Source organism: Lepidochelys kempii, chromosome 10 (genome assembly GCF_965140285.1).
Source record: "Lepidochelys kempii isolate rLepKem1 chromosome 10, rLepKem1.hap1, whole genome shotgun sequence".
NCBI lineage: Eukaryota > Metazoa > Chordata > Testudines > Cheloniidae > Lepidochelys > Lepidochelys kempii.
Genome location: NC_136389.1, coordinates 73,207,230 through 73,324,638, shown reverse-complemented (window position 1 = coordinate 73,324,638; position 117,409 = coordinate 73,207,230). Strand labels below are relative to the sequence as shown.

The following is a 117,409-nucleotide window of genomic DNA, read 5'->3' as shown; positions in this document are numbered from 1 at the left end:
TCTCTAGAACAGCACGTGGGCTTGGTGTCCCTCCTGCTGCTGCAGGGAGCAATAACTCCGGCTAACTGGCTCTTTGCACTTATCGGCTTTATGGAAAGTGCCCTCAAAGGAGGCGCCAGCTATGGCACAACCACCATGGCCGCTAATCCCTGGGGCTCTGTGTTCCCGATCAGGAAATGGCTTTGTGATTCGGGCCATGCGTAACAGGCAGCGCTGGGGCGGGGCCCTGCCGCTGATGTGCGAGAGCCTCCCAGGCTCAGGGGACAATCCCTTAATTTAGAAACGAATTCTATAGGGAGCAGCATAGCCCGGTAACAAAGACAGTTTTGAGGCTGGGAGACTGGGTTCTAGTGCAGGTTGAGGCACTGAATGCCCTTAGGCCAGACACTTAAAAAGAGCCTGTGCCTCAGTTTCCCCATGTGTAAAATGGAGGTAATTACCCCTTGGGACTGATGAATGGAAAGCACCAAGGATTATTCTTATGGAAGAGCGGTAGGGCATTGCATGCTCTCTTCTGGTACTTAGAGGCTTGGGCCCCACTTTAATTTCATGGTAGCACCTGCTTCAACTCCAACAGGAGGCTCGAGGCATGCTGAGCTGCACTGCATGTCTCATCTCCTTGCTTTAGAGACAATCGAATTCCTGTGGTTTACCCTGGGTGTCTGACTGCACACCAGGAAGGGCCAGACCTGCTGAACTATTAGGAGCTGAAAGTTGTCACAGGAAAGAACCTTTCCTCGGATTTGTTGTAAAGTCACAGATTTTTATCTTCATAACCTCGCTGATGGCAACACAGAGTCAGCAGCTCTTCCAGTACGGCAGCTGGGCAAGGTCCCTGTGATGGGGCGGGACAGATCTGGGGAGCAGATCACACCCCCCCATTGCACAGCAGTTGCACTATGCATTCACTCCGTGCTGGTGGGTTTAGTAACCCAGCCCTTGGTATTCAAACCCCTGCGTTTACTTGGCATCACCTGCTGCCCACCTGGCTACCAGATGGTGCCCGTGCAGCAGAGCTATGGAAAGGAACAGAGCACCATAGTTCCGGCTGGAATCATGCACCTAAGCGAGCCAGATGAACACCTTGGCTATGTCCCTTTGGGACTCAGTGGTTAGAATTCCAGATTGGGATCAGCCAAATGTGCAGTTTCCATGTAAATGCAAAGAAATGGCCCTTCTGTTGCCCATAATTGATGGGCCTGTGTTTGGTGCCAGGCAGGATGGGACCTTGGCCTGGCAAACCAAGCAGTTCCCTTTCCAGTAAGAGGCAGGGGTGTCACTGCAGCCAGCTTGGAGAGCTTATTACTATTGTAAATCAGCACTCATTGATCACAGCACTTGTGTCCCTGCCCAGCCTGGAGGCTTTTATTTTAAGAACAAGTGCCTGTAGCTGCCCACCGTTGATATATTCTTCTTCTTAGCTGCTCCAGCACCTTCCACCCAAAGCACTAGGTAAGCAGCCCACAAAGTAGGGAAGATTATCCCCACTTTACCGATGGGGACATTGAGACACAAGGGAAGTGACTGGGCCCAAGCCAAACTGTGGGTCAGTACCCAGAAGTCCTGACTCCCGGTCCTGTGCTCCAACCACTAGCCGACTCCATCCCACTGTGGCTGCTGTCCCTGGCTGAGACACTCTGCACAGAGGCAAAGCACCCACCCTTGCGTTCTCCCCGGGAGCAAGGGAAGGGCAGAGTAAGCGCTGACTCAGTGCGCTCAGCATAGGGGGCGCCCTTCACATTGCTCACGTATATTCAGTATTTTCATTTTCAGTTAAGAATGAGCACCCCGGGGAGAGCCCTTGTGCCTCACAGCACAGCAGAATCAGGGCTCAGGCTCCTTCCTGGGGAGCGTCCAGCCTCTTTCAAATACAAATAGAGGGGATGGGACAATGGATCAAAAGCAAGAACCCTCTTCTGTGAGGCGGGGCTTCACCGAACGAGGCGAGAGCGCTCGTCAGGACCAGCACTTGCGAGGCTCTTCTAGGCACGGGGGACAGGCGGAACCGATGTACAGAGGGGAGATGGGAAGAGATGGAAGCTGCTCAGATACTGGGGTGGTGAGGGCCATATAAAGAGAGACAGTCTGTCTTCACTGCACAGTTAGCCCAGGCTCTTACTTGGGCTGGGTGTTGCCCCAACCCCCTCCCATCCACACACAAAACCTCTCACTCAAGTGATATGATATGCCTTCAACCTGGGCTACCTGGCCCACCTCAGGGGGTGTGTTTGGTCTTGAGTGCGGCTTTGACTCCAGCGGGGAACTTGCCCATTTTGCAGGGAGGGCACCAGCTAAATAACTTAAGTGCTGATAAGCCTCCAGAGTCTTCCCACAATTCCTGATGTGTGCCCCAAAAGAGACATTTTCCCACAATTCCCTGGGGAAGAATCACAGCTGCAGCACAAAGCTCCAAGAGCTGCACCCAGGGGAGCACCGCCCCGAGGATTCAGGTAGCACTGTGCAGTGGGGCTGCTCACAGCGGGTCTAGGCTGACTCTGAAGCCTGCTGATCACCCAGGTTTGCAAGGAAGACGTACCCATGGAGATGGCAGGAGGGTGTAGGAGAGCCCAAGGAGGTGAAATTAGCACTCATGAAAGTAAGGAATTAAGAGCCCTAAGCCAGTTTTGTGCAAGCTCTCCTTTCCCCCTCCACACACAGCTCTGCCAAGACACCTCAGGCCTGAGCGCAGCCCGCTCCCCTGCTCCTCCATCCCTGGGCCTCTCTGGAACTGAGACTGGCCCCACTGCCAACTTGCTACAGTTAACAGCTGTGTCAGTGTTTCCATTATAAAATCCATTTTTTAGGGGCATAAAACTCAGCTGTGAAATTTCACTCCTGGCTGAAACTTGGCTCAGCTCAGAGGCACGGCGAGTGGAAAAGCCTGAAGCCAGTGGCTACAGGTGTGAAAAGTAAGAGCCCTTTTTATAATGAGCTCTTGCAACTCAGAAATAGCTTTGTCCCCTGCACTAGATTTTAGCTGGGCCCAGAGTTATGGCATGGACTCCAAGTGCCTCAAATGACCTAGGAGGAGGGAAAAGCTACTGAAAATGAACCAAGTTGGAGCAGCTCATGGGCTGCTCTACTGGGGCTCTAGCACATAATCACTTCCTGTTCTCTTGTAGCAAGGGTGCAAAATCCTGTGGGATTAGACGCAGCTGTGCTTGTGGGGGTGCATTACAGTGGGGATGATGGGTTCTCAAGGTGCATGTTAATTATCTTGAGCCCATTTTAATTGGATGGGGGAGGGAGGGGCCCAAGTCCCACTGAAGGAAGGAGACCATGAGCTTACAGATAGCGTGGAGAACTCCCTTCAGGTGCTGGGAACACTGCAAGTTCTCTCCAGCTCAATGGGACCCTCATTGCCACTCCCAGACAATAAGATCAGGGTCTGCTTTTTCTCCCACCTGCTGTATGATGACCACCAGGTTGTCACATGTCTCTATAGACAGCTGCAAAGCTTAATATTGTTCAGCCTCTGCTGCTTAGATGCTGGCCGGCTGCCCCCTTCTTTGATCTCTTTCCCCAGCCTGTCACCACTTTTGCTTCTGCACAAAGGACTGAATTGTACTTAGCTCTCCATAGTTTCAAAGCTTGCACAAACAGATGTAACCCAGTTCGCGAGGCCATTGGTTCTCAAGCTGCTCCTCAGATCTCTCGCTGGTCTTGCTTGATGCTGGCTGTTGTGGCCAGGTGCCCAGGCTGTTCACTGCAGACAGCATGGATGTCTGGAAAAGCAAGGAGCTTCTACTATATACGGTAGAGAGGAAACAGGAATAGCTGTCCGGGAGAAGCGCCATCAGCAGGAACGCAGCAGCCAGCCACAGACAGAAGAGAAATAAGGCAGTTGAGTGGTATGTCCAGGGAAGCAGAGGGGGAAGACCACCAAGTGTCTGGTCCGCTTGTCCCAGGAAGGACAGGAGCAACAGGTTGGAGGAAAATGTGTGCAGGGAGGGAGGACCAGCTAACAGAGGAGCATTGCAAGGGGGAATCAGATGGCAGACAAGAGCAAGGGGAGGAAGAAAGAGGAACAAGACACCGGAAGGGGGCGATGATCAAATGAAGACCAACCTTTAAGGACTACCCTTTACGGAAAGGGGCAATACACTGCATAGAAAGCAGCTGGAACTCATGCTTTCCTAGCGTTACCTTTCTCTCTGGGCAATGGCTTTACTTGCCACAGGGATTTTGGGGGAAGAAGGGGTGGGGGGGGGAGTGTTTTGATGGTCAGTGTGGTCACAATGGGAGAAAAGTCTTTCCTAGAGACCATCCAAGATGTGACCCACACTGTGAACATGTTTGGTAAACCCCCACGTAGGGTCTTCAGTGGGCCCACATCCCAGGTTTCATCACGCCCTGCCCCCACCCAAGCTACATTCTGGGCAAAGAAAGCCTGGAAAGCCGTGGGAGTTATCCCAGCTCTTACAAGAGCCCCAAAGACCGATTCAATATTATGGAATGTTAAAGATGCTTCTGTGGCTCTCACGTTATCCCTGATACAGCAGAAGGTTCTATTCAAAATGTATTGGATGCCACTGAGATCGTGCAAGACGGGGGCTTTGTGCGCTGGTATTTGTTGGGATTGTAATAAAGAAAAAAGGAACCCTGATCCATAGGTTATGGGACTGTCCATGTATTAGGCAGGTGAATACAAGAGTGTAAATAGGGCTTGGCTTCAATAATCAAGCCTCATCTGAAAATTATAGCCTAAGTTATGTACTTACTAGGCTGGGTTTAACTACGCCACCAACTTTGGTTCCTGATGGTCACAAAGTGCATGATTTTACAAAAAGGGACTAGGATTAAACCCAGAACAGAGCAGCAGCATTCACACCAGTCTCAGTTAGCAGCAAAGAAATAGCAGCTTACCCACAGCGAGCAAATATATATATTTGAAGAAATTTGGACCCCATTTCTTGATAACACAAATGTCAGACTTCCATGGCTCTTGACCACTCTTTTTCCATCCCCCCTCCAGTCCCCTCCTTCCCTTTTCTGCCTATTTGTGTATGTTTTTTTTTATTATTACCCCCACCCTAACATGTTCTGTCTTCGTAATAGTGTCTGATTTTGTATGGTCTGGTCTTACAGCTTTGACAAGTGGTAAAGTTGGTAATTGCACAATTTGATTGGCTAGCCTGTGAATTGTGCAGTATTTAGTGACATATACAAGCTGTAACTCATTTCTCTTTATTGTTTCTTTATGAAAAGTAATAAGAAAATCAAAATCATAAGATAAGCCTCAAATCAGAGGTTGGCTTGAAAGTCTTGATTTTAAAAAATGATACGTTGTGGGTTTGTCTTTTGGTTTTTGAGCCGTCCAGTTGAATTGGGGTCAAATTTTAAGTTATTTTCCACAACCATGAGGGCAAGAAACCTTTTTTTTTTTTTTTAAATCCGAGTCAAAATTCCCACAATTACATGAATCCAGGAGCTGGGGCTTGAACAAAAAAACCCAACCAAATACAGTGAGACACGCAATAAGATAGCAACACTGCAATGTATTTTTGGGTCACCTTAAATTTGCTTTGGGTGTAAGCAACATCTTTGCTTAAAGTCCTTGGGCCGGGGCCCGCCTCTTTGTTCTGTGTTCTTACAGCTCTTAGCATAATGGGGTCCTGGTCCATGATTAGGGCTCCCAGGGTTTACCACAAAGCAAATCATAAATAATAATTCCTCTTGCTGTAAGCCTGTGAAAATCTGCTCATTTAACCCAAGACGGAAAAGTTGAAGCCTAGAGAAGATCATTTAAAATCACCCTTCTTTATGCCCTCATTTAAAATAGACGTGCGATAGTTAACATACTGTTGAGAATCTTCTGTGACATTAAATTTTCTTTTAAATTTACTACCTCTCCCACTGCCGGACAAGAAATCTCTCTCACACACACACACCCCTGCCCATTTTCTGTCCCCTCCCTCCCCCATCACTGGAACTCCAGTTACTTTTTGTTACAATGGAAGCTTTGGTTTGAGGCTTGTGTATCACAGCACCAGCCACGGTCATGAACGGCGTGGATATACAGCTGCAGGCACAGCAGGGGGAGCTCTTGAGCCCTTTCCTACCAATTGTTGATGTCTTGAGTAGTGGACGAGGGGGCTCCAAGAGGAGAGACAGCAACTGCTTTGGTGGGAGCTCATGGCCGACACTGCGGCACCCCGGAGCCCAACACGTTACTGAGCAAATGGAGCTTTTGCTACCTTATCTGCCAATAAAAGGAAAAATCCCGGTCACAGAATACGCTCAAAGTAAATAAAAGTCAGCGCCATGCTTGCCAGCTCCAGGGAGTTTTAGTGTAAATCAGCAGTGAGGAACCTCGGAGCCTCCCCGGCCCAGCTGGAAATTCTTTTCAGTCTCTCTAGTTTGAACAGGCAGGGTGAAATTCACTCTGTGCAGGCCGGCATGCACTACACCACCCCAGAGCCCCATAGGCATTTAGACTCCTAATTCCCCTTGAAATCAATGGGAGTTAGGCACCTAAATACCTTTGAGGATCTAGCCCTCAGATACCGTGGTGATAAGGGCAGTGTACAATCCAGAGAAGCGACAATAAGGTTTTAAAACGTTTAAAAAATCCATGTTTTTCTTAAGACATGGCCTAGAAGAGGACAGTGCTCAAACCCCACTGAAATGAAAGCCCACAGGAGCTTAGAAACATGCCGTATTTTAGCAAGCAATTGTACTGCACACACCAGATACAACAAGCCGGCGAGGTTCTGAAAATCTCAGTAACACTTTTTAATATACAAGAATCAAAAGTACAGCAGTTTTACAGTGTAGGAAAATTTAATACATACTATATAAACAACATATTTACATCAGAAATCACTAGGACAGTGGCATTTTTTCACAAATATAAATTAATATTAATTACTGTTTTAGTCAACAGGTTTAAAAGTCCACAATTTTACAGTAAGAGTCCTTCTCCCCCTTTGCTCAGGGGAAGGTGCAGGGGAAATGGATGAAAGTAGACTAGTACTTTTTTTTTTGGATCACTTAAAGTTCATGTAAAGATCTCAAAGAGCTGTAAAGTACCCACTTAAGCTGGGCACTGCCCCAACACCACCTGTGGAGAGCAGATTTTTGGTCTGTGGGACTTGTGTTCTGGTGCAAATTCATAAGTGATGCAATTTTTACATGGCTTCCAATGGGGTTTGTGATGTCACTCTGAACAGCTGAAAAACCAAAACCAAACCAAGATGTTGCAACTTTTCCTTTGAGACGAGAGCAATTCACTGGCTGGCTTAGTGGGAGCAGCTGCACCACACATTGACATGAACACCACACTGAAATTTATGGCTGTGGGGCTGTCCCCTTCCCACCCCATTGTCATTCAACTGCCTATTTCCAATGGTTGATTTTGTGGTCCCTTATTTGGGACACAGGGAGCGCGCCTGTGGGAAGGGATTATTTCTCTCAGATTTGATTTCTCCAGCTTCTGTAAAACCAAAGCCAGTTAAGATCCACCCACCATGACAGAACTCAAAATAATCCTTCCTTTAGCATGAGGCCTACATGACTTCCAAGTGCAACTCAAAAGGATGTGGACAAAGCTTTCACATTTGCATTTTTTGTTTCCTTCTGTTTTAAGAAAAACCAAAATACTTTTCATACTGATTGGAACCCCTGGAGGCCAAGCCCCTTGATTCGGATGCAGCAAACCCGTCGTTGGGCTTATGGTTGTTTTGCACCAACCATAACACTGGTCTGGCCAGTACTGCCTTTTGCTACAACTTTATGGCACGTAACATTTTGTTAGGATTTCATGAATGTGAATGAAAAACAACGTAAATCGCTCTTTGCTCCTCCTGGCAAGGAGGTGAATTTAGTATTCACATTATAAGCCAACACCTCTATTTGAAAAGAAAGGACCCACTGTGAACATGATAGTGTCCACCTGCCATCGCAGCTTACTGAAAACATGCTGGGAGAGACGCTATCTCTGCCCTCCACTACGAAAGGGGGAAAGACATGGGGGCTAGTCCCCACTCCCTTCCTTCTATTGCAGAGAAATTCTTGCAGTGCCCTGGAAGAGGCATCAGTGCAACATGAGGTTGCCAGTCCTGGTTCCCTTGTAGCAAGCAAAGCCACTTTGCTTCTGTTTAGTTTTGTGGAAAGCTCAAAGAATGGGAAGCACAGCATTTCCCCTGCCACCAAACAGCCACATTTCGGTACCCTCCTAAATCCTCCTTAGGCTTAGTTCTGAGATGCCTCTGGGTGCCACTGACAAGACATACAACCCCAGTGGGCTACACGGCCAGACTTCTTATAAAGGTCATGCTCTGCATGTCCCTTGGCACTGAAGGGGTTAAATTAATGGGGTGGAAGAGTTGGATACAGCCACCCCGCTGGGTATACAAACTTTTGTACACGGGTTATGCACATGTCACTGTGACCCAGAATCACACTGTTCCCATTTGCAGCAAACCATGGTTGCTTTTGAATGATCTCCTGGGACAGAGATACCCTCATTAAACCAATCGGCTCAGAATGGATCAAGCATACAATGATCGTAACAGATTTCAGGGACTTCATCCCGTCAGCACCAAGCAGACAGGAAGCTTGGGCATTATTAGTGTTGATTTGCGTGTACCTTCCGAACTGCCAACGGAAGAGTTAACACCTTTGCCTCAACCGAGACCTGCCTTAACGGCCTCACCTCCAACCAGGCAGGGCCTTTGTCATAAGCACCCGCCCCGGGGTCTCCAACAATAATTGTGACCTACATTCATCCAGGAAGACACAGCAGGAAGGAAGTCAGCTCCCTCGCTTGGGCAGGCGCCTCAGCTGGTTTGGATGTATATGGCTGTTCACCCCTACAAGCGCCACAGGGAAATTCTTCCCAAAGGCCATTCTGGTCCTTACTCTGGGCTCTGCACATTCAAGATAATTTACCAGTAAAACACAGGCAGGAAATTAAAAATCCAGCTCATCTCAGGCCTTTAAAGGGAAGTGTGTTCTCATTTTGCCCAAATGAGGGTAACCCTGCCACCTTTTCAGGAACCCGAGCTCTGCAGCCTTTGCATTAAATTGAGCAGTTTGCCACTGGCCTTGTTTTCAGTACGCAGCTGCAGTTCGCATAGACTACAGGTCCCGACCCGAAATGTGCCAATTTAATCTGAATGGCCTGGTTGCTCATCTCAAGGTAGAGCCTGGCACTAGGGACCTGCAGTCTCCATGCGCCTTGACGCCATAGTAAAGATGATGGAGCTGAAATTAGGAACTCCTCCTGCTCTACATGTGGCGAGTGCTTTGGCTACTCCTGACTTACTGGAAGCGTTCTGGTAAATCCCTCTGTGCGGGACATCACCCCTTCACGCTGCACCGTGATCCTAACACTTCGATGAATGCTTGCAGTGAAGCCTATTCATTTGGCTGCAAACCATTCCACTCCCCTTACCCTTCTTGGGCTTATTAGATATCTACTGACTGGGGGGGAGGGGCTGCTACGAGGATTTTAAACACTGAGAGTTTAGGGTTCTCCTTGGTCTATTGCTCACCAGAAATGTAAGTGCCGAGCGCTTATGCAAGTTCCCAATTTAAAGATACACAAGTTCATTCAATGCAGCTACTTTCCCCGCCTCATAGAGTTAGCACAGATCACTGGAACTTTGGCAGGTAGGTGGCCAGCTCACTGCTTTGTGCGAAGAGAGAGCTCTGCATGGAAAACCCCAGACAGCCAACTGCATTCACATTTAGCTCTGCATGGTGCCCTCGCCAAGCCCAGCATATAGCTTCTTACCCAAAATGTACTACAAGGAGGAGTAAAGACTGGGATCACCATTCTCCAGTTGGGCAAACTGAAGTGCAGAGAAGTGATTTGCCCCAGGGTCAGAGCAGGTCAGCAGCAGGGGAGTATAGAAGCCAGGATCCCTGACTCCCAGAGCCATTCCTCCACCACAAACCATTCAGCTTCCAGCCAATATGACTACATAAGGAACATCCTTATTAGCAGCAGCGACAGAGAAATGGGACAAGAGGGTTTGTGTTACGGCTTCCTGAGCCCCTTCCACTGGGAAATACTGTAACTGCCATTTCCCGTCTCACTGGTTTGAAGGGGGAATTAAGGCTCTGCTCAGGGACTCTGAATATTGAGGAACTCCACCTGTTTTAAGATTACCGAGGTGAATGTTTCCTATGTCCCTATCTGTGCTGCAGAGGGAGCATGATAGTGCACAAAGCAGAACTAGTCTCTTGAAATGGATCAAGACATGAGAAATGGCCACATGGGCAGGGAAGCGATGGATTCCTCCTACCTTTTTGAGTCACTCTGGAGGGGCCCCAAGTTCCCCCTTCCTCTCAGAGGACCATAAGAGCAGGGTCAGTTATTTACTCTAAGAGAGCCCTCCTGTCCATCTCCAAATGCATCCCACCCACACACTGGTTACACATAAACCCCAGCCTGACTGGGTTATGCCCACCCCACAGCAGCATGTGTCACGTAACGTCACGTCAGACTGGGCATACAAAGCTGTCTACAAAGTCTTAAGCAGCATCAATCCACGTTCTTGGTTCTGGGGAAAGCTCCGCAGCTGTGAAACATTCACAAGAGTCTGTCGGATGCAGCCTTCAACGAAAAACAAAACTAAAGCAAAGAATGACACCTGTTCCCCCCTGCGGGCAATGGATCCAGTTCCAATGCCAGACTGGATAAGGGGCATACGAAAAAGGAATCCAGACCAGAACTAACAGCTGGGGAGAGCCCCTGCCCACTCCCCCAAATCCTCCTTCACCCAGCAAAACAATAGCAGCATGTTCAGAGTCTCCGGTTAGCGGTTTGGAAAAGCAGCCGCTGTTGCATCAGACCAAGTATTTCGGATGCGCTCTCTCCCTCCTCTCCCAGTCGCTTTATGTTTTTCGAACATTCCAGTTATAATCTGGATTGTTTTTCTGTTCTAATGACCTGTCCAGGGGCGACCTGTGATCCAGGGGTGACTTGGACTCATGAGGGGATTTTTGAGACGGGGGTGAGCGAGGGTCCGAGACTTGGGAGTGAGGAGGAGGAAGCGGCTGTTTGTAATCCCCCGATTTGTCTGTATGGAAGGACCGGTAATGGTCCGAAGGTCCCTGGCCGTGGTATCCCATGGGTGGCCTGTGATCAGACATTCTTCTGAATTCCTGCTGGTGGTAGTTCTGGGGCCTGAACTCCTCAGATCTTCGCCGCTTGGAATCGTGATGGTGTCTAGATGTAAAAAATGAACACACAAAATAAAATCATCTCAAGAGCATACTTATGCAGTCCCCCATATCCCATCCTGAAATGTCCAAGGAATGTTCCAAATTCCACCCCTGAATAATGCTGCTGGTGATTATTTACTCAGCCCTGTAGGTGTGGATAGCACTCTGCAAACAAACAAGACTAGGTGTCCTTTGCCTGAGAAAGCCAGGAATCTAAGTAGTAGAGAGACTTGAAGCCTTTAAAAGCATTCTTGGGAGAATGCTACCTGGGTGCGTCTGCATGTAGGAGAGAAGAGAACTAGCAGCATGGTCGGGGAAAAGGGATTTACAGGGTAAAGCCAGAATTGGATAGAACAGGGGTGATCGAAAATAAGGGGAGGGAAGGAAGAAAAGTAAAGTCACCTAAATACCCTCCCAGTGAGCTTGTAACACACATGGGTTGGCAACTCCTGATTGGAAACACATACAAGCCGAGACCCAACACCGGACTGTCATGCTTGGAGTCTAAAGCCTTCTGGTGGAAAAAAAGAGACTAGAGTTCATGTCTAAGCTAACTGGATGGCAAGGCAGAAATGAGAACCCACGTAATGATGCCAACTTCAGCGAGGCAGAGAAGAAACAAGAACCCAATTAGGTGACTAAGTCTGCGTTGGATTTGAATCCAGAATGCAAGTGCCAACAGCACACCCACCCCATTCCACTGAGCTCCCTGGCTCCCCCTTGTGGCAAGCAGGAAATGTATGCACAGTGGCTGGGTGAATGGTTGCAAACTCCACTTTGTGATAATCCACATTAACAGTTACCTGTCGTAATAATCTCTGTGTCCCCTGTGGTCTCGGTCACTGTTGTACTGCTCATACGGCCTCTTGCGGGAGAGGTTATTTGGTCGGTAGTTCCCGGAGCTTCGGTGGGGGTCGCCACGAGACCGACGATCCCCGTAGTGGTGATCCTTGTACCAGTGCTGCTCGTACTGGTGATGCCGTTCTCCACCCCAGACCTGGTTGCTGTTGCCACCATAGTTAAATTTCCGATCTCTCTGCCAGTCTCCTCGATCTGCAGTAAGAAAAACACAGGCCTGAGAGTCGGTCTCACCATCACCTACCCTACCCTCCAGTTGCAGGTCAGAACAGACCATGACACAGGTGGCAAGCTTGCAGTCAGTAGCAGGTGGTAATTCCGGGCAATGGTTTTTGTTTGTCTTATTCAAGCTTCCAGATGGCAGCTTTGTGGGTTCTATAAAGTCCCTTCTGAGGCTTAGACACAGCATGTTTATAATACAACCAGTCATTGATGGCAGTAAATACCGATTTAAAGAGGAATCTTTTAAAGGGCTTAAGGTAAAAGGAAGAAATTAACAAAAGTAAAATTCATCTTGAATATCAGGGGGAAATACCCTAATTCTATTCTACATCCCTATAGCATCTGAGCACCTTGCAGTCATGCTTTAAGTAACATGACTCCTATCTGTTGCATGTGGTCTGTTCTCTCTCTCTCACCCTCTCCCCCGGGAGCCCCAGAACTTAAAACTTGACTGGACAAAAGCCCTGGAGGATGTACTGCAAGGAACAATCAGGCCTTGGCTTGGGACGGACAGGGGACCTGCGAGCCTCATCCTGACTCTCTCATGAAGGACCCACCTGCGTTACTGAAGTGTCTCTTGTTAGGGTGACTGTAGTTGTCCCGCTGGTGCCCGTGCATCTGCTGAGGGTGCGAGGGGGGCAGGTGGAGTTTCTGAGAATGAGGGTTGGGAGGCAGGTGAGACTGAGACATGAGGGAATCCCGGCTGGAGCCAGAAGGCTCTGGGCGGAATAGCCTTTTGCTGCCAGCCATGTCCTCCTTCTTCTTCTGCTCCTGCTGAGAACAAGGGAGACTCTTCCAATACAATGGAATGAAAAAGATACGATGCTTCCCCCATTCAGTTCCCCGGGATGCCTCTGGCAGGTTGTGAAACCCTGTCTATTGCACTCTGGATTCATTTAGAGCAGGGGGATTCCCGGCCAACTGGAGACCTACATCTTCACTGGGATTGTGCTGTGAATTACTTCTGTGCTCAAGAAAGAGTAAGGAATCACTAGCGTTTGAGCCAGACCCAGTGTAAGGAAGGAGATGTGCAAGTTTCCACCACACACACATCTGTGCCAACACATCTTAATCTTGACAGACTGCATCAGCCCCGATTTCTACTCTTGAGTTGGAGACAACCCAATGTGCCACACCAACAGGAACAGTCCAGCAGGAGGCAACAATAATGACTGGACGAAAGGAGAGAGGAGCTTTCGCATGTAAAAAGAGTATCAAATGGCTAGCACTGTGTAGTTTATAAAACAGAGAAATAAGGAGTGAAGGTGGAGGTAAACAAAGCAAAGAGTTACAGAGAAAGCCAATCAGGGGCCTAATAACCCTGCACTGTCCTACAAGAGCTAGAAAGCACGAACATTTAAAAAAGCAAACCAATCTGAAAGAGTATAAATGCATCCATTGCCGAGCCCATGGTGCAGCTTCACAAACACAATTCTCAGGAGACAACAGCCCTTGAATTTTGACCCAAAGATTTATAGTGTATCAGTCACCATAAGCCACGGTACCAGTAGGACTGTGTGGTTATGTTACTGCAACAGCATCACAAATAGTGGCTAAGGCCAGGCAAGAGATGCGAAAACTCCCTGTTCTATACAGACTCTTCCTCACCAGGGGAGCACATTTCAGATCTTACCTCCTCTTCCTGGGATCTTTTTTTGTGAGCCATTTTGTAGAGTTTGTGCAATTTTCTGGCATCAAATTCTGTGAACTTGGACACAAATATCCAGAGGTTCCTGAAAGGACAGTAAGTTTTTCTATTAGTTACTAAACAGCAGTTTAACTTGTCTGCCTCATTTGTACAATCTGCAAAAGAACACCGAGCTAAGGATTACCAATTATTCCCTTCATCTGGCAGATGGCATGGGGGTACAGAGAGATGAAATGATTTGCCCAGGATTACACAGGGAGTCTGTGGAAAAGCTGAGAAATGAACCCAGGACGCCAGAATCCCAGTCCAGTGCCTTAGCTGCAAAAACATCTCTCCTTGTAAAACACTCTTCCAGCCTTTATATCAATAATCTTGGGCCTATCCTCCACTCAGAGCACAAGGCCATATAACAAGCAATGGGAATTATAAAAACACCCACATGGGGAGTGGAGAAAGAATCCCTTCCATCTTGCAAGGAACGCTGTTAAGATGGTAAGAACGAAAATATTTTCAAAAAGAAAGCATCCTGCTGCTGGACTCTAACTCAATCTCTGACAGTTACCAGGCAAAGACCTAAAATCCAATACCCATTTCATCACAAATGCTTTTTCTTTTCTGTAAGGAATGTGATTTAAGCTACACTGATATCAGCACCTCTCCAACTGAAATGCCAAACCCATTTTTAAATTGATTTATTTTAAACTGGTGACACTTTTTAATGTGGATGAAGCCCTAGTCTCCGAGAGGCCCAGGACAGAATGGGCCGTGGTTCCTGACACACATACCGTCCCCCACAGTCAGCTTTCAAGAGGGTCTTTGAAACAGGCTGGGTGAAACACTGGAAGGGGAACATTGGAATTTGCGTCCTGAGCTGTAAAATCCAGCACTCTCCATGAGCACTGAATTCACTTAAATATTCACAAACTAGCCAAAGAAAAACTAAATGGTCTGTTACCTTCTCCACAGTTTGATGTGCTCCTGGTCAGAGTAGGCTTTAAGGCACTCTGAGATGCGATCGCCAATTTTCAGGAGGCAGTTGCGAGTATGCTCCAGCTGTTCTTGCACTGTCAGTCCCTTATCTGGCTTATCCAGTTGCTTCAGTGCCTTTTTCACTGGCCTCATCCTTTCTTTGCACTTGGGTGAGCAACACAGAGCAAAAATTCTTTAATTTCATGCATGGGTTCTACCCTCTCTGTTGACCTTCTCTCAACCAATCGCTGGCGGGGAAAATTCACTAATACTAGCTGTTAGTCATTCTTCATTTAGTTTTAAAATAAGGAGATGTCCCCCATGCAAACAGCAGACTTCGAAAGACATGCAGCATAAAGCAATGAGAGCTTGTCCTCAACATCATCCACCCACCCCTCTCCTCCTTCTGGAAGCACACAATGTGTTCTGCAAGTATTGAGCATGCACTCAGTCTGATATCCTGAGGACTAGATGCATAATCAAGGGACATGTTACTATTTATGCACTAAAGATAAAATACATAGGTTCAAGATCACTCCCAAAAATCACACTGACAGATAAAAAGGTTTTTTAACTACTGCTGTTAACAAAACTGAAAGAGAGGAAACCATCATTTTTCCTCTAGTTTGTGCATGTAACAGCACTTTGCCTATAGTCAGTTTCCCCCAATCATTTTTCACTCCTGGAGAAAATCTATGCCACTGCGCATGTGCAGAATTTATGTTCTCTGCAGATTTCTTTGTTTCCCCACAGAAAAATGACTTTCTGACGGGGAAGCAAAGGGAAGCCACAAGAGCGGTCATACAACCCTCCCCAACAGTATGTTTCGAGTGCCTAGGGCAGCTGGCAGAGAGGTAAATCACTGTGGGGCAGGGGATGGGACTAGGAAAGACCTGGCTGGTGGCTCCTACCCTGCGCCAGGCTCAGCTGTTAGTCCTGGCTGGGCAGGACAGGACAGGACTTCCTATTCCCCTGCATGGCATCCAGGGCTGGGTCAAACCCACCCCCAGATTTCTCTCCCAGCTGCAGGAAGCTCTACAAACTCTACCCCGCCCCACCTACGCTTCCTGCACCCATCGCTCCTCAGCTACAGGGGGAGGGATCACTGTACAGGGAACTGCTGCTTCTCCATCTGCCCAACCCCTGTGCATTCAGACTCCCTCATACCCAGACCCTCCCAAGCCTCATCCTCCCACCACGCACTCAGAACCCCGATGAGCCCCACCGCGACGAGCCATCCCCACCCAGATCCCCACCCCACCAAGCCCCAACAACTGCACCAGAATCCCCACCCCACTGAGCTCCACTCCCCCAGCATCTGAACCCCTCACTGAGCCCCCCACACCCAGATCCCCTGCTGAGTTCTATCCCCTCACACCCAGACCCCCCCGCTGAGCCCCAACCATCTTCACCTGGACCCCCTCCAGAGTCCCATTACCACTGCACCCAGAACCCCCCAACAAACCCTTATGCATCCAGATCCCCGCCCGCACCCAGACTGTCCCACACACAACCCTCTCAACCCACACCTGGCTCCCCCCTACATTAAGCTCCTCCAGACTTGGATCCTGTCTTGCTGAGCTTGCCTGCCCACACCTGGTGCACGTGGCATGGAGGGGCAGGGCCCTGGGGTATTTCTAGGGCAGGCCTGGTCCTTGTGCTATGTCAGGGTTGGGTGCAGCCTCACCGCTGAGTCCAAGTGCTGTGAGGGAGCTGCACAGTGATCTCCCACATCTGGGCAGCGAGTAGCCTGTGCTCCCCAATGCCATGCTGGAGCCTCCACATTTATTTGACAAATAAAATTTCCAGAATTTTAAAATATTGTGTGCAGAATTTTTAATTTTTTTGGTGCAGAATTCCTTCAGGAGTACTTTTTATTCAGTAAGTTAGTCACTTTCCCATTGTATGTGTGAGTCTTTCAGAGAACAACCAAGAAACGGTTTGTTTTTATTTTTTAAATAAAAAGGGACTGGAAAAAAACCAAAAAAATGAGCAAGGGGCCTGAAGAGTAAAAACAGTATCTGAAACTAATTTGTTTTAAAAAACTGACTGGATTTCAAGTTGATAGCACCCTTTTTAAATACACAAGCCAGGCAGGTGAGAGTCCAGCATAAGAGACTATATTAAGTCTTGTGTTTGCAGCCATGCTCACCAGTCTGCAGCGGCGGCACATTGCTGAGTTTTCAGTTACACAGCTTGGAAAGCACTTACACTGGAACCTACTACTACAACTCAACGAGCAACTGTGGATCTACAGGACATACAAAGTTACTCGAGGATGGCCTCAGTATTCTTCCAGCCCAGGAATAACCTGTTAATCCCTTGGCTGCTGAGGAAAAGAGAGTGCCACTCACGGCTACAGGGTCACAACATTTGGCCTATGGCGGTCAACCCAGCTGTGGGAACAGAAAGCTTTGGTTTGAAAAAAGGGTGCTACAGTGGATCAGGGTGCTGTACTGCCTCTGCTATGCCCCCTTCTGTCGTGTTCCCAACAGAGAGATGAAATGAGAGCATGCATTACCAATGAGAGCATGCATTACCAGTGCAACTAAGTGGCACAGACTCTAGAGAGGAGATATTCCAAACCTGTTTTTAATACTGTGCTTGTTTTCTGGGAGGATGGCTCCCTAAGGAGGCCTTGAGGTTTCTCCCATTTGAAGTCCCATGTCACAGCCACCATCCTTTCAGCCCAGGAGAAGTCCTGGCTGGGACTCCTTTTGCCACTTGTCCACAGTGCTCCCAAATTAGCTGCAGGGGATCACTGTTAAGCAATGTGAAGTGCACCTTTCCTTCCAGGAGTGGAGTGTACTGTGTCTATAGAATCCCCAAGGGCTGCTTGCTTAGCAGTGGGGTCCAGGTTAGGGTAGTTAGTGCTGCTCAAACCTGGGCACTTAGGCAAACGAAGCCGCAGATATTCATAACTTACAGTGGTGTTAGTGTGCCAGGAAACCCCAGCGCACCCACAGTTGTGCCCTTGTCTCCAGAAAAAGATACTCACTATGCTGAACGTTTCCTGGTCCAGGTCATCATCCTCATCTTCTCCAATGGGGATGGGCTCACTCCCTGCAGTAATGTGGACAGGACCTTGAGATCGCTTCCCTTTGCTTCCAGACTTGGTCTCACTACCTTTGGCCTTGAAAAGAACAAAATGACAGCACTTTGACAGTGAGCCGGACCTGGGGATTCTGAATGGCCCACTGTAAAATCCTCGGTGACAACTACCAAAATTGCATGCCCCTCTGCAGCACCTTCCTCCCAAAGCTTTCCAAGTGCTTTAGAGTCATGAATCACACCTATGAGAGGAAACTGGAGCACAGACACACCTGGGCCAACGTTTTCAGAAGTGGCATCAGTGATTTGGGCTCCGTACACAGGGAGAGGCTAAACCCGCCTGTGAGGGACTGCACTGGAGAATTAGGGTCACACAGTGGGTGCGTATCCCCTGGGAATGGCAGACCCCCCCCCTTGGCCTGATATTTAGAAGGGCCTGAAATTCCGCTGTACATCAGTGGGAACTGCACATGCTCAGAGCCTCTGGAAATCAAGTCCAACAGCTCTTCAGTTGGTCACCCCAAATCACGGACTGCTAGTGAAAAGGTTGAGCTGCCCAAACTTGTCCAGGAAATTGGTGCAAGAGCTGTCAACCGAACCTATGTCTCAAAGCAACTGATCCTGAGCTTCAGCCTCAGAAACTATCATTTCTCTCTTATTCCTGTTAGCAGCTGAAGGCCATGCCGCATTTCACTGGGAAGGGGACTTCCCCTAGATTTGAAATAAGGTCTCAGCTTTGACTTAAGACCGCAGAGTCATAATACACTAGCATTTGGTCTATACCTCAAGTACCCCAAGACACTATTATGGAGCCTTTCACCTGTCCCTAGTCTGAATCCAGCCCATGGCAGCAGTGACCCAATGTCCAAGGGGCAATTGAGTTACATTTCCCACATAGCCTGAAGCCTGTGCTGGCAGAATCAATCCCTGCCACCATGGGAACAGCCAAGATATTATTTCATGACCCCTGTATAGGTCGGGTTATTATGGATAGATTTGAAGTCTTGAGCAATTCAGACACAGCCTGCCAACACCAAGACTAATTAAAGCCTTACACCCTTTGAACAATAAGCTCCAAACTGTTTTCTCTCCTTTTCTGAATGCCAGCCATTCCGGGATATTCTTCTGTTTGGGGATAGCTGTCTTTTCAAGTCAGTCTGAAAATAGCTCACTCCCTTTCACGCTCTATACTTAGTTCCCAAACCACAGAATAGGTCACCTTTTCTATTCCTCACTGCAGGTATCTTTTCCCTCCTATTCAGGGTAAACTCTCACTCCAAAAAATTCTGGGCTAAGAGGCAAAGAGCCCTCCCCAATGCTCACGAGTAAAGGATGCCCTAGCATCCTAGGGGTCTTTAGGAATGTTCAATCTCATAGTGTGTCCATCTCTGCGAATATTCCCTGGAGAGACTTCACTGCCCTCTCAGACAAACTGCTCTCCTTGACAGGTATTGGCATGTGCAGGATTCAAATCTGAAATCCTGAATGTGATCTCCAACATGTTTCTAAAGGTTACATGTAAGATATGCCTGGTACCTTCTCCTTCTTATCCTTTGTTTTCTTTTTCTCTTTTTCGCCTTCCTTTTCTTTCTTTGTGGTCGACTGTTTTTCCTTGTTCTCTTTGTTCTCTTTCTTCTTCTGTTTCTTTTTCACTGGGCTCTTTTCCAAGCCATCCTCCTAGGAAAGTAGTCACAGGCTCAAATTCCGTTCACAAAGTCAGAGCCCCTCAATTCAGACACATTTTACTCTATAAACCTATATCCTGCAAGAGCACCTGATTCTTGCTGCTCATTCAAACTTTTCCTAGCTCTAATTAACCTAAGCAAGTCCAGAGCAGCCATCCGCCCAACCCCCACAAACCCTGCCTCTAAGGTTATTCCATCAAACCGGCATCATTCTGCAGCTGACTAGCAAACTGCAGCTACATATCACACTCCCTAATTTAATTTAGCGAGTCCATTGGTTCAGCTCTTCAAGGTAGATACTGATCAGAAGCACTAAGAAACCTTTAAATTATGTGCAGAGCGACTCAAAGAGAGGGTTTTTCCAGGACCCAAATGATCTTGGTAAACTCTGGCTTCACCAATGGCAGGTTTTCTGAAGAGGACAGTCTCTAAGCCAACAAAGGCTGAAAGTGGCCCACTTTGGAGCCCGTCCACAATGCTCCGAGCACTGGCTTAATGAGGTGGGTGGAGAAGGCCTCACCACCTCCTACGTTCACAAGCAACAGAACCTGTTCCCAGGGCAGATCTGCCAGGCCCCCATTTCAGTTTAACGCTCTGTAGTTCCCCTAGGGGTTGTTTGGGGAAGTTGCAACAGGTGCTTTTCAAGTGTCGTTTCTGAAGCACCAACACAGTTCAAGCAGCTTTGTAAAAGCCCCCTCCATCTGGGTCAACACACCTTGACTTCACCCTCTTCTGACTGGTTGTCCGAGTGCCGAGGAGAGGACAGGTCATTTCCATGCTCATCTTTGACTTTGGGAGCTTTGTTCTCTTTCTTCACGCGTGGTTTCCTCTTCTTCAGTTTGGTCTGGGGAAGAAGAGAAACCAGTTAGGGTTTGAAAACAGCTTCCTGAAACAGAAACACCATCTCTCTTCCTCTAGGCCTGGGGTGGGCAAACTTTTTGACCCAAGGTCCACATTGGGGTTACAAAACTGTATGGAGGGCTGGGTAGAGAAGGCTGTGCCTCCCCAAAAAGCCTGGCCCCTCCCCCATCCGATCCCTCCCACTTCCCACCTCCTGACTGCCCTGCTGCGTACCCCTGACCCATCCAACCCCCCCTACTCCTTGTCCCCTGACCGCCCCCTCCCGGGACCCCCCGTCCCAATCACCCCCCCGGGACCCCACCCCCATCCAACCCCTGCTGCTCCCTGTCCCCTGACTGCCCTGACCCCCTATCCACACCCCCATCCCTTGACAGGCCCCAGAACCACACCCCCTATCCAACTCTCCCTGTTCCCCATCCCCTGCGTGCCCCGACCCCTAACCACCCCCCAGGGGCCCCACCCCCTATTCAACCCCCCGGCTCTCTGTCCCCTGACTGCCTCGACCCCTATCTACAGCCTTGCCCGCTGACAGGCCCCCCCAGGACTCCCACGCTTTTCCAACTCTCCCCCCCCCGTCCCCTATCCACACCCCCACCCCCTGACAGGCCCCCCCGGAACTCCCACACCTATCTAACCTCACCCTGCTCCCTGCCCCCTGACTGACCCCCGGCCCCCTTACCATGCCGCTCAGAGCGGCATGTCTGGCAGCCGCACCGCCCGGCCAGAGCCAGACACCCTGCTGCGCTGTGCTGCCCTGCCCTGCAGGAGCACACAGCTCCGTGGGAGGGGGGACAAAGGGAGAGGGGCCGGGGGCTAGCCTCCCTGGCGGGGAAATCAAGAGCCAGGCAGGACGATCCCATGGGCCAGATGTGGCCCGCAGGCTGTAGTTTGCCCTCCGCTACTCTAGGCACTAGGTGTCCGTTTGGAGCATTAGACCACTCAATGGGCCACGGGAAAGGACACTGAGCCACTATTTAGAATTACAACCTCCATCAGAGGGTCCCATTTTGGCTAGCAAGAAGAAATCCATCTGAGGTTTGAAGGCTCAAAGGACTATTCTGAACACACAGAGAATTAGTACGAGTGAATTGCTGGTAGCAAGCAGCCTGGTGACGGGGCAAATGAAGGAGAGCTGGTGCCTGCTGCCAGTGGGTATTTAATGTGACACCCACATTGCAGTATCCAGGAGGAAGAAGGCTGGGATAAAAAGAGCTTTATTCTGGGTACATTCTCTGTCTATCTCCACAGCTCCTTGCTAGTTGGGGCATTCAGCATCCAACCCTATGTAAGCCATAGTTTTTCATAAAATCTGTGCACATCGCTTTAGAGTTCACTTCTGCTTCTGTCAAGTGAGTTGGTAAAATGAGAATCATGGAATCCTATGTATGATGCTCAGTGTCTCACATATCAAGCACACTCAGCTTACAGGTAAAAAGATACCTTTTTCTAAGTGACAGACCTGCCAAGTGAGCCTGGCCCTAGGATCTGAGAGCCAACCCCACCAGCTCCAGGTTCAATCGGATGAAGGGATCAGAGTACACAGCCACAGTCCATTCAAACAAAATATTTCATGAGCTAGAAATACAAGAGGTAGTTTCCTTCTAAGCAGTGTCCAATGTCCCCCCCTAGGGCACTCAGCCATCCCCTCACTCACCTCTTCCCCATCTTTCACAGTTTCCTTCTTCTCCAGATCTTTCTTCAGCAATTTCAGCAAATAATCGACACGGGTCTGGAGCTGCTTTCCCTGAGGCTTCTTATCTGTCTCAACAGGTAGGATCTTTGATAAAAACAAAACACCCACATGCACCTATCAAGCCTTGAAGTGAGCAGACAAGCGTGAGTAACAATCTCCTCCCCTAGCATCCAGCAAGGGAGTGAGAAAATCTCAGCTTCTCAGGGGAACTGCCTTACCCTGCTCTCCCAGGGACAAAGGCCCAGAACCTCAAAGATATTTAGGGGGCTAACTCCCAATGGGAGTAAGATGCCTAAATCTGTACGAGGAACTAGGCCAAAGAACTCCCTCACAAGTCTCCCCCTTTCATAAGTCAGCATGCAGAACTCTACCAATTCGGCGGGAGGAGAGGGAGGGCGCCCTCGTGCTGGTATTGAAGTGACAGGGCATGTGTGAGCACAGTCTGGTAGGAACTTCAACTGCCGCTATCTTGGATTATGAAAGAACTTCTCCAGCAAGCAAGCAAACACATTGCAAAACACATCAAGAAGCCTGTGTTGCAACAGACACTCTGATCCCTTGTTTTGACAAGCCGAATTTATTTAGGGTATCGTTTCACAGTAGGCTAGTACTGAGTAGCATATTTGGTAAAAGTAATGGATCATTAGTAACTTCAGAAAAAAGCTATTTCTGTAAAGTTGGTTTCACTGGTTTGTGCCTTTATAAACAAATAAAAATGGAGCTCTGCTTGATCGTTATCGCTGTTTTCTTTAAACAACGAAGTGGTCTGACTGTAACATACAGCAATGACTCAGCCGGGGCATTTGTGTTGTGAAGTAAGGTGAAGCTGCTGTTTTTGGGGTGAGAATCACCAGCCCAGTGCGTTAGCAGAGGGAGAATTAGAGGGGGTCCTCCGTACCACTGCTGCAAGGAAGAGATTCCTATGACTGTGCCCTGGTCTACACTAGGACTTTAGGTCGAATTTAGCAGCATTAAATCGATGTAAACCTGCACCCGTCTACACGATGAAGCCCTTCATTTCGACTTAAAGGGCTCTTAAAATCGATTTCCTTACTCCACCCCGACAAGTGGATTAGTGCTTAAATCAGCCTTGCCGGGTCGAATTTGGGGTACTGTGGACACAATTTGACGGTATTGGCCTCCGGGAGCTATCCCAGAGTGCTCCATTGTGACCGCTCTGGACAGCACTCTCAACTCAGATGTACTGGCCAGGTAGAAAGGAAGAGAACCGCGAACTTTTGAATCTCATTTCCTGTTTGGCCAGCGTGGCAACCTGCAGGTGACCATGCAGAGCTCATCAGCAGAGGTGACCATACAGAGCTCATCAGCAGAGGTGACCACGATGGAGTCCCAGAATCGCAAAAGAGCTCCAGCATGGACTGAACGGGAGGTACGGGATCTGATCGCTGTATGGGGAGAGGAATCCGTGCTTTCAGAACTCCGTTCCAATTTTTGAAATGCCAAAATCTTTGTCAAAATCTCCCAAGGCATGAAGGACAGAGGCCATAACAGGGATCCGAAGCAGTGCCGCATGAAACTTAAGGAGCTGAGGCAAGCCTACCAGAAAACCAGAGAGGCGAACGGCCGCTCCGGGTCAGAGCCCCAAACATGCCGCTTCTATGATGAGCTGCATGCCATTTTAGGGGGTTCAGCCACCACTACCCCAGCCGTGTTGTTTGACTCCTTCAATGGAAATGGAGGCAACACGGAAGCAGGTTTTGGGGACGAAGATGATGATGATGATGAGGTTGTAGATAGCTCACAGCAAGCAAGCGGAGAAACCGGTTTTCCCCACAGCCAGGAACTGTTTCTCACCCTGGACCTGGAGCCAGTACCCCCCGAACCCACCCAAGGCTGCCTCCTGGACCCGGCAGGCGCAGAAGGGACCTCCGATGAGTGTACCTTTTAAAATACTATACATGGTTTAAAAGCAAGCATGTGAAAGGATTAATTTGCCCTGGCATTCGGGCTCTCCTGGATGTACTCCCAAAGCCTTTGCAAAAGGTTTCTGGGGACGGCAGCCTTATTGCGTCCTTCATGGTAGGACACTTTACCACTCCAGGCCAGTAACATGTACTCGGGAACCATTGTACAACAAAGCATTGCAGTGTATATTTGCTGGCGTTCAAACAACATGCGTTCTTTATCTCTCTGTGTTATCCTCAGGAGAGTGAGATATCATTCATGGTCACCTGGTTGAAATAGGGTGCTTTTCTTCAGGGGACACTCAGAGGAGCCCATTCCTGCTGGGCTGTTTGCCTGTGCCTGAACTGAAATGTTCCTCGCTGTTAGCCACGGGGAGGGGGGAGGGTTGAAGGGGTAGCCACATGGTGGGGGGAGGCAAAATGCGACCTTGTAACGAAAGCGCATGTACTATGTATGTAATGTTAACAGCAAGGTTTACCCTGAAAGAGTGTAGCCACTGTTTTATAAAATGTGTCTTTTTAAATACCGCTGTCCCTTTTTTTTTCTCCACCAACTGCATGTGTTTCAATGATCACAGGATCTTCTCCTTCCCAGAGGCTAGTGAAGATTAGAAAGAAAAAAAAAATGCACTCGTGATGAAAAGTTCTCTGAGCTCATGCTGTCCTCCCACACTGACAGAGCACAGACGAATGCGTGGAGGCAATTAATGTCAGAGTACAGGAAAGCACAAAATGACCGGGAGGAGAGGTGGTGGACTGAAGACAGGGCTGAAGCTCAAATGTGGCGGCAGCGTGATGAGAGGAGGCAGGATTCAATGCTGAGGCTGCTGGAGGATCAAACCAGTATGCTCCAGTGTATGGCTGAGCTGCAGCAAAGGCAGCTGGAGCACAGACTGCCACTACAGCCCCTGTGTAACCAACCCCCTCCTCCCCAAGTCGCATAGCCTCCACACCCAGACGCCCAAGAACGCGGTGGGGGGGCCTCCGGCCAACCAGCCACTCCGCCACAGAGGATTGCCCAAAAAACAGAAGGCTGGCATTCAATAAATTTTAAAGGTGTAAACTTTTAAAGTGCTGTGTGGCATTTTCCTTCCCTCCTCCACCACCCCTCCTGGGCTACCTTGGTAGTCATCCCCCAATTTGTGTGACGAATGAATAAAGAATGCATGAATGTGAAGCAACAATGACTTTATTGCCTCTGCAAGCGGTGATCGGAGGGGAGGGTAGTTAGCTTACAGGAAAGTAGAGTGAACCAAGGGGCAGGGGGTTTCATCAAGGAGAAACAAAACAGAACTTTCACACCGTAGCCTGGCCAGTCATGAAACTGGTTTTCAAAGCTTCTCTGACGCGTACCGCGCCCTCCTGTGCTCTTCTAACCGCCCTGGTGTCTGGCTGTGCGTAACCAGCAGCCAGGTGATTTGCCTCAACCTCCCACCCCGCCATAAACGTCTCCCCCTTACTCTCACAGATATTGTGGAGCGCACAGCAAGCAGTAATAACTGTGGGAATATTGGTTTCGCTGAGGTCTAAGCGAGTCAGTAAACTGCGCCAGCGCACCTTTAAACGTCCAAATGCACATTCTATCACCATTCTGCACTTGCTCAGCCTGTAGTTGAACAGCTCCTGACTACTGTCCAGGCTGCCTGTGTATGGCTTCATGAGCCATGGCATTAAGGGGTAGACTGGGTCCCCAAGAATAACTATAGGCATTTCAACATCCCCAACAGTTATTTTCTGGTCTGGGAATAAAGTCCCTTCCTGCAGCTTTTGAAACAGACCAGAGTTCCTGAAGATGCGAGCGTCATGTACCTTTCCCGGCCATCCCACGTTGATGTTGGTGAAATGTCCCTTGTGATCCACCAGAGCTTCCAGCACTACTGAAAAGTACCCCTTGCGGTTTATGTACTCGCCGGCTTGGTGCTCCGGTGCCAAGATAGGGATATGGGTTCCGTCTATGGCCCCACCACAGTTAGGGAATCCCATTGCAGCAAAGCCATCCACTATGACCTGCACATTTCCCAGGGTCACTACCCTTGATATCAGCAGATCTCTGATTGTGTGGGCTACTTGCATCACAGCAGCCCCCACAGTAGATTTGCCCACTCCAAATTGATTCCCAACTGACCGGTAGCTGTCTGGCATTGCAAGCTTCCACAGGGCTATCGCTACTCGCTTCTCAACTGTGAGGGCTGCTCTCGTCTTGGTATTCATGCGCTTCAGGGCAGGGGAAAGCAAGTCACAAAGTTCCATGAAAGTGCCCTTACGCATGCGAAAGTTTCACAGCCACTGGGAATCGTCCCAGACCTGCAACACTATGCGGTCCCACCAGTCTGTGCTTGTTTCCTGAGCCCAGAATCAGCGTTCCACAGCATGAACCTGCCCCATTAGCATCATGATGCATGCATTGGCAGGGCTCATGCTTTCAGAGAAATCTGTGTCCATGTCCTGATCACTCACGTGACCGCGCTGACGTCGCCTCCTCGCCCGGTATCGCTCTGCCAGGTTCTGGTGCTGCATATACTGCTGGATAATGCGTGTGGTGTTTAATGTGCTCCTAATTGCCAAAGTGAGCTGAGCGACCTCCATGTTTGCCTTGGTTTGGCGTCCGCACAGAAAAAAGGCACGGAACGATTGTCTGCCGTTGCTCTGACGGAGGGAGGGGCGACGGACGACATGGCTTAAAGGGTTGGCTTACAGGGAATTAAAATCAACAAAGGGGGTGGCTTTACATCAAGGAGTATTTCAGGCAGGACTTCACGGACGGTTCCAATAAGAAATGGTGCACCTAAGTAATTGTTCTTATTGGAACAAGCAGGTTGGTCTGGCCTCTGATTGATACATGGCTAGATTTACCTCGCTGCACCTTCTCTGTGAGTGACTGCAGTGTGACCTAGAGGAATGAGTCCCCTAGACGGGGGAGACGGGGAAGCAAATAAGTACAAAACAAATCTGGTCTATTTCTTGTTTTGATCCACTCCATCTATCTTTTACATCTTTGGCTGGCAGCAGACGGTGCAGAAGGACTGCAAGCTATCCACATCTCATGGCTGCTCGGCAGAAGACAGTGAAGTAGGACTGCTAGCCATCCTCATCTCTTGCCTGCCTGGCAGAAAATGGTACAATAGGACTGCTAGCAATCCGTATCGCCTGCCTGCTCACCATAAGATGGTTCAATAGGACTGACTGCAGGACTAAAGAGAATGACCTGGTCAAGTCACTTCTAATGTAGTCTCTGCACCCATGTCTGCCCAGGCGCTCCCAGCCGACGTAGCCAGGAGCACCTCGGACATGACGATGACGGCTACCAGTCCTATTGTACCGTCTGCTGCCACAAGGCAATGGGTTGCTGCTGCTGTGTAGCAATGCAGTACCACGTCTGCCAGCACCCAGGAGACATACGGCGACGGTTACCTGAGCGGGCTCCATGCTTGCCGTGGTATGGCGTCTGCACAGGTAACTCTAGAAAAAAGGCACGAAACGATTGTCTGCTGCTGCTTTCACGGCGGGAGGGAGGGAACGGGGGCCTGACGATATGTACCCAGAACCACCCGCGACAATGTTTTAGCCCCATCAGGCATTGGTATCTCAACCCAGAATTCCAATGGGGGCGGAGACTGCGGGAACTGTGGGATAGCTACCCACAGTGCAACACTCCGGAAGTCGACGTTTGCCTAGGTACTATGGAAGCACTCCGCCGAGTTAATGCACTTAGAGCATTTTCTGTGGGGGGGGGAGGGGGACACACTCGAATATATCAAACCGATTTCTAAAAAAACGACTTCTATAAATTCGACCTAATTTCGTAGTGTAGACATACCCTTAGTCTGGGATGCTCATTTCAGTTTTAAAATGCTTTTCTGAGCATCACACCTGAGGGCACGCATTCATACCAGGACACGACCTGATTTTTGCAAACAAAAATATTGCTGGGTCTGTCAGTAGTGACACTGTCTGAGCTCAGCATTAACCATGGGGGAAACTTAACATAACCAGCATCAATACACTGGGAATGCAGCATTCTAGGAGGTCATGGTCATTGTTTTCCTTTTATTATTATAGTTTTAAGTGTTTACCAATATAAACATCCGTTTTTGAGGTGAAGCAAACATTCTCCCTGAGCCCCAGAACTAAAGCGAGCAACACATGAAGACCTACCTTATCAGTTAACTTCAGTTCTGGGTCCGTTTTAATTAGCTCCCAGTTTCCATAGCCATGTTCATAAATTCCCAGCAATAAACGAGAATCATCCTCCACTCCCCAGTCTACATCAAAATGAGCAGCTTTGACGCGGCAGGTCAGGCAGTACCTGAAGGTATTTCAAACACGAGAGAGGTGATGAGGGGCTCCTTTCCAACACTGCGGTGTCAAAGCAAATCTACAAACCCAGGCTTTCCTTTTGCCAGCCCAAAACCCCAAGCTCCTTGCACTTTCCTCCCAGTCATGCCAACTCACTTTCTCTTCTCCTCCGGGTCCTTGGGAATGGATTTGTGCAGCATTTCAAACTCTTCTTCATGCTGGATGATGGATTTCACATTGACTTGGACACCAGAGATCTTGAGAGTAGGACCCCTCCTTTTCCCAGGCCCTTTCCCTGCTCAACAGCAACAAACATTTCAGCTGAAAACACTTCGACAGAATAAAAAACGCTGGAAAAGGCTCAGATACATTCAAGAGTTTTACATTCCTCCCATCATCCTCTGTTTACATCTAGGGCTGGCTGCTAATGCTCAGGTAGATCCTGAAAACCAGGCTCTGCTTTCAGAGAGCGGTCGTGAGTGATTCGTTACACTCCAAGCCCCTTTCCAAGTCATCATTTTCTTAATTACAAATAAATCAACAACATGGGAGTTCAGCCACTTTACCAGCTCGGTTCAGCAAGGTCACACAGAGACTTAATGGCAGAGTTGGCAATAACACCCACGTCTCCAGATTCCCTGCCTCCTGTGCCAGCCACCAAACCACCCTGCCTCCTAGAAAGCTAGAGCACGCAGAGGCAACACACAGGGCTGGATGTTCCTCAAGTCTTGGAAGCACTTGCAGGGTATTTACCCAATACTGTGGGGCACTGGCTGGCTCAGAGGACTGATAGGTACAGGTATAGTGTAGGGGACATGTTATTGGTTTGATTCCAGCCCAGGAAGCAATCCAGTCTGCTGGCTGCTCCACAACCTAACATGGAACAAGTTGGTAGTTGTAGCCCATGCCTTAGAAATCCCATGTCCACCAGACGCTAACAGTTCCAACTGACACCCTTCAGTCAGCGCAAAAGACTCACAGCTTGGAAGCTGGAATAGGTTTCTCACTCTTAGAGGTAGCTCCCTCCAGGTCACTAGCGGAGGCAGCCTGGGTGAAGTTTGTACTGTTCTTTGGCTAACAGACTACAACCTCCAGTGCTGTCAATCTGGTGTCCCATCTCACCCAGAATGGGGATGGTTCCCCATCAGCACTTTGGCCCATCAACACCAAGAGGTTAATGAAATCAGCACCCGTCCCTTTCTCTTACCCTCACCAGGGTTTTCTTTCAGCTGCTCCTCGTATTCTTGCATTGCCGACACACAGCTGTTGTGAATAAGTTCCCCTAGACGTTTCAGATCAGCTATGGACTTGTCCACCAGCTCGGCATCGCGAGCAATGCACTCCAGCCTGAGAGGGAAAAAAAGAATCGGGAAAGCATCAGACAACACCTGGCTGATAGCGCTGCTCAGAGACACACTGCTGATCCTTTTCTTGCCAAGTAAATAATGGTTTTAAGACCACTTGGAGCAAGACCCATGTTAAGCTTTGGTACCTGAGAGCTGCAGGATACAGCAAGAAGCAGGTGATCACATAACAGGGGACTAGACTGGGACAGAGTGGCTTTGCAGGAGATAACACCAGGTGTACCCTGCTCCTGTAGTGTTGTGTAATGCACTAGGAATGCGCGGGGCAGGAGGGGAAGAGGGGGCCCTCATCTGAAACACCCTCCAGTGGCTATCATCTGAGACAAGATGGATCACCCGGCAATTCCTGTGTCTCCAATGTCAGCACTTGCATACCATTCACCCTGCATATGACAGACTAGTCAGGCTTTGCCCCATCAAAGAAGCCTATGCCATACTTGATGCTTATCAGTTAATTGTGCCTAGGAGTAGAGCAATTCACAGAGATCTTCATGTGGCTATTTGTGTCTCCTGTTTACTTTCTTCATAGTGTAGCATTCAGAACTCCAACTAGCCTATATGCGATTGGCTCTGATCCTGAGAACAGTTTGCACATACCGTTCGAGTGGAAGCCCAAACTTCTTATAAGCCTTGATAAACCTAAGCAAAAAAAGAAAAGCAAAATTTTAGTGAATTACTGATGGAGGCTCAGTTTAAAAAAACCAGCAACTCAAAGATGAAGGGAAGTTGGTTAAAGCTCAAGAAATCCCCTTTAACATCTCTGGCCTAACCTCTGGACACAGCCTTAGGATGCAGGCACTTTGCGAAGACTGAAGAGATTAGAGGAAGTTCTATCTTGGAGATGGCAACGACAAAAACTGGCTTGGAATTGCATTCATCAGCTGATCCGAGAAACGTAATGCTGGGGGAAGGGGAAACTTCACTACTCTGACTTACTGCACTCACTCTTTTAGGGCTACTATTTTTGCCCAAATATATCAACATTTGCTTTTTGTTTAAATTTAAACTGCCAGGAAACTTTTCTTCTTTCAGGTAAATTTGGTGCTCCTGAACAAAGCCAGTGGGACAGCACAGAGACAGGAGTCCTTGGTTTCTCCATGGAATGACTACCAACCGTTCCAGCCTTCCGCACACCCCATGTAGCAATGTACCTTAATGCTGAATTTGATGAACCCACTCAGTCCACGGAGATTACTGATGGAGGCTAACAATTTCAGGAGCAATTTTTCTGAAAGACAGGCACGTCTCACTAGAATCAGACTAAAGATTGTCAGCTCGTTTCTCACAGGCCTACAAAGGCCATCAGCAGGTGGCAAAGCTGACAATATAGAAGTTCAGAGAATGGCTGGAGCCAGTAAAGCCTGATTTCTCCCCTAATTCTTCTGTTACGATACTAAGTTAATAAAGCACCAGGCGTCCTGCCATTGTCATTTAGAACTCATTAAATGTCCATGGTACAACAGCATGAGCATGGAAGATCCCCAAGAAATGGAGGTTTTTGGGGAGCCAATAGCCCCAGTCCAGCAGAGCACTTCTTCACTTGCCTAACTTTAATCATGTAAACAGTTTATCTGACCTGACTTCACTGGGACCAGCCACAGGCTTACAGTTATGCAGGTGCTGACATGCTTTGCTGGAGCGGGGCCCTACCCTAGCTGTCTGCGCAAAATTTCCCAACGTGCTCATCCAACAGTCTCCTGGGCTCAGCACTGACCTCCTGATTTCGGCATCAGTAAATCCTTCCACTGTGTCTTTCCTAACGCTCCGTGGGCGCCCCCGGCGCTTCGGCCTTTTATCGTCATCGGTATCGTCCGTCTCACTCTCTGATCCAGATGACCTTTGTATCCTTCTCTTTGATTCAGCATCAGAATCACTGTCATTTGCCTGAGCCTGAATGAACCAGAAAGACAGCACTATGGTAACAAGGGTTAATTTACAACCTCCTTCAACTCCTCCCTAGTGGCATGGGCTGGCAATGCAAGTGCAGAACCTCTTGGTGCTTATTCTGAAATAAGGCCAAACAGATCAACGTCGGGGTCATCCCGTCTTAAGAGGAACCTCCCTTTCTTCCCCCCTTGATGTGCCTGGATGCCAAAGACCCCCATGTATTTGCTCATCTCCTTTTGACAGATTTCCAGACAACAATGCTAAGCTCCTCATTTGGAGCATGCGAATGAAGCATGGGTTCCATGTTCTAGTGGAGTTTTCTTGCACAACCCTATTGCTAGAGAATTTGAATTCATCCTAGCACCTAGACCAGGGGTGGCCAAGCTTACTGACCCTACGAGCCGCATACCACAATCTTCTGAAGTTCGACTGCTGGAGCATGAGGCTTCTGCCCCGCGGGAAGCATCCCCACTGGTCAGAAGCCCCTATCCCACCACCCTGCTGCAAGGCAGAGGTCCTGAGCTCTCCCCTTCCCTGAGTCTGGTATGTGGAAAAGGGGATGACGGGGTGGGGGGCTCCACAAGCCACACTAACTGTAAAAGAGCCGCATGCGGCTCAAAGCCACCGTTTGGCCACCCCTGACCTAGACTGTTACCCTGGAAAAGGTACGGTCTCTTCTGGTTGTGAAGGGACAGGTTGAGTTTAAGCATTAACAGCATGGTGAAGTGTGAAGCTTAGTGAGGAGACGGGAAAAAAACCATTTAGGGAACGACCTACGATGTAATCAAAAATGAATTTCCGTCTAGTCCCCATCATTCAGTTGGCTATTTTCCCCTGTGCTGCAATCTGTTACTGCAACTGGGTTTCAGTATTTATTGTTTGTTAATAAAGCACAAGATGAATTAGAAACACCACTACCAAATTCATCCTGGACACATACTCTGCACTACAGACTCAGGGCCTAATTCGTACTCCGCATGGCAGACCTATGGCCCATTCTGTACTTTGTTCCAAACTAGCAATGGGGGGGGGCGCGAATCAAAATCCCACAAACCTGTTACTGGGCAAAGACCCTCTTTCCCACCACTAGCCCACCTGTGACCTTCTGTTTCCCAGCTTCCCGAGGCAGTGCTGTACCTTTTTAGTGGAGCTGCGGATTCTGGGCAACATATAGATTTCTTCCAACTCCTTCTGTCGTTCCTCCTCCTCCACTTTCTTCCTTTGCTCTTCAGGAATAATATCATCCCAGTCCCTCTGGGACCTCTCGTCCAGCTCAGTCTCTTCCTCCTCCATGGTTGCAAAATTGGCTACCTTATAAGCAAAAGCACACCCATGGGATTAGAAGCTCCCCGTGGTAACGTCGCCAGAGATATGTTGGTCCAGTCTCAACTTCTTTCTCTTGAGGCATTTCCCCAAGAAACCTGTCCGTCAGTCATTCTGTTTGTGTTGTTTGTCTTCTCTTCCAGCTATGAGCCATCGAGTAGCACATGCAATGTATAAGCTTTGGCTGGAGCCTTTGCTAGATTAGCATTTCAGTTCCCAAAGTTAGGAAGTTTAAGATTTTCTTCCCCACCACCAAGATCATTTTAAAACCTATACAAACACATTTCTTTAGTGCTACCCACCCACCAAACCTATCAGCCCCCCTCCTGCTGGTTGAGGACCACCCGCTTCCGTGCACCTTGCAAAGGGTTTGGCTTGTTTGGCTAAAGCCTGACCCCATGAAGCCAGCCTGAAGGGGCACTGCTGGCCAGTTCTGTCCCTTCTCCTGTCACCGACCTTACAAGCCAGGTTGACCTTGGCAAAGACCGTTCATAGCCACTCACTACCCTACTCTGCTAGGATTCAGTCCTTCTTACTCACTGGTTTCTAGGAAATCTATCTGCTTTGTACCTTGAATTGAGACAGAAGCTCATCCGTGGCGCTTGAGGACACTTCGTTCTCTCGTGTTTCAGCCAGGCGTAAAATCTCATCAATATCCATTTCCTGCCAGTCAGAAAGAAATGATCACAGAATGATGATAAAATCAGAAGAAGCACAGCAACAGAACGGAAGTGGGGGTTTCAAGGATTGACTTGTGAGGTGTGATTGCTAAACACACATTGCCTGGATAAGTGAACAAGGGGAGGTGGGGGAGACAAGTTAATGGGCTGAAAATACTGATGGAGTGTCATCACTGAGGAGGAGGACAGACTATTTAGATGGTACAAGAGGGTATGAAGAGGAAGGGCGGGTGAGGGTGAGAAAACTACAGCCTGAACATCAGGAAAAAAATTCCCGAGTGCTATCTCTTGTGGAATTGTTCCCTGCAGGGCTGTTCAAAGTGTTTGGTAACATATTGTCAGAAACAATCCTGCACTGGATGGGGGAAGAGGTGACACACACTGACTCCTGTGGAAACTACAAAGGAAAGGAAAGCTGAACGGGGCTAAGAGGAGCTGGGATGAAGTGGACTCGCTAGGCCCTGTTACAATACACTAACTCGTTATTCACAGAACTACAGATGTATGTGCAGAGGGCTGACGGGGGACAAGGTTCTACCACTGAAACGCCAACCATTTATTTCAGGAACCTCATCAGAAGCTCAACAGTCAGTCTGTCCCATCCCTGCCTCCCAAGTCCATTGTTCTCTCCCTCCAGCTTTTCTGGAAACTTGAACTTGGTGCCCCCATGCCGGGGTCAGTTTGACAAACCCTATTATTGAACTGCTCTTTCTGACCCAAAGAGCAAGTACAACAGAGTCAGGACAAATGCAAGTTTCCTCATACAGTACTGCCAGTGAGGTGAAGTTCATGAAGACCATCAGAACAGCTAGGTTACTTTAATTTTAACTACCTGTGGCTCCGATTCTTCCCCTTCAATCTCCTTGAAGAGATCCTCAGCTCCAAACTTCAGAATAGCTGTCAACTCCTCTTTGTTGAAAGGATTTGAGCTGCAAAAAAGTAACAAAAACACAGTTGACTCTCAGGAGCCACCAAGACATCTGCTTTGCTACGGCATAAAGACACACCTAAGCCTCCCTCATTAGGCCAAGATTGCAGTGTAAGTCCTCAACCCTGCACTAAGAAACGCCTTGTGCTCCGTTCCTGATCTATCCCCCTGTTCTGACAGGGGTTAGCAGTAATGTCAAGGCAGCATGCTCCATTCCCAGGGGAAGGAGGGCAGCACACCAAGTGACTCAATACTGAGCCACATGGCCAATTAAGCAGCAGTGTTGACGGGCTCCAAGCAAGGGATTCCCATGTCCTAGAAGAATGGCTATCTTGACATGTGGCCTCAGGAGTATATTAAGGGGGATGAAGTGGGGAAGAATGGAGGAGCTCCTGAGAGCTTTAATTACACACAAGGAAAGCCTCTGGAAAGGAGGCGGGGATGCAGGGAGAGAGGCACAGGGAAAGATACACTTGGTGAGTAAAATTCACTACCAAGTTTTCATACTGACACACAAACCCCAGAACCATTCTTGAAGATCCCACTCGTAAGTGCTTTCCAGCCTTGCATATGCATCTGAGTCCGTTCTGGATTCCCATACCTGTATTGCACTGGTATCACAAAGCACGTGCTACTGCACTGCAGGAGTAAAGGGGGGAGACCCACCAGTCTGCAAAACCCAGCGGACTCCCTCTATTCTTCCTGAAACCAGCAAGTGAAATGACCCTTCCTTCTACACGCTCCCAGCTATGTGCTCTTTCCCATGAGGCACCAGGAACTGCAGAAGTTAACTAGAGCCAAATGGTCCCCGTGGCCATTTTCTCCCTACAGCACCAGCTTCGGAGCGGAAGAGACCGCAGATCACAAAATTAAACAGATGCTTAAGTGAAAAGCCAGGAAAAGACTCCAACTGATCCTACTTGGTTACAGCTGTAGAGCCAGCATGGAAAAGAGACCAATTGTGTGGGACATTTATAACCTACTGTCAACTGCTTCAGATACCAGTGACCTTGGAGGCCTTGTAAGAAAAAAGCCACAGCCTCTAAAAGGAGAAAAAACAGGCCGCCAACCAAGCTAGAAGAGAGGGGCAATAAACAGAGGCTCAAAAGCAAACAGAGAGGGAAAGAAAAGAAAAAGAGAGAAAGATGGAATGAAAAACAGAGGAGACTTCAATACCAGTTCTTTTTATTTTCTGGCTAACATTGGCATCCCATATAGTTTCCATACCAACGACTGCACGAGCCAAAGTTAGTGGTAAGCTACCATTCGTAGTTTTTTTTTTGCTGGCCAACTACACAATCAGCTAATTACCCAAGTCACCACGAGGCACATACTCCATCTTATGCTCTCCTCCCCACTTAGGCACTTACTTGGATCTCCCAGAGTTGTTATCCAGTACAGTACGGCCCGTGGTGTCCATACGTTGGATCACCAGATGATCTAACACCATCTTTTTCTTAGCCCTTTCGATGATCTCCTCTTCCACTGTCCCCTTTGTGACTAAGCGGTAAATGTTCACCTGCAGGGCAAAGAAAAAGCAGAGCTATTTTGTGGATCTGCAAAATATAGTCCTGCCTAAATTACAATGCACCCTGTGCTATTTAACAGAAAGTAGCAATAACCTGTCTGCATGGTCCCTTTTTGCAAAGCTATATCCTGAATAGCATATCTAAACCCCTAATCCAACACACACACAACCCCAAGGGAACAGCTATTCTCAAGAGACTTCCAGCCCCACCAAACTCACAAGAAAGGCTACTCTTCCCAGATCTCCAGCCTGCTTTCGAGATCAGAGGCTCAGTGACACGTCAGAAAAATATTGTTCGTAGATTTTAAGGCCAGAAATTACCTTTATGATCATCTAAGTCTCACTGCCTACATAACACAAGCCAGAGAACCTCAGCCAGTGATTCCTGCATCAAGCTCATAACCAGAGTTTGAGATAGAGCAGTGTGTGTGTGTGTGTATGTTTGTGTGTTATGTATATAAACAAAGAAACACAACAGACTCACAATAAAACTACAGTGGAACACATGCCTGCTCTCTCTAAGCCTCATACTGGCTCTATCGATAAGCTTTTAGGCCTTCCAGCCTTGACGGTGTCCCCTGCTTGACACCAATGCCTGATGCCAGAGTTGTGTGCAATTTTAGTTGTGAAACTAAGAACCATGTGAAATTTGCTTTGTTTCGTGATTAACTCAATACCCAACCGAGATTCATGAGACTACTGAGAGAATCCAGGCCCTGTTTCCAGCAAACTTGGGCTGATTTGGTTTTGCATCTGTTTTCCAGCTTACCCTGAGTTTCTGGGGAACCTGAAGGATATATAGCTCAAACAGAAGGAATACATTTGCAGTCACATAAGCCGGACATGCCCAGCTCTGCACGGGCTGACACAGACGCACATGCTACAGCATATGACTGGACTGAATCATAGAAAAATGGATCTGAGGCTGCTCTCCTGACCTGCTTCTTCTGTCCAATTCGGTGAGCCCGAGCCTGAGCCTGCAAGTCATTCTGGGGGTTCCAGTCCGAGTCAAAGATAACCACAGTGTCTGCAGAAGCCAGGTTAATTCCCAGTCCGCCAGCTCGTGTTGACAGCAAGAAACAGAAGTCCTGCATACAATGACAAGATACCTGTGTACAGCATTGCTCACACAAAATGATCTCAGCTGCTTAAAACACACGTGCAAAAGCCAGTGAACTAATGCAGGCTACAATATATCCTACAGGGCCCACCTGTATGTGTGGCCAGGTCAAGGGAGAGGAAGGTGCAACTGAATGCAAAGTTTAGGGAGAATGGAGAGGGTCTGGGAGTGGGGGTTTATTAGAGAGAGAGGGGAAGTTTGGAGTCATCACAGGACAGAGAAAAGAGACAGTCTGAAGACAGTTTGGGATAATGAGGTGCTCAGAGCAGGGGCAGCGGGTGAGAAGGATCTTCTTCTGTAGAAAGATGGAAAAGAAAAGAGGAAGACAGAGAACTCTGGTATTTGAGCAGCACAGCGAGAGAGGTGGAAAAAGATGCAGCATAAAGAAGGAATCCCCACTCCATCCATTTAAGCAGTCCTCATATTAGAAATCTTAGGGGATACTGCTGGATATCAGAGTGCGGTGGGTGGGGGCAGGTGACATCCATCAGCGTCTCCCGGGCAGAGAAAGGCATAGCTGGCAGACAGCAGCACATATAACGTGAGTTACAGCTAGTGACCGAGACGTAAGGATGCAGAAGCAGCCCAGCAGGTGCCGCTGTGGGCAGCAGAACGCAGAAATGGCTTTGGAAGGAAAGGCACTTTGGGCTTGTAGCTTCTGAAGGTCAAACTGTGCCTGGACCCCCATGACGGCAGCAGGCAAACACATGTGCACATCACTGACACTTCTACGGGGTGATCGGCCCCACACAAAACGAAGCCTGCCATGGACTCTGCGACTCGCTGGCTGGGCACACAGGGCGGCAGGACAAGGCCAGGCTGCTGAAATGACAGGGCCAGGCCCTCCTCGCTAGAGTCCATCTCCCTGAGAATCCCTTTCCTCCTCAACAGTGCCAGCTCCCTTGCTCTCCTGTCTGCATTGCAGTCTGCTTTTTCAGTCCGATTTTTTCTAAGCTCCCTGCTAATACCAGGCACCTGGCCTTGTCTCCTTTTGTTCTTTACAATCTGCTCAGTTAGCTCTGGTTTTCCAAGTAAAGTCATTTTTTCAGATCGCTGGATTGCCTGAGGCACAAAGCAATCAAGTGACTCATGCCTGGTAAGAGTGAGCTGGCGAGTATGCCCAGATGGGAGGGATTACAAGGCCATAAGCCCTTTGGTCCCTAAGCCTTCACTGCAACCACCAGACACCACTGCCTGCCTACACTTCTAGCCGCCCTTTCCTCTGACACTTCAAGTGCAGAGACAACCTCACGCTCCAGCCTGTGCAAGTCATCGCGTGACCACTTCACTCCCAGATCAAAGGAGGAGAAGTCTAAGGGGGTTTGATCTTTGGCAGATTCTTTCTGAGTCTGATTTTCAGGCCCCACTCTTTGTGAGGCATTGGGGCATTTCACACACGACACAGATGGCCACAGGATACAAAACATGCCACTACCGTGTCTCTAAACACAGCCAGAGTTCCATGGGGACGAATGGCCGCTGTGGCCGCGCTGTGAACTTGCACAAGCTCAAGCGTCCCATCCCATTCCCTTCTGACGCTATTTTTCTTCAGGCAGAAACCCCCCCCCGAGCCGTCGTACCTCAGAGCCTTCTGCGTTGAAGTGATCCAGAGCTTGCTTTCGGATCTCCCCTTTGATTGAGCCGTCCAAGCGCTGGAAAGATCAACAATAATGATAGAAAGAAAGAAAGTAAAGAAACCCTGAGGAATTGCTGCCCCAAAGCTCTGGGAGCTCCAGTCTCCTGTCCTACATACCTTCAGGTTGGAGCATTTAATCATTAAAAATAGCTGCTGATTAAAAATAACTGCACTGCTTTAACCTGCTGCACCAAGGGGGAGGGAGGCGGGGAGCATGCTTAGGCAGCAGTCACACGGTGGGTGACACTTCAGCTCTCATTACAGGCTCCCAGCCAGGATCGCTGCACTTAACAGTCCTCTCTAGAGCTTATCAAAGGATCAAGGCTGATTGCAGATGTCTGGCGGAGGAAGGGATGCTTTGCAAAAGCTAGGGCTTTATTTATTGTGCTTTTGCATGTTTAAAGCGCGCCCCTTGTAGCAACCGCCAGGCACACATACAATTCTATAAAAACAAGGCGCAGGTGGGCTGGCGAGCCAGCCTCAGCCAAAAAGGAACATAACGGATATCAAAGCTACGTTGATCCAGTGGTCAATTCACAGCTCACCTCAGGGCAAAACACACCGTCTTTACAGCCTAGCCTGAAGGGCTTTGTCACACCAACAAAGGAAGCCAGCTCCAAAGCCGAGAGCTCTCTGCTGAAATCACCCCGCTATCAGACTCAAGAGATTTACGCACCCCGGGACATTTAGCAAAAGCGCATCTGCTCAAAAGACAGTGCCTGGAGCAAAAGCCATCTCTCTGGTAACCAGAACCCAAACCACACAGCGCTTTAATGATCAATACCCACAAACCGAATTCTCCCCTTCCATAGATGCTCCCATCACAAATGCATCTCTCTCTCATTCTCTTGGCTTGATCAGCACTTAAGAAGAGCTGGAATATAGTGAAGCTTCCCAGTTCGCACTAGTGCACTTTGCTTTAGAGCCTTATGTAGTTGAAGCTACTGGCCTCAGAGAGGCTGAGCACTTAAATCGCTTACGTCCCCTGAGTGCCCCCCAATTTGAACTTTCAAGTTAACCCTGAGTGTGTGCTTACCACTAACCCGCCTCACCTGGAAAGGGTAGTGCTTGATAGCCAAGTATTCTGCCAAGATGTCCAGCATCCTCACCATCTGGGAGAAGATCAGGACTCTGTTACCTCTCTCACGCAGCCTGGTCAGCAGTTTGTCCAAGAGAATTAGCTTTCCACTGCTCCTGATTAGAGACTGAAGAAGTAACCGTCATTCCAACAGATGCTTCCAACCATGCCCCTGTAGGCACTGTACAGACCGACATGCAGCACAGCAGGCTGCCCTTGTTCTTCAAGTCAGGTTTGTCCCAGCATTAATCCAGCCCCATCACAGAGCTTTACAGAGCGGAAGCCGCTTGACGGAGACTAAAGCATCAAAGCATGATCTTAGCCCAGGGGTCTCAAACTCAAATGAAGATGAGGACCACATGAGGACTAGTGCATTGGACTGAGGACCGCATCACTGACACCCCACCCCTCGCTGCCCCTGGCCTTCCCCCCACTCCACGCCTTCCATGAGGCCCCGCCCCTGCCCTGCCCCCATTCCAACCCCTTCCCCAAAGTCCCCACCCCAACTCCGCCCCCTCCCTGCCCCCAGGGGGAGCAGGAAGGGTGTGGCGGGGGCTAAGGGCAGGGAGCTGAGGTGCAGGTGGTGTGCAGGGTGCGGCAGGGAGCTCAGGACAGGGAGTTGGGGTGTGGGGTCCAGGAGGGGTGAGGGGCAGGGGGTTGGGGTGCAGGGTGTGGCAGAGGGCTCAGGGCAGGGGTGCAAGAAGGGTGTAGGGTGCGGCAGGGGGCTCAGGGCAGGGGGTTGGGATGCAGCAGGGGGCTCAGGCCAGGGGATTGAGGTATGGGGTGCAGGAGGTGTTCAGGGTGCGGGCTCCTGCCCGGCACTGCTTACCTCAAGCAGCTCCGGGGTGGCAGGGAACGCACGGGGCCCAGGGCAGGCTCCCTGCCTGCCCTGGCCCCGGCCCCGCTCCACTCTGGGAAGCGGCCAGAACCACCTCCCTACAGCCCCGGGGCTGGGCAGAGAGCTCTGTGCGCTGCTCCTCCAGGTACCTCCCCAAAAGCTCCCATTGGCCGTGGTTCCCCATTCCCAGCCAACGGGAGCTGCGGGGGGGTGGTGCCTGGAGGCAAAAGCAACGCACAGAGCCCTCTTCTCCACCCTCAGCCGCAGGGACTTGCTGACGGCTGCTTCGGGGAGCGGTGCGGGGCTTGTGGCGCCACGGAGGGTAATCCCGTGGGCCAGATTCGGCCCGCAGGCTGTAGTTTACCCATCCGTGGACTGGGGGCGGGCGCGGGGAGCTTGGCGGGCCACAGGAAATAGCCCCGCAGGCCGCATGCAGCCCGCAGGCCGTGTGTTTGAGACCCCTGTCTTAGGCTGCATGTTCATCCTATTCTAGACATCCAACCTAACTAGACACAAGACCACACCTAACCAGGGAGGAAGGCTGGAGAAGCAGTGGCTTGGCTATGGGGAGGAGGTAGGGAGCATGTCCAGAGGACAGAGGCAACAGGAACTCTGCTTGCAAGATATTGTTTTGGCACGAAGGCAGGAATGGGGTGAAATAAAGGGGAAAGCAATTACCCGCCAAACAACTACCCACCATCAGCATTTCCATGCCAGTTTCCCTTTCGTTTTCTTCCGGAGGTTTAATGAGATAGCAATGGTTACAGCACTTTTTCAGCTCCATCACAATGTTAAGGAAGCCAGACGTGCTTCCTCTTGTCCCCTTCGAGAGAGCCTTGTAATTTCTTGTCAAAATCCATCTGCAGGCAGCAGTCGACAAAACAAAATCCTCAGGTCAGGTCCTGTCATTTCACTGGGGGACAGTGCAGACTGGACTCTCCAGAGAAACTTTCAGAGACAATTGTGCGGGGGCAGCAGTTCCCCTATCTCTCTCCCCATCTCCTTTTCTATCGCATGAAACTCTTCTTACTCCTCACTTGAAATCCCAACCCTCCTCCTTCTGGGAGGAATATTATAAGGCGCCATTTAATATTACAAGGTCGTGCACAGGCCTTTACAGAAATAAGACAGGCATGGTCCCCACCCTGGATGCTGACAAAATAAATTACATCATCACTGCACTTTAAAAACAAACCACCCAGTGGGGTGATTTGTAGCATCTCCTTAGGGCAGTGGTTCTCAACCCGCAGCCCACGGGCCCCATTAGCACACAGCTGCGGCCCAGCTCAGTTGTGTGCTAAAGGCAGGCCTGTGAGGTGGGGTCCGGGCTTGGTCTGGTAGGGGCTGCTGGCCTGCCCTGCATGACAGGGGTCGGGGGCTTCCAGCCAGTCCCTGGGGTCCGGGGTGGCTCCGCGGCAGGGGGTCAGGGTCCTGGCTGCCGCTGCCCTGCCACCCAGCCCCTGCGGCCCAGGTAACACACTGTGGATCGCACATACGGCCCACAATGATAAGTAAGTTGAGAACTACCGCCTTAGGGACAGGCAACACATAGGCAAGATGTGATACTATCTTACTCTGCTTCTCATCAGAAAGCCCCGCCCCCACTGAAGGAGACTGCCACTTATGCTGCGTCCCACAATGGCTTGGGCTACAGAACTATGGCCACTAGACACACTAATGAAGTAACCCACCAAACTCGTTTCCACTGGGCACCTTCAGTAACTCAGTAAATGCCTTACTTATAATACTGCTTCTGTAGAGCAGACATTTCCACCCGGAGAATCTGCTCCACTTTGGCCGGCAGGGATTTCTCCACATCCTTCTTCACCCTGCGCAGAAGGAAAGGCTCCAGGACTTTGTGAAGGCTCTGGTAGCCATTCTCTCTCCCTTTCCCATGATCATCTTCAAAATCCTCCCAGAACTCAAACCTGGTGGTACAATTTAGGAGTGGTGGGTTAGAAGACCTTTTAACTACCATCTGCTGTGTTTACACTGACACAATGCCAGTCTGCTGAGGACCTCAAAATGCCCCACAAGTTATTTATTCCACACCCCTGTGAGCTACATAAGTGATCATTATTTTACAGGAGGGGTAAAATTAAAACAGTGGCACAACTGGGAATAACACACTGGTGTCCTAGGTCCTTGCTCCAACCACTGTCTAAGCTGCTGCCTTCCTATGTAGCCTAGATCTCAAGAACAAAGGGCCATGCCTTGTTTATCTATAACAAATATCCTACACCAAGAAACAAAAATGGGATTATAGGATCAACACTGTTAATGGTCTCTGGTTCTTTGAAAAAGGAGCTAGAACAGCAGTCTTTGAGTAAAAGGGAAATTCACTTCAGTAAAAGAAGCATCAAGAAATTTATATGGAACTGCAGGAGAACCACTGTGTTACCAAAACTGTCTCTTCAGAAAGCAGGGCTAAACCAACCACAGCTGGCTACAACAGCCATCATTTGGAAATATTTTTATGGCAGCTATGGGTGGTCATAACACACAAAACATAAACCCACTTATGTTTAGGAATAAGGAGTACAGTGAATAAACATGACAAAGAAGCTTTTGGAGAAAGATGATAATAGACGATAGTACATTAAATCCATCGTTCCAACCAAGAGCTACATTTTACTTTGGAAAAAACAACTACCACTGAATCTGTTTTTATCAAGGACTCTGCTAATAATTCTCCGGTTACATGGGGGAATTGCCCTGAAGTAAAATTGTGGAGAATATGTAACATTAAAAGAAAAGGGAGGGAAATTCTCAGTTGAGGCTTAGTTTGGATGTACTACAAAAAGGAGCAGCTTCAAGCTGAAGAACAGCTAGATATGGGGAAATCTTTCCTAACAAGAAGAGCAATTAGACAATAGAACAGTCACCAAGAGGATATGGAGACATCAGCAATAACCTCGAGAGAGATTAGAGAACAAGCTTTGGAGTAATAGCAAGGGGAATGCCCAGCACTACGTGCAGAAGTCGGGGGTTGATAACCTTCACAATCATTCTGCACAAACTTATAGAATCCCAAGATGTTCCTTGCCCATAAGACACAGTAAATAGCAACAGATCTCGTTAACAGGGACCTCTTGATCAGTAGAAGTATTTCTTCTGTGCCTCTGAGTTACGGAGGTAAATAAGAACTTCTGTACAATATGAAAATGCTATGTAAAACAGTAGCAAACAATGAACATTCATAACATCTAGATACCTTAGCATTTGAAGATACTGATCTCCTTTTCACATCTTTGATTTTAGCTCTAGAACCTAACAATTATCTACACAGTGAATTGTGCAAGCCATTGCCTAACCTCACTAAATCATTCTCTCTTTTGTATTTCTCCCTCACTCCATTCTTTTTAACCAAGAATGTAATCATTTCAAAGCACGTTGCTACTCTCAGATCACTGATGTATTTTATACTGAATGAAGTCAGGTCTTCGCAATACTGCCCTGTAATCCCTTCCCTCTAGCCCAAACTTCTCCCCTGACTTTAAGCTTCTCTCTGACTCCACCTACTATAAAGAACTCAAAGACGACCCCCACCCACCACAATTCACCCAGGAATTTAAGGATATCATCAAATCTTTCCCCAAACAACTCCAAGAGAAACTCTACATCCTCATCTTCCACAAACCCGCCCGAGGGATCTTCTACATGCTTCCTAAGATACACAAACAAGGGAATCCAGCCAGACCCATTATATCTAGCTCTGGTACTGTTATTGAAGGAATATTAAGACTTATAGAAACCATCCTCAAACCACTCACCACACAAAGGACCAGCTTCCTCCAGAAACTCTGCAACATTAACAACCTCCCTCAGAACATCATCCTTGTCACCACGGATGTCACCTCCCTATACACCAACATCGATGTCACGATGGCTTTGCTGCCTGCCTCAAATATCTACAAAACAACGGAAAACACTCAGATATGTACCCCAAATGTCACTAAACTCACCCATTTCATCCTCACCCTTAAGAATTTTACATTCAACAGCAAACACATTGTCCAAACCACAGAAACAGACATGAGTACTAGGATAGTTCCCCAATATGCCAACCTCCTCTTGGGCCACCTTGAGGAAGAATTTCTGGACAAAGGCACTACAAAACCAATGATACATGAGATATGTTGATAACATTTTCATCCTCTGGACAGATTATCTACATTTCCTCATAGATTTCCACCACAGCTTCAACCACTTCCACCTATCCATCAAACTCTCTCTAGATCACTCCCACACCACAAGCATCAACTTTATGGACACCATGATCAGCCTCAACAATAGAGCCCTACAGATGACATACAAAAAACCCATGGATCACCACACTCACCTTCACAGATCCAGTAACCCCTCCCCAACACACAAAGAAATCTGTTATCTACAGCCAAACCCTCAGATACCACAAAATATGCTCAGAGGAGACTGTCCGGAATACACACCTTAAACTCAGAACCGCCTTCACCAAACAAGGACACTCCACCAGAGAAGTAGATTGCATCCAGGAAGGGGTCACCCAAATACCCCGTGAGAACCTGCTTTAATACAGGAAAAAAACTCTCCAACTCCACACCTCTAGTTGTCATCTATCACCCCATGCTGGAACCCATACGGGGGTATCATTAAAGAGTTGCAACCCATACTCAATAGGGACCACATCCTGAAAGAAATCTTTCCTGAATCCCCTCTTCTGGCCTTCAAACAACCCCCAACCTCATCAGAAGCAAATTCCTCACAGATCAGGACTCACCAACTTAAAGTGACACCAGACCCTGCCAGAACAACAGATGCAAAACCTGGAGACCTCCACTGCTACAACTGTCAATACCACTCCCAACACATCTTTCAAGATCCATGAGTCCTACACATGCCTATCACAACATGTGGTGTACCCCATTCAGTGTACCAAACATTAAATAATAACTAAGTGGGCAAAACCAGACAATCACTGCACTCCTGAATGAACACACACAGAAAAATGATAAAAGACAAGCATGATTCACCCGGGGGTGAACACTTTTCACAAAACAATCACTCCATATCTCACTTCTCAGTCCTCCATCCTCAAAGGAAACCTGCAAAACACCTTCAAAAGACGAACCTGGGAGCTTAAATTCATAACTTCCCTAGACGCTAAAAACCATGGTCTTAATAAAGACACTAGATTTATGGCTTATTACAACAATCTGCAACCCACGAGCCCCCTTTTTTGTCCTATTTCTGCAGGAGCGTTAAAAGGCCATTTCACCTTGAACGGTCTCTTACCATGTGCGCTAATTACTTATGCTAAAATATCTGTTGCACCGTGTATTTTGCTGTGATGCTGCAAGTTCCTTTCCCATACCTGAAGAAAAGCTCTGCGTGGCTCGAAAGTTTGTGTCTCTCACCAACAGAAGTTGGGCCAATAAAAGATATTACCTCACCCACCTTGTGTTTCTAAGGCATCTGCTATCAACACCTTGTATGTCCTTAATACTTTACCCCACAGATTCCAAACTGTACACAGGGTAACAGATTGGTGAGATGTAAATGCTGTGGGAGTGTAACGTGTCAGCAGTTTAAGGGCCTGATCCAAAACCTGCTGAATTAAATGGTAATCTAAACAGTGCACAGAAACACTATGCAACAGTTCGAGACAGGAAGTGAAAAACATCACTTCCATTAGCCATCAAAATAATTCAGTATCTTAGAACACGGTCCTTACTCCAGCAGGTTACAATCTCTGTAGCAGGTACATTATAGCTAAGGTTAAGATTCTGTCACAGTTATTTTTAGTAAAAGTCACGGACAGGACACGGGCAACAAAGAAAAATTCATGGAAGCCCATGACCTTTCCATGATTTTACTAAAAATAACAGAGCAGGGCTAGGCTGGGGGGAGACGACAGCTGCCAATGCGGGGGCACTGACAGGCTGAGCCCGCTCCAGCCCTGGCTCCAACGGCCGCAGTCACCGTAGCTGTGGGGCAGGAGCACACAGTCCCAGCTCTAACCCCAGTCACAGGAGCAGAGCCCCAACCGCAGCTGGGGCAGAAAGGACACACAGCCCTCGCTACAGCCCCCGCTGGAGCCCCGGGAACAGTGCATGGGTACATGGCCCCCGCCACAAGCCGCAGCGCAGGGACGCATGACCCCGGCTGCAGACCCTGCTGCAAGCCACAAGCTGAAGTATTCACGGAATCCATGACTGCTATTACTAAATCGTAGCCTTTTAATTATAGCCAAAGGATCTCCAGCTCTTTTTCTTCACTTCTGCAAAAGGCCTGTATCACATTATTAGCCACAGGGTAAAATTTTTAAAAAATACGTAAGTGACTTAGGAGCCCACATCTCATTTTCAAAAGTGACTCAGATGCTTAAGAGCCCAAATCTCACTGAGAGCCAATGAGATTTAGGCTTCTAAGAGCCCAAGTCACTTTTGAAAATGGGACTATGGCATTTTAAAATGTTTTTACACCTTGATCTTTGTGGCTCCATACGGAGCCTCCTCAATTAAAATCACAGTCTACCCAAAGGCCCCTTATTCTGTCCTTGAGCAATGCTCACATGGCAGCAGTTTTTGTATGTTTTGTAGATCCCTCTGTGGAAAGAATCTTCTGACTAGATTTTGATTCACAGTTTTGAAATTTGCTTTTTTTGCCCTCTCCATTATTTTACTGTCTCATTCACTGGTCTCCTTTTTTTAATGGAAGCCTTGGAAATGGTTGCTTAAAACAGGCATTTGGCTCTTTGGATGTGGCCCTCCCAGAAGACAGCGATGGAGGAGTTGAATTACGTTACCCAGCCCACCTGTTGCCAACACAGTTTAGCTCTTTGCACCATTCATTTTCCCTCTCAGCCCTTGCCATTTTCCCTCTTCATTCTGTTTTCCCCCTCTGTGACCCTAATCCTTTCAAGTTTTACTCACTTCTTTCTGTCTTCCAAAACTAAGCCATTTCATACTCCATGTCTAGTTAGGAGATGGTATTTGACAACGAACACATACTGGTATCTTTTGAAGTACATAGTAAGGAGGCTTACTTCTCCGGCATGATAAAGTGCAGCAGTGACCAGAGCTCTTTGAGAGAATTCTGAAGCGGGGTCCCAGTGATCAGGAGCCTGTGGTTGGACTTGAAATCAAGCAGAGTTTTATACAGCAAAGAGTCATCGTTCTTCAACCGATGGGCTTCGTCCACACCCAGAAAGGCCCAATTAATGCTGCCCAGAACAGCCTGGAGCAAAAAAACAAAACCAAAGGACACACCAGATCAGACTGGCCCCGCAAGTGTTTTATGTTAATTTCTCTGTGGGCCTGAAGTCAGCTGTGTAGTGTTGCAGTAATTGCATTCCATTATGTTCTATTCAAATTCTTATACCGCACCCACCTCTGTGGTGTCTGAGCACCTTTTGCTTTCAGTGTGCTTAACCAAGAAACATTTCCTTTGGCGACATGCCTTTGGGACAAGCGCACCATACCAATTCTGGCTCCACTCAGAGGTGAACAGAAGCGTTTACAAGCTAACACGTTATCAAATGCCTCAAACATATTTCAGCTAACAGATGGATTTTAAATTGATCGTTGTTTCTTCTTTTTAAATTTCTAAAGCACAACCCTTCCCTATCCCACATTCCTCTTCCTTTAATCCATCCCCACCATGACTGCAGAGTCCCTGCTGTGCTCACATGCTCCAGCATGCACTGTGCTGAGGCAGCATCAACACCAGAGCAGTAAATCTGCCCGGGGGGGAATAAAGCAGTGTATTCACCACTCCATTTCCCCCTCCCCCAAGTTTTCTGTTCTCACACAGGATTCAGTGACTTATTGGTAGGGCCTCCTGGCACACTCCAGGAAGCTCTCTCTTTTTGTAAGTATAAAAGCAATGTGATGTGATATCCCTCTCATATGGGGAGTGCATTAACCCTACCATCCTCAGTTCCAACACCCTCCCTCTCCAGCCCACATTAAACAGCTGTGGGCAGCAAGGGAATGAAGCATTTTGTTCTTCTTACTGGGTATGTTAATAATCCAAATTAAGACAAATACAGCTAGCCCAGATACCACAGTGAGAGGTGCCTTATAAGTACATGTAATCATGAACAATACTACTAATGTGCTATATTTATACTAGACTCTATAGTTTTGTAAGCACACCAAGTAATGGTAGGCTGCATCTGTGTGTTCTCAAGTCACCAGATGGGGGGGGTTGGGGGAGGAATGAAACAGCTTTGGATCATCATATATTCTACTCACAGTGTGACATACACTGGTTTGGAGGGAGGCAGCCCCATTTGCGCAGCACGAGGAAGTGTGTGTGAAATACCCCTTCCCCACTGCATACCTTATCTTTGAGGAGGATCTCATATGTTGTGATGAGTGCATTGAACTTCAGCCTTTTAGTCTGAGAATGGATCCACTCATATTCACGGATCTGGGAGAGAAGACAACAGTTCAGACACAAACTTCAACTGGAGCTGCTAAAGGGGCACGCACCATTATCATTATCCGTAGCACCCACGGGTCCCAGCCAAGAACGTGGTTCACTATGCTAGGTGCTGTACAGACACATGGTAAGAGACAGACTCCCCTGAACAGTCCATAATCTACAGAGGGGAGAGACAAAGGGTGGGTAGGAGGAAGGATTATCATCTTCCTTTTACAGGTGGGGAACTGAGGCACAGAGATCATGCGATTTACCCAAACGCAGAGAAGCTGTCTGCGGAAGAGCCAGTAATTTAAACCAGATCTCCTGGCAGTTTAATCCTCCCATTACCTGCATGCATTTGATATTCACTGTCTCATTATTAGTCATAACCTGAGGCTTCCTATATTGCCCAGTAAAGTCCTACCTGTCTGCACCGCCATTGCTCAATAAAATAATCACTGTACACACATTATTTAAGCGATGGGAAGGCCCGAGACACAGATGCCTCTACTGTCATGAACCTGGTCAAACTGCACAGTTATAGCTATAATGTCAACCCAGAGTTTGCCCCGCTACAGAACCACATGCTACATATAATCTACACACAGAGATTTTCTTTCTCCCCCCGCCCCTCCCCAACCTTTTATTTACACACCGTATTTCTACTCATCATGTCTCCTATGTAAACGACCACATTAATCTCTGGTGCCCAGATTTCAAACTCCCTCTGCCACGAAGTCAGAGTAGACAAGGGCACCACTATCAGAAAGGGGCCGTACAGCTGATGCTGATAGAAGAGATAGGAGAGAAATGATATTGTCTGGATAGTCTTCCCCAAGCCCATTTCATCAGCCAAGATCACGCTGTTGTTCCTGAAAGGTGGAGAAACAAAAATAAAGGTGTAATAAATATAATGCTGTACCAGTTTACTAAGTGCCATCAAGTAATGACAGAGAATGAAATGTATGCCTTGCAAAAGGTCATTGAAATCCTGCCAAGAAGATCCCAAAGCAATTCAGACTGAACTGCTCTACAGAGAATCACTTATGACTGACAGGGTGAAAGTTTGGACGGCATTTGCCCTCAAACTGGCAAGCAAATGCAAAGCTAAAAGATAAAAAGTCAGTGACCACATTTAGAAGAGTTTCTCTCAAATGGTGGATCTCTCCTACAGGAGATGGCTCAAGAAATCTAAGAGAGAGAGATTTATGTTTTATCAGGAAAACAGGGTTTGCCACGCTGGATCAGGCCAGTGGACCAAACATAGTATTCCATCTCCACAGCACTGAGTCAGAAAAACACACCTGCCCATGCACATAACAGACCATCCCCCACAGGGCAATGAAGAGAGAAGATCTTTTTTTTTTCACTCAGTATCTCTTAAGCTCACAATTACGATGGTCCCCATTTGCCAGTCCTGCAGTGCCAAAGAAACAGCAATGCAGTCAAACCAAGATGGTGCTTCATGTGCACATGCTCATACTGAATCCTAGCAATGCAACTGGGTTCCCCCTCTGTTTCCAAAGAGAAAATTTTTCCTCCCATTTTAGGAGGCGGCCTGGATATTTCTGCTGGATGCGTGTGACAATGTTTGAGATCCTAAGCTTTAAAGGTGCTGAAGCAGGGCAGGTAAAAATACAAAACATCACAACAACAGGGCCAGATCCTGCTGTGGTGTAACAGGGAAACATTATGAATAAATATGGCTCAACAGCTCTAAAAACAAGTTAATGCTGCAACCCTGAACAAAACTAGAGCATTACCCAAAACAAGAGCATTACATACTTGCACCACGAGTGAGCAAGCCAGTTGAGCCCCTCCAGCTGGTAATCTCGGAGCTCCAGGTTCTCGCCACCAATGTAAGAAGGCTGTTTCTTCAAAGCAACAAACCTGGGTCTCTGCTTCAACACCTAAAAAGGCAGACTCCTTAAACTCACTGAAGAAAAGAATGAGGCAGGCCTTCAAACTCAGTGAATAAAAACTTCAGTGATACATGGGTATGCGGTATATATAGAGAGAACTCGTAACTGCAATTTAGCCACACGCTCAGCAGCAACAAGAGCCACCAGCGACAACAGCTTGCTAGCTCCTCCTGCTTGCCCGCCCAATCTCAGAGTATTAGAGCTACAGGAAAGCCCCCTCTGCCTCTTTTCTTTGCTTCATTCTTTTATGATCTCCCTTCCCCCTTCATTTTAATTGATATGGTGCAACATCCTCTATTCCTCTTCCTCCCTGGTGTGTTGCCTTTTCTTTCAGTAATAATAAAACTTTGCATTTCAAACTCCCCTTTTATATGTGGCTCATGAAGCATTTTACAAGTATTAAGCCTCACATTCCACCTATATGTATTATTGTGCCCAATTTATAGATGGGATAAGATGCAAAGGGATTCATCTATCTATCTGTGATATTAGACAAAGAAATTGTACAAAAACAGTGAGCATTCATTCCAAAATACTTGTAGAAGTCTGTTTTCCTTCCTAAGGAAGAGAATATTTATATATATATAAATATATATATCTATCCAGGAAGTCTGATGTATTTTAGATGGGTAGGAACAAGGACTGTCAAGCGATTAAAAAAATGAATCACAGTTGATCGCACGATTAATCACGCTGTTAAACAATAATAGAATAACATTTATTTAAATAGTTTTTGATGTTTTCTAAATTTTCAAATATATCAATTTCAATTACAACACAAAATACAAAGTGTGCAGTGCTCACTTTATATTTATTTTTTATTACAAATATTTGCACTGTAAAATAACAAAAGAAATAGTTTATTTTAATTCACCTCATACAAGTATTGTAGTGCAATCTCTTTATAATGAAAGTTGAACTCACAAATTTAGAATTATGTACAAAAAATAACTGAATTCAAAAATAAAACCATGTAAAACTTTAGAGCCGACAAGTCCACTCAGTCCTACTTCTTGTTCAGCCAATCACTCAGACAAACAAGTCTGGTTACAATTTGCAGGAGATAATGCTGCCCGCTTCTTGTTTACAATGTCACCTGAAAGTGAGAACAGGAATTCACATGGCACCATTCTAGCTGGCATCGCAAGATATTTACGTGCCAGATGCGCTAAAGATTCATATGTCCCTTCATGCTTCAACCAACATTCCGGAAGACAGGTGTCCATGCTGCTGACAGGTTCTGCTCAATAACGATCCAAAGCAAAGCGGACCAACACATGTTCATTTTCATCATCTGAGTCAGATGCCACCAGCAGAAGGCTGATTTTCTTTCTCGGGGGTTCAGGTTCTGTAGTTTCTGCATCGGAGAAACTTTTAAAAACTTTGCTTTTTTAAGACTTCTAAAAGCATGCTCCGTACCTTGTCCCTCTCAGATTTTGGACAGCACTTCAGATTCTTAAACCTTGGGTTGAGTGCTGTAGCTATTTTTAGAAATCTCACATTGGTACCTTCTTTGTGTTTTGTCAAATCTGCCATGAAAGTGTTCTTAAAACGAACATGTGCTGGGGCATCACCTGACACCGCTATAACATGAAATGCAGGTAAAACAGAGCAGGAGACATACAATTCTCCCCCAAGTAGTTCAGTCACAAATTTAATTAATGCATTATTTTTTTAACAAGTATCATCAGCATGGAAGCATGTCCCCTGAAATAGTGGCCAAAGCATGAAGGGGCATACGAATGTTTAGCAAATCTTACACGTAAATACCTTGCAGCGCTGGCTACAAAAGTGCCATGTGAACACCTGTTCTCACTTTCAGGTGACATTGTAAATAAGAAGCAGGCAGCATTATCTCCTGTAAATGTAAACAAATTTGTTTGTCTTAGCGATTGGCTGGAGAAGAACTAGGACTGAGTGGACTTGTAGGCTCTAAAGTTTTGCATTGTTTTGTTTTTGAGTGCACGTTCTGTAACAAACAAAAAAATCTACATTTGTAAGTTATACTTTCACAATAAAGAGATTGCACTACAATACTTGTATGAGGTGAATTGAAAAATACTATTTCTTGTATCATTTTTACAGTGCAAATATTTGTAATAAAAAATAATAATATAAAGTGAGCACTGTACACTTGGTATTCTGGTGTTGTAAAAGAAATTAATATATTTTAAAATGTATAAAAACATCCAAAATATTTAATACATTTCACTTGGTATTCTATTGTTTAATAGTGCAATTAATTGCAAAACATTTTTTTTAATCGTGATTAATTTTTTTGAGTTAATCGTGTGAGTTAACTGAGATCAATCAACAGCCCTAGTAGGAACCTATTACAGACACTTCCCACTGCCAAAGTTCCATTGTTATTTCCCTTGAATTCCTGGGTTAACTCAAGCCAGTTCTTGACTCCGCCAGCCTGGCCTTATTCTGCCAGCCAAGGCCTCTGCCAGCCTTGTTCTATGCCAGCCTGGCCTTAGCATGCTGAAGAGACAGTATGGATAGCTCTCCAAAAGGGAGTCCCAGCCATTGTTTTTCAAGGAACAGATGGTGTATGTGTTTCACGGCCTTGAGAATTGGGAGAAGGAACTGAAAAGGGTGCAGAGAACCCCTGGAAAAAAAACTGACATGCGAGAGGGAGAAAGGCAAAGGCAATCTCCTCAGGTGATAGCCATCCCTGTAGAAAATGTTGCATCAACATATCTAAATATAGCGAGAACTTCGACATTCAGAAACCCAGAGCAAGCCCATCCACAAGAGAGAAAGGAAAGAGTGCGAACCTTGCAGTCCCGAGTGGGAATGGTTTTGGAGTTGTTGCGATGGTTGAAGCTGTCAATGCAGTGTTGAAATTTCTTGCTAATCAAGGCCTCGTCTTCCCAGCTGCACTCTGCATAGGGCAACCCCATCCACTTGCACAAATATTCAGGCTCATTAGAGGACAATTTCCGACTGTGAGCTGCAACACATTACAGAAACGCAACCATGACCAACCGAACTCCAAGGCAGTGATGACAGTGACCGCTGCCGCCACAAGACATATCACGGCTAATAGCATTGTTTAGAGGAGCCAAAAAGGGAGTTAAAGGCCACTTTACCTGGGAACTCAGAATGTCCCATTGCAGACTTGTTGGTCTTCACAGCTACGTTTTACAGAAGCAAACAAAGGAGAGTTTTAGTGTCTTAACCACCAGTATGAGATGCATAAAAGATATTCTACAGTTCCCAACAGTTAGGAGGGGTTTTAAAAAGTTCTCTGCAATGCATAGGAAGATTGTTAGAGAATACCACTCAACTCTTCAGGCCTAGTTTCCAAAGGCGCTGGATACTAACAGCTCCTGCTGAGATCAGTGTGATGTTACTGAGCTGCTCTGAAAGCTACACCACCGCATTTTGTCACTACTCATAAAAACCTAAACCCTGAGCTGACATGCAAGCTTCACTGTCAAACCATGTTATCCTGAGAGGTCCTCACAACACTCTACTTTTGCTCTTCTACAGAATCTTCCATCTAAAGATTTCAAAGCACTTTACAAACAGTAATAAATTAATCATGGCATCCCGAGGAAATAGGAATTATTAATCCCACTTTACAGTTGGGACAACTGAGGCAAAGAGAGGGCAAGTGACTTGCTCAAGTTGTTTGCAGATGCATCACTAGAACCCAGATCTCCTGTGCTTTAACCTTTAGATTTCAACACATTACAGGATATGTGGCACAAGTTTATTCCCCAAAGAGGTGTGAAAACACCGCACACTCATTCTTGTGACCCAAGTAAAACTTGAATTCCTGGGTTTTACTATTCCTTTATTAGAAAGGTGCACTATTTCACTTACCGATCACTCTCTCCACTATCTGATACTGTTTGTTCAACTCTGCAGCAAGCTCCTGTTGGCAGCTGAAGTATTCCACATCTTCAGGAGTTACCTTGGCTAGCCTGGAGAGAAAAGAAATGGGGGTAGGAGGAGACGCATATGTAAGAACAATTCTACTTCTGCTCACTTTGTGGGTAGTGATCCTCAAGACCAGCTGTTAAAACTCTACCTGCCTATATAATTTCATGAGTTAGGGTAACTCAATCCAAGTTTACAATTGCTTATCAAATACTCCTCTTAATGCTTCTAAAAGAACAGATTATTCACAATGAAACAATACAGAGAAATATATAATGATTTTCCCTGAAACTTTTGTGCTCCTCCACAAAGCCAAAATACATAAGTTTTTACATAAGGAGGGAACCCTCAGCACTCCGGTATCCCACAACATATTGTGATGATATGACAGCTGAAGTAATGTGTCCAGTTCTGGGCACTACACTTCAAGAAAGATGTGGACAAACTGGAGAGGTCCAGGAAAGCGCAACAAAAGTAATAGAAGATTTAGAAAACTTGACCTATGAGGAAAGGTTAAAGAAAACTAGGCATGTTTAGTCCTGAAAAAAACAACTGGGGGTCGGGGGGAAACCTGATAATCTTCAAATATGTTAAGGGCTTTTACAAAAAAGATGGTGATCAATTGCTCTCCACGTCCTCTGAATGTCGGACGAGAAGCAATGAATGGCCTTAATCTAAAACAAAGGAGACATCGAAAGGTTTTCCCGTTATCTAACCTAACAATAAAGGTAGTTAAGCTTTGGAATAGGCTTCCAAAGGAGGTTGTGGAATCCCAGTCATTGTCCAGCCTGTTCTTAAAACCCACCAAACACCTGCCAGGGATGGTATAGATTTACTTGGACCTGCCACAGCACAGGGGGCTGGACTTGGTGTCTTGAGGTCCCTTCCAGCCCTACATTTCTATGAAGTTGCCAACAGGCTCGCAGCTCCCACACGAAGAAACCTCACAGGCGTCTCTTCTACTTGAAGATCTATTCTCTGACAGGGGCATGGGGTAACATTTTCAACAGGACTTACAGGACCAAGGAGCTTAAGTCCCCTTTTCAATAGTGACTTCGGCACGTAGGAGACTTAGGCTACGTCTGCACCGCAATCAGAAGCGTGAGCTAGCTCAGACTGACAGCAGCATGGGCTGTACAAGCCCTGGGTATGTCCCTGAGCAGCTAGCCGGTGCTGCCACAGCCTTATTGCTGTTGCTGTTCTAGTTGCCTCCATCAAACCTAGCTCAGGTATGTCCACGTGCTGCTGTCACACACCTCACTGCAATGCAGACAGACTCTAAGTCTCACTGAAAGTCACTGGCATTTAGATGCCCAACTGCCTCAATCACCTTCGAAAACAGGACTTAGGGTCAATGTTCCCTGTAAACAGCACGCACATACGACCTCGCCACAACCTTGTATATATTGTGCAGGTGAGAAACTGGCTCACATCTCCTCTTAGAGCTCCAGCAGGGACATGGGGTGGCCATTTAAGACCCTGCTCTGCCTGCAGTTCTCTGCCCACTAACAGGGTACATGAGGTCTCACTCCTTGCTGCAAGGGGGAGCGAAAGCGCTTCTGGTCTTGGGGGGACACTGCGCTTGGCCCAGCCAGGACGCAGTGGCGGCAGCGGTGCTGTTGAGGGAGGATGCCCCTCATGCAGAAGCTCAGGTGAGGGGCCCAGCTCTGCAGTGCCAGCCTGGGTGAGCAGAGGCTCAACAACTGTGGCCTGACAGAGCCACGGCATCCCACACCTGCACATTTGGTTTCCAGCGACACAGCAGTTGCTGATGTCACGAGGCAATGGAGGAGGGAACTGCAGCTTGGGCTCCTTCCTGGGAGCAACTGGTGGAGGGTCTGACACCCCAAGCCTAGGGGAAAGTCAGTCAGACCCACTCACACAGACTTCTAAGGTTGCTCCTACAGAGCAAATGGCTTCCTTCTGGGACCCCACAGATATGCGACACTGGGAGAGACCACCCCCTCGCCACCCCCACCGAGTTAGTTCAGCGTAAGAAGACTTAAAAAAAAAAAAAAAAGTGTAAGTTTTCCCAAAGGCAAATAAATGTAGTACACTGTGGAGTTTGTAGCCTGCTCAGTATAAAGAAAGAACGTTGCTTAGAGTACTTTTTGCAAAATTTTACCACTGGTTATGGCTTACCGCAAGTTCATGTCGAAAGCTCACCACTGAGTTAATGCATCAGAAACTGACCAGTTCACCATTTTTCCAGGTTTAATACTTCTTGAGATAGGGATGTCTCCCCTTAACACACATGAATGGCTTCTACCAGCATCAGTTGGACATACACTGATCCAGAGATCCCGTTAGTGCAGTAAGGCTTGGCTCCAAAAACAACCTACCCCTTAAATAAAATCAGCACTCTGCAAACTAAACATCACATTGCAAAACATATACAGAGATTGCCCTGTAAACCTTGCCAATTGCCTTAGATATCAACGTCACCTCCCTACCTGTAATAGCCCAGGGATTTTCTGTCGAAAGGAGAGAGAATTTTGCAAATTTGGAAATAAACCATCTCTAAGACAAAACTGGCAAGTTTTTAAAGTGTGACCATTGCACACGACATGGGAAGACATATTTTTAGTACTATGTCTAATTGCCTATTTGTGCTGTATCATGCGACAGTTACATTTGTCTCTCCCATATCTGAGGGTTTAGCCACGCTGCGGCTGGGAGTGAGCCTCAGTGCCCCAGTAGGCAGACTCACGCTAGCTTCCCTTGAGCTAGCGCATTAAAAATAGTAGCATGGACATTGCAGCAGAAGCTTGGGCTAGCCACCCAGGTGCAGCCCAGAGGCTGAGTGGGCTTGAGAACCCCAGCTGCTGCCCAAGCCGTAACATCCACATGGCTAACTTCAGTGAGCTAGCTCCACTTGTGTCTACCTGCCCAAGCTGGGAGGCCTGGTCCCAGCTGCAGGGTAGACACAGCCTGCATCTTAACAACCCAGGGGTCAGCAGTGGGAAGCACTGCATTAAGCGACTCTATAAATGTTCTCAGCTAGAGCAGCCTTGCGTAGTTTTTGTGCTGACTAAGCTCCACCAGTTTAGACCCTTACCTAAATACGCTAACCCCATGTAAGGGCTTTTATACAGATATACCTGCAGCCACACTAGGGCATGCTCTGTTTCTAAACCGACAGAGTTAAGCTGGTATAAAAACTGAGTGTAGTCAAGCCCTGAATTTCTGCTCAACCAGGGCAGCCAAGAAGCAACTTGTGAGCCAAGATTGAGCCACGTGGCCTGCGGCTGCCCCCTTTTTCAGTACAAAGATGTGGACTGTTGTCCCAGCATGTACTGTTTCGTCTTGATTGGAATGCAGCTACACAGGTGCGCAGGCACCCCCATTGGCTGGGACCTGCAGCCTCCGCACACTGCATCCATATGTGACTAGTCCTCTGGCACTTGGCCCAATATTCAGATTTGGACGATTTCTAAGCCCCTGAGCACGGCCTCCAATCTGCCTTACATCATGGCCACAAGCACAATACCCACGAACTTATGTTGAACAGAAGAGAGATTTGTCTTGTCCAGTTGGGCGCCAAAGAAAACAGTTCTGGAACCCTATCCTCAGCTTGATAGGTTTTGCAGGAGGAAACCCAGCTGGGGCGAGGGAGGTGCAAACAAGAGGAAATTCTCAGGCTTTTCAATTTTCCGTAACGACTAGCAATATCCCTCCTTATTGAAGATGACAACAGTGATCCAGCATGAACTTCTGGCAAGTTGTCTGAACAGCCGCCACTTGGGCAAAGCTCAGGTGGCCCCTGCTATTGAAGAACCTCCTAAGCAAGGCTCCACACTGATTTTTGTCTTAGGCAAAACGTACCATTGTTTGATTTCATCCTCTTTTTTCTTGAAGTTCTCTAGTTTTTTCAGGCCCTTCACCTTCTGCTGTTGCAGGGACTCTTCACTCTCCCACGTGCTGTGAATGTACGACCAGCTCTTCCACTTGATCAAGTATTGAACCTCTCCCTCATCCTTTTCAGGGTCAAAGTCAGCGCTGGGGTTGCCGTTGGCCTCAGTCTCATACACAGTGGTAGAAGCACCAGTGGCTGAAAAAAAAGTTGCCAATTAAATTAGTTTGCAATTGGTGCTTTTGTTAGCCAGGCACTGAAATAAACTGAACAGAGTTGAAGCAGGGAGTTGTTTTTCTAGCTAGTGCGTCTTTTATGGCAGCACATCCCACAAAACATCCCACAGAGCCCCTGATCCTACTATAACCATACAGAAGTATCTCTCGACACAAAATGCCCCTTAGAAATTTTTTTTTTTTTTTAAGTACATCAGAAACAGGAAGCCTGCCGAACAATCAGTGGGGCCACTGGACGATTGAGGTGCTAAAGAAGCACTCAAGGAAGACAAGGCCATTGTGGAGAAGTTAAATGAATTCTTCTCATCGGTCTTCACTGTAGAGGAGGTGAGGGAGATTCCCACTCCTGAGCCATTCTTTTTAGGTGACAAATCTGAGGAACTGTCCCAGACTGAGGTGTCAAAAGAGGTGGTTTTGGAATAAATTGATTATATTAAACCAGGGGTTCTCAAACTGGGGGTCGGGACCCCTCAGGGGGTCACAAGATTATTACATGAGGGGTCCTGAGCTGTCTGTCTCCACCCCAAACCCCGCTTCGCCTTCAGCATTTATAATGGTGTTAAATATATTAAAAAGTGTTTTTTATTCATGGGGGGGGAGGGTCGCACTCAGAAGCTTGGTATGTGAAAGGGGTCACCAGTACAAAAGTTTAAGAACCACTGTATTAAACAGTAATAAGTTGCCAGGACCAGATGATATTCACGCAGGAGTTCTGAAGGAATTCAAATATGAAACTGCAGAACAACTAACTGTGGTATGTAACCAACTGCTTAAAATCAGCCTCTGTACCAGATGATGGAGGATAGCTAAAGTAACACCAGTCTTTTTAAAAGGCTCCAGGGGCAATCCTGGCAATTACAGGCTGGTAAGCCTAACTTCAGTACCATGCAAATTGATTGAAACCAATTAAAGAACAGAATTATCAGACACCCAGATGAGCACAATGTGTCTGGGAAGAGTCAACACAACTTTTGTAAAGGGAAATAAATCATGCCTCACCAATCTACTAGAATTCTTTGAGGGGGGCCAACAAACACATGGAGAAGGAAATTTAAAAATCCTTCTCCAGTAGTGGAAACCCAAACACTTCAGCAGCATTACACCAGTGCAGGAGAACCAGAGCATGGATGTGACTAGACCCAGAATCCTAGTCTGACTCTCAAAGCTACACACCTCCTTTCTTTCCAACCCTGACGTCCATGACTTTCTCAATGGTCTCGCTGTTGTCCTGCTGTTCATCGGTCCCTTCCCCGGTCATCTCAATCAGGTCATCGGAATCCGTCTCAAAATCATCATCTTCTTTGTAACTGCACAAGACCAAATACCAAGCTGATAAAAAGCTCTCGTCTTTCCTTAAATCTAAAGCCATACGCACACAGCATGGCATGGCACAGGCAAGCCCCTCCAGCATTTATGTTGGGTTTGACTGTGTAATACATTGCTCGAGTTTCTCAGATAAGCCATTCAGCTTGGCTAAAAGTTTACTCTCTACCTCTTAAAAAAACACGGATAGTTATACAAGATCAGACCAGTGGTTCATCTAGTTCAGTCTCCTGCCTCTGACAGTAGCAGCTGCTTCAGGAGGTAAAAACCCCTGCAGTAAGCAATTATGGAATAACCTGCTTACAGGGAATGTTTCTTTCTATCCCTCGCTGGTGAGAGGCTGGTCTATTCCCTGAAGCATGAGAATAATAATACGTTCACTGCTTCAATAGGTGTCCACCAGATGCTGGGAACCCGTATCTCATCTTTTACAAGCTTTTAGCTACTGACAAGTATCTGCATCTGGTAATTTTGCATCCATTTCTGTTAATACTTTGCACTTCTATAGCATCTTTACTCTGATCTCAAAGCATCTTAGAAACATTAACTAAACCACCCAAAACCCATCTGAGGTAGTAAGCAAGTACTGTATGCTTTATAGTAAATGGATACAATGAGCTATCAAGAGGTTAAATGACCAAGAACCCGATCCTGTAAAGAGAACCCAACACAAGAGACAGTGGAGTTCCACACAGCGTAGAGGTTTGCCTGCAGGGTACTCCTTGCCTTGCTCCAAATCACACAGCAAGTCTGACATTAACCAGGTATCCTGACTTCTAAGCCTCAGCTCTGATGACTACGTAGCTCAAAACCCCTGCAGTACCTGACATTTTTAGCCGCTCTGCGCCGGGTTTGCCTTTTGGGAGTCTCATCGTCTTCATCATCATCTTCATCTTCAGACGAGTCTTGTTTCTTTCTCCTCTTACCACGTTGGGGCTTGTGGGGCTTTTTAACACTGGCTTTGACCACTGCTCTAAAATGAGTATTGATAAAAAGATATAATACAGTGCATTGTACACAAGGAGTGCATTTCAGCAGGCCTTCGCAGTCCACAAGGAAGTGTATATCCCAAACATTAGACGCCTAAAGCCTGAATTGCCTCTCATGTACACCAGTGTAAATCAGGAACAACTCCACTAACATCAGCAGAGTTACACCAATGTATACCAGTTTCACATGAGAGGAGAATCAGGCCACAGAATAAGTGAGGATAACAACGAGGGAAAAGATCAGTATGGGCATGTAGACAATGCCCTCTCCATTCAGGGCAGGACTGGTCCCTTCTGCATATTAGCCAGTCATTTAATAAATTACTCAGAGGATGAGGTTTCCAACCGCTTCCCCCAGGAGGCTATTGCACACTTTGGCTGACTGTTAATTTGTCCCTTGGCTGCTCCCAGAACACACACCTGCTCCCACAGCAATTTCCTATGGAGTGTCACTTACTGGGTACCTTTAAAAGCACTGGAAGTTAAAGAGACATACAATATAAAAAGGAAAGTAAATTCAATCCCTCCTCACCTTCTCAGGACTGGTCTCCTGGCTTTAACTTTCTTCTGTTCTGGTTCACTTTCTGCACTGGAGCCTTGCTCCGCACCGTTTTCATCCTCCTCTTCCCCAGAAGCCTCCCTTTTCCATTTACCTCTAGGGACAAAAACAGAAGTCAGGAGGGATACTGGAACTTCAACGCCATTGGCTGGCTAAACAAAGATTCAAGTCGTCAGGTTTAAATGCCAACACATGAGCTCCAGGACACAGAAAGTTCAACACTGGAACTGCAATATAATCACTTGTTCAGCACTGGTAATGAGGGAAAGCACCTGCGTTTCATGTTGTGATTCCCTACTTCTAGCCCTATACCTCAATCACCGAGACTTTACCCAATCTAGTTATGCATTTTCTAAAGTCAAAGCAATGCTGGAAACATAGTAATATGGTACATTTAATAGAGCTGCCATTTCTTACAACTTGAAATGTAAGCACTCCATTTTATTTTTAATATTTATTTATGCATTCTGAGCTTATCTGGGGAACCCTAAGAGTGGTTTCTAAGACTACTGCCTACATATTTCGGAAAAGCATTGGCTTTGGAATAGTGAGTGTGGTCTACGTCAGTGGTTCTCAACCAGGGATCCAGGGCCCCCTGGGGGGTCGTGAGCAGGTTTCAGGGGGTCTGCTAAGCAGGGCTGGCATTAGACTTGCTGGGGTCCAGGGCAGAAAGCCGAAGCCACACCTCATGGGGCTGAAACCTGAGTAACTTAGCTGCACGGGGCCCCCTGTGGCATGGGGTCCCAGGCAGCTGTCCGGCTTGCTTCCCCTTAACACTGGTCCTAGCTTTTATATGCAGAAAAACAGTTGTGGCACAAGTGGGCCATGGAATTTTTATAGCACGTTGGGGGAGGCAGGCTCAGGAAGGAAAAGGTTGAGAACCCCTGGTCTACGTTACGGCACATTCACATATATATTCTAGGTTCTCACAGAACCTTATTCTGTTGCTCCTTATTGTATCAGGTCACATACAAATTATTTAAAACTCTAGATGCTTAAAGATTTTTAAGAGCATAAGAAAAGGAACTAGATTGTGTGTGCTTTCACAAGGGTGAAATTCTCTTTTTATTGGGAAGACAAGCCTGTACGAACATGTTGAATGGAAAAGGTGACATTACATGAATGTAAAGGAATACCGTCAAGCAGATGGGGGGGGGGTTATTTTACAACATGAGAGCTCTTCAGAAGTTTATTTTATTTTATAAGAGAATAATATAAAACCTAATATGAAGACCAAAAAACCATGCAAATATCTCTAATCAAAATTATTTTTTTAGGGGCTCAGAACTTTAAGTTTTCTTTCCAGTGCTGGAAACCTGAAAAACATAAGCATTAAACTAGTGCATGAAAGAGCCAAAAGAGGTGAAACCAACTAGCAGCAGAAAGCGAAGCTGACCAGCTCCCTGCTGAAGTTGAGTAAAGCGCAAAAAAGTAAACAAACAGATTTATAAATGGCAGGTTGTTTTACAAGTTGTTTCAGGTTTTATAATTTGAAGTGTTATTAATGAAAACCGATTACATGATTTTTATGTATGTTTATCTTTACAGTGTCCCTCAAACATAGCTGAATGCCAACTGTCTGTTAAAATTTAGAATAAAACCTTATCAATTCAAAACCCTCTCCATAGAGACTTACGGTTTTCTCATTTGCTTCTGGCCTCTTCTTTTTGGGCTTTCATTTTCAGATTCACTACTTGCCTTTAATTAAAAGAAAAGATCAGGTTGTAGACTTCACTCCATATTCTTTCCTTTAAGAAGCCACTGAAACACACACATGGTCTAAGCTTCAAAGCAGCCCAAGGACTATCCCTTGCTGCAATGCTAGCATTAAAACATGACACTATTGTGCAACCATACCACTTAATAAAGGTGACCAGCTACCCAACACCATTAACTTTGGATTCTGTAGACAGTGGTCACAAGGTTAGTGCAATTGCTTTCAGAGGATGAGGGATTACAAATGCAACTCAGAAAAAAGGGTGAAAAGCTCTAGGGTAACATGCATCTTGCAGTTCTGGAGCCTCCGGAAGGGACAGGCTACAAACCACCTACGACTAATGATCAACTTCTAGTGACAACCAATGCCTGTGTACTTAGTGGTGGCAGCTGCAAGGTTCACATTACACCTACTCTCCAAAGCGTACATTTGCTTCTAACTTACTTCAGGGTGCACTTCAAATGGCAAGTTTAATCTATGAAGTCATGCACTGCTAGGGTCCTAGAGATCATATGCACTGTAGAAGAAAGATGATAGGCCGCGATGCTTTTACGAAGAGTTCCTAGATTTGAAGGTTGAAAATCATTCCTAGTGTGTGAGAGTGGGGGTGGAAGGGTATGACCCGGTGTTCTTTGGTCAGTCAGAGCCAAATCTTGCTCTCTTTCAGGGCCCAGCGTAAGGTAGATCTACTGTTTCAGGCTTTTGACTGAAGACATGTTGGTGGAGAACATGTTTACAGTGTTGTCAGCGCTCAGGGTTTTATCATGTGCCTCATGACAGCTGGTGTTTTTCTTGAAGGCCTAGCTCCTGGAGCCATGCAATTACATGAGAATCTTAAGCTACATGAAAATATTCCTATTTTCATTTAAAAAAAAAAGTTTCTAGCCCACCCTAGTGTTTGCAGAGAAAAACCTGGAAAATGTGACCCTGGCATGTCTTAAAGCTGCAAAAACAAGACAGCAATGAGAAAGAACCCTTTCTTAAGAAAAAAAAAAATCTCATGAGTTTTTGGGGCCTGACTCACGATTTCTGAACATTTGGGGTTGGCAAAATTGTGTTTAGTTCCATTTACAGGGCAGGTCACTGATCATTACAACTTGAGTGTTTTGTTATTTACAATTATGAATGTGAACTAAGTGTCTGATGGGCACATTTTACGAATGTAAAAACAGTACAGTTAAGTTAAAACCATGAAGTTCTTAGTCCTCCAGTTCCCAGCCAGAACCAAGAAATCTTGTATGGGAGAAAAATAAAGGGAAGAAACTTTCTTTAAAAAGGTTATTCTCTCCACTAGAATCATGTGTCTGTATTTTATTGTTCTCTACTCCCTCAACAAGACAGCAATTGGATGATTGAGAAAAAGCTGCATTCATGCTTCTTAATCTGCACACTCCAATACCCTGAAATCAAGTCATCCCTCCTGATTAGCTCTTAGCTTCAGATGTATTCTCTGACTATCGCTGTAATACTTTTTTTACCAAGGTGTCATTAACTCAGAGGTAATATAAAAAAAGACAACCGATTCACGCACCAAACCCTGTTTTATTTAACATGGTCCAGTCATATAAGCAGGTTATCAGATACAGGGCACTCCCACATGAACAAACCGCCCTGTCTAGTGCACTTGACACACACATATAAAACACAATGCACCCATATCAGTGTGTGTGTGTGGGGGGGGGGAGACACAGAATCCAATGAGAAATTTCTCAAGATCATATTAGAATTACAGAAAGAGATGCAAAGATGATTTGTTCTATGCATTTTGCTGATTTGTAATCTTCCTCTGGAAACTGCTTTTTGCTGCAATATATAGACATGTCACAACTGACCATCGTTTTGGTTTGTCATTCAGAAAGGGCCGCTTCAAGCTGGGGCTGTAATTCGCAGCTCCAGGAGACAGACCCACAACCAGCTTTGATCAAGCTAGCATGCTACAGATACCATATATCCTCAGCAGCGCGAGCAGTGGGAAGGGGCTAGACACCACAAGAACACGCCTAGCATCTCATACAGAGTGGCTGGCCTCACCCACCACCACAGCAACGCGATCGTAAACCATGCTAATTCAAGCAGAGCTAGTGCAGGTATGTCTCCTCAAGCGGGGAATTACACCCCAAGCTCAAAGTGCTGACACACCCAAAGATGGCGTCCACTGTTCGTATGCTGGCACTCCGATTTGCACCACCCACCCAACCATACCGTACCTTATCACGAGCTCTTGAGGATTAAGCCTTCCAGTGCAATAATTTTTTAAAACCTCCCGGGAGAGAACACCCAGCAAAGATATTTTCTCTACCTTCCTCTCTGAAACATGGATTTGGCCTCCATTATTTGGTTTGGGGAAGGCATGAGGGGATATTAATATTCCAGGTATACCCAATTTGGTGTACTATTTCTCATACCACAACCTGAGAGCATATCACAACCTGAGAGCTAATACTGCGCAGGCTGGAAGCTGCAAGGGGTTGAATCCTCCAGTGAGGTGTGAGCACCTGCAGCCCAGTGCATGATCCAGCCCGATGTCACAATGCAGGGAACAACCAAACAAAGCTTATACTTCAGTGACATTAATACAAGAACTTTGTGAAACAGCGTAAGCTGAAATGTTCATTCAGGAGACAGCTCATGGACGCTGGAGAATGCACCCCTCACTTCCACTTTCTTCCTATTCCTTTACTTCAATCTTTTTCCATCTTCCCTCTCATTGGTTTCTTTTCTTATTTGCACTGTATCCAACTGTTTGAAAAACTCTCCCTATGATCTGAGACAGTTTTATCTGTGACAATATTTTGTAGTGAACTTGTGTTTGTGAATCCGTGCATTGTGCCATCTGACTGCGATCAACATAAAATTAAAAATAAAAAAAACAATCTGGTAAATCAGGCTGATAAACATGATGAACCATATCATTGCAACAAAGTTTAAGCAGAATCCAAACCATGGATTTCAGTCCTGTCATTGCAGAAAAATGTATGAACCACTACTAGATATCGATTCGCTATTATTTTGCCAAGAATAAAGCTTGGTTAAAAAACCTCTATAGGATGCATTCTTGCCCTTCATTAGCGATCTTTCCTTCTCACTCAACTATTTAAAGTATGCTGTAATTCTCCCCTTCCCCGCCCCCGGTTTGGGATCCTTTTCAAGCAACGGTTTTATCCCTTTCCTCACCACATCTATTTTTTTGCTTCGTCTTTTGATAAAACATGAATAAAATGGGCTAAGTTTATTCGGTCAAACTCTCGCCACAGGAATTTGGGTTAGAAAAGGATCCAGTTTGGAAGAGAACAACAATACCATTTTGTTGCACACACTCTTTCTAAGGGTATGTCTTCACTACCAATGTTAAAGTTCTGCCGGGGCAGTGCTTCAACGTGGCTGCATAGTTGGCTGTAACAACAACAAAAAACCCCAGCCCCACAAGGGGAGTAGCTTCCATAAGCACATCCCTCACCCTCTAATTCTGCTAACTCCCCATTTGCTTCAGGGGACAGTTAGAACAGTTAGACAGTTGTGGTCAATAGAGACTTTCCTGACAGCCCACAGAATAAAATACTTAGAACCAAGCAGCCTGGCATGGCCCATGACAGAGTCTTTGGCTCACCTCACAGTATTAAAAAGTTTAAGAATCACTATGGTAGATCAGGTAACTACTGCAGATCATGTTTTAGGTGGTAATTTCTTCTAGACAAGGATTTGTTCATTTTGGGTCTTGTACTGGCCCAAGCACGTGGTAACAATTTAATAAGGAATTAACACCAATAATGCTCTCTACAGCTGATCATCATTCAGGCTTCCTGTACCCCCTGGGTTCTTAAACCATCTAGCTTTGCTGCAGTTGTCCTTTTATGCTGCTCTCAAAATGCAGAGGAATCCAGATTGATGAAAAGGTTAATTTTTTCTTGCTTGATGGAATATCCCACTAGATAGTAATAGGAGTATCTGAACCTTAAAAACTAAAATAAGTCAGAGAATTAATAAAGTAATCAATTTCTTGAATTGTTTTTTAAAATAAAGCAATATATGTTGTGTGGTACAACAAGAGTCCTCTCTTTCATTATATGGGTGCTAAGAGTGCTCAGCTTTGCAGGCTCCTAACCATTCCAATCATGAGACAACTTTCTTATCGCAAAAGAGTTATGCCCGTTAGCCCATACTGATTTACTGAATGCCTTAGAATATTTTCAAAGGGCAACCGCTGTGAAATTCCCGCTGTGAAATTCCCACTTCCCACGAGTGTGACTTACTGTGGTTCTGTTAAATACCAAGAGAATTAATGGGTGAGCACGGTTCTTCCTGCACACTGTCACACAGTTTCAAAAGTCTCTAGTTCCTGGATGTTTTACTAAAAGTCTCTGCAAAGATGTTTAACAAACATATAAATCTTGTCTTTCACTTCCTGATCTTCTAGCCCAGGTCAGTGTTACCATCTCTGATGGCAGTCTCAGCAGAGAGACCTATGACTGAATGGTCCCCAGAGACTGAACTGTCCTCTCAATCAGATAAGTCATCTGGTGAAAGAATGTGAGCCTGCAATGATGCCTGATCAATGCTTTTCACTAGAGCCACACCAAAGTTTTAGGAAAGAAGGCAGATAAAAAGCTCCTTTACATTGTGATGGAAACCCCAAACAGCAAGTGGGCAGAGCACATCATTGATGATGGGCTTGACCCCGCAATTTAACAACCACCCACAATGTGCAGAGCACCATGAGCTCCCAGTGACTTCAGTAGGAGACTACAATGCTCAGCACCATGCAGGATCAAGCCATAAATAAACTATCCTCCCCATCCCCCCTTAACCTTTTTGTCTCCAAAATCAAGACTTTTGATCTCCTCCTCATTGTGAGGCCCCGACGCTGTGCTAGTGACCAAGTCACACCCTCCATCAGACTCTGCTGCAGATGGGAGTCGCCCTACAGGAACCAGTTGGCCCTGCTTTGAGGGGAAGGTATGGATTTGTATTTGATTGGGATTCTTTTAGTGGGGTTTTGTGGGAGGGCGGCTGAAGGTTTTGGGTTTTTTTGTTTTTTACAATATTGTGTGGTATAGCAAAGTTTTTACATCTTGGATTTTTTTTTTTCAAACTGTACCTTATATAGTAAGGAATTAAAGATATCGGAAAAGAAAACAACATTTGCAAAACCACGTAATATTGTAAAACAAAAAAGGATGGGACTTACCTGAGCCCCCTACAGGGCACTCTGGTCTGCAGCGGAGATCTGTGATGGGTGTGACATCACCAGCATAGTGCATGCTGGGGGCATCGCACAGAGAGGCAGCCAGCGAGTCTGGACTTTGCGGAACTTGAAAAGGAAAACAAAAGCTAAGTCAATTATGTGCTAAATGCCCTTCTTACCTCCTGCTGCTGCTATTCAGGGCATTCAGCAGTCTGGAATTTTCTGAGTTTAGTTGCATGGTGCAGATCACATGATCCAGTGGATAAACTACCAAACTAGGAGTCAGGAGATCTGGAGTCCATTCCCTGACACACTGTATGACAGTGAAAGTAATTTAGGCCAAAATTTCCAAACCTTGGTACCTAGTTGTTTGGTGTCTAAACCCATATATAAGCACCTACCCCTAAAGTGGCCTGATTTTCAGAAGATTCCAAAACGAGCTACAGGTGCCTTGCCCCTCTGAAAAAAAATCACGCTGCTCACTTTAGGGCCCTTAACTTTGAACATTTCAGCTTCCCCATCTGTAAAACAGGGAGAATGATGCTTAGCCTCCTTGGAGATCTGCAGATGAAAAGCACTGTGTAGACAGAAACAAGCACAGCAGCTAATTTCTCCATTTCTGTAGTATGTTTTGATGGCTGGAATCATTTAAAGTTCTGGCTGCCAGACTCTAACAAACTCATCTTTCATTGTCCCTCGCATTAAATTCAAATGTAAGATTTTCCCCAATACGGAGGGGAAGAAGTGATAGTTCATAAAGCTGAACTCTCACACACAAACACACTAATCACTGTGATCCACTCGAGGACATAGAGCAAAGACTGTTTTATTGTTGTAAGGTGTTTCTGGGAAGTTTCCTTTATGTTTTTTACACGGACTCCCTCTCTCTGATCCACGTTTCTACAACAGAGCATGACTTGCATTAGGCCCCACTCCAGCAATCAGATCCATGCATGGAGACCTGAATGGCCTTGCAGAGCTCAGTGACTCCACAAGCCTGTCCAAGTGGATTGGACTGCAGGATTGGGACCTTCATTTGCAAAATCCAGCTTCCACAAATCTGCCTTGAACTCAGTGTTTAAAAGGTGACACAGATCAGAACTGCCTTTGTTCTTTTGTGGTTTTTTTTTTATTTTAAATATTCCCTCATCTCATCTTTTTTTTTTTCTTACCTCTTCTTTTATATTAAATCGCGATGGTTCTTGTCTGCTTCGGTTTGATCTCCTAACCCCATAAACATCAGGATATTCTTCCCACATCTGCAAAATAAACAGACCATCAGAAGGCCTGCTTCACCCCAATTATTGCTATCATTTTAGATAAGTTTAAGAGTGAACCTCTGATGAATCAGTATGGCACCGGTACGGGGCTTTTGGTGGGAGGGATGGTTAGGTAAGTTATGGAAACTTATGAAACATGACTGAAAGGATCATGGATCATTTTTGACTATATGCCTAGCAATGTTTTATAACATGTTTAATTTCAGCAGTCTCCCACTACATTTATTATACTGAGTTGTCCCTCCCACAGCTACAAAAAAACTTCAAGGTTTATTTATGCTGTAGAAGGACAGGTATTTGAATACCCGGTCTCTCCAAGTGTCCCTGTTGGAATACAAAAGAGGAACCAAAGAAGGAACAACTCTGCATTTTCATATGAACAAACTGAGCTATTTATTTCAGCTAGAGAGACGAAAAGCTTTTTAAAATTCCCCACTCCATTTACATTAGACTTGTGACAATGCTCAGTACTTCTCCCTATGCAAGAGGCTCTACAGCAGAGGTCCCGAAACTGTGGGGGCAGGGAGGAACACGCAGCAGGGACCAGACTAGCCACCATGAGTGGTGAGGAGGGAGCGCCACCCAGCCCCGCTTCGGCCCTGCCCCCAGCCGTGACCCTGGCTCCCAGCCCCCGACTGCATCTCTCTTCTCGCCCCAACCCCCAGCTGCAGCCCCAGACTCTACCTCCTTACCCTGCCGCCCCACTCCCGGCCCCCAAAGGGAGGGGGCACCAACAGGTGTAAGGGGGGACATGACCTTGAAAAATTTGGGGACCACTACTCTACAGGCTCAAAAGGACAAATCTCTCTGACCAGAAGCACCTGCCCCAATTTCTCCCCTAGGGAAAACCCCATTGAGCTAACTGAACAGCTCAATGACATACGGGTCACCTCAGCTATCCTGAAAGCCCAGTAGATCAGTGTACACTTATATCCCAAAGATGCCAAGTGGATCTTGCAGGGCCCAGGGAGAAGAACTCCTGCAGAGCTAGGAATTCCACCCACTCTTGCAGGTCTGTGCTAATCGAATTCAGCTGGACTTCTGATTGTCTGAGTGCAGGTGACTTTCATTATCCTGACAGCTCAACACAGCATTTATGGAGTACTGACTGCCTCTAAAGCTCCCTCTATAGCTTTTAACTGAGTCTGTAAACAGCTAGTAACATGGTTGGCTCTGGAAACAGCTTGTATCACACATAATGTGGTTAACTATAGCAGCTAACGATGTATTGCGCTTGCCAGAGGCCTAAGCTGTCAAATTGTCTTCGTGTAACCAGGGTGAAACACTGGGTTTTTGCAATGTAGATGGGATCCCCCAACCATGCCTGCATAACTATTTGGCCAGTCCCTCCTCTCAGCATTCTGTGACATAGGATGTCCCCTAACCCATATAGTACTGGTGCTATTCTGTGCACAGATCCTCCAAGGTACTCTATCCATTATAAAGTCAGATGGCATACCTGCCCACATCTTCCCGGAATGCACTGTGGCTAGACACTGTTACTGGTACAGGTAGTGCTCCAAGAACCATGTTGCTGTAACCATGTCAAATAAGAGTTTTGCAAACTGCTTACAAAAGTATGGTCTGTTATACTTGTGCGGCCAGGCCCTTTGGAGGAGAAAGGAGACAACTACAACCTGAGGGAAGGTGTAGGTACAGATATGTGGATGACATGGGACACTAATATTGGTGAGTAAGTTCCCTCTACGCTGCGCGGCCCTGCAGCAGCCTATTAAGCAACACACAGGCACTCAGGGCTGCAGCGGGGAGAGGGCCTCTCCCCCAGTCCCAGACCTGCCTCCATATTGGTGCACATAAAATTCTGCACATGCATGGGAAAAATTAGTGGGAACACTGTTGGTGAGACACCTGAAGCCAGAATGGACAGAGACAAACCTCAAGAATTAGTAATTCGTAAATGATCTCATCACCTGGGCTTACATGCGCCTGCTGAGTCTACTCTGGCAACCCCTTATTGCCCCTATTAGGCTTTATCTCCATTTTATGGTCTTCTAAAGATATTCACCTCCATCCCACAAGTATCCTTAAAAGCACTAGCAAGAGAAGGATATCTAAATATACTAACAGGTACAAAAGTGACACCTGGGATGAACGCATGATGAAGGCAGGACTGTCACCAGCACGGGGTTCTGGTACATTTACAAGTGGTTATAAAGAAACACTACAAAGGAGAGGTTTCTTGTAGAAAATATACCTCTTGGGCATATACATACTCAGAAATAAATCAGAAGCCTGTTCAATCACTTTCCTATTGATACAAAAAAAAAACAAAGGAAAAAATCCCATTCAAATCTCTTTCTTTCTTAAATTGAAAGGTTTTCAGAGCAGGGACCGACTCCCACATCTGTTTGCACAGCGCCAACACAATGGGGCCCAATTCTGACTGAAGTCTCGCTGGTCATAGCTGTAAGGTGAATACGGTATGATAAAAATTCATTGCACTGGTTAGTCCAGTGGATGTAATTCCAATAGCCCCAAACAGCTACACCCAGCAGAGGCAGGAAGCAAAATGTCCTCTGTTACAGGAATGAAGGAAGATGGGCACTTTTCTCATTTGAAAGTCCCCCAATCTGTTACATGTCTTGTGTATGTTATTTAGAATCCTGCATATGGATCTGTTTTTTCTCAGATATGTTTTGATGTTCATCTTCTAGAGATGTGCTGCTAAGAGTCCATAAAGGAAGAGACATAACTTCCTTCGGCCCCCACTAAACAACAATAAAACAGAAAGTTAAGTTTTGTGTTACTGTTACTGCCTTAAAAAATACATCCATCCTTGCCACTCTTAACATGCGAGGCTTAACTAAAACCCGAGCAGGCAGCATAATGGTTCTCAGGCAGCTGAGATGGAACATCCATTGTGAACAATTAAAATTCACTGTTTTATTCCCTGCAGGCACTTGAAGAGTTTAGGCTTCAGGCACCATGCTTCCCCAAAACCTAGCAAACAAAGTAGCTTTCTCCAAGAACTGACTTACGTGAATGTGTTGTACTTGGACTTCGCAATCTGGGACTTCAAACCACAAATGACAATAATCATACAGTCATACAGCACAAAATGTATAGACTGGTTAGTCTGACCTAACTCCTTTTCTGCAAGTCCGCTACATTTGCTGGGTTTCCACACCCTAAATGCAGCGGGGTATGGAGCCCCCTGGGGGGCCGCAAGCAGGTTTCAGGGGTTCCGCCAAGCAAGGCCGGCATTAGACTTGCTGGGGCCCATGGCAGAAAGCCGAAGCCCCAAGGAATGGGGCTGAAACCCAGGGCTCCGAGCCCCGCCTCCCAGGGCTCCGAGCCCCGCCTCCCAGGGCTGAAGCTGAAGCCTAAGCAACTTAGCTTCATGGGGTTCCCTACGGTGTGGGGCCCCCCAGCTGTTGCCCTGATTGTTACCTCCTAATGCTGGTCCTGGCTTTTATATGCAGAAAAACAGTTGTTATGGGACAAGCGGGACATGGGAGTTTTTACAGCATGTTGTGGGGGCCTCAGAAATCAAAAGGTTGAGAACCCCTGCCCTAATGGACACCCTCCCTCTTTTCCCCCAACTCACTCTCTACTGCTTTTGACTATTGAGACTGCAAATAACCAGATTATTTCTTTAAGAATAATAACCCAGATAAATCTGCTGTTTTACAGTCCTGGCTGTATCCACACCAGGATAAAAAACTTAGTCCAAGCATGAGTTCTCAACCTGGGGGGTCACGACACGACACCAGGGTGAGTACACCAACAGGTGTCAGGGAGTTGCCGTCCCCCACCCTTCCTATATGGCTAAATGGGACAAGGACGCTGGCTACAACTGAGGGGGATCAGCTGGGAGGAGGGATGCCCAATACGGAAAAGGCTGAATACTACAGATCCAGAGGAATTAGGCAACAGGAAATCCACTTCCTTTTAGACCCACAATGATGGAATTAAAATAGTGAGCTGAAGGGAACATGGCTCCCATGAATATTGGGCACAGGTTCCCATCTTTGGGCATGTTCCACTAGGAAGCTTTACTACTTTTACCTACATGAGGGGAAGCCAGATGAAATAATGAAACCTTTTTACTGACAGTTCATATCTGCCTCCTGCATTCTGTCAGTCAGCCCCGTCACTATCTATCCCAGCCCCACAGCGTAAATCTCAAGCTGTCACACGGAATCTCCTATTTGCATACATCACACAAGCTGGATGAGATGTACAGGGAGTGACTGACAAGATGAGCAAGGAAGCCAGCACCAAGAGGGTGCCTTTTTCTGAGAAGGCTGGCAAAGTGGCCTGGAGGCCAACAACAGTTTTGCTAGTGTACTGCTCTCTGGTCCTTCATTCTGAGCAAGGGTTTGACAGTACCTGGTTAGGTTATATATATATGGCTAGTTAAAGTGACAGGGACAATACCTTTTTTACATCTGCTATCCTTTCCTTCTTGCTGGCTGGTTTTTCTTTGGTTTCAGGTGGGGTCTGCTGGGATTTCGAACCTGTTGACTCGCTTTCAGATTCAGATTGGCTTTCGGAGGACTCTGAGCTGCTGTTTGTCTCGCTGCCATGCTCACTGCCCTGTTCGCTCCCCTGCTCGCTTTCAGATTGGCTTGCAGAGTCGGAGCCAGAGGCCTCTTCAGATGCTGAGTGACTAATGGTAAAGAAAGAAGGAATTAATTTTAACTGCGCTACGACTGTATCCAAGGTACAATATTAGGCACATTTTTAAAAGCCTAACTAGGGGTGTAAATCCCCATGTCTAACAAGAATACTCTGCACTGCTACATTAGAGTGACATCCAGATGCAATTGCTCTCCCAGTGGAGGACACACGTTTGGTACATGAGGGAAGCAGATGGACTTCATGTCACTATCCAGTGCCTACCTCCGGTCAACTAAAGCACCGAAAAGACAGGCTGCAGAAAGAGCTGCCTCAAGGAAGCGCACTCTCATTGCAAGGACTTGTTCTGCTCAGAGCAAGATGGAGCATGGCATGCAGTCTCCATGGGTCACACCACCAGATTAAAAATGAGTGGGCATGAGCTCTGGTATAGAACTCCATTCCTTTCCAATTTAGCAGCCAAATTAGGACCATACCAGATCAGACCAGTGCTCCACCTGGTCTAGTATCCCATCTCAGAGAGGGGCCAGTAACAGATGCTTCAGTGGTAATAATGAGATATGCCCCAGAAAAAGCAAGTTTAACAGTGGAGTGGTGGAAAGGCGTTTCTGTATGTGGTTGGCCGGCTGAGTTCCTGTTGAAATGGTTACATTACTGCTGCTGGGATTTCTCTTATGGTGTTATTAAAAACGTTAGGGAGCCTGGAACAGATGTCTTTTTAATCAACTCAAACAGCAAGAGGAATCCGTGTCTGCCCTAAATGGGAGCATCTGATTTTCTTAGATTCAAAAGGAACGTTCATCAGGCATGGGAGTTTAACTACAGATACCAAGTGTTTTCGTACAGTTCATTTGTATGTGATTTGTAGCGCCAGAGGTATCCAAAGGGAGAGAACAGAGGTCATGCTGGATTAAAAATCCAACAATTCATGTAATGCCACCAGAGGCCTCACTCTGCAGTGCCCATCTCTCCTAGAACTAATATAATTTTTATTTCCTTTCCTATTTCCCCAGCCTCTCAAACCGCAACCCAACCGAGGAAGAGAAACTCATTGCAGCGCAGCAGATTATGCACATGACAGAGAGTGAAGAAGAGCAGCTAGAGTTAGCGATCATGGCATCACATCTGGCCCTACAACAAACTAAAAAGAATGTTGTTAAAATAAGAGTATAAACTCAATGGGAAAGAGATTAACTTTTGATTCTTTGTTTGTAAACAGCCTAGAATACTGGAAGAAAAGAGTCAGCACAGTTCAAGAGGGGAATGTAGTTTTTAATTTGTCCCCTTTTATAAAATTATAAAAGAACAAATGTATCTAGTTTTTGTCCAGATTGATTAATTTCAGCAGCATCAGTACTTTTTAAAAAGGCACAAGCAAGAATATCATAATATAATACAATGATAAAAATCACAGAAATCAATATACTTTTGCACAGTAGCTATCAATAGACAATAAAATAAAATTTCATAAATCTTTACACACATAAATAGAAAAGATTCAAATATGGAAATAAAAAGGGTTCTATTTTTAAAAGGAATTCTTTTATGAGTCCTTGTAAAAACTAAATCTCCTTCCTACAAAATACAGGTCTCCTAGCCACACTGAGACTATATCCCTAGCCAGTCATGAATAAATACATCCCAGACAATTGACTAAGTACAGTAAATCACTACCGAAGAACAGAACTGCATTTTCTCAGAGAGCTGGCAGAGGGCAGCAGTGAAACACTGCATGAAAAACTGCTCCAGAAATTCCGCCAGTGCTTCTGGGCACTCAGCCAGACTTCCAGTCACCATTTTAGAAGATTGCTCTTCCACCATCTTATGATTTGTCCCTGCTCTTGTGACTTCTGGTTTGTTTTGTGTCTCAAAATGGAAGAATGTGAAATTAAAAGAAAATATTAGCTATAAGGGAAGATTTCAAAACCTGGAGGAACAGAAATGACCAACTTCTAAGTAATGAGCTCATCTTTAAAGTCTGCTTTGCCTACTTCAGTTTGGCTTTAAAAGTGGGGGGAATATGAAATTCAGAAGCTGTTACCCCTTTTCCCTGCTCTGTTATAGGAGAACTGGAAAAACAAGACAAGCCACTTTGTCATTGGCCTCTCCAACACTCCCATTGCTTATGCCCCCACTTCTAATCCACACAAAAACACAACTCTTGTAAGCTCATTTTCCATGCCTGCACTCAAAAAATGTCAAACCTCCTTGAACTTGAGGTGATGGAAAAATGGAAGCCAATGGAAGGATTCAAGTTTCTTGTCCTCACCACCTTCTAGACTTTCCCCACCTTTGCCCTTGCTTATTTATTGGCTCAAGTCTTTTCACATCGCCCCCCTGCTGTTAACCCAGCCTCATTTCCCCCCCACTTAGCCTCCCCCATTTGTCCCCTTCTCTTGGAATGTCCTCACTGAATTCATTCCTAAGGCCATTCCCTCTCTTTCACTTGAAAATAGCTCACTCTAGACCCATTTACTAGCAATTAGGGCTAGTTGAATATTTTCTGCTGAAACTGATTTTTACTGAAAACCCAATTTTCCCACAAGACAACATTTTTCATGAAAAGTACCTGCTTTCTGTGGAAATTTTCAATTTTTAGTCAAAAATCCAAACACTCAAAAACTGAAATATTTCCATTTGGACGTGCTGCCAGGGTGCCTCATGGGAGCTGTAATTCCGTTGCTTCATGTCCCCATTCTTTATCGGCCAAGCTCCTCAGCTGGCCTGCATCTTCCATAAATGCACCATGGCAAGGGACTCCCACGGTGAACTGCCTCCCCTCTCTAAGAGGTGACTATAGGGTGCATCATGGGAAATGCAGTCCAACCTGGGAGTCCACTCTAGAGAGGAGAATGGAAGCTTGAAGTGCTCGAACTACAACCCCCATGAGGTAAAGCTGCAGCATTTCCAAATCGAAATATTTCAACATTTGGCTGAAATATTTTTGTATTCAAATTTCCACTGAAAATCAAAATTGGGGGGGAGAGGGAATCATATTTTCAAACAGCTCTACTAGCATTGGCTACAAGAAGTTAAACAATAATGGCTGGGTTGAGGTCCAGGTGGCATAGCTGCTGTTTATTTAAACACACAAAATTACCTATTATCCCTCCCTGCAGCCCTTTATCTGTCAAGGTTCTGACCTCTTCTGGGGCGGAGACCACATCTACCACACTGTGGGTAATACCATAATGCAAATAAGGATTAAGAATAGTGAAATCTCAAACTTGTCATTTCTTTAGAGAGAGGAATCAGCCATACATTTGCAGGTGTGTCTGAACATGCATATACTCTTGCTAAAAATATTGCAGCTGAGTATGTTATATTTCTTCATTTTCTAAGATTGTGGCAAGCAATTCCCTTTTTAAAAACCCCTGAAACCTGTCAGTGAAACAAAGGGCATGTGCTTGTCAATAACCACCTTAACTTTTCTTCCTAATACTTTAATTTAATCTTTTTTAATTTCATTAAAATATGAAAGTAAATTCCACAAAGTGGATCCTAGCCATCTCCAACAATATCAGGAAGCAAAATATACCCCAGTCAATGAGCAAACAGTATGTGCTTGGTTTCAGAGTGGTAGCCGTGTTAGTCTGTATCAGCAAAAACGAGGAGTCCTTGTGGCACCTTAGAGACTAAAATGTATTTGGCCATAAGCTTTCATGGGCTAAAACCCACTTCATCAGATGCAAGTATGTGCTTGTTAATCCTTAGACCTGTACACAATTGGAGATTAAAGTCCCTCTCTTCCAGTGTCTATTTTTGAGAGATAATCTTTTTTGGATGCTAAAAATGGGCACCAGAACAAGGCGACTTTCAATTACACTAAGAAATAGTATATATCTGGAAATCACTTTGGTCCCAACCCAACACCCACTAAAGTCAAAGGACAAACATCTATTGAGCTAAGCGCGAGTTGGGTTGGCCCCTTTATGGGGAGTGTGTCTACAAATCTAGATCCACCAAGACTCAGAAAAGATGATTCCACATTTCCAAGATGTACTCCAGTCTGTAACTCTTTACTCATGAGGCAGATATTTCTGATCTGGGAAAAACTGACCCATTGCTGAAGAATAAAAGGAAATAATCTTATCTGCGTTCAAGAAAGAACCAGTTTAACAGCAACACTAGGAGCTGACTGGGTCACCTTTTCGCAAACATGCATCTTAAGAAATCTGCAAAAAAATTGTAGAAGGGGTTGGGTGTCATAATGACTGCTCTACCATTTTACAGCTGGGCAATGCAACACAATTTTGTGTAGGTTTTTTTTTTTTTAATATAAATAGCACCCCAAATTTCTTTGCATGATGTAACTAGAGAGTGAAGGTGAGGGATATGTTTTCACAGGGCCACAGAGAGGTTTTTGCAGAGTCTGGAGCAAAATCTGAAATTGAGGCCTCTTCCAAAAAAAACAAGGAGTTCAAAAACATACCGACCCTTGAAGTGGAGACAGGGATAGCACTCAAAGAAGGCAGCTTACTTTCCAGCATATACACAAGGGAGTCAAATTAAAGCTCCCCATACAACCTTAGTTCTAGCATTTCCTAACTTTTGAGTAGTTGACTTTACCACTTTTGGTTGGTTTTTTTAGAACAGTTTTTGCTTTTTATAAAACCTAGGAAATTACACACACAGTGATAAGATTCCATCACATAAAATCATATTGTTCACCCTCATCAGTAGTGTTTAAACCCCAAACCACACTTCTGACCTCTTAATTTGAGCTAATGGTGTAACTGGTAGCAGCAGTAGGCTATTATCCTGACCATCCACAAGATGTAGCAGCACACATTTTGCCAGTGGCTTACACAACTATTTGGTAGCAGTAGCAAAACATTGGGTATCAGAATTTCTGGATTCTAATCCTGATTCTGGAGAGGAATGTGGTCTAATGGCTACAGTCAGTACAACCAGGCATAGACCTGGGGCACATGGAGCATGAAAGGCAGCGTGAGAAAGTGGATGAGACTTGGAACTAACCCAATTAGAGATAAGGTTTTATTCTCAGCCTGACGTGACCTTATGCAAACTCTGAGGTATCCCATCTGTAAAATAAGATAATGATACTTGCCTGCCTCCTAAGGCAAGGGTGTGAGGCCTTGCTCAATAACATGGATAGAAGTACACACCAAAAGAAAGAAAGGAATGCTGCAGTTCCTCCTCCTCCTCCTCACTATGTGAGTGCCTGCATTTTATCTTTTGCTCTAGCTCTGTACCTATGAGCATGTTTGGTGCAGATGGGGGTGGGGGGGAGGGGGAGACAGGGGGAAAGAGACGAGGAGGAGGAGGGAGCTCGAGCATGCTTGAGTCTTCAGAGATTTTTTTAGGAGCAAGCCTCTACAGAGCACGTACAAAACGTGACTTCCAGAGGCTAACTTGAGAAAATGTGATGTTCATGGCCACAACAAAAGGCACCCCAGGCTGCCCTTGCCAAATATCCAGCTCCTGCTCCGAAGGATGGAGGCTCTAACACTCTTTCAAGAAAAACATATGTAAAAAAACCCAACCTGTTTTGCCCAACTTCGTTTTCAGTAAAAGCTAAACTATTTATGCTGAAACTTTCAAAAGAAATTCAGGATTAAATAGAGAGCAAGTTCTGAAAATTTCTAACAGAATGGTTAAAGTCTGGCAAATTTACAGGCATCTGAAAATAGCAGGTTATAATAGAACATGGTAAGCACACAACAGACTTTAGTACCAGCTCTAATGTCCAGTACTGGTAAGACTGTAAATTACTGCCTATGTTTTAGATTTTGTTTGTATAGCACCCAGACAATAGGATCTTTTTGGTGCTACTAGAATACAATTAATTATTAAGAACTATATGCTCACAACTGGTGTCCTAGCTGTCACCATCCTTGTTCCAATTTCAAGGCTAGCTTGAGATAGATGTTCACAGAAAAACTGAGCTTTCAAGACACTTTTTGTGAAGCATTAAGTGAAAGCATGATCTTTTGGCCGACACTGCCTCTCTCTCTCCAAGATAGGTTTTAACACCTAAGGCTCCAGAGGCAGAACCAAAGCACAAGCACTTACTGAGCTAAATAAATGGTCCATATCTGCATACCTCTCTCTAAAGTTCTTTGCTTTGTAAAGTATGGTGTGATATCCTGACTGACAGGTGTTTTATAAATTTATTATTTCCACTACAAAGACACTACACCTACATTTACATAATATATCACAACTAGCAATAGCAATGGCAATACCAGGGGGTGTTGCAGGTTACAAAGTGAGATGCACTTGCAGAGTTGTGTAGAGGCCAAAAGACTTGAAAAAATAGGAGATCCTGCTGATCAGAAATGAGCAGAGTGCCCATGAAAAAGAGCTTTATTAAAACCAAGTCTCTCACGCACAACAGAAACAGAATCTGGACTGCCATCCTTAAGGGCACAGCAAAAGCAGTAATTGTATGAGTAGTTCCCAAGAGCATTTTGATACAATGCAGAATTTTCATTCAAACCTCCTCCATCTGACCAGGTCTTATTCATATTAGACAAAGTTAAAACAGGACTCCACTCTGAAAAGTGACCTCGTAGAATGGTACCTTCTTGCACATATCTGCTCCTTTTGTGCACTTTGAATCATATGGTCTATTTTTACTGCTTCTTAGTCATGTCACACTTCAGAACAGTATCACAGAAGGGAGTGAGCTGCATATTATTTCTTCTGAAGCATGAAGAGAAATGCTTATGAAGTTTCAGTTACTCACGTGTAGTAGGTCTAATTTGACTTGCAGTAACTTTATTACTTATGACAACATATTAGAAGGAAAACCATCTTAACTTTGCTAGGTTTACATTTCAAAAGTGTATCCATTATCTTGGAAAATGGAACATATTTGCTATAGCAGGGATAGGCAACCTTTGGCACGCAGTCTGCCAGGGTAAGCCCCCTTCACGGGCCGGGCCGGTTTGTTTACCAGCCGCGTCCACAGGTTCAGCCGATCGCAGCTCCCACTGGCCGTGGTTCGCCGGTCCAGGCCAACAAGGGCTGTGGGAAGCGGCAGCCAGCACAACCCTTGGCCTGCACTGAACCTGCAGACACAGCAGGTAAACAAACTGGCCTGGCCCGGCCCACCAGGGAGCTTACCCTCGCAAGTGTGCGACAAAGGTTGCCGATCCCAGTGCTATAGGGATTATTGAGAGACCAACATGAAAATCCACATAATTTTTAGTCACTTTTCAGAGCAGAGCAGTATTTTAAGACCTGCTAATTGGCTTTAGGTTTGAGATGTTTATTCTTCCTCTTCCTTTATTCTTCCTGTCTTTTTCACCGTTAGAGGCACAGATTTAGAGACTGAAGGAAAAATGACCACACTGAAAAGCAGCATCTGAGGTACCTCACTCTGTTTCTGCCCAATCTCTTCATTGACACTGACTGTCTAATAAACAGCTTTGCCTTCATTAAAACCTGGAACAAAGATACCTAAGTTGCAGCAGATCTCTCTAAAAGAGAGAAAGTTTTAGATTTAGAGCCAGCACCATCCGCCTCATTCAACAGCTCAGCAGACTGTATTCAGAAATAAAAATATTTGCGGAAGTTAGTTAACTAGTTGCCTTAATATGTGGAAAACAGGGCTCAGTTGCTCACTGATCCATGAGTTAGAAGTTGGAAATGCCTAGGATACAGGATATTTAGTAGGGGTCAGAAAAGAATCGATCATTCTAGTGGTAAAAGCAGTCACACCCCCTCTACTTGATTAAGGAGCGTCACTGAGGGCACATCTACACTACTGCACTACATCGGCACAGCTGCACTGCTGTAGACCGTCTGGTACAGACACGCTATGTGGACAGGAGAGCGCTCTCCCGTCAGCATAATTACTTCACCTCCATGAGAGGTGGAAGCTGTGTCAGCGAGAGTGCATCTCCCACCAACACAGCGCCAGAGTGGACAGTGTATAGGTTCCTGTAATTTGCGTCACGGGGGAAGAGGGGGGGTGTCTTTTTCACACCCCTGAGCAATGTACGTTACATCGACTTAACTGGTAGCGTAGACCAGCCCTAAGAAACACCAAAGACAGACTCTTCCCAGTTCACCCTGAGTGAAAGGAGAGTACAGGTGTAGTCTTCAGGGCTCTGAAAGAGATCTCCTCTTCCCCAAGAATGTGGTGGTGTCCGAAAGTACTAACATGTTTAAATGTTCACCAAGAGCAGCATATAACTCAGTTGTGACTGCCTCACTGTTCCCACTCACGCAGCACCCACTGTTGAGAACCTTATAATACCTGTGCATAATGGGAGAAGAGAAGATTGCCTTTTTGCCTACTAGATATCCGTGCCCTTTGGATTAGATAAAAACGAGGAGTCTGGTGGCATCTGAAGAAGTGGGTTTTTACTCACAAAAGCTTATGCCGAAATAAATCTGTTAGACTTTAATGTGCCACCAGACTCCTCGTTGTTTTTGTGGATATAGACTAACACAGCTACCCCTCGGATACTTGGATTAGATAACACATTTTCCTTTAGGAAAGGGACAGCAGGACAGAAGCTATTTCATACATCACTCAATCATTTTAACTGCCACTTGAGCTCCATGTCAGCACAGTCAGCATGAAGCACAATGGCCAATTCAAAAGGGACTCTGCATCTAGTCAGCAACACAGTGTAGTGTAGTGAACATGCAAATACTTTAGGGGAAATATACACACCAACAGCTCTTCTGCTCAAAACGGCTAATTGGTTTTAGTATGTACCAGAATGGGACTTTTTTTTTTTTTTTATTGTGCATGAAACCCTGACAAGTCTTATGTTAAAGAAACAGGCCTTAGAAGAACTAGTAAAATTTGGAATTAGGCTTTCCCCCTTCATGGTTTAAAACTTCAGCCAGTTACATCTGTGTGTCCAGTACAAAACCCAGAAGATATGGGTTTACACGGACACTGGAGGTCTGCTATATGATTCTATCACAAGTGATCTTTAAAGGCAGTTATGGCTGGAGGAGTTAGGACAATAATCTATTAGAGTGCATCCCCTGCAGACATCAGGTGACAGCCACACCTCTCCAAATACAGTAATGATGAAAGGAGATCTGAAAAGGTGGCAGATTCACAGTTAAGAGGTGGGACTCCCTCACAGAACAAAAAATATCCAACTGTTCCTACAAACTCCAGTATTAGTTTTTACAGAATATTAAAATATAAGGAATTATGTTGATCTTTCTGTGCCGAAAAATGAAAGAAATGTAAGGAAGCGTAAACACTTATAGCTTCACAAATATTTTAGAGCAGTAAACAGTTGGCAGAATCTTTCCACTGTCACATACAGAACTGGTTTTGGGTGTGGCAGGGTTGGGGAATAGCAAGCAATGAATTGTTCAAAATCACTGCTGTAAAATACCCAGTACTTAGTTAAGTGTGAAGTGTTTTGCGAGGCAGAAGGCTGAATAAATAGGTATCCTGTCATCTCTTCAAGCGGCTTCTATAAGGTGCCACAAGTACTCCTTTTCTTTTTGTGAATACAGACTAACAGGGCTGCTACTCTGAAGCCTATAGAATAGAGGTGAGAGGCACTGAAGAAAGGGGGGGCAGAGTTTGGAATGACACTGTTCTCAGGATTGATGATTCAGTTTCTAAGGGCTGATCTATACTTGGAACTTACACTGGCTACTTCTCTCAGGGGTGTGAAAAATCCACACTTTTGAGAGTGAGAGCACGAACTATGCCACCCCCCGCCACAGACAGTGCTAGGTACCGACTCTCAGGGAGTTAGATAACCTACACCAGTGGTAGAACTCCTTCTGCATCTACACTGAGGCATTACAGTGGTACAGCTGTAATGCTATCATGGTTTAAGTGCACACATACCCTTAATGTTAACTGACACCTTGCCACTATTACCTCTTTCCCTGCCCCAAATCAGCTCAACATCATACTAGTGCATTTCAAATGTAGTGGTGCAAAAGACAGGGTATGTCTTCAGTGCAGTTAGCCTGGCTCTGGGCATTTGGGTCAGCCTAGCTCAGGAGCACTGAAATGAGTTAGTGTTCTCACCTGGTGCTGCACTTCCCCTGTGCACTTCTAAGACTTCTAGGGGCACACCCAAGATACACCTCTTTATGACTCTTTCCCCAGTGAATAGTGGGAGACCTTATCTGTCCTGAGCAGAAGGGGGAACTGCAGAAAGGCAGTGCCTTTGGCACAGAACTATCAGCACTTGACTGACTTAAACCTCACTGCAAAATGGGCAGGATGACAAGTAAAAGCAGAACCCAGACTCTAAAGATACACCTCCAGCTCTGAAAGCTAGCCTGTGTTGAAAGCATCACTAAACTCAGGCAAGAGGTTTTATGTATGGATGGGAGCAGGTAGGGGCAACACCCAGGTAAAAAAACCCTGTGGAAACTCTGCAGTAAAGACACACTTGGGGCTACACTTGAAACTGTACAGCAAAACACCTCCAGTGCTGCAAGTGTTCAAATGTAGCACTTCAGTGTAGATAAATTATATAATTTAACATTAGCTTTAATAAAAATTGTGAATATTACCTATGCCAATGGGAGGGGTTTTCCTGTTGGCACAGGTATTCCACCTCCCTGAAAGGTGGATTCTTCCATCCATCTAGCACTGTCTACAACGGGACTTAGATCAGCTTAATACATTGCTCAGGGATGTGAGTTTTTCACACCCCTGAGCAAGGCAGCTGGGTTGATCTAATTTTCTAGTGTAAATGAGCCCTTAGTTGGCCGTGATAAATGAAGGCAGTTTCTGTAGGATTATGAAATCACAGTTGATCTCTCTATTGTCTTCCCCACTTCTGTTACACAAAATACTCAGGATAATACAGTTAGAGAATGCATAGTGTTTGATTATTTCAAAGAAGTATGAATTAAGTTTTTATTTGAGTTAAAGAAACAGTTCATAAATATTTTAAAATATTTCAAACTCTTGTAAACTTCAAGAAGTTAAAGTGTTCTATATATTCTTTGCACAGTTCTAGCCATGCTCAAAAAACAGAAAATACCGTAGTTTAAAAGCTATGAATCATATATTTATAATGAGATAAGTTACTTCCTTAAAATAAAAATGAACCACCCCTTTGTGTTCCATGTAGATTACATTATAATACAACAAAACCAAATTTATTGCACATTATTTTCTCTGCCCCTGCACTGACATAACATGGATTGCTTGGTTTTTGTTTTTTAAAAAAACCCTTCATATTAGAAGTTAGCAGGTTAAAAAGTTTAAAAAAAACCACTGCTTTCGTCCGGCCAGAGAGGACCAAATTATGTAAGTGGTACTGCAGGACTGGAACAAAAAGCACTCACAGTAATAACCAATTAGATTGTAAACCGGAGAACCAAGAGAAGGGATCTGTAGCCAGACCATCTTAAAAATGTATCTTGTTAAACATGTCCAGCATTGCTTCTCCTGTGTTTTCTTTAAGAGAGTAAAATATGACCAGGCTAAAAGCATTTACACACTTATGGAGCTTCACCCATTTAAGATTTGTAAAGTTATAAAAAATATCCAGCTGTTCAAGGAACACTAAAGGGAATACCAAATTTAAAAAAAAAAATAAAGGAAAATTCTACTAAAAATAACCCTGTTAATTTTCAGTTGCCTACTTGCTTCTGAAAATAATGAACTACTTATATTAAAAATGTCCATAAAGAGGGTGTGAGGAAATTCACTGTAGATCTACTGCATGCATGCACGCACGCTCTCTCTCACACACACACTGGGATGAATGCTGTGCATGCAAACGCTGTTTTCCCTGCTGGCTGAGCAGGCAGTAATTCTCTTGCCAAGAGTGGGGGAGGCTCTGAAAAGCAAGCTTATGCTGACATCACTAGAAGGCAGAGCTCTGCTTCCACAGAGGCCCCAGAGTGTTGACCGTCCTGTTACCAAGTGAGCTAACAGCCAATCAGATTCCACAGCAAAAACAAGATGGCCTTTGAACTCCCCACCAGCAACTTCCTGCTGTTTTCAGAGTACACACAGTGCAATGCAGTATGTCTGTCAGCTATGCGGCACAAAGGAACAGCCATTTTGTGACTGAACTGGACCTGCACCAAAATGCCAGGCGTTTAATCATTTTTCTTTCCTTCCAAGAGTGGCTAGTTTCCTTTTGAGCACTAACAAGATAAGAAACACTAATTGCTGATGAAACCAGATCAGTGTTAATTTTTGTTTCACTTCTTTATTTTCCCCAGATAAAATCCTCTTTTATATGAAACTACTTCATAAAATGGCTGCCACAAACTGAATGTGTTCTGGTCTACAAAGTCTGCAGCAATCAGTTCTACAAAAGAAGCCGTTTGCCAAGAGGACAACAGATTACAGATCTAAAACTTCAAAGCTCTCAATGGAAATCAGGTCTAAATCCATTCACACAGAACTAATATTTCCAAATTGTATTTTATAACGAAGTGCAAGTTGGAAGCAAATACAACTGTTTGTGCTGCTGCAGCATCTCTTACATAATAAAAATACAAGCCATGTCCATTTCATTATGGTTAGGGATGCGAGAAGGTAACTGCAATAAGGAAATTCCAAGGGATTTAAGCAGAAGTGGGATTTAAGCAGAAGTTGGATCTATATGGCATGTCCTTATGTTATTTATACTATTGTTGTACAGGATTGCCAATTCCTAGATTTTATCTTATTTGTATTTCAGATACCAGTATTTGTGAAGTTAACATTAGGTTACATTAAAAATGTATTGTATGTAACCTAATGTACATGTAACTGCTCCTCTTCACATCATCTGCTTTTTCTAAAAAAAGGATTAGAAAAAAGGCAGAAGATGCAAGAAAAATATTTTTTAAAGAAACATTACTGCCAACATTCTGTTCCATTATTTAAAATTTTGAGTTACTGACAACATCCCAGCTTTCATCCTGGGTGAAGCAACTTAAATCAAGTGAGCGAGCTTAACAGTTAAGTTGGAAAGCTTGACAATTAGGTTACGGTCTGTACCCTGAAATACAAGAACAGGTGTTGCTATTCATCCAAAAGGTCCCAAGAAAGGCCTACATATGTGCGGACTCTACTAAACTTTTTGTAAGAGTTAAACTAACATCATTTCCCCTCAGGAATAATGTCTCTTTCAAGTCAACTCTCAGAGGAGTTTGTGTTTGCTCAGATAAGGTTTTTTTCCTTTCCTAAGAATAGAAATGCAGGAATCACAATTCCAGTCATATTCCCCAGACATTATACTAATGCACTCTCTACCAAACACACACAGTTTCCCCATCTGTATTTTTGCTTCTCATAACCTCAGATCAGTGGCACCAGTCACTCATATCCACCTTACCCATCCATTGTCATTACTGTAGCCTCCAATCAAGGCATGATTGTGTAATATGACTTCACACATTACCTAATGCTTATAAGCTAGTCCAACAAAACTGTGAGAGGGGAGTCAAGTCAGAGAAGCATGATCCGTGCAGACATCAATGTGTTTCAGAGTTACAGTAAAGCAAGCTGAAGGCTTTACTTCCTAGAAATCATTTCCCCCATATCCTAAAGTCAACCTTAGGAAGTAGAGTATTTTAGACATTCAGCTGACTCACAGCTCAGAAAATAAGGCTCATTTATAAATATGCTCTCTTCAATTGCTCCCACACTACAGGTGAGTAGATATTACCAGCAGTAAGTTTATTCTGGTGAAGTCTGAGGAAAGGGGGATAAAAATGGTAGGCATTTTACTTTTTTATTTAATACAACAGTGAAACACATGGCTCTATCAATGATGCTAGACACATGATCTTTGCTACAAAAGAGAAAAATTTACACGTGATGCTATGCAAATATTATACCCTTGGGACAGAAAAAAAAATCAAAGGTCGTGTGTCTGTGTGATCCCACTTATTCACCCATTATACCCAGTTATTAGACTTCACTTTATTTGGAATAATGTTCCTACACTCCTAAAATGTATTTATTCTGATTGCTGTTGCTCTTACTACTGATAACCCACATTTTTCAGTGACATTTAGATTAAAAAGCAAACCAACTTTTTCTTGACAAAGTCAGGATTTTTGCAGCTTCACTTACAAACATAATTACAACCTTACAATTAAGGTTAAGAATGTGTCAAACATATTTTAAATAATGCAAGTCCTTGTATATACTGTGTGTATGTGATTTGGTATTTTTAAACCAATTTAACAATACCATTTTAAACCAAATAAACTTACCTATTTCCATTTTAACACCTTTTATTACATTGCAATTTAAAAACATTCCTGATTTGCATGCAAAATTAAGTTTTAAAAGGTTATAACAAAATAACGTGGTCATAACTGTGTTTCTACCACAATATTTCAAGTTCATATAATGTTCAAGAATAAGTTAAATATTACTGGACAAAATCTTATTCATACATTTGATAAAAACTTACATAGTTCACATATTGATAGCAAAGAGTTTTAGAATTAATTTTATTGATAATTACATAAAAGATACTCAAGGAAAAATGAATAGGCCATGATTTAATAAAAGTTAACAAAAACAGGCAAAATGCAGTGTATTGACAAACCACAGAAGAGCAATGCAAAAGTTTTTAGACTTCAATGTTAGATTAAGCCAACACATTTTGTTTAAAATACAATGTTAAAAGCTAAATGAAGAACAAAACAAAGGACTTAATGTTGTTGTAAGTATCAAATATTAGCTGTATTTTCAGTATTTTGTACTGTTCCACAAATCAAAGTTAAATTTATAAAATATCTGAAAAGAATATCAGCACTTTACTTTTATGTCAACACACATTATGAGCAAAAATATACAAAACAAGCAATCAAAGGACACCAAGGTTCCCATTAACAATCCTAGGTTAGATTTTATAAACATGAAATACTATCACCACCAGGGGAAAGTTTGGTTAAATTGTATCAAAATATCCTAAAATACCTAAACAGTATCAAAGTTCAGTAAGCCCAAATAAAATATAAAGTAAGGAGCATCAATCAAACAGGCACTTTTTAGTTTATATTTTAAAATGAACTTTTTTTCATTCATGTAAGTTTCTCTAGTGTCTATTTACTATAATTTACTACTACTAGGCTTCTGTATGGCCCTCAGTTAAAGTTTAGACTTCTGAGATTCTTCAAAGAAAAATTTGCCTTGTATGTAAAATGGTGCAATGCAGCAATGGCTAAACCGACAAGGTCGTTTTTCACAGAACAAAAAACCTAAAAACTGAAATTCAGAAACTTAAAAAGCATAACAGAGAAAGGGACTCCCTTGAATAAAGGTACATTACCTTTTGACTCTGACATGGGCCCTTAAGTCACAACACAACTTTCAGAAATTGCTACCAAAAAAAAATTAGGGTGTGGCATATTAACAATCTCAAGGTCATTCCTTAAAAAAGGAATCAAAATCAGTTAAATGTTTTGTATTAAGTATGGACAGTGACCCAAAGCTGTCAAGGTAAACACTGTATTCAGAGGTTTTTAAAAAAATAAAGTTGATAGATCATACCTCGATGCATTGCTGTGTACTGAACCCTCCTCTCCTTGGCTTTTGTCCTCATTTCTCATCATCTTTTAATTCTTAAATATTTAAGGGGGGTATCTGTGTTTGCTTTGATGTCCTGTGCCCAGGTATTTACTGTCAAAAGTTGAAAGAAAGGTAAGGTCCCAGTTTGTTTCATTGGCTTTCGTTATCAAGAACAAAGTCCTGACGCTGCAATGATACTTATAACAATACACAACACTGATCAGCACAGGAAAACGGACATTTAAAACAATAATATTCGTTTTAAAAAGAAAAAATAGGAAGAGAAACAGCCCAGAGCAGCATCCTGCAAACTTTCCCAAAGTAACAGAGGAAGCAAAAAAATCTCTGTATTTTATTGCGTCATCCCAATACAGCTCAAATCGGTCGAAAAGTCAAAGTACTCAAAAACGGCAGAAATCTGAAAATTAATATTAATTGCCCACCTACCTGATCCATGCACCACCGCCAGAACCAAGCCGATATTAGTTTCGGGTAGTGGAAAAACATCAGATCCAAAATATTTGGAGGTTAAAACGGTAACTATATATTTTCAGATAATAAAAAAAATAAATAGATTCTAATCCCCAAAAATATACTGCCGTGAAAGTAAAAAGCAGCGATAATTAGTACAAAAAATGTCCGGGGGAAAACCTCATTAGGAGAGCGCACAAAAATGGAGGTACGCCATGGCTTCTAAGCTGGAAAAACAACGACCTGGGCTCTCTCCACGGCTTCTTCTTTCCAGCAAGGCACGAAAAGAGAGCCCCCAAAAGCTGGTTTTCTGCCCGAAAAAGGCTCAATTTGCCCCCGATTCGTGCCTAGAACAGGTAAGGGGCTCTGGTGGCCCCCTGAGGCTGCCTGAAAGTTAGGGAAAGTTGCGTAAAGTGTTGGGAAGGCACGGAGCTCAGCGCGCTCTCTCTAAGGCACAGCCGCCATCTAGAGCTCCTTCCCAGCTCTGAGCTCTGCCTTTGATTGACACTCTCTACATTTACCCCACAACTCAGGTGATGTACCATAGACCCACCCCTTCATTTCTACCAAAAAAAAGAGCTAGCCTCCACCTAAAGGGTGCCTGCCACCCCCCCACATCCTTGGCTTCTTCAAACCACCCCATCTGAGGGGGCATCTTAACCCCATCTGGCTCAGGCACCCTTTTCAAGCCAGAAAGAAATGTAATTTGTTTCTTTTGTTTTAAAGATTTGCTAAATATTTCAGTCCATGGGCTAAAATTACTTCCTCCCTGGACAGGAAGTGGTGCTGTAACAAGCCATTTTGAAAGAATGGAAGAGGGACTAATAACCAGATTTGAGCAACAACCCTCCTTGGAAGTCAACCCCACCCAATGGGTAGCAATTTTTTTTAAAATTCAATCAAAAACATCTATCTTCAATCAATAATCCCTTCCCTTGTCACTCAATACCTATAATATAAGCTTGAAAAATGGGAAGATACTACACCCTAAAGAAAGCAATTTGCCAGTAACCCTTTCAACTCAACAGCGCCTCCCTAGTGGTTCTTGAGAAGAGTAAAATTAAATAGCTATGTTATTTTAATTCATTAACTGAAGACACTACAGCAAAGAAAATATAGCACCCAGATAAGTATTGCCCATTCCTTAACCCATTATTGTTTATAATACACCATAACATCCCAAAGTGGACTTTTCACAGTAATGTAGAATTCAAGGTGCAGAATTAGTTATTCATTACAAGCCAAGTAAATTCTCAGATACTACATCCTGGTAGACAAAACACCACACATTGAGGAATTGGAGATAATCTAAGCACAAGAGATGCCCTTATGCCCACCACTCCTCCCCAACAAGCAAAAGTGATAGCCAACTGTAAGCGTCACCTGAACTTTTCACACAGTTATTATCCATTTTACAAGATATTGGAATCAGGCGTCAGTGTTCCAGATTTTTTGATAATGTTTTGATTTGGGCTTTATACTAAGTGCATCAAAAATGGTACACTATCCCAACCAATGGCCAATAGCAAGCTCTAGCAGTAAAACCCAAGTTATTTTATTTCAGCTCCTCCATATCCTTCCCATTCTTGTCCTCAGTCAATCCATCCTGTCTCTTCAATGCAATTAAATGAGGGTTGTGTAACTTTGATGTGCTATACCAATATAGTGCAATATTGACTGGTGAGTGATTATATAAATATAGAAGAAAGCTAATGACCCTGTGCGCACACACCACAAATTAAAGAAATAAATTACAATGTAAAAAGAGCACTAATTCCAAACTGAACTTGAACAGTACAAAGAAAATCTACTAGTTTGAATACTCAGTCTTTTTTAGACAATCTAATACTCAACTGCACCATATAATAAATGGCAGAAACAAGACTGGCTAGGTAAGTGTGTACATTCAACACTGCAAGATTAAACAGTTATGAACAGCCATTATCATATGTTAAGAATGAAGATTTCCACCAGTTTATCTCAATGAATGACAGTTAAATGTATCTCATGCTAAATCTATAATATTTATCATCTGGAGATCCCTTTTGTACAGATTATCTTAATTAACACCAGGTCTATCCCGGTATTTAACTGTGAGGAGAAAAGTTGGGCTACCTGTTCAAGATTAAATTTAAGTATACAATTGTTTCTCTGTAGCCAATGGTTGAACATACATTTCTTGTAAGCGGCAAAGTGATTTTTGAACAATAACTGACTTTTAAAAATACTACCTCACATAGGTTAACTTTGTTGTTTTTTATCTAGTAATAAGATCAAAATAACTCCCCTTGACCCTTATTTGTACGGAGTTATTAAGTCAACAAGAAATTCACAGTACAGAGGATGGCCATGAAATGTATTGGATACTTGTACAGACTAATTTTAATAATTTTTAATAGATTAGTTTAAACACTCATTAAGCCAAGGTACTCAACTCCAAGGAAGTAAATTTTTTTAGAATGGTGTAGGGTTGTTTTTTTAAATCAATCCAAAATGTAACAAGTTTCCAACACAAAGCACCTGAAATTTAGGAAAGAAGTTGTTCAGGCAACTCATTTGAAGTTCACTATAAAGGTTTTGTGCACACACACCCAAACCCCTCCACACAAACAACAAAAACAAAGAGAGTTCAGGATGACCCTTCACTACAAGCCAATGACCATGCATTTTATTGCCCAGTTTGCCAATATATATGAAATTTGTACCATCCTATGACAGTCTCAGAAAATTTAACAAAAGGACTGACAACTGACCAAGTTCTGAACAAAATAAAAAAACTGAACATTTTAACTCCATGGATAACTAAAAATAAAATATTGGAAATTGAGTCAAACTAAAGAGTCTTTGAAACCAAATATAGCCATATTTAAATTAACTATTTCATAAAGCTTACAAAGTCCTCAGTATTTACCAGCTTTAAAAATATTTCTCATTTTCAGAATCCAATGATCAAAGAAATGTAATGCACCTAAACATCAATACATTCTAAGTATTTTTCAGCCAGGAAAAAGACAAATCAAGAATGAAGTGTAAAAAAACCATTTATTAAATAAGTCACTTAAAAACAGCATAACAATACATTTTGCCCAAATAGGTAGTAATATACTGGATATCAACTTAATTCCCCTGTTAAGTACAATTTCTTGGAGTATAAAATTTTGCCACCCACACCTCAAAAACAGATCCATTTTCTGTTCGGTTGTACAACACCCTTTAGAAATTCAAGTCCATTTTGGTAGGATGATCACAAACCCAAATCTTCTCTGGTTTAGTAACACTGAAGTCCATGTTAAAATGTCCCTGTCTTGGATGGATATATCACAGCACTCATGCATTAGTCCATTTCCTCAACCTCTCAATCAACAGTGGAACTGCCATCTTGGTTTCCCATTCGTAGACTCCATTTGACACTCTTCATCTGACTTGACTCTTTATAAAAAAAATTAAAAGAAAAATGCTGTTGGAATATAGATAATTTATCCTTAAACTAAACAGACAACATTCAACTGTACCTTGAAGGCATTTTAAACATGAATTTTAGAACTAAGGCTTCATGAATTTGGTTCAATATAATTATACATGCCAGAACACCTGCTTTTGTCACCAACTAACATGGGCACATCCAGCAATATGTCAGGTAACAGTTTCCAAAAATACAAATAAATACTACAGGAAAAATTAAGAGTTCAAGAAACCTTTTGAGCACAGTGAACTCTGTTCTAAAATTTTGCATAGGGAACTATTAAAACATTAAATATAGATTGGAAATACAGAGGATTTTACCTCTGGTGACAAACTTTATTGGATTGACCTATCCACTAAAGTTAATGTAAAACACAATACTTCTAGCCAAACAGTAATGATCTCAAATCAAGTTGAAACTAACCTTAATTTTTTGCTATTAGATGAAATTTTCAATGATTATCCCTCTCTCTGCTTAAAACACACAAGTAATCAAACCCAATAATGCCAAAAGGTATGAAAGCTAGGTTACTATATGAAGGTGTTGACTGGAGTCAACAGAAATTCCTAAATTGTGCCATCTTGGCTATAGTCTTCTTGTCTAGAAAGAGGAACACCTATGGTGATGGCCATTTTAAAGTGACCAAGTATCAGAAAATAGATGGAATGGTCATTTCAGTAGCTACTGGAAGAGCAAACGTGTCAAAATCAGATAAAAATTATGCAAAATTACACTGCTTTGTCTCATTGCCTTTAACACAACCAGCATAATGTCCAACCATACTTCCTCCAGCCATATACTCAATGTTTGCTCTTCATAAAGCAGCAACAAGGCCTAAGGCACCAGATCAGTGACGAAGTTAGAAGTGTCCAGATGAAGCATTATTGTGACTGCTATTAAAAGTGGACATTTGGCCCAACAGGTCAAGTTCTCTTGCCTCTTGATTTTAAATTACATCTTTGCTACTGAAACACAAACCAAATGTGGTCCAAAGACAAATGAACTAATGTACCTTTTTAAACTGCTATTTGCACCCATATAAACATAAGCCTTAAGTACAGGAAACAACTAAATGGCAGAACAACAACAAACTCAAAAAGCCTACAAGCCATCTACGAAGTGCTAATTGTAAGCGAAACCCTCTGAACTGTACAAGAAATGGTTTTCAATAATTGTTTCCTCAATAGTGAATTTGCATTCTAACTTTACATTTGTGACCTTTTATTTCCTTCTTTCGATTTATTCTTTTGAATGTGGCTTTTTAACTTAACACAGTTTAATTTTACAGCCAATTCTACCACTATCTGGTCCCCTTAAAAAAAACCTCCAGGCATAATCTTTCCAAGAAAAGCTGCAAAAAAAAAAAAATTAAAAAGACAATAGAATTGAGTGGAATCATCTAGTGTTTCGCCTCATCATTCTAGTGCCACTATTCTCATTTCAGAATATCCTGTCAAACTATGTAAAATCTAACCATAAAGTCCTTAGAGCAAACTTCCTGTACCAGGTTAACAATCTGCCATTTACTATGTTTCATATCCCAGTATTCCTATACGGATGAACTGATTTTTTCCCCTATTTCAGATACATTATATATCTCTATTCCACATAAGTGGAATACAGGAGCAGCTATTTACATTCAACTTTTAGTTGCATCATATAGGTAACAAGTTGAGGGTGGGCAGAATATTCAAATCACAGCGTCTTCCCATCTTCAACCTCACACACCACAAGGTTTTTTAGGTTTTGTCATTAATTTGTTTTTTTTTTATTTCAAGTTGTATTTCTACTTTAGTGGGGGGGTAGCTATTTTTAACTAATATTCTATAAACTGAAAAACTTACTACAAGTTTATTATGCATCATATATTGTATATATTAATTTAGATTTAAACCAATTTAGGCACTTGGAGATTAGTCCATGTTTCAAAATATTTTTAGGAACTAATGAAATCTGACTAAGGCATCAAAATATGATATAACCACACTGTCAATTCTTGTTAGTGAGACAAAGTGGGTGATATAATAGCCTTTATTGGACCATCTTCTGGTCCAATAAAACCCACCTTCTCTCTCTAATACCCTGAGACTAACACTGATTCAATTCTTGCCAGTGTCAAATATTTGTGAATGCTGGGGTAAGTGAAGTGGATACCCAGTACATAATGAAATTCACCAAGTTTCTTGTTTCTTTTTATGGTTACTGCTCTTGTTGTAAGAAATAAGGGAAGCCAAGTGTTGATCTGATAATCATAGTACACTTTTTTCCCAGCTCAACCCATGAAAACCTACTTTTGTTGGATCATTCCACTGAGTGCAAAGCAAATGTAAGTGATTGGATAAAAGACATCAGCCCTAAGGTATCTCTGCTTGGTTCAGCCATATTTGGTTGTACCAATGAGTTTGCAAACAATTGACATAGTGGTAATCTGAATCTCTCATCTTGAAATTACCACCACCACCACCTTCAGATGCATACACTTATCTAAAGTTACTATTTTTGTAACAAAGATCCTGCAATTAAAGGAGTTACAATAAGGGGAAAGTATGAACAGCATTCAGTAAATCTAAAATAATTTGGACCCAATTCTTCAAGCTACACAGCTACAACAGTGTGTTATGTTTTTAGGGTACATCTAATAAACGTTTTAACATATTTTCCCCAAGTTAGATTCCTCCTCCAATAAGACTTCTACAGTGGCTTTAGGTTTGTTTTTAAACAGTCACACTGATCTATGACTAAGATTCTTTTTACTACATGAAGCTTATGTTCTCTTTATGTCCTTCTGTAGTCATAGTGTTAGCCATCACTCAAGAAGTACACTTACCTATTAGCTATTGTATTTTTATTTCTAATTAAACAAGATTTATATTTAGGTTACTCAAAGCAGTTAATACAATGCTTGGCAGGTTTCCTTCACATCATCAAAATAAAGAAACGCCAAACTTTATTAACAGTCCACTGCAATACCTGGGTAAATTTTCAAGCACCAAACAAATTTGAAATTTTAGAATTTCTAAATTTATCTTCTCTTCACACTCTCACAATACATATTAACTTTTCGCTCTAATTTAGAAAGCTGGATTTTTTGTAAGAGTCCACAACAACAAATAAAATTTCAATCTTTTGTAGCCAAAAATAAGTGTTCAGTTTTACCTCTTATGTTTGTCAAAAGACCTTCACAGTTCCCTAAAGTACAGTAGGGAAGTCCAAACGTGCAAGCATAATATATACTTATATATCAACAACATGTATATACAAAATACCAAAGTTATAAGATTCTTATTTCAAACAAAGAAGGCTGACTAGGAAGACTGTCAAGCTTTTTCATGCTTAGACTTTTCTGTATATTAGAATTTTTTAAAAGTTATAACTTCACAACAAAGGAAAGCTATTTAAGAGGGAAATCCCAGTAAAGGAAAATGGGCAGGAACAAGTTCCTAAGTTTAAAACTTGAGGCTTTTATGTTGCCAACATTTACCAAAGCAGGTCTTCCTCAGAGAGAGAGAGCTATAATGGACTTGTACATTAGTGCCACTCTTTCATTGTAGGATGTGGAAATAGGTGACATTCTCACCGTACAAGAAGGTATATCTTCATGAAGAGAACAAAATACAAGAAGGTCCTTTATTGATCTCAGAAGGCTCAATGTAGTTTTATCCAGTTAAAAAAATGTGGATAGGTAAGCACTACAGATGGTCTCCAAGGGAAAAACTAGTTCACTTCCACTGACATCAATTTGAGTTTTGCCTACGTAAGGATAGGAGGTGTTTTGTTTTTTTTAAGGCTATCTCGAGGATGAAAGGCTTTTGAACTAGACAATGAGACAATCATAACTTTACACATTTGGAACTGTTGGGTTCTGATATATGACACTGATGTTCATGATGTAACTTTAAATAGGACAAGGCATTCTTAGCTCAGAGAAGTTTTATTCCAGCTCTCAAGGATTTATATTCTCCCTGAAGTTAAAGGTTCAAGAATCTTTGGTCACATCTTATAGATCTAGACTGTTTTGAGGTTAAGTAACTTCTGAAGGGTACCTCTGAAATCAAGTTGAGGACAAAATTTGCAAACACAAACAGGACAGCACCTTAAAGAGTTGGGCTGGATTAAAGGTAACAGCCCACATAAAATTTCAAAATGTCATGTAGAGTACACCAACTCCAAAAAGAAGGTTTATGGTGAACTCAAATGCTTTTATTTCTTATTCAAGAACTTTCAAACCCAAATCACTAACCCTAAGTTTAAACTTAAATTACAAACACATTTTAAAGGAAAACATTCTAAAGATAATTCTTCCTCAAATTAAGTTCAGGGCTCCTGTCTCTCTGTCCTAGAGATTTTTACAAAGCACCATAAAGAAGTGAATAACTTCCCAATGTACAGGGTAATTGGGATGTCTTCAACTGCTGCTGGGAAATATAACCCTACTACAATGAGTTTATAAACCAAATTAAAGAAAGAAGTGGAACACAAAGAAAGGGTATAGGGAAAGTTGGGGTGAAATTTAACTTTGTTGTTAACGTCAACCTTCACCCCTCCTTTCCATGACACAGCAAGAAGTTATACAGGTTCCCATACTTTTAACAGAGGTCAAGACAGGGTAAGAGGACTGAGGAGGAAGATAGCACAATGGTTTCTGGTGGATAGCATGGCAAAAGTGGGTTTAAAAGATTACGTGCAACATAGTAAGAGATACCGTTCCATGTGTAGGAAGCATTAAAAAAAGCAGTACAAAAAAGAGAAGACAAGTACAGTGGGCAGGGTACAAGGAACAATAAATAAATAGGAACGATATGTAGCCAGTGAAGAATTAAAAAAGCAAGACACCACACACAATACTAGTTGCACCTACATTTGGCAGCAAGCTCCTTGTATTCTGCAGTACTCTAGTGTGGCAGTTTGGAGATTCTAAACAGCTTAATTTAAATTAAGAACAAAGGCTTTTAATGAATGAGAAAGAGCCAGAAGAGTATGTCACTACCCCCAATTATTTTTATAATTAAAATAAAGACTTATACCTCCTCCACCAATTTTCTGTTTACAATACGCTCCAGGGGTTGTCTAGACAAGGCAGGACTTTTGATTCAGTTTGATTCAGCATAAACACAAAATGCACTGAAAATTAGGGCAAAGATAATGGTATGCAGAGATACGGAGTCAACAAGAGGACTTAAATTTGGGCAGATAAAAGAAACTTGACTCTCAGTACCTGTTTTAAAGGTCATACAAAGTAGTCCCAGGGTACATTCTTTTTAAAATATAATTCAATAAGGAAGTTGTATTCCCATTTTCATCCCAAATGGTGGCACTAGATATAATCAACTCTTCTCTCCTACTCAAACCTGACAACTATGCATTTTGACAACAGAGGACTATTCCTAAATGAGACCCTATAAACTAGTTGCTCAATGTGGCAGGCCATACCCTAAACTCATATAGCATCCTTTGTGAAATTACAGATCTCTGGAATAAGAAGGGGAAAAAGAGCTGAGTCTTAGAAAACTCCCTGGAGATAGTTACTAACTAGTCTGCTTAAGGACCCTTGCTGCTGTTGATAGGAGCACACAAGGACAACACTTGGCTAATGGTATTAATAGGATAATTAAGACATTCATTCTGTTATGTGATTTTCTATTTTTACCACAAATTGAGACATAATATTGATGAAGTATTGTACTATTTGTACAAGGTAACATATTTGATATATTGTAGTCTGTACAAATAAAGATTTGATTTAATGTTTTAACCTTTGTTCTCATCAAGAAGTCAAGTCACAAAAATGGAAGATCAAGAGTGCCACAGCATTATATGAAAGATTTAAGATTGATTGAAAATACTATATAAAAAGTGCATTTCATAACATCACCAAAATAAGAAGAGTTTAGGACTCTGGTACTTTTAAATAAACCTATTTTTATTTAAAATATGCTTCAATTCAATCAAGTTTAAAGACATTTTCAATCAATTTTTCAGCAAATTAAACATTATGGCTATAAATCATATATTTTAAATCACATGTAAGTATATTAAGAATAACTTACCAGTGCTTCAACTAACATCAGCTATTTTGTGCATACTGAGATCAATTCCTCACCACACCTGTAGGGGAAAATATACATTAAGAAAACATATCAGAAATCACTAAATAAAACTTAAAATTCACTGATTTTTATGTAAACACCAGGAAGTGCCTAGCAAAAAGCTGCCACCACAATCCCATGTGGTTAGGGGGAAGGGGGGGGGGGGGGAGTATGTACCCAATAAAAGAAGACCAAAAAGCATACAGCACTTGTCAGAGGACATGCCCTAATCACAATTTGCACCTCAGCGTACTGCTAGGCAACTTGAGAAGGCAAAGATCTTATGAAAACTCTTCCACAATTTAGAACTACCCTCCATATCCTGGATACATTAATCTTCAGTGACACATCAGAGGTGCGATTTGAAAAGAGGCTATGTATAGCACTTTTGGAAACCAAGTAGATGGGAAGACTAACCAGGCATCAGTGGAATCTGAAATGGATTCGTGTGTGAAATGCCCTGATGGTTTCGGCCTACGTCTTCCACTTCATTCACTTTCTTAAGTTTGCTAATTACCAAAAAAATGATACTGCAGTTAAATATAGTATGTGTATTTACCAAAATTTGCATGCACCCAATTTTCCTTGTAAGGCAGCTACAACAGCATAGCAAAACTCTATACCCATTGTCCAGTTTTCTAAATGTGGTCAGCTTCAGAACTGAGTATCTCAGTAAGAGCCTACTGACAACCCATATCAATAGGTGTTAGAATATCAGTACACTATCAGAGACAAGAAAGTAAATGGCTCCACCTACAACCACCCGTAAAGCCTCCAGAAAGCAAACTAACACCAAAAGCTCTTTGTGATTACACAACTAGAAAATTTTAAATAAGTTACGCTTCTCAGCTGAGCCAATAACTGATACAGATGCTGTCTGAATCCTAGATCTCCCCCATGACAAAGAACTAATTTAATTTAAAAATTAAGAATAAAATTTTCAAAAACATTTAAGAGACTAAGGAGCATACGATTCATTGAAAGTCAACAGGATTTAGGCTCCTAGATCACTTAACTCCTTAATGCTGGCCTTAATCTAATTTATATCAAATGAGTCAAAAATTCTCTTGCTAACAGCAGTTGGCCAACAAAGTTTCTCCCATCACCTTCAAAATCTATTTTCAAGAGAAATGTAACCTTTGATATGAATGTATTCATAATAAATTCTCACAATAGTTTTAATATTTAATGTACAGATTTCTAGATTCTGATATTTTACTTCATACTTTTTCCTTCAAGTTACTCCCTTCATTTCATATTTTCCCCTTCCCACATCAGATTTCCATTTTAAACATGTTTTAAATGAACTAGTTCTAACAACGTAATTATAATTTTGTTCATAAAGCCTGGTTTCTTTCCACACATCTGGGTATCCATCAAACTTGACTGGTAACCCGTATGCAACTGACAGTTTACCTAAGTAGAATATCTAAGGAGTTTATAGGACTAAAATGTGTATTAAAATGTGATCCAACACCACTGCTATTAGATCCAACAGTATATAGCATTCAGCAGTATTTGTTTTATTCAGTGTATTTAATTTCTCATTCAAACAACTGAGAGAGGTTCCTCTGCAAAGCAACCTCAAATTCTGTGTTATAACACAAAGATAAGTTTGCTTGTCCAATTGAGTGTTTACATCTATCACTTCCCTCTTCAAAGAAATCAGCAAGCACTAGAGACTTCATAAAAGGCAACTAAACAAAGCTATGGTGAAAGGTTGAACTTCAAAGTCCAATCTTAGAAACTTCTAATAGTGTATCACATTATCTAGGCATCTATTATCTAGGTTCAGAGATCATTTTTGTTCTCGTTTTAAACATCTGGTTATTTTCATGACGACTCTACTGGGCAATAATCATTTGGCTCTACTCAGGTTATAATGGCCCAGTCAAACACAGACATACCACAGTTCAACTACAAAGAAAGCAGATTTGAGAACATTAATGTTATTTTAAAGTCAGTACAATTGTGGAAGAAGCAGTTAACATTTGGTAAGCAGATAGTTGTCAAAAGTGTCTACTGGATGAACTGAAAAAGAATGTTGCCAGCAAAAAGAGAGAAAGTAGCCGTGGGATGGCAATAATCATATTTCTTGCATTTTCACTAGTGATAGTTTTTCACAATTGTCCAACTACATGCCCATTATACTTTCAATTTCCAACTTTAAATGTTATCATACTGACACTCAGATATACCAAAACAGCTATTTATCTTATAATCATAGAAAAACACCAATTAATGAACTCAAATGCACCACTAAAATGCTTAAGTTTTATGCCATGCATTCCACTTAGGAAACTGGTCATTAGTAAATATTAATTTAAGCCAAATTCCATTTGCATCTCCCATTTATAGTTTAACTTGATATCTGAATAAAAATAAGATTTTCAATTAGACTAATGGCTGTAACTCTACAGAACAAGTGTACTAAAAAAAAAAAAACACACACTTCCCCAAATCAAAGTATCTGAAATTTCCAGACAGCCTTATGGATGTCCTTTGCACTAATATCTCATTCTACAAGTTATGAAACTGGCAGCCTTAGAGACATAATGCTCTGCTCCATAGACAATGGCTCCTCTCCCTAAGGGATGGCATGCTATCTAGCTCTAAAGGAGTCTTGTACGTCTAACATGGTCTCTTTACTGTGATGCAGTGCAGTCAAGGTGAGGCTCATTTGTTTTTAGATGTCATGTTTTCTGGTTAAATGCATCAGGGACTACAATGATTCCAAAGCATAAACAAACTGTTTTATGAATTCCATGACACGTTAACATGCTCTCAAGTGTCTGAAAGTCAGATCTTTCCTTGGTTTCCTAGAGGTGTGTACAGAGTTTACTGAGGTCTATACAATGTATTTAAAGAACAGCTGCCAATATAGTAGATCAAAAGATGTAAACTTTGAATTAAATGGACAAGAAGTGAGGATCTAAACAGTCAAAATGATTAGAGAACATTGGAGACCATAGTTTTCACAATATATTCAGTACAAAGAATACCATGGTGGTACAGGACGAGTTCAAGGTCATTAAGATGAAAGGATTCTTTTCCAAATGCCCTTATAAAAGTGTTTATTAGCCAAACCGGGTCAACCCAACGGGTCTAACTTATATTTGTATTTATGAATAGGTCAACCATGACTGATGATTTTGGATCTTAAAAAGGCTTGACCAAAGGAATAAAAATCATGAATTCCACAGATTAAGTGTAAGAATTAGCACCAGGATTTGGGTACACTGTTCTACTGTAATTACAAGCCTGTCCTTGGCTTTTTCATCGGTAGATTATTTGAGAGGCCTGGACTTCGTAGCATTCTGTTCCAGTAGACTGAAGATTCACATCAGAAGTCACATGCATGCCATCAAAGATGCCAGATAAATTTCTTATAAGGATTCCTAATTCTCAAGTTTCATATTATACAATTACATGACTGACTTGTTAAATTTTACACAGCATCCTCATTCAAAATTTGTTTTCCTGCAGTCTGCTTACATTGTAAGCTATATGACCACTTCTCTATATTAATTAGTTTGATTTGTGTGTCATACTGGCAAGACTTCTCAGTGTAGGTAAAATGGAGACTGACTTTCAACTGCTACAAGCAGAGACACTTGAAAAGTTGTATCTGTATCTGAATAGTTAAAGCAATTAGCTGGAACAGGCGCAATTAGCTGGAACAGGCTAAAATTTACATCTAAGCTAGAATGGATATCTGTACACTATCAGGTGGGAGATCTTATGAGAATGGTATGATTTTTGCTAATTTTTAGTTTTATGTAAAACACTTTTGGGGGTACACTTTAACATATATAATTAATTAAGATTCATTTTAAGGATTCTCAGTTAATTTAAATCTCTTCATCAAGATGATCTTAAGATTTCATGACCTGAATTTGTACATTAGTATGGTAACCTGTAAGAAGAAATCTGTTATTAATACAAGCACCACGTAAGATCGACAACTCCGAGTTACATTTGAACCATGCTACCTTTCATCAATCTAAAAAGGTAAGATAAAGAGGTCTCAAATTTAAAGGTAGTTGAAAATTAGTCTACTTAAGTTGTAGAAATAACAAGTTATCTGGCACTATTAGTGCTTTGGCTTCTCATTTTTATAGCAAAAGGGTTTTAGAGGGTAAAACATCCAAAAGCATTTTTTTAAATTAAGTGCATGAAAGCCCAAACAGAAAAAACTTGAAATATGATCATGAAGTAATGAATTCAGGGACAATGTATTCCTGAAGTTTAACTCATTAACTTTATATATACACTTATGTGCTGCTGAATATGGAGAAACATAGAAATACCTGCCTTGGGTTTCTAAATTCTTTACTTTTATTTGCTATGTTACTATGTAATATATTTTAAATGGTACAAACAGATCCATCTCCTTTTACTGAATGGACTGTCCCATAATCTTGAGAAAAGATTGTATTTAGAGGGCACGTTAAGAATATTATGAACTGTATTTAGTATGCACTAAAATTTGAATGCAATTCCTGAGCAAGACACCATTCATTTACTGTGATAAGTACCCTTTAATGACTTAAACAAATACCACAGCATAAATTTACTGCTTATTTGCTGAAAAAGTGAATTTTAAGAGACTAACAGAATCACTAATATTACGTACCTGACATGAACACTACAGAATTTTGAACGTTTCCTTTTATTCCAGGTTTAACAGACCAGCCACTGGAACCAAGAAACAGTACCCAGGTACAACCCTTTTAAAAAAGAAACAAAGAAGTTTGTTTAAAAGATCAAAAGCTATCTAAGAAATTCCACCTACGCTTCTGCCATAGGACTATCTAAATGTATATTTCTTTAAACATAACTTTTTAGTGACTGCATATTAAAGTTCTCATCTAAAGTATAAAACAAGCACATGGAGAGTAACATCATAGTACAAAATTAGAAATAATAAATGTAAATAAATTCTTTGAAGAACCTTAAATGTTCATGCTCTTCAAAAGACAGCTAGGCCCCGAGACACTTCTTGTAATTAGTGTGTACATTGGTTATTCAGTTTTTGATGCCATGTTTAAAATCTACAATATGCCTAGGTGAACTTGTTTTTATTTAAATTTAGAATGCAGAATACAAATGATTTACAAAATTCAGTACATTTTTTCACTTAGGAAAAAGGGTAAATGAAATAGGAAGTTTTCGAAGTAAAGTGATGAGCTTTTTCACCAAATTTCAGTCAAGATTGTTATAGATGAATTCACCTTTTAAGCTATTAGAACAAAATTAATTTGACAGAATGCCTAAACACACTTTACATTAAATTTTAAAACGGGGCATTTTTTTGCATCTTATACCTACATTAAGACATACCATTTAAAATCCAAATAATTTTGTAGCGCACCCCATTCAATTTAATAAGACTTGCAAAACAAAGGTCACTTTTACCTTTTCTAGTAAAGCACAGCAGTAGACAATTAAACATAAACCCCCAAGAATGAGAAAGTAACTGAAAGTGGTAATGATACTGTGTAAAACTTAGAACAACCCATTCTTACCTAAAAAAAATTGTCTGTACAATCCTCCTGGAAGCCAGTCAGCCATCAAGTAGGTAAACATTTATGGAGTTCTATCTTAAAAAAAAAAAAGAAAAAACACACAAATGTTACTGTTTTGCTCTAAAAAAAGGTTGTAAAAATTACTTGTAAAAATATAAAAAGAACAGCAATTTTTAAGAGAGTACTGAGTTAATATTAAATCAAGACAGTATTTGTCATATATGTTATTATAATCTCTGTGGCAACAAAAATATTGGTGTTTTTACATCTGAAGAGACAGACTGATGATGGGGTGGGATTATGAAACATCACATGCACAGTCCATATTTTTTGCATGAGAAGAGGTAAATTGACTGTCCCTCTCCCATTATTTTTACCACTACCAGACCATTAACCATAAAGATGAGATCAAAACTGTAACATATATTTCATAAAGCAAAAGCAAGTAGTATTTTTATAGTTTCCCTCAATACTCTCCTTTACTCCATAAAATGCAAAAGCCCTTACAAGCTTTACAAAATTTAGCAATACAAAGTTAAATAAAATCCCCACTATCAACAAACTATGATGTTAAAATGGCTGTCGTCATCTTCTGTGAATTTTTAGCCACAAGTTATTTGATCTCTCCAAGTGAGATATCAGCTTTTCCCTTTAGAGTACAGTTTTTAAAACTTGCAGCATCTTTGACCTTTAATCAGTCCCCAAGCATTGCTCTTTAACACTACAAACACCACCAAGTTTGCCTTTCCTCAAAAGGCTTAACTTAACTGGTTGGCAGTTATTCATCCCCAATATTCCCCAGCCTAGTAAAAGCTTCACAGATAATTCTATGAAGAGTCAGTATTTTAAAGTCACGCATATTACACACTGAGGACTCCTACGAGTAAATTCAATTCTCAGTACCTGCTAATATAAATGGAATGCAAATCCTTTAAAGTTTAAAAAAAACGGTTTAGCAATTTTGTTTTCAAAACCAATTTAACTATTGAAGCTGAAACAGCATTTGAAGGAAAAACAACTGAAGCTTTTTTTTTTTAAAAAAAGTCATTGTGCTAAAAATACAGCAGACTTTCACCTAGAACTTTCTTTTCAGCAAACTGTCATACCCTAATACTGCAGAGATGTAACTGTAGTTATAAAACCATTACAATTCAAACCTAAAATGAAGATACACAAATTTGTGTGCAAGATTAACAATCATGTTTTTAAACATAAACATTTCTAAAAATATCCAAGTTTCATTTTCATAATACCCAATTCACATTTACAAGGAATATCATGAAACTGTAGATTTACCTTTCAACTGTTGTATTTGAGAAAGAGCACAAAGACTTTAAAATATTCTTCTATGACTCAACACTAGATAAATTACAATAAATATGGCTACATACCATCTCCAATTAATACAAGAGTAGCTACTTTATTTACCTTGTAATATTCTACAGTAACTTTTTATAGATTTGGTATTTGAACATTATCTTAAAACATGTGAGTAATCATTAAATATGTGAGCAAATATGAAGCAAACACTAAATATTCCATTTAAACTTTTCCTTTTAAATGAGTGTGATAACTAGTATTGAACACAAGCTCTAAATTATAAAAACAGCTACACTTGAACAATGATCAAAATGCTATGCAAATAACCGCAGCCTGAGTAGCAGAAAAATGCACAAATTAAATACCAAATACAAAATGACACTTTAGCAAAGGTGTTTTAGTAACTACATATTTCAGTGTCATTTGCAATTAGTTACTTTCACATATTATTCATTTTAAGAAACCAATTTTCCTTCTGCAGAGCAGTCTAATTCACGACTGTAATTTTTTTTAAACTTTAAACTGTAGAGTTGGCATAAACAAGGCTGTTTTAGAAGATTTCTAAGTTTATATAATGCCAGTTTAACCACAACACTACACTGCGCTTAAATCTCAGACTTTTGTTTAAAGCTCTGTCTCCAAACTATTTTTTAGATAAATTAAAAATTTAATTGATCGTTTCAATAAAGTACTGAAGCTCTCTCTTCTGCAGCCTGCTTTCGCTCACGGGTGCAGAAAGAGTTAAAAGCCAACACCCCACAAAAAAAACCAAGTTTTATTTTTAAGAAACAGACATGGCGTCTTTGTTCTTACAAACTAGGGAGAGTAGATCCCCTTTTCAGCAGCAAGGGGCAATAAATGTTCTTTAAAGAACTATTTTTGGACCTTAGGACTTGGGGCTAAACATATAGTAAAGTCTACAGCCCCACTCCTCGTTAGTGTTGCACTGGAGTTAGTAACTGGTCTGCAAATGCCCCCTTGCCATGGTGCACCGGAGACGGACTGGGGTGCGCCCCCTCTCCAGTAGTCCTGCACTAGGGCCCAGGGACTGGTTTGCAGCCCCCCCGCCCTTAGTACTCCCTGTGGGGACTAGGAGCCAGGGCCCCCTTAATGCTGCACGGGAGGGGAGCTCTGCATGCCGAGTCTTTAGGGAGCTCGCAGAGCCATGGGCTCCCTCCGGCTCTGCAGCACCCCGCGGCCCCCCAGCGCGAGAGACGCCCCCCTCACCGAAAAGGGGCTGCAGCGTTGGAGGGTGCTCGCTCCAGGCTCTCCTAGCCCAGGGCGGAGGGGAAGGGGGGGGCAGGAATCTCCCCTCCCCCTCCCGGCTCCAAGGACATTTTGTTTTTCCTCTCAAGGACAAAGAACAATGCGGCGCAGAGACGGAACCACTCACCAGCAATGCGGAGCCCGGCGGCGGCCCGGAGCGTCGGGCGCCGTTTCCCCGCCTCACCCTGCCTGCGGCGGCGTAGGGCTCGCCGCCCGCCCGCCGAGCTCGAGGCGCCGACAGAGATTCGCAGCTCGGCGCCATCGCCCTCCGCCCGCCCGCAGCCCCGTACGGAGCGCTCGGCTCGCCGCTCTCCGTCTCCCCGGAACCCCTGAGTGCCGGGCCCGAAGTGGCCCGCGAGGCCGGTGCCCAGGTGCCTCCCCGACTCCGGCGACCCGAGCGGCGGCCGAACCACCTGGGAGCCTGGTTGCGGCTGCCTCCCCGGCCATCTTGTGCGGTGTGTGTGAGAGAGAGTCTGTCTCTCCTGTCTTCTCTCAACTCCTTCCTCCCCTCCCCCCGCACAACATGGCCGCCCGAGTCAGGACTCACTGCGGCGGGGAAGGGGCTGGGCCTGCGCTTCTACCCCCTGCCTACCGCTCATTCCCCCCCCTTCCTGCCTTCTGCGCGTGCGCCAACCACTGCTCTCCGCCGGCCCCGATGCTCCCGCCCCTCCGGGCCCGGCGCGCGCCGCTACCATTGGCTGCGCTCCTCCCTCCTTCCTCCTCCCATCCTGGGCCCGCGCGCAACTCAGCCGCCGCTTGCTTATTGGCCGCCGCTTCTCACTGGTCTTTCCACCCTACCCGCCCCACCGCAACCTCAACGGTCGCAGCGCAGTGTGGTGAGCGCGAGCCGCGTCTGCCGCTCCCTATTGGCTCCGCTCCTTCTCTCGCTCCTCCTCCCGTCACCCACGGCCTCGCGCGGGTCCTGTGCCCCTCGCCGAAGCCCGACCCAGGCTCTGCTTGGGGGAAGGGTGGGACGCATGTGAGCAATTGCGGTGCTGCTACATCCTGGGAAATTTCCCAGAACCTGGGGAACTTCGGAGTCAAATGGGTCAGCTTGGGAAATGGGGAATTTTCGTTCACAACCTAAACAATGCCGGGAAAGGTTTCAGAGGAGCAGCCCTGTTAGTCTGTATTCGCAAAAAGAAAAGGAGGACTTGTGGCACCTTGAAAAATTTCACAAAAAGTAAAAGACTCCCCAAGCCTCAAAAATCCTGGGACGCTTTCTTAAAAAGTAGTAAGTAAAATATTTGTGCTGCTTTTAAATTTCCCTCAAAATGTGTTCAATTCGATTGGCGAATATTTGTCACGTGATTTTCATAAGCGGGCTATGCTGCTCTCCTATTGGTGCTTCAGCGTACTGTATCATGACGGCACAAGTGAAGTGACAAGCCTGCACACATGCACTCACAACAAACCAACCTCAGCAACAGCTGGCTGGCGGGTAATGAGGGGATGGTTATCAAATGTATCTTCTAGGCAAGGTTCCTTCCAATAATTAAATATATTGCAATACTTACTGATTATGATTAGTTTCTTGATCTGTCATTAAATCTCTAAAATTTTGTATTTCGTGCTTGCAGTTGCACAGAGAATGTGGACCAGAGCGTTGGGCTGTTCCTAAATTTGTAACAGCACCTTCCTCCAGGCAAATATTAAATATCTTTGCCTACTGTGTTAGGTAATAATATATAATATGTTCCTTTCTTTGATTTAAATATAAATTGAAATATACATTATACTAATTATGGCATTCCATTATTTCAGATATCTCTTTCCATTTTTTATCTATGTAAAAAATGAATAAAGAGACCTGTAAGGCTGGTGAGAAGATGAAGAGGACTGCAGGAGTAGACAAAGATCCGTCCACATCAAAATGAAAACAACGGGATAGCACTGCCAACAGAGTATTGAAGACTCGGGGTGAACTTCCACCAAAAGAGAAGCCATCTACTTTCAAAAAAGCCTTTCAAGACTCGTGGCTTCAAGAAGGTAAATACAAAGACTGCTGCAGAAAGCAGAAAACAATAGTTTTTTAGCTTATTACAAATGTTGTGATGTAAAAATCCAGGCAGGTACTAGTGAGTTAGATAAGAACGCTAATGGTAAAAAACATAAAAGGTTCAGACGGTATCTAATAAGAAGAAAATTGATGATATGTTTAATAAACAAGATTGTGAAATTAAAAAAGCACAAAAATTTGAAAAGCAAGTTAAAAATGCAGAGATTAGAATGGCCTGTTACTTTGCTGCACACAATGTCAGTATTCAATCTGAAGAACGCTTCACTGAAGTAGTTATTTCCCTGATTCCAAAATTGCTGAGGCTGTAACAATAAAGAAAGATAAATGTACTGCTATAATTAGCAACGTTTTGGCACAAACTGAGACTGAGGAACTTGTAGAAAAATTGAAAGTTAATGAATTTAGTGTATTTGTGGATGAATCTCCTTCAGGGAATAAATATGACAACCATAACACTCAATTCTAGTGTAGTTATAAGGTCAGCTTTGAAAGCAAAGCAAGAGAAATGTTCTAATTTTGTAATTACTATTAAGCACTTGTATTTACATTGTAAAAATATGTACAGTAAAAATGACAGTGATAAAACTAGTAAAAATATTAATGATGGTAATAATGTTCCTACTGACGACTCAGACTATGAGTCAGCAAATGGATAAAACTCAGAGATTATAATAATAAGGAAAATTATATAAAAGAGTGTTATTTGTTCTTTCTGTTTGCTTTTTTATAATCATATGTTTACTTTCAAAGTAACTTTAATGTACAGTACACTGCAGGGCACATGCTGTACTTATTAATACTTTTGTTTTTAAAATAGTGAAATTTGTGTAAAATACATTGTTTTTTATTATTTCAATCCTACTCCTCATGTGTTAAATATTTTATTTACTGTATAAGTAACATAAGTTTAAAATTGAAAAACATGTCTATATGTGTAAAAATTATAATAAATGTGAAATATCTCGAACGAATAAGAATAAGTTGGATATAATATATAATATATATTATATAGTTATTTAAAACACACATATTACGTTCCTTTGAGATTTTGAAATAAAAAACTTTATCTGGGAATTTTTCACCAGTTTTGGGAAATTTTTAGTGCTAAGTTGGGAAAAGTTGGCATTATGATATAGAAGTTGTGACTGGTCGGCCTGTGGAGTGCTCTGGACACAGGGTTCAATGTTACCGGCTAAAAAACACCTCCGGACCTGCTCCTACCTCGGTCATCGCCCCCAATCCTGGTCCGTGCCACAAAACCACCTCAATCCCTGACCCAGTCCAGACAGTGCCACCAAAACCACCTCCCAGCACAACCCAGCCTTTTCCCCCAACCCTGGCCAGTGCCACCGAAACCACCTCAAGCCCCAACCTGGGCATCCCCCCCTTACCCTGGCCAGTCCCACCAAAATCACCTCACACCCCAGGCATTGCCCCCTACCTTGGCCAGTGCCATTGGAACCACCTCAGGCATCACCCTCTACCCCAGCCAGTGTCACCAAAACCAGCTCGTGCCCCACCCCAGGCATCACTCCATACCCTGGCCAGTGCCATCAGATCTACCTCATGCCCCAGCCTAGGCATCGCCTCCTACTCCAGCCAGTGCCACTGAAACCATCTCATAGCCCAGCCCAAGCATTGCCCGCAACCACAGCCACTACTACTGAAATCATCTCACGCCCCAGCCTGGGTATCACTCCCTACCCTGGCCAGTGACACCAAAACAACCTTGTGCTCCCTACCCTGGCCAGTGCCACTGAAACTGCCTTGTGCCCCACCCCAGGCACCACCCTCTACAGCCCCCCAGTGCCACTGGAATCACCTCACATGCCAGGCATCGTCCCCTACCTGACCCGTGTCACCAAAACTACCTCACGTGCCAGCCCAGTCCAGGCATTGCCCCTTACCCTAGCCAGTGCCACTGAAACCACCTCACACCCCGGCCCAGACATTGCCCTGTACCCCAGCCAGTGCCACTGAAAAACGACCTTGTGCCAGACAGCACCCCTTACCCCAACCAGTGCCACTGAATCCATATCGCAGCCTGAGCCAGGCTTCATCTACCCTGGCCAGTGTCACCAAAACCACCTCATGTGACAACCCAGGCATTGCCTCCTACCCTGGCCAGTGCCACTAAAACCGCATCCTGCCCTGCCTCAGGCATCACCTCCTACCCCAACCAGTACCACCGGAACCACCTCATGCCCCAGGCATTGCCCCCTACCCTGACCAGTGCCACCCAAACCATCTCACTCATGCACCAGCCCAGCCTTGGGATTGCCGCCTCCCCAGCCAGTGCCACCAAAGCCACCTTGTTTCCCAGCTCTGCTTGGGCATCACCCCTTACCCTGGCCAGTGCCATGGAAACCACCTCACACTCCAACCCAGCCTGGCCATTACCCCCTACCCTCACCAGTGCCACCAAAACCATCTTGTGCCCTTGCCTGCCCTGGGTATCACTCCCGCTCTCCCAGAATTTGGTCCATGGATATTCTAACTATTTTGCATGTGAGTAGCTTTGTCCCTTATCTTGTACGGGTGCCCTCAGTGTTGTGAACTTTATTCTTTCATTTCTTATTTATTCCTAAATCACCTCCAAAGACTTTACAAGTGAAAGAAAATTAACAATAAAAAAATTAAAAGAGCTTCTTTGCTCCTCACCTCAAAAAATGTCTACACTAATTTATATTTCCATCCTTATTGCAAACTATTACGATTTCCCTAATGTAAGCACAGTATTGACAGTTGCAAGTGTTCAAAAATTATAAATCCAGCCCCTCAGTATCATGACATTGTTTTAAAAATCATGAAATTAAAAAGCACCCAGGATTTTTTTTATTTCCCCTCTTATTTTTGACCCTTTGGGGGTACACATGCATTATATTTTCAAGTTACTGTGAGAGCTGGAAACTTACTTTTTTAATGAAAGCTGAGATTGTCATGTATGCATGTGACTCCAGGAGCTGAGGTTTTAAGAAAACCATAAAATGTCACAAGAATTTGGATAAAATCATGAATTGACAACATGGAAAACGGTAAGGGCCAGATCCTCAACCTGTGTAAATGGTTAGTGAAATGTCCCATTTCACATATACTCAGCACCTTCATTTTGAAGTACAATTGGACAAGATGGCTGTCTATTGTTTACTCCCAATTCTGATATCAGCTCTTTATGTCTAAAAAGTGGTAGGTGGGACTCTCCCTTTCATCTGGCTGGAGATGGGCAGACCTTACATTGAAGCAGCTGGTTAGGAAATCGGTGTCGTCCCCCTCACCAAACATGCCTGGCTCATTCTATGGCCAAGTGTTATGCAAATCAGACTAGAAGATCACAATGATCCCTTCTGGCCTCACAATCCTGCTGCGTCCAGATCACTTTCCTTTTAAATTCCTCTTCTGTGGCCTTGTGTTTTTTTAAATCTCCCATCCATCACCATGTTCCTGTGCTTCTGTCTTCCTGGAAGGCAAAGCAGCAATAATCAAGTGGGTAATCCCCCAGCCAGGCTTTAGTCCTAACAATAGAAGCCTAAATCCTGGCCTTCCATTGAGTTCGGTTTTCCCTCTACCCCTCACATACACACCTGTCTGTTTAATTAGCCATTCCTCTATCTGCCCAATTCGACCCATACCTGTATTCAGCTATTCCTCTGCGCACCCACTATACCTGGGTTTAGCTACCTCTTCTTCAACGTATGCATCCCCAAATCACACAGCACTCAGTTACATCTATGTTCAACTACCCTGTCCACTGATATCCCCCCTTAAGTGGGTTGCTGTACTGCTATCTCCCGCACTGCGTCAGTCACGATATTCCCCTTTACCAGGCATGAAATACCAGAAAATATATAAGCATGCTATAATGAGCATGTACGTACTTTAGCTGCCCAGTTTGTTTGACATACAGGATTTTTTCTTTCTTTGTGCTTTTTCAGCCATTTAAAATTGTTTCAAGTTCTGTCACGTTCACAAAGTGAGATGGCTCATCCTCCATTTTGTGTAAGGAGGATGTAACAAGAACACCACCGATGCTAAAGAAGATTATGGAAGGTTCTGGGGGTGGGGGGCGGGGGAACTGTAGGGCCTTGAGATTTCATTGCTTTCAATGGTACCCCAGCAGTTCTATGACAGTTGGAATTTGGGCAGTTGGAGGCCAACTATGATTTCTTAAGTATCAGGCTCCTTAAACCTAGGAGCAGGAGGAATCTGGTTGGCTGGGAGGGTGTCAGATCACTCTTCACTAACAGGTCCTTGAGGATGGAAAGATTCTGATCTGAGAGGAGTATTTCCTTCTGAACAGATTGGATGGGCAGCGCCTCAGAGGTGACAGAGGAAAGCAAGATGGGGTTCTTTCTTGAAAGAGGGAAAGGACGGGGTGCAACGGCTTGCTTTATAGTTTTCAGAATAGCAGCCGTGTTAGTCTGTATTCGCAAAAAGAAAAGGAGTACTTGTGGCACCTTAGAGACTAACCAATTTATTTGAGCATAAGATGAAGTGAGCTGTAGCTCACGAAAGCTTATGCTCAAATAAATTGGTTAGTCTTTAAGGTGCCACAAGTCCTCCTTTTCTTTTTGCTTTATAGCGTGAAAGAAGGTCAGATGTGCTCCCTGGTTGGGTAGAAGAGTGGATATTACTGTTTCTTGGTGGGAAAATATAGCAAAAGGATTGTTCTTTACAGATAGAAGAGTAGAAAGTCAGCTTTCTGGTGAACATGGACGGCAGAAAGTCTGCTCTGTGGTTTTGTAAACCAGGGCCCCAAACCTGCAAATTTTAGTGCCACTGAACTCAATGGAACTTCTCGTGTGCATGTAGTTATTCGTATCTGAAAGTGTTTGCAGGGTTGGAACCTAGATGTTTACTTCCTGGTAGAACATCAATAGGAAAGGAAAAGAAGAGAAAAGACAACAGGCTAAAAAATATCCAGGCTAAAACAAGAATAAAACAAAAATAGGACACACAAGAGTTTTTATTTACATATTTATTTGTAGCCAGGTTTGAGGGATGCAACATCCCAGTAAGACTAATATCAGGAATTCTAGGGTTCATCTTCTAGTCTCTCTCATTTCCATTATTTATTTTGGGGCATTTTGGTACTTCCTAGAAAATTGTTTATTATACATTTATTTAAATTGTGATGGCATACAGTAAATTTGAGCAACTGAAGTGAGTGCAAACATTTTAAAAATTCACAAAAGCTTACATTTCCACATTGCAACCATAAAAAAAAGCCACTTACCACATTGCTGCTACATGTGACCAAAAACTGAACTACGGAGAGCATGAACAGGAAGTGATACACTCTATAACTTTTAACTTACAGTGGATGGCAAGAATGGGACCTAAATTCCACTGAAACTTCCTTAAAGTATGTGACACTTCTCTTTCTGAGTTAATTTTTAAAATCAATTATTGAAAAAATACAGTTGGTGTTTTATACGTTGTTTTAGATTTAAACTGAAAAGCAGAAACCCTAAAATTTAGTGAGGAAAGAACAACTATTTATGTATTTAATTATTAGTTTCTTCTCTGTGCCAGCCCTGGTGCAGGTTACAGCATCTTGGGGGCTGCTCTAACTTGCATTAGCTGCATACAATCTCTGTTTCATGTATTGCATGCTGGGTAATAACATAAGAGAACTCCATGTTTCAAAAACTACACTGGGTCTTTATTAAGAGAACTATTTACAGACCACCTGCAAGTGTAGTCAGCATTCAAGTCATGCAAACATACTGACTTCCTGGTACCCTTTCCAAATTCTTCCCTCCTGCAACTGGTGCTCTTTCCTCCAAGCTCCATGCAGATTGTTACCTCTTTCCTTTTAATTTTTTGTTATTGTGTCTTTTGTGCCAGTGTTTGCTGACTTGCTGGGGACAGAGGTTACTAACACATAGCCCACCCTAGGGACATGGCCTTTACTGCCAGGCCATCATGCCGCAGAATTTCAGTGGCATTATAGAGACAGTCCCCTATGTCAATGTGGGCAACCACAAACCATGACACATATTGTTGAGGACTGCAAAATGACTCAACTTACTGGAGGTCTTTGTGCCTTGAACATCGTTGATAAGAACGTTGTGGCTTGTCTTGACCGAATTGCATACACCAAATAAATAAGGGCTCATAGTCCTTCAAGTATGCTGGTCTTTGAACCAGTCTCCAATTTCTTGTTTGTGTTATCTCTGGGTGGGAGGATGGGGAGGAGAGTTACTTCCAGCCTGTGGCTGCCTTCATTCTGCTGGTCCTCTGTATTGCTCATAATCCTTGTTTCTTCCGATTCCTACATTAGGCCAGCTGATACTTGAAGCTCTTTCTAAGTCCTCCTGGTCCTAGCCTTGCGCCATGTGTCTGAGAATACTGACTGTCGGTCACTACTACACAAATTTCTTCAGTTTTGTCTCCACCACTGTCCTGGGTCTGTAGCTACCTCATGTGATCTGTATCCCACTGATGCTTGGACAATTGCCTTTTACCACTGCTTTGTGTGGCTATGTGCTGGTTGGACTCTGGCCTGCTCACTTGGCTCATTTGTTGTAGCGAGCCATCTGCTTAGCTTGGCATTTTCTTAATAGCTTCTGTGTAATGTTCATCAGCTCTCCACTGGGTTACAACAGTCTATCCCATAATGGGAAGCAGAGTTTTGGTTCTCTGGCGCATCACTCCCAATGCTGGACTACTATCTAGTGCCTGGGACGATATGTTGTGATGGTCCAACATCACGGTAGGGATCTCTTCCTGTCTATTTTGCCTTTGTCATAAGTCTCTTGTCTGTCTTTACTGTTGACTCTACTTTCCTGTTGGACCCCTTCACATCCTTTGGTCTGGGCATTTCCTTAACAATGCTCAGATTTTCAGGTTCCAGTCAGAGTCTCTCAGAAGTCACCAGATGTCCAGTGTAGGGGATATGTAAATGAGTGGCCTCATCCTGGACACACTCCCCATGTGGCCTTGGGGCAGTCCTGCAAGTGGCCCCTCACCTTGGTTTCCTTTTTGGGTCCCCAGTAATTCCATATGAGTTTATCCTCCAGTCCATCATAGATTATTAACAATATAGTGCAAATATAGTGCAAAAGTCCATA

At 44.0% G+C, this 117,409-nt stretch overlaps 2 protein-coding genes across 20 annotated transcripts; one reads left to right on the top strand and one right to left on the bottom strand.

The window, feature by feature from the left end:
* Positions 1-6,720: 6,720 nt before the first annotated feature.
* Positions 6,721-93,033, bottom strand: CHD2 (chromodomain helicase DNA binding protein 2). 14 transcript variants are annotated; one of them, XM_073304216.2, is made up of 39 exons: positions 90,630-93,019; positions 90,165-90,293; positions 74,528-74,759; positions 70,019-70,105; positions 63,584-63,645; positions 61,921-62,043; positions 61,223-61,372; positions 60,250-60,383; positions 58,813-59,038; positions 54,931-55,031; positions 54,192-54,236; positions 53,877-54,052; positions 50,960-51,084; positions 49,830-50,046; positions 49,091-49,180; positions 47,793-47,983; positions 42,505-42,693; positions 41,463-41,625; positions 39,902-40,054; positions 38,794-38,865; positions 37,032-37,181; positions 35,936-36,084; positions 34,470-34,566; positions 33,528-33,620; positions 32,772-32,945; positions 31,462-31,637; positions 30,345-30,386; positions 29,591-29,730; positions 28,540-28,678; positions 28,243-28,393; positions 22,124-22,246; positions 20,324-20,452; positions 19,460-19,600; positions 17,871-18,005; positions 14,859-15,037; positions 13,889-13,988; positions 12,813-13,026; positions 11,979-12,228; positions 6,721-11,179 (listed from the first exon to the last, which is right to left on the bottom strand). In XM_073304216.2, exons 2-39 carry the CDS (start codon positions 90,224-90,226, stop codon positions 10,846-10,848), a joined length of 5,514 nt encoding a protein of 1,837 aa, XP_073160317.1. In that variant the 5' UTR covers positions 90,227-90,293; positions 90,630-93,019; the 3' UTR covers positions 6,721-10,845. The 14 variants fall into 14 exon arrangements, 13 of the variants coding, with proteins under 13 accessions (XP_073160317.1, XP_073160315.1, XP_073160319.1 ...); XM_073304214.2 differs by having other exon boundaries at positions 12,813-13,029; positions 90,630-93,018; XM_073304218.2 differs by having other exon boundaries at positions 12,813-13,029; positions 29,597-29,730; positions 90,630-93,018.
* A 15,000-nt stretch (positions 93,034-108,033) lies between these two features.
* LOC140895059 (uncharacterized) lies at positions 108,034-110,241 on the top strand. Of its 6 annotated transcripts, none has more exons than XR_012154058.1 (3): positions 108,034-108,771; positions 109,897-109,994; positions 110,081-110,241. XR_012154058.1 is itself a non-coding variant. In XM_073304231.1 (3 exons), exon 1 carries the CDS (start codon positions 108,216-108,218, stop codon positions 109,401-109,403), a length of 1,188 nt encoding a protein of 395 aa, XP_073160332.1. In that variant the 5' UTR covers positions 108,034-108,215; the 3' UTR covers positions 109,404-109,550; positions 109,897-109,994; positions 110,081-110,241. The 6 variants fall into 6 exon arrangements, 2 of the variants coding, with proteins under 2 accessions (XP_073160332.1, XP_073160331.1); XM_073304231.1 differs by having other exon boundaries at positions 108,034-109,550; XR_012154059.1 differs by lacking the exon at positions 108,034-108,771 and adding an exon at positions 109,577-109,757.
* Positions 110,242-117,409: the final 7,168 nt, after the last annotated feature.

Bases quoted from the DNA above. Each gene is read 5' to 3' on its own strand.
- CHD2 (XM_073304214.2), bottom strand. From the start codon at position 90,226: ATGATGAGAAATGAGGACAAAAGCCAAGGAGAGGAGGGTTCAGTACAC. The intron at 22,247-28,242 runs GTAGGTCTTCAT...TTTTTATCAAAG, and splicing joins AACTGAAGTTAACTGATAAG to ATCCTACCTGTTGAGACAGA. The intron at 13,989-14,858 runs GTAACAGACCAT...CTGTCCTTTCAG, and splicing joins CACATCAAACTGTGGAGAAG to GAACCTCTGGATATTTGTGT.
- LOC140895059 (XM_073304230.1), top strand. From the start codon at position 108,216: ATGGGCTCCCTCCGGCTCTGCAGCACCCCGCGGCCCCCCAGCGCGAGA.